General features: G+C 42.2%; 2 protein-coding genes across 6 annotated transcripts; one reads left to right on the top strand and one right to left on the bottom strand.

The window, feature by feature from the left end:
• The first annotated feature begins 23335 nt into the window (after positions 1-23335).
• Positions 23336-112015, top strand: dscamb (Down syndrome cell adhesion molecule b). Of its 5 annotated transcripts, none has more exons than XM_076100360.1 (33): positions 23450-23567; positions 73127-73273; positions 73929-74207; positions 74868-75143; positions 76604-76900; positions 77982-78254; positions 79981-80259; positions 80525-80644; positions 83650-83829; positions 92557-92753; positions 92997-93093; positions 93371-93499; positions 93622-93789; positions 94630-94700; positions 94975-95218; positions 95905-96051; positions 97001-97156; positions 97484-97617; positions 97876-98029; positions 98406-98523; positions 98648-98814; positions 98895-98993; positions 100371-100559; positions 100985-101275; positions 102726-102902; positions 103302-103332; positions 103559-103674; positions 103799-103948; positions 105979-106179; positions 106619-106921; positions 111458-111532; positions 111650-111819; positions 111877-112015. In XM_076100360.1, exons 1-33 carry the CDS (start codon positions 23465-23467, stop codon positions 111973-111975), a joined length of 5637 nt encoding a protein of 1878 aa, XP_075956475.1. In that variant the 5' UTR covers positions 23450-23464; the 3' UTR covers positions 111976-112015. The 5 variants fall into 5 exon arrangements, with proteins under 5 accessions (XP_075956471.1, XP_075956475.1, XP_075956474.1 ...); XM_076100359.1 differs by having other exon boundaries at positions 103799-103963; positions 111455-111532; positions 111650-111826; positions 111872-112015; XM_076100358.1 differs by having other exon boundaries at positions 111455-111532; positions 111653-112015.
• A 12754-nt stretch (positions 112016-124769) lies between these two features.
• pcp4b (Purkinje cell protein 4b) lies at positions 124770-135116 on the bottom strand. Its single transcript, XM_076100549.1, has 3 exons — positions 135105-135116; positions 133834-133885; positions 124770-124900 (listed from the first exon to the last, which is right to left on the bottom strand). Exons 1-3 carry the CDS (start codon positions 135114-135116, stop codon positions 124770-124772), a joined length of 195 nt encoding a protein of 64 aa, XP_075956664.1.
• Positions 135117-144179: the final 9063 nt, after the last annotated feature.

Here is a 144179-nt window from a genome sequence, read left to right as displayed (position 1 = left end):
GCATCTTTTTGTCAAGTGGGAAAAGCCACTCCGTAATTTGGTTCTCCTGAATCTTATCAAAAATTGACCTCTGCAAGTTAGTGATTTAGGAGGATGAAGATTTGAAGATTGACGAGTTGAGTAAGAATGGACCTGTGAATTTGCTTGGAAGTATGTCTTGAAATGTTCAGGAGTATTCCCTTCACCTGAAAGTATCTTATCAATAAAAACACAAATTTGAGAAATATTGATGTCATAAATAGTAAAAATCTGAAGTTTCTGAAACGGCTCAGCCGTCGCCATGTTTGGGAGCTGTGTGGAGACAATAGAAATGCTCTGAATTTCATATTGAGGTAATGCTTTAAAGGTAATGCAGTAAGGTACAGTGATAATGGTGGTATTGTACTTTCCTATATCCAGTCAACTACATCTTCTGTTTTTCACCACAGATTTAATCCTAATGTATTGTTTGCCAAACATTTGGATTCTCAGATATGCTTCCCCTCCTAATATTTCGTATCTTAAGTTAATTCACCTACAGACATCAACAGCCTTTACACACAATGATTTCACATAGTATAGCTCTCACATTGCTATGTGGGATAAATTAAAATACCGCAACTTCCACTGATATAACTTCCACCGACACTCTGATTAATGTCCTGTTTTATCGTTCATGATGAAGTTGGCAGTAAAATAAAGAGCACCGAGCACAGATCCCATGCCAGTGTGAGTATAACAGTCAGAGGAGTCACGGCCTGGGGTGAGCAGTGTCCATGAATCGTCTCATATGTGCTCCACTTCTTTCCTTGTATCCACACACTGACATGGTGGCACATGTAAACACACCCACAGACATGCATGGCCACACAGCGAGGCCAAGACGGTCTGCAGCAGCCCAGGGGCCTCATTGTCACATTCGCTTACCACTGTTTAGGCATCACGCTGGGGGGCTAAAATGAACTACACCCCTTTCATACCCACTACCCACGCAGATAACTCAAACCCCACCAAAAATCCGCTTTACTCATACTCAAAATATAAGTGAATTATGTTACTTGGGCCATGTAGTTATTTGCTTTTATCATGTAATATTTCTAAATGTGTATGCCCTGTCGTCATGAGGATATATGATAATAAACTACGCCTTAAATAAGATGGTGTTTTACCACATTATTTCTCCTTTGTATTGTTTGTTTGGAGTTCAAGATTAAGTTACATGGCACAGGTGCAACCTGACAAACCTGATTGGTGTTTCTTATGATGCAGTTTAACTGTAAGTGTTCCTTAATCATATACTAATTAAGAAGTATGATGGGCTTTAAATTCAGTATATAAGTGACAATAATTCACATTAACCCTATAAGGACGTAGATATTGGTTTTGCTGTTGGCAAGCATATGCTTACATGCCTGAATATAATCTGTTTAGGGGTTCACCACTGAATACCTCAGCCCACTGGTCACAAGGTCAAGGCTCTTGTCTTCAGAGTGAAAATCAAGGTATTGTCTTTCACATCACAAGTAGCCTGTTCAGATGTACAGCTGTCTGCTGTGTGTAAGTGCTGAACGCCAGCACCTGTTTTCCATAAGGATGGAAGTCTCTGCGTAGCACCAACAGAAACATTTGATCTGTGTGTATCACCGCGGTCCGCTAAATGTGATATTTGCACCGGCAACAAACTAAGTTTCTCTCTGTTCTTGTTATTCGTCGTGTGTCTGGGATTAGATTGCACTTTAATGCATATGTTATTAAAAGCCTCCCTCGTATAGTTGAACATTTGTGGATACAGAGAAGGAGGAAGTTCTTTATAATTACAGTTTTTAAGGGGAAAGGGTGATTAACCCTCACTAACCAGATATTAAATACTAATACAGGGATCAATTATGAGTCATACATACAGTATTGTACGTATTAAGGTACAATTATAGAGATTTTTCTCAACCTATAATATCAGTAATTTGAGAAGCTATCCTGCACACCTGCTGTCATTTGGTCGCTGTAAGGTCATCTGGTCAGTGTTGATGTTATTCTGAGTTTGTTTGCTGTCAAACACACATTGTGAAACTGTGCTTAGATGGGCAACTCCCACATATGTGTACTGTGTGTACAGTTATGTTGGTGTGTATATACTGTACACACAACACCTAGCCCCCCCCTGCCAATGTGACCCTGGCCTACAGTATATGTACTGGAGTGAAAAGAGCCTCCGCTCCTCTTTTCTGCTCAAATGATGCCAGACTAAATTATTCTATTTGTGGTAGCATTAGTTTCCACGTCCCATGCAAACAAATATAACCTTTTGATTTGCATTTCTTTACTTATTTCATTTCTTTTTCCAGTCTTTTTTAAATTTCGGCTTCTCATAAAATCCTGTTTGCTGAGCTAGATTATACCAATGTCTCATTTACCCTAAAATGTCAGATGGCACCCTCTAATTCCACGGATCCCCTCTCCCAATCCCTTGAGCCCACAGTCAGATCTTTTTTCCTGCCTCTGTGGGTTTTGTTTGTCTTAGCTGGCTGTTAATGTCACCTTCAGTGACAAAAATTGCTGAAGGCTGAACCAAGGAAATGTACTACTGCAGTACTGGTGTGGTTGACTACCTGTAGGGCGTGAATAGGTGTTTGCCTTTGGCATCATTTACATACACATTTACATGTGGACTTTACAGAAAAAAGTACATTAAAGATACAGAGGTACCCTTGAGCAAGGTGTTTTACGTTCACTTTTCCCACTAAAATTCTTCAGTGGCACTACAAGATGAAGCCTTTCTGATGTAAATGGCTTTGCATCTTGTGAGGATAAACAAATTTGTTAAATTTGCAGCCAGGCTGGCATTGCATTCTCCATCTTAAATGATCATATCTCCCAGTCTGCTGCTGCTAATGAACTTACTTGCCCATCCAAGCCAAGAATCCAGAGCTGAAACACAAGCACAGCGCTCCTAATCCACTCTAAATGACAGGCAGGATCTCTGACCCACTGCCCTGATTCACCCATGTTTTCTCCTCAGCGCTACAGAGACATCAACTTGTTTGGGTTTATCTTACAGCTTAGTGGGGGGCAAAAAGGAAGTCAAATGATAATCCTACTCAATTAAACATACATTTTGGTGTAATAATAGTTAAAAAAGAGGACATCTGTGATAAAAGAACAATTTAATTTGGGCTATTGCTGAATACAAAGTGCAAAAAGAAAAAGGTAGCCATTCCCTTTTACTGCAAGCTAACAGTGTGTTCTGGTGAAGACTTCAGCAAAGGCAGAGCAGTGTTTGTCTGCTGCACTGGAGTGAACACTGTGGGAGAGACAGGCGCACAAGTGGACAGATATGCTGTAAACACACATAGAAAGACTGATCACAACACCAGGGAAAGGTAGAGTTATGCCTCCATCTTTCCCAGCGATTAGACTGTATCTCTTTTAGACAAACACAGCTATACACCCAGACAGAGACGCCAGAGCTGAGCATTTATATCACCAGGAATAAGATGAGGGAAGACTGAGTACGTGATCCACACACACACACACACACACACACACACACACATACACACACACACATACACACACACACACACACACACACACACACACACACACACACATACACACACACACACACACACACGCACACACACACACACACAAGCCATGTATTGTTTTTTTCCAATTATTTTCTTACATTCAGAATTGTAAAGATCCTCTCCTCAGTCCAGATATAAGAGCAGAAAATGAGTATCCTGGGGTAAATAAGCAGGATTTCACGTTCAGTGTATTCTGTCATGTGGAATAGAGAATGAGATGCAGACTGCCCTGCTGGTTATATCACATTCAGTGTAACCGGGCTCTGTGGACAGGCCCACCGGCGTCCACTGCCTACTACAGCTACACCCTTGACTTCAAGGCAGGCATTAAAATGGAGGGGTGGTGGTGGTGGTGGATTACAGGGTTGAGGGGGGCGGTATGGAGTCTGTATGTATGTGTGTGTGCATGTGTGCATGCGTTTGGGGTGGGGGATGCTTTAGTTTAACCCTGTATTTTCTGCAACCGCTGTCAAAATGTTGCCTTTCCCTTCTATCTGCTATTCACACAATTGTTAAACCACTTCAATACATTTAAAAGTGTAATTGAAATGCAACACAAAAGCCTCATTTATGCACTTAAATGGACACTAAACATGCGTCATTGGATGTCCTTGTAGATTTCCACTCCTACAGGGAACTCTCCTCTGTTCTTATCCGTATAGGAGAAATAACCTATTGGTTTAATTCAAGCTCAGCTCTGGTATATATAGTGCGGTATGAGTGCACCTGCACACCGGCACACGGCGCTTTCTGTTTGAGCCGCGCATCTCCGTGCGTAAAAATGTTATCCGAGGTGCCTCGGTGCGTCAGGTGCGGCTCATTTCCTTAATGCAAATGCCCCCTCTCACTGTGTGCTCTCACACTCTCACCTCCAGAAGTACCTTGCCCTCAGGACCGAGCGGTAACCGCCTCTGCTCCTTTAAGGCAATGAGGAATTAAAGCGTCTGCAGGGGCAGGGAGAGGGTTATTCTGTGCAATGCTCAGAGAGTCAGTGTGGTGCGATTAGAGAGCGGCAGCGGGGAAGATGCGCTTGCTCGCCTCTTGCTGGACGCTCAGAGGCGATGAAGATGATCTGACTTTGGAGTCTCAGAAAAAACCTGATTTTCATTCTTATTCTACCACCCTCTCCCCTTTGTTTGCTTCTTTGCTCTTTTAGTTATTTTCATTTTGTGAAATTTTAATTTAGTCCTCCCCGAGGATGATCCGTCAGTCAGTCTTTTATTTTGGTAAACTGAGCTTTTTTTTAAGAAAAGATTTAGTTTAGCCTCTTTTTTTTTTTTTGCATTCATTTTTTGTTTCAGAATCCGCTCGTACCCGGCTCTGACTCAGCATCACACACACACCTGGGCTTCACCCCTTCAGCATCCTTCTGAATAACAGCGAGAAGCAGCAAGACGCGGAGCAGAGGAGGAGAGTCTGAGCACAGCTCTCTCTCTCTCTCTCCCCAAGACAATCACAGAGGCGCGTTTATGTTCCAAGCGCAAAGAGAGGGCTCAGACAAAAAACGAAACGTGTGTAACGAAAAAGTAGGAAGGAGATATTAAAAGTAGATACTTGGACCGGTTTGCATCAAGACAGTGGCAAATGTTTAACCTTACCCCAAGCGCACAGAAGAGAAACCCAGGGAGGCACCGGTCGGAGGAAGAAGAGAAAGCATAGCTTGGGGGGTTTGAACGGAGCAGGGCATGTGGATATTGGCTTTTATCTTCTTCCAGAGCATCTTGAATGGTAAGTTTCACCGGCTCGTCTTTTTTTTTTATTAGCGCTCATTACGTACTGCAGAAGGCAAATCACCGGTAGACAGCTAAGTGACTGGAGAGGGAGGATGGAGGTCACCTGTGACCCACATGAAATGGATTTTATATGGTTGTCAAAAGGCTGACACCCTTGATAGAGAGGGAGAGAGACGGGCGAGGCATGAATTGCGTTTTAAACCATTCAAGCTCTCCTACAAACCTTTACACATCTCTGGCCTGTAGATATACATCCTGAGTCAGATGAAATAAAACAGATACATTTTTGTTTGTGTGGACCTGCATTTAATTAATTAGTTTGATTGTGTTTGTTGGATATTATTTTTAGGGGTCAAGTTTTAATTATTTTTTCATTTGCATCCAATGAATGTAATGTTTTTATTGGACGCCTAGTGATACTTCTACTTCTGTCACAACCTTGCTCCACTGTGGCCCTTAGTAATAAGTGACGTATTTGATATAATGGACATTTGGTTTAACCCCTTCCCCCTCCCCCACAGTGAGCATATTTTTTCAAGTTTAAAGTGGCCTAAATTGATATGTTGCATAGAAATGGTAAATTTATATACATAGTAAAGAATCAGTGATCCATATTTTCATTTTGAACATATTTGATGTAAAATGTCCAATTTTTTTTCTGGCTGTCAGAATGTTCACAACATCTGTGCGTCCAATTTTGTCACTAATTTGAATACAGCTTCATGTCGTTTACTTCTACATTTAGTTTGTAGGGAGAAAATTACCACATTTAGAACAAATTGTTCATGTTAGTGATTAAGAAAATAAAAAAGTGTAATGTTGTTGATTTGACACATTCCACAGAGGTCACTTTTTTCACAAGTAGTTCACAAACACACAAAAAATGTATAAAATGTTTTCCATTCAAATATCCGAAAGTCGGATTCTCCATTTAAATACTGTATTCAAACACCCAGATTTGGTTGTGCGTCTTGTCTGTGCTTTCTTGCACACACGTGTATTTGCGTGAGTGCATGTGCACCAGTGCACACATGCATGCATGCGGCTGACACCGTGCACGCATATTTGTGTGCTCATATAGTGTATCTATAATCAATAGCAGAAAATTGATACAGCTTATTGCATTCACTTATTGGCCAGAGCCCCTTCTACAGGGAGGGATTATGGCTGACTGGGTGTGTACGAAAACAGGGGAAGAAAAAAAAAAAGGGAGAGTCGAAAGAAGGAGAGGGAGAAGGATAGAAAATGGAAACATGTCTTTGAGAAAACACATCAGGGTGACAAGATGGGGATTGTTCACGTATTCAAACAAAATCAAGCCTGCGGTTGGTTGCATTTTATTTAAAGGGTCAAGAAAAGCTGAATTCACAGAGCAAATATTTGGGGATTTACAGGTATGAATACAATAAACCACACCGGGGCGCCCTGATATGATATGGCGTGTCCCCAAAATGGATTTTCCCTTCTGGCTGGGATGATAGAATAAGGCTTCGAAATGGATTTTTGTTTCTGTGTCGTCGCTTTTTCAGTGGCGAGGCAACCCTCGCACGGTTGCGTTTATTGACACCGACTCCATATAAAATGGTATCTCCCTCAGCCCAGCTTGTGCTGAAACTCATAAAGGAACAATAAGGAATCCTCATTAATCATAATCATCTGACTCTGACATTAGATCAACTGCCATGCAAGATTGTGTCCGTTTATTGCATAAGGGATTATTGAGGAGGCCTGTGGCAAACAACTGATAGGGATTAAGCAGTAAGACGGCGTTGAGTGCAGACATTACACGTTTCGTGTTTGTCATTCGCGCTGCAATCCCGGAGCTTTTATCACTTTCTGTTTGCGTTGTCATTTGATTTGATTCCTCCATCCCCGTACAGTGGCACAGCCATACGACTTTGTCCTCTGCCGTTGGATGTTTTGTTGATTATCATGAAAATGTGGTGTTCGTCGGCTGAGCAGGCGTTGTCAGAATGAATGAGTGACCTTGTAGAGAGAAACCAGCGCAGCGATTGGATTCCAGACAATTCTTGCTGTTTCAGAGTTTGGCCTATCACATGCTCACTGGCCTGTCTCTATGGTAACCTCCTTAATGGGTGTCAGGGGCTGCGTCCGAAAACGTTCACTCATTCACTGGAATATATATGTGGGTAGAAAACTATATGGTGTGTTGTTGTCTGGTGGCAAAACATCAAGATCAAACACTCTTCAGAATCTATGGTTCTCGTTTTGGTTGGATCATTTTTGTCCACTGTGTTTGGTATAATAATGCTTCTAAGACGAATCGGACGCCACTACAAAATGGCAGAATGGAAATAGTGGACTATACAGCATATATGGTATGATTTTGGAGTCTGGCTCTTTTCTCAAGCTGACTTGACCCAGAGGTACTTGATTAGCAGCTAATCACATCCTGTTACATCAGTGTGTCAGGTGATAAGTGGCCAAATGGCAACCAGGGTTCTTTTCCACATTGCCTTGTGGTCATTTCACTGTATTTACGTCAGATCAATGAACTCAGCAACCGATTAAAGAAAAAAAGAACAGAAAATAGATGCACACCTCCACAATGTTCTCAAATGTTTTAATCTTAATTAGTTTCATCGCAAGTTACGTCAAAAGGCAGCAAAAGACAACCACAGTCCTTAGATAAGAGTCATAACAATGTTAAATCTGACATGTTTAACGGCAAACAGGCTCATTTATTTCTCATATTCATGCTTTTTCTATTTCCTGTGCTCATCAAAGTAGAATCTATGAATTCAGTCATCAGTACAGGAGAGGTAACATATTAAGTATCTCTCCCTGAAAGCTGCCTCTGGGCAAAACCACAGCAAGCTAAACCGGCCTATTCAAACGCTCATGGCAAAGATATAATGAGACGCGGCTTCTCGCACAGTCCCCACGAAGACTGCGGTGATTTGTAGACATACACGCGGCTTAACCTGATGCTCGTGACTTAAAAAGGCTTATCTCGTAAGTCTTCAATAAATGAACATTTACGCAGAGGTCAGGGGGATCACGCAATCAAATTTTGATCTCAATTAGCTGTGACATTTCTCCGGGTAAAGGCAGATCCACTTTGGAATAAGGAAGCTCTTCCGAAGCATCTCACCCAGTGTAGCTTACAGTACAGTACATAGCTGCCAACATAAGTTAGCCTGCCAATTTTACATGACCCCACATTATTAGCAACCTGAAACTCCGGATGAAAACGCTACAGGGAACGGGGTGGATGGATGGATTGAACTTGGCTGCGACTAGAACAGGGGAACCGGATTTTTGCATGGCAATAAATCCACATGAAGCATGAGGCGATGAAGGCAGTGCACTGATGAGAGCTGTGAGGTGATTCTCAATCTTGTGTAAAGATGTCCAACGATCAGCGGCCTCCCAGCGGCCACAGTGGCCGCTCACAGGCTCTCTAAGGCAATGGAGTGAAACCTGACCAGGCATTAGTCTGTTTACTAATTACCAATTAGGGTTTGGTTGCCGAAGCGCTATCACAGCTCATGAAATTAAATTACCCCACGAAAACACGTAGCGCACAGTCAAGTGATAGATCATCTCGTGCAGTCGTACTCTGATATGAATATCTAATGGGATAAATTAAGTTTACAAACCCACTTAACTCCTGCTCACTTGTGTGAGTTATCGGAGGGTTTGTTGGGTTACATTCAGAAGTTAGTGTGTGATTCCAGTTGAAAGGGCTGCTAATGTTGGATAATGGATAACCTGATGTGTGATCTTAATAGATATCCCCTAGTTCATACATCCCAGCTGTATAATGAGGGCTACTCTACTGTACCGTACCTCCTCGAGCCTGCCTAGCTCTCTAATTAGGAGCAAGCTTCGGCGACTGGTGTGTGTGTGTGTGTGTGTGTGTGTGTGTGTGTGTGTGTGTGCGTGCTGCGTTTCACCCAATGTAAAATCTAATTACCGATCACACTGTGTCTGTCTGGCTTCCACTGAATCAGAGTTGTAATTGCGCGAGCCCGCGTGTAAATGTCTGTTGCATTAAAATGTTAACGATATCATTTAGCATCTGCAGGGAAGAGCAGAGAAGCCCTCAGCACCCAGATGTAGGTGTTTGATCATGCGTGCAAAGTGAAGCTGTAGTACATCTGGCGGGGGTTTCCCTCTCAGACAGGGTTCTCAGTAGAGAGGATGTTTTTAATTCACTCAGCACCTGTCAAAGTGACATGTTATATTACTGTGCTGCACTGCACAGGTACTGTAGCGGAGGAACTGGCGTAAAAGCTTTATTTGGCAGTTTAGAACTGACTAAGTCAAGGAAGCGGTGCTTCTGCTCCCCTGTGCGGTAGTGCTTCTGTCTTGATTTAGTTGTATGTAGAAGTTTATAAAACGCCTGCGTCAGACACGAGAGATCTTGACCTACGACTTTCTCTATACCAGTCTCCGAACCTTTTCCTTGACACATCAGTCAAGACTTGTCATGTGAAGATGTAAAGCCTGGTGCTGATTCACTTCATAATAGCAGCATATTAGTACTTCTTCTGACTGTAACAATATCAAAATTGTGGCCATCCAAGTAACGTCTGTATTGAGAATACATGAATCCTAAAGCTTCCGCGTGTTATCAATACATACTGTGTTTTGCAATGATATATTTCAAGTCTTCCACTGAGACACATCCAGAGATATTAAAAGGATAACTACCAGAGTATAAATGATATGGCAAAATCTCAAATATATACTGTTTCCCTACCCTTAGGTTGAATTTGTCACCAATATGTGACTTTTCGAATCAACATGAGACACCAAAGCTCCAAAGAGGGCCAATACTCTGCGGGTACATCGCTCATCAACATACACAGAATATAGGAGCTCTTTCGTGGTATTGTTCTCTTCTCAGTGGTGATGGATTTCCTTCCATGTCCAAGATTTCATTGTGTTTTATATTCACTTTATTTTGTTTATCTGCTCTGCTGTATAAGTAAAATGGTTTAAGTATGCAACATTAATATTATCTTATTGCCTCATACTGTCCCTGTCTCCTAGAAATTACATTTATATAATACTAATGTGCAAGAAGGAGGAATCATTCACTGTTCTCCAACAATATCCAGTGAGTACATTGTGATTATGATCACATCACGTGGTTAAGGTTAGGGAAAAGTCAATAATGACTTAAGGCGTGTTTACTTATTTATTAAAGTAAGATTTAACCAAAACCACAAGCTTTCCCTCACCTTAACCAAACAGAGTTTGTACATGCACACAATACCCTGCATGTGTTGTACACTGCGCACGAAAGCCGCAGTCCTTGTGCTGAGCTCCCCACCAGAGCTTTTGTTCATTGTGGAGGACAGGTGGCGGAGGTGTGATGAGTTTGCTATCCATCACCCACCAAGACAAACATTCACGCTGGACCTCATAAATACTGCCTCTTAATCCAGTCCTCCACATACCAGGGCCGGGCTTTGAACTCGACACACTCTGAGGCCCAAGGCTGAATTGATCCCTGCGACTCTGGCCTGGACATGATGCATGTACCTGACGTATCGTAGCACACTCACGTGTCTACCGTCTCTTTCTTTTTCTTACTCTCACTTCTCATGGACTTGCAGGAAAAAACAACAACACACAACACCCTCTGCACTTTTCCAACCATTGCATCTTTTCTGTATATTTCACATCCACCTCTCAATCGGATTGTTCAAGACCACATTTTCAGGAGACATTTCACCGTGCTCCTGATGCGCCACAGTCTGAATATTAAAGTAGGCTAAGGGATGGAGGCAAAGGCGGATAGACAGAGTGACAGAAAGACAAATGGGTCCAGCGTGGTTTCTCGACACTGCTCTTTATTTTTATACCTAGCACAGATGCTAAGATTTAAGACCAAGTTAGTGGCGGTTATTTTTAGCCGGCCATTTTTAAAGCGCTGTCATCTTGTTGGAGTTGAGGTAAGGCGTGTGAGAGTGTGTGCATGTGTGTGTGCTTTATTGTGCAGTTGCGGGTGTTTACGTGCAAGTACCTATATTTGTATGGAGGTGCCGGGTTTGCAGAGTGTGTGTTCTTGTGTGCATGCTTACTTGCCTGTGTGTGGGTGTGTGCCTGTGTGAGTGCATTTAATTGGGTATCTGGGTGGGTTAGGGTGTGACATGGAGTGGAGCCACAGGAGTCTGATTTATGTCCTTCTAGCCACTCATCGATCCCCCGGCCCCGTGTGAGACTGAGTGCATTGTCAATAATCTTAGCGCTTTGTGGTATTCCTAGAATTCCTAGACCTCCTCTGCTCAGACCACGGTGTGATGCTGCAGTAAGCCATCTTGTCCAAGATCAAATATGCGGGCACAGGGCCTGGCAGCAGTGCATTTGATTATTGGGTCGCCTAGCAGTGAATAGATCATTTTGCAGTGGCTGCGCGGTTGAAGGAAATAGAGAATTGGACGCATTGTTCGTACAGAGGAAGGTAATTTGGACGCAGTCCTGTCCCCAGAAGCATGTAGCTGTTTACATGTTGCTAAGTGTCCTCGTAGACTGTTGCCAGGATGAGGTCTATTATGTGTCGCTCTGGGTCTCTCTATCTGGACCGTCCATCACATCAAGTGATTATGCTAATTAGTGTTTGATCAGATGATTAAATTAAAACTCGATTCATCCGAAATTCTAAATGCTCAGAATACATTTGTGTCTGCTCGACTGCCTGGCTTCACACCACACGGGTCCCCCGGTATCCCAGCCTCCGGGAGAGCGAATGACCAGAGACCAGAGGGAAGAAATTGCACAAAAATACTTTTTAATTCCGGCAGTGGCACATATAGAGGAGGGTTGTAATGAAGAGAGCTGGGGGGAGCTGAGGGAGAGAGGAGGAGAGAAACAAGGAAAAGGAGAAAATAAGTGTTTATGTGTGTGTGTGTGTGTGTGTGTGTGTGTGTGTGTGTGTGTGTATGGCGGGGGCGGGGAAGGGGAGGGGGGTTGCTGAAAGGAGCCGTGCTGTGCTCCCCTAAGTGTTGAATAAACATGCTTGGTTTAGGGAAATGGCTGCGATAAATGTTTAATATGATAAGTCCATAAAGACGGTCAAATGAGTCTGGAGTATTAAAATGAGTGTGGCACGTTGCAGCAGTAGCAGCAGCTTTAAAGGAGGACGAGGAGGAAGGGGGGGGGGGGGCTGATAATGGCAGGCAGAGCTAACAGGATGAGAGCAGCCAGCTGCTGTGACATCAACATTAACACACTCCACCAGCTGCTGGTCACAGACGTCTCCTGGACAAAACAGGGATAGCGGTATGTCTTCAAAGGGCCGCCATGGTCTTTCAATGACATTATTACCTGTACGACACTTAGTAGCGAGAGCAGCATATTTGTATTGCTTTTTTTCAAAATAACTTCAAAAGTGCTGAGAAAAAGGTAGAAAGCCAACAGCAATCGGCTAGAATAAAAGGAGGACTCGCACTGGTGGCACAATTGAAAGCAATGGCTTTTCCAAAACAAAAATGCGATACAGGAAAAATACATTTGGGACTAAAGAGCAAGCCTGTCTCCTAAAATTACGTCTATATACTAATTTACAACAACGAATGCCACCTAAACTATGATTTCAATATGTATTCACTGACAACGTATTTCATTAGTTTGTCCTACGATATCTGCTCGTGCAGTAAAAAGCGTAGTTGTGGTTGTTACGGTGAACCCAAACCACAATCTACCCCTTACCTTAACCGAGTGCTTTTGTTGCCTAAACGAAGCCACCAAGGATGTAAACTTCAGGCTTTGGTGTCAAAATCCTGCATTTTGTACAACGATCATCCACCCCGACCACTTTGCATTCAATATTCAAACGTAGCACTTCCTTTACTTGAAAAAACGTTGCCACAGGACATAATCCTTGAAGCAATTATGTTTCCCTCAAAGCTAATAGCTACCACAACATAGAAAGTAAGTCTGTGGTCTGTCCTACACTATTGTAGTCTGCAATGATTTATTCAACTTTTTATTTTATATTTAACCTTTTTCTTTTTAAATACGTAGATTGAGGTGAATCTTCATTTGGTGGAATGAGGTGTGGACTTTGGCCTGTAAGCACGCGGAATGATAAAATCCAGCACACGGTGACCAATTGAGATGAGTCACCACCCAAATAATTCAGAATACAAAGGCAGGACTTAAGTGAAAAAAGTTCTTTTTGCCACCATTTTCCAAAGGAAGTGTGTGTCATAGCAGATTCAGGTAACACAAAGTGAAATAAGATCCTTTCGGGGCCAAAGGCCGTCAGTGTCAGGTCATTCTCTTCAGCGGCCTCTCATGTCGCAGCCTGTGTTCACTGAAACCTGCATGGACATCCCGTTACCTTAGCTGGCATGCAGGTGGACAGCGGTCACGTTAAGACACTATCAACAGCAACTCTTTTGAAGGCCCCTTACCTTAATGTCTGGTGACATAATGAGGTTGGTTGTCCGCTATGTGCCATGTCTACAGGTTTAACTGAGGAAAGGCCTCTGACAAACAGACATCTGTGCAACGACAACGCTGCTGCTTAATCGTGTTACCAAGCGAGGTCGTGTATGCTGACCGTTGGATTAGTTTGGAGGTGATTTGATTATATCCACTCAAGTCTCAATCAGACATGTTTAAGTATAATAGTTAATTACAAAGTGAATCTTAAAGCATAGACATCTCTGATGCTGACTGGAAAACCGGGGCAGCGGCCCTGAACTATACTCATCATCCAAAATACAGCATATGTCATAATGACGTAGACTTTTGTACAGGCTTGGTGAATAGTTTGAGAAACCGGTAACTCATTAACAGGTGGTCGACATGTTTGTTGAAGCTTAATTTTGCTGCATAAATGATTGTTATTAAATCATATAGAGGAGTCCATCCAATCAGAGGCAGATCTTTAACATGTGTTCAGCTGTATCCCAATTCAGCTGTGCAATTATTCTGTGTTATTGTGATTTTCTGTTAGCGGAACCATGACATGGCAATACATTTCTTAATTGATTACTTTACCGTATCCCCTTTAATTTTCTCCATTATTCCAACACATTACGCTCTTACCTTCAGGCTAACCCATGGGTCTTTTGTTTCAACACATTATGCTGCAAAGCATCATTCAAACCAGCTCCTCTTAGACTGTATTAAAAGTCCCAACATTTCTAAAGATGACAAATCTGTCATGGTATACTGCAGCAAAACGTGCAAAAAAATCATGCAAGACATCTCCATTTGATTTGTGTCAATGAAAGCATGATATACTGGCTTTAATGATGCGCTGGAACAAGCAGATACAGTATATACACTGTACGTGACGCTGACATATTTTGTGGAGACATTTTTTTTTCTAACTTACACAGCCACATTTCAAACACTCAAAATAAGTTATTAAACAATTCAGACTTTGATTTGACAGCAAACCTAATATCATAATCAGTTTGTTTGTTGCAAAATGCGAATCATGTGTACAAGTATGTCTCGTGGTGACTTCTGTGATTGTGTTTTGATGAAATGCCTTGTGATTGTGCTGCAAACCAATTTCCCCGCAGGGACAAATAAAGTATCTATCTATCTATCTTGATTTTATAATGTGACTCTTTATGGTTGTGTGTCTCTGCAGACATACATCAGACTTCATTCAAAAGCTACAGCTTGACTTTTAGGCAGTCTGCGTGTTACCGCCGCCACAAGAATAAATCAACCATAAAAGAAATATTTATAAATATATTCGTACCGTTTGTCAGAATGATTAGCATTAGCTTTCTAAAAATACATAGTTATTCATTCTTGTTAATTGGGTTGAGGAGAGGCTGCTCTCTTTTTTAATTAATAGGTAGATTGCAGGTGTTGAAAACGATGAGTAATATGTTCCTTTTAATTGTGAAGACTGCTGCACATCAGTAGCATTTTCTCGGTTCACACTCATAGTAAACACACATTGAATCTATGCGACACTTTAAATGCAATCTTTGTTTTATTGACTTCATTACAGACATGGGTCTCCCTACACTTGCGTTGTTTACATCACAAAGCAATATTAGATTTGTACTGGTGGACGTTTTTATTCATAATCAGCAGTAGAGGGAGCTGCTATAGTTTGCTACCGTGTAATCCCTCATCAGATCCTCTCCCATGCACTCATCATCTGCAGCAGCGGCATAATTTAGACATCGTTGTCGTTATCGCTCAGTTTTACTAAAGTGAGAAACAGTCCAGGGTCTCTGGCTTCCCCCTTGATGAGACAGGCAGCCACTCTGGCCCATTTAAGACGTGAAAATAGACCGGGGAGGAGGAGGCTCATCTGCTGTGGGGGCCTCGTTTTAGCGTTGCCCGCCCCTTCTAGACATCAGAGGACAGATCTGTCGGTGTGGATCAGCCGCTTGCATACAGCCAACCCTTTCTACTGTCACAGCACTGCTTAATATTCATGAGAGCAAATTGGAAGACAGTCATTTAACTTCCGTGCATGGTGTATTGCCTCTGGGCAGATCAGATCAGTGGGAATGCTTACTCATACTGGACCGCCTGGCCCTGATGGTTTGTTGTCTGCCTGTCTCAGGACTTCTAGCTGCTCTATGTTATTTTCAGGATAATGGACTTTGGCAGACGGCTAAATGAACTTCGGTAAAATATTTTTTCAACTAATTTAATCAGTTTAAATTAAAAAGAAAATGCCTGCACACTATATTTAAAATACAGGTCATGCACATGTCAAAGTCCTATTTTTAGCTGCAGTGAACACAGCTCGTTCACATGCTTTACATCATGCATCAATGCTGCTGTCCATGAATCCACAGAGTAGGAATGAGGAATGTGTTAAGGTGGAAAATTGCTGTGGCTACTGTGAGTCTCGCATGCGAGTGTGATCTCCACATCCCATGCAGACTTGCCCTGAGGGCACAGAGCAGAGAGTTGCTTTAATTACCCAGGGTTCCCGCTGTCACATTGTCAGTGTGGAGCACCCGGTGCCACGCTGCCATGCGGTGCTGAGTCCCCCTACCGCGGCGGCGATGACAACTCAGACAATGGCTCCACTCGCTCAACAGATGCAACGCGAGTGCCCTCTGAAATATGGGAAGCCGAATCAATCCCACTGTCTCTCTGATTCTCTCTTTGCCTTTTCCTGTTTGCTCCCTGCTGCTCTCTCTTCTTCCCATGTCAGAGCGTGTTCATGAATAAAGCCAGCGGCTGCATGAAAGACAGAACATGCAACCACGGAGTGAGAGTTACTCGGTTGTCGCCAGTTTCCCACGTGCACCGGGAACATTCACTTAGCGCTGCAGGTACATGAGATGGTAAAAATCACACCTTCTCTACGTGACTTTCACATGTTTTGTTCAAGTAGCCCCAAAAGTAGTTCAGCTGTGATCGCGAGATTGAAAATGTGATCTTGTGGCAACTTCTTCCTTCTTGTGATTCTGCAAACAGCCAGTCAGTGAATTCATCTTTACCTGCTGTTCGCTCCCATCGGCATTGATTGCACGTTAACTTAAATGAAGCGCCCCAGTGGCTCTGAAAGCACACTGTCATGGTTGGTTACACCCTGTCAACTGATCAGCTCTATTGTGTGAAGGATCACAGTCTTTTGATGATGCTGAACCATAGGTGTTGTTTGTCATTTTGTACGGTAACTCTGTGGGAACGTTACTGCAGCTGCTTTCCCAAATCACATATTAAGTAATCAATCATCAAAGTGTAAATACTGTGAAAAACAGCTCAATAGAGTTTACACTAGATTTTTCTTCTCAAAGAAGTCTCTTAATATTAAAAAAACAGACAACATATATGTTGCCTTACTCTGCTAAAAGTGGCATGAATCAGTGTGCTTCTGTTTCATTCTGTTTAAAAAATAATAAATGCCAAGCAGTTACAGTATGTATTTGCAGCCCTGCACAGTTACGTAATGCATTGTGATGCAGCATTCGGTTCAGATGATATAAAGCCAAGATTCTGATGCACATCGCCATGATTGTTATCGGAGCAGCTACAAAAAAACACATATAAATTGCTGTTGGATTATTGTAATATCTTAAGAAACTCCACAAGTTTCAAGTCACGTCATGTACATTGTTCTCTACTAAAAACTATGCGACAAAAACATCCTACACACAGTTAATGTCACATTTACAGTGTAAAGACTACAGACAGAGCGTTATGGAGGATTTCTAGTTCAAACACTGCAGGAGAGCAAAGCTGCTCTGCTCTTTAAAAGACAATGTCGAAGTGCTAATAAGCAAGGCACAGGTTTTATTCTTGAACACAGAAAATGATCACCCACTCTGCAGGTGATAATAGGTCTTTTGGCATCTTGTATGTGATTGTTTTGGTTTTCTGGCTCCCAACTATACTTTTCACTTTCATCGCACTCATCAGCGCTGTTTTCAGCCACAACAGGCAGATGCTTTCCGCCCAGAAACTTAGTGTACACTACCTGCTCAGCACCAGACAGCAGACAGAGAAAGATAACAACTAGCTATTGAATATAATGGAGCATTTAGCCTCTACAGAGTCAGATATTTCATTCAGGAGTTGGTGGAGACCAAAACTGAGCTCTAAGGAATGTGAATATAGGACTTGGATTGGTCTAAATAAACCACTGTTTGCTAGCTACCCCAATATCCATTATGCAGTTGCTCAACACTGGAAATTGCAGCAGTGTAAAAGACAATTATAATAATCTACAATCTTTAAAATTATTTTTGTGAGTGCAATCTTACACTATGCTAACCTACATGTCTACCAACCAAACTGAAAATAAAGCTCAGATTAAAAAAACAAACAATTGCATACACCTTAAAAAGAATACATAGGAAATGTAATGCACTAAATTACCTGTTACAAGGAGACCCAGAGTAACGCGTAATCCTCACCAATGTTTATAAGGTATTTTAGCATTTTAGCTCTTCTTCTGGCCCAGAAACAAAAAAGATTTAAATGGAACTGCTTTGTTCCTTCTTCCCTTCTTCCTGAAGATATCCCATAGGAAAAAAATCATAGTCAATTATAGATGCATATAATGCATTATTGAACAGTGTCATTTATTTCACCTTTACGGTTGAGCTCATGAAAAATTATGCCAATTACTGATTTCCTCTCGGGCAATGTAGTAAGTGGTTAGGCCCCGAGGCCGTTTGTTGGGGCATGACACGGTGCTCTTTGTGAGGTCTGCGGGGGCGATGTACCTGCGTCACTCGTCCATTTGTGGCCTGGCTCCTGAGCTCAGTCAATTAGGAAAACGAGTAGCGCAGTGATATGCACCCTTCCACCAGAGTCTATTTCTTTTTTTAAATTAAATCAATCTCGCTATCACTCAGCCAGTCTAAATTGAGTTGCTCTCACGTACTTTTCATATGTGAAATAGACGAATATGAAAACAGCCATGACATAAATCCTAATCCAATTTCTCCGATGCTTGCACAGAATAGAAGCTTTCCAAGCAACCACACACTTTGATCTACTTCTCTCCAGCCGTTTGCTATTGTGGCGCTGTAACGTTCAAAGTATCAATTAACTAAGTACCCAAATTGTATTTGCAGAAAACTTTGATCTGTGCCAGTTGGGTCTGTCACATTTTTCTTATTTAAGAAAATGTTATTTCGTTTTTTTGCTAATTCTTTTTTTTATTTTTCACTTACTTTTCCAGAATCCACTCGATATGATCGTGTGATTTTTGGTGACATATTACACTAATTCATAAGCCATATTTACAAAGAGTCTTTATTATAATCACCAGAACATTTCGTGTGTTATAAAAAATTAAAAAAGTAACATCAGTAAAGGCTGTGTGTTTTAGAATATTGACAGGAGTGATCTTCTCCTTCTTACTAACCTTGAGCACCGTCCATGAACAGGTGGGGTTTTGATCTCCCCCTCACAGCTCCAGTCTGTATTATCAACAGAGCACTGAGAAGATTGATACTCCCTCTGCCAGCTGGAAAAAAAGAGAATGAATCAGAATTTAATATGACTTTGATGTATTATTTTCATCTTGGCCGGTGCCACAGACCCACCGAGAACCCAGCACACCTTCCACCGCATTTTAAAAGATTCAAATTGGCTGAAACGTTTTGATGTAAGAGACTGTACATAAGTTTCTCTCCTGGGAGCATACTGTACTTCTCAATATTTTATTTGAAGTCCAATATGTTAGAGAACCAGTGTGTTTCATATGTAAAATGCTTTGTGAAGTTCACACAATCTGCTTTGGTAATCGGATCACAACACACTACTTATATTACTCATTAACATGAGGATTAGGGTTCAACCTATTCAGGAGGGGAAAGAAAATCTAGTGAAATGTTCAGTTTTTCAGTTATTTGTTTTCCTTATTTAGAAATAAACACTGACAGTCAGACAGACAAATAGCATTTTCCCATTTTCCTGATGTTTAATGATGGGAAAACATGCACCAACATACAACCAGACTCAATAAGCACTGAAGCTGTTCACAGGGTAATTTCTATAGAGTGAACATCTAACATATTCACAGAAATATGTGAAGAACCAGAGGTGCATTGTTAGTCGTCACCTTGTACCGTTCACAAATGGAAATAGCAAACAGTTCTGTGCAGCAGTGTCAGGAATGTGCATTGTCGTCATGTACAAATGAAATCAGCATACATACAGAGACAGACGGCAAGCAGAGTCACAGAGGTAAACAAATAGATGGATTCAGTAATCAGACTGTCCTGCTACTAAAACCGTCAGGCCTGACACCTTGATACAAGCTGTAGCTGCAGTATTTCACCACAGTGTCTGCAGGCTGTGGGTGGTGTGCTCCTTCCTTCATTTCCTCCATGTAATGTTGAGTAGTGTTTGAAGATGTACATCCCAGTCAAAGTCTAATTGTGTTACAGTGACTACTAAAAACAGCTGCGTAGGTAAACACTGTCTTGATGACTTATATTACGATATTATGACTACATAAAAAATATTTAGTAAACGTCCAGTATGGCTCATTTATACATTTTTACAGTTATTATAAGAAGAGGTTTAAATATAAGTTGTGTTATTGTACTGTAGCCTATGTTAATAATTGCGTCACCTGTTTGCTTCTTAATGAGTGACAGACATGCAGCTGTTTGCAAAGTCCTTTCTTTCAGGAGCTGCTAGCTAAAAGAGAAAGAACATGTTTGGTGGTCGTTTTTTCTCTTAGCTAATGTATTATAAAACGTAGCAGGAATAACACCTGAGGCGCTAAATACAGTTAAAATGTATACACCGTTTCTGTTTTTGATGTATTTGCCAGATGCTAACCTGATGCTAACGTTAATGTTAGCCTGTTACCTTAGAATTTTGTACTTATTTGAATAACTAAATGTCACTTTCCTCCACTGTAGCTAAATATTGTCAAATATTGCTAGCAAAACAACAAGACGTCCTGGCCTTCTCTTTGCTGTACCACACATTAACGCATTATATTAAATGCCTGCAACGTGCATGTTCAAAGTTTCATCAATATTCAACTCTGTCAGCACAGGTCTTAATCAGTGAAAATAATTGTACTAATATCCTAATATATTGTGCACACCTTTAATTATGTGTTTTTCCCCCTCTTATAAAAATCCCGAGCACATCAGAACAGGTGTTTCCACTCATTTGGCTGATTAGACTGGTCTTCAGGCCTCATCTTTAATAGTTTACTTGCATCTTTCTCATCTGAATAACTCATTTGGTGACCTCAATTCAAAATAAGAAGTGAGGCACACAGAAAACAATGATAATAAACGAAATCATACATTATGTAGTGTATTTATTCATAGCCATCATTAACATTTTTCACTATGTAATAATGCATGTGGTCAGACGTCAATGATTGGACACGGCTGCCTTTTCATTTCCTTGTCATGTGGATGAAACCCCCCCCCCCCACAGTCAGTCCACATTATCTGAATAAATTTAACAATGCGCACAGAGTGCTGAGCTGTTTGCATTTCAGAAGTGGTGCAACTGTCCGGATCTCCAATATGTCAACAAATGCCTGTACAACAATGCTGCGGTATTGATCTTTAGTGTGCTAATAATTTTGAATGAGTGCTCCTAATTTGTAACAACAAATGAGCGTTGAGCTGATGTGCGTGTGTACATGAGCAGGTCATTGGAGTGTCTCATTGCTGGTTGAGAGCCGCTGGAGCAGAGGAAAGGATGGAAACGTCGGCAATTTGAAACCTTGTTAGGAATTTATGAAGTGCTAAAATGTTTTCTCCCCTGGGAGGGTCCAAGCCAGCTGCCAGTGCCACTGTGAGCCATTTAGAGCAGAGCCTCTGGGCTCGTCACCAGGCTGAGATGGCAAGAGAGATGCACACATACTGTATATACAAGTATGAATTAGAAATCATTAAAAACAGACTGCCTCTCATACACAGAAGCTCAGATTGCAAACATGCATGCTGGCTCTCTGAAATCAAACAGCTGTAGATTACTATGGAGCTAATTGGTCCAACATTGACATTTATTACCCTCCTCTCCTCTGGAGAATGCTCCTGCACAAACTGCATTTAACGTCTGTCTCTTTACTGTGATGTTGGCTTTGCCATGAATTAAAGCTTGAACATGATCAAGGCAACTGACCTTATTTCATAATTGATAGTAGTTTATGTTAATTTAATGTTCCCGAGGTCCCAGGGATGGGAATTACATTGATGAATCCTAAACTGCCGATCATGTTCCATAACTAGAAGCACTTACAGTGACTGACTTAGGAGGAATACTAATTTGGGCTTTTTTTTTACATTTTCATGCTCAAATGCCAAACAATCTGATTATAAAAAAGAACAAAAATTACATTTCTCGACAAACATTTGTGTTCTCTACTCTAGATTTATTTTGAAAGGCTACATTCAAAGTTTTGCTTCCAAACAATTTACAGGATAAGTGATCAAATACAATAAACGTGGTTGTAACAGTGAACGTTCTGTGTTTCCTCTCTTTCAGTTTTCAGTGAGGACCTACATTCCAGCTTATATTTTGTCAATGCATCTTTGCAAGAGGTAGTATTTGCCAGCACCACAGGGACCTTTGTGCCCTGTCCTGCTGGTGGCGCGCCCCCTGCCTCGCTGCGCTGGTATCTGGCGACCGGCGAGGAGATCTACGATGTGCCGGGCATCCGCCATGTCCACCCCAATGGAACCCTCCAGATCTTCAACTTCCTGCCGTCCAGCTTCAGCAAGCTGATCCACGACAACACGTACTACTGCACTGCTGAGAACCCCTCTGGCAAGATTAGGAGTCAGGATGTCCACATCAAAGCCGGTGAGTCCACAGTGGAGGGCTTAGTGTAGCAGGAGTACTGGTAGTGGTCAGTAGGTTGTAGTTGTAATAGTAGCAACACTACTAATAATGATGCTTTTGGTATTAATACAGTGGTAAAATCAAACACTTGAAAGACAAATTAATTGCAAATGAATTAAGTGCAGGTTTCCAAAATCATATAATAACTCCGTCATCTTTGACAACGAGTAAAAGTTCAAAGCATTTTGAGGATGACTTTATTTAATTTATCTGAGTCTGATTGATTGATATGTTGCTCCAGATACGTGATCGGAAAGATCGGCTGAACTTTGTCACAGCATGTGTGTTAAAAACATCAAAAGCCTTAAATAGTTAGGAGACATATTCATTTTGATTGCTAGAGTTCAAATTGCACTGAAATCACAATGACGCAAAATGTGCTTATTCTGATGGCAAAGTCCTCTCATTAGCTATTATGGAGCGTTCTGTTGTATCACATGACCTTCCTCAGCAGATGCATTTGTAGATTTTTAAGGACACTTTAAGGACTTCTTGTCCATGTTGGTACAAAGATTAGTATTTATAGTTAATTCTTAACCTTGGCAACATCAATTGTTAGAATAGTGTTTTATATCCACCTGTCATCTGTTTGACCTTTGCTTAAGTTAGGTTTCATACACAAATTAAATCTTGAATGTGTGACCACATTTTATCCAAATCTCTGCTGACAACAAGGACTCAATATAGTGTAATGTTGCATAATTGTACACCACAAAGTAGTAGTAGTATTGTGATACTACTACTTCAGAAGGTTTGAACTGGACTCCTACCCTGCCCCTAAAAATGAAAAAGAAGAATACAATAAAGCAGTTGGTCTCTTATGAATGAGACTCGTCACGAATGTGTTTTTCTTGATCTACAGTTTCACGGGAACCCTACACAGTCAGAGTGGCCGACCAGAAGGCTATGAGAGGCAGTGTAGCCGTCTTCAAGTGCATTATCCCCACTTCTGTTGAGGCCTACGTCACTGTCGTATCATGGGAGAAAGACACAGTTTCACTCAACTCAGGTAAGACAAGTAAAATACTTTGTACACTGTGTAAATGGGTAGTTCAGTACAGAGCTTTTAGTGTTAAAATAAATCCAGGGACACGACCTGTGACACCTTGATAATCAAGGCGAATGTGTAACATGTGAAGGTAAAACGCCCGTGTTAATGTTGAAATGACTTTGTCGAAGGTATTTCAGGTATTAAAGAGCACACAGAGAAGCCGTTTTGTGCTGTAAGATTAAGTCTTTGACGGAGGGAAAGTTGTTTTGCTTTTTTTTGTTTTGTTTTGCTGTTTATCCGAGCACCCCTCCCTGCTCTGCTCTGCTCCGCGCTCTCTGGACACTATGTTCTGTTTCACTGTGAGTCATCTTCTTACCTGGTTTCTGTCGTAGTCTGCCATTACTGAGGCTCTGCAGCTCTGCACGGCCCTGTCCTCTCACTAGCCAGAGGATGTTGATAGCTGTCACTTTGAATCACCGATCTTCTCTCTCCTATACACACCTCACCTCAGCCAACTCCATTTTGAGTCCAGCAAGGGGTAAAGTGGAACAGTTTACATAGCGTCATTGACCTAGTTACCCTCCTTATTTGAATCCAGTGGCACAGCGTGATAACGCAAGACACCGGGACGTTCTGAGGGTTGGATTTTTACTCAAGTTAAATGGGATGCTTATCTCTTGATTGCTCCATGTATACCCGCTGGCTGACTTCGCTTCATACTGGGGCGTTCAGGGACCTGTAAGTGAGCACTTGATGTCATTTGACTGAGGGCAGAATCTGGGACGGTGTTTTGGTGGCATTTTAAATGTGTCTGCTCAAGCATGAAGATGTGTCTTCTGATCCATGCCAGCGACTTATTTACTGGAGGTTACTCGAGTTACTCGCCGCGAGCTGCCGGTTGAAGACATTGCCTGATGTCACGGAGAGCGGGCAAATATGCAGCATGCAGATATGATTAGGTTCTGTAAATGAAATAAATGATGTAGACAAGAGTCAGAGATGATGTTTATCTCATCCGTACCTGAAAAAAAAGGATCTATTATGAGGATAAAATGCTTTAACATTTGACTCCTCTTCATCTTTATCAAAAGCAAAGGTCTGTTGGCCTGAATTAAAAAGACAAGGACATGTATAGACCATCTCTTTATGTACGATTTTAATTTGAAGTGTGCATGTGTGTGTGCGCCATTGTATTGAATACAATCATTGGCAATCACTACCTTAAATCAGCTCTTATAGTGCTACAATGACGTCTTCCCTTTTTCTTTTTCTTTTTTACAGCAGGTCTGAGTGTCTATAGAATATGCAGTGAGGTTTTGATGGATTATATTGTGCGCTCGGTGTTCTTTTGAGTTCTTTCGCAAGTGTTCAAAAGAACAACGATATTGGATTGTCCGTGTTTACTCCAATACGTATTGCAGCAGGCGAGTGCTGTCAAAAGCACGAGCGCACTGTCAAAATCACTGCTGCTCGCTGATGAATATTTGATGGTCGATTCCGATGCATGAGCGGATTCACCTCGCACTGTTATGGAGAGGTTATGTTTACTCTAGGAGCGAGGGTTAGGAGGATGTGCACGCGAGTGTGTTTGTGCGTGAGCGAGAAAAGCACGCGCATGAGAGGCCATGAGGATACCAACAGGGCTTGACAGTGGCAACCGGGTGCAGCTTGACCCAGCCTAGTTTTCAGACTCCTTCTCCAGCCGCTCTTTTTTTTTTTTCAATTTTTCATGAAAGAAGAGTTGGTCTCAGTGGATACAAAATAAAGGTATCCAACACCACACTGAATTATTAATCTCAGGTTTTTTGTTGGGAACGGTAACATCAAGTGCACTTCCCTACCTTGCATTGTGCATCAGAATGTGAAGAAGAGCAGCCACGGCTCCTGATATTTCTCAACACCACCGTGGTGTTCTTGAACAATTAATGTCGCTTTATTAGTAAGCAAATGTTGATGAACATCCAGTTTACATACCCTGAAACATCCAAACCTATGAACACTAGTGATAGTTTAATATGGTCAGGGGTAAATGTGCTTTTTACGATGAGTAAAATGAGCGCGTGGAGAGGATTCAGGCTTAAAATCGTGGCCGCTGAAATCTTTGAATATCCAGGGATTCACATTCGGGTCAGAAATAGATGCATAATTACAGACTAGGGCCTGTCTTAATTAATCAGCTGTGATTGAAAAGTTAATTACAATATGAATTACCTCTCAGAATGAGGACTGCTTAGTAGTCATTTGAAGCGGCCTGTTTTCAATGTGAATGAGCACGACGCAAGCTCACTGGGTCCTAATGTCACTAACATACCATTAACCCCTCATGAATTTTAAAATGGATCTCGCAGCACGAGCTTTCAAAGGCCCGGCTCCGATCGCCTCCTCGCTGCTTTTGATAAACAATTGACAGAGCTAACAGAGAGATGAAAGAGGCACAAAAAATAATTCTATAAAGTGGAGCGGGGAGGAGTCGAGCCGTGTTGCTGCCTGGATTTCATATGGTGGAGCTTTATTTCAATGAATGTGTGTATCGGTGTTGTCACATGATTACCTTTGTGTAGCAGCGTGCATACGTTATGTCTGTGTCGTGTTTTCTTTTTGTACATGCTTCTGTGTCTTTCAAGTGGCCATGCTTTTGAATAGGGATGGAGCTGCAACGGTTTTGTGTTTTTCCATCTACCTACCTTTTGTCTCTCATCCTTCATGGTACGAGGCAGCCTAATGAGCCGGGCGGCCTTGGTTGCGGAGAAGAGCTTCAGCGAAACCAGTATTAGATACTGAATGAGCTGCAAACAACATGTTGTCACTGAGACCTTGCACTCTCCTTGAAGACGCATGCAGTTGTATGTCGTGCAATTTGAACATCAATTCTGTGTCTACTAACGGTAATATTTCAGATGTTTGAGTCCTCCTAATGTGCAGTATTAGTTGTAATATATCCGCTCAGTATATGTTTACGATTGTTTGTACATCTCCCACACAGCGATTTCTCATTGACTTTTCCTACCTTCTACAGATATAGACGCAACAGTAGAGCGGAGTCAACATAATCTCCATGCAAGTGCCGCTCTCAGAGCTTTTTATGCATGTGTCAACATTTGCATCCATTCACATCTTGTTTTGTAAGTGTAGGCATCTTGGAAATTTGGAGACAAATTCGATTTTGTCTCAGTAGTGAAGGCTGGATGATATTCTGTTCATCATTTAGACACTTCAAACTAATTTAATATTGTGAAAATATTGTTTAAAACAGAGTATCCTTATCCAATAAGCACCTCCAACAGACTCTATTTCCGTCCAGGAAGTGCCCCTACTCACACATTGTTCTAATTTAATGTTAATTAGGATTTGTTTACTAAACACACGTTGGTTTGGGTTAGGTTAATAAAGGGTGAGGTGCTGGTCATATTTAAAACCAGAAACACATTTTTTTCGAAATTGAACATCATTTTCAAAAAGCAAAATCACAGATTCTCTTTGATTGTAAACTGAATATCTTTAGCTTTTGTTAGTCGGACAAAACAAGACATTTTAGGACGTCATCACGGGCTCTGGGAACTTGTGACATAATCTGTAGATTAATCCATAGTGAAACTAATTGTTAGTTGCAACCCAAAACATTTAATGCAGAGATTGCTCAATGCTAACTATACGTGAAAGCAACACGGCTCCAACACCTTCATCCAGTCGCTCATCCAGTGGGAAGCCTCACACAGCTTTAGATAAGGAAGTGCAGGCCGGACAGGTGGCCTGTATGTCGCCCCTAGAGAGGACAGGAACAGAGGGGAGAGGTGAGGTTAGATGGGGAGGAAAAAAGAGAGAAGAAAAGAGGAATGGAGGGAGAAAGGTCTCCTCTGGTGTGGAGAGATAGGGTTTCCTCCTGGAAACAAACAAGCAGGCCTTTCATCTTTTCAGGCTGGAGATTAAGCTGGAGATGGAGGACGGGAAGCTTCATTCCGTATTAAGTCGCATGCTCACAGCGATGCGAGAGGGACGACTCCATAAGCCATTTGCGACCCCCTCGAAAAGAAGATTGTACATCTCAAGCGGTTTTATCCTAACAAATGAATTTGACCTTCCGACTTTCTCGATGTGCCTCCGTCTTGCTATTCCATCCTCTTAATTGTATGTGGCTAGTTATCAATTTTTTTCTTTGATGATATACTGTCAGACAATAGACATTTGTCAATCATATGACATTTTACCATACTGGTCGGCTTAGTAGCATTATGTTATTTTTGGGAATATTGTTGTGTCCACGCTTTTCAATTCTTCCAAAAAACAAAGGTACATTCAGATGGAGCAGTTAGTGACAGTGTGGGCTCCATGGTAGCTCTGACAGCGTGACGGAGTAGCAGCGGGGGGAGGGGCTTAGCAAAGGCTCAATTGAGTTTTTATTTTTGTGCATACTGTATATAGAATATCTGTTTTGTAATATATGTCAGATGCTGACATTCTTTATGTTCCCACCATTTTCCTTGTTTTCAGTTTCCTTGTATTTACTCCTCTCTTCTTTTCTCCATCCTCCACTTCTTCCCATCCTCCTCCGCTGGCCTTGACGGTCGGTCTTCTCTCCCCTCTTCTCATCTTATTGCATAACCTGTTTGGCACAGCGCCCCAGTCAATTTCCTCCTGCGTGGAAAATGCTGTTTTTTTTTATTTGCTTTATGCATTTTTATCAGTAAAAATAAATCTCAAGTTACATTTTTCAGTCACATTCATGTCGGCCACTTCCCATCCACGCGTTTAGCTTTCAAGCGATGAAAGTGCCTCTGCACTCTGGCATTCTGCTCACTCCTCTCTCATGGGTTCTTGTGAGTGCTTATAGAGGCTAATTAAACAGTTTGCTTGCTAATAGAATCACAGTCTTAACCAGCCACCAGCTCAGGCGCTGGAATGTTAAGGATGTCTTCAAAGGGGCAACTGTAGGTGTTTGGTTTACAGGATCACTGCTCAGCAGGAATTTATCATGCCAGTGATGTGCCACCGCCTCCATTTTTCACTGAGATTGACAGCGAGGGCACTGAGAGGCAGGCGGAGACGGGGCTGTAAATTCAACACGCCTAAAGTCAGGCCAACCTTGAAAGGAGGGCAGGGTGGAGGAACTGAGCTTGGGAAAGTGAGAAGATGCGAGGAAGTAGGAGGAGAGGGCAGATCAGAGGAGTGGAAGAGGGAGCTGGGGAAACAAGAGACTGAGAAGGAAGAGGTTTGAAAGGTAGAGGAGAGTGGGCGAGGCTTTTTTCTTTTGTAAACAAGGGACTGCGTCACATTAGCCACATGATCTTTTCCCTCTGCCTTCTTCCCCTTCCCGCTTCCCTTTCCTCTCTCACTTCTCCTTCGCTCCATCTCTGCCTCTCGTTGTTCAGGGGCTCGATAACGGCTGATCCCTGCATAGCAATTCAGAGGACGATCTTGATTGTAACATGTGTGTGTGTGTGCGTGATGTGCTGCACATATGTGTCTTGAGTTTTTTGTTTGTGGGTGCATGATGTGTTTTTTGGGGGGTTTTTTGCACACTACTCCACCCATCCTGCAGTGAAACCCTATGAAAACAACAGAGCCTATCATTTTGCTCCCCCCTCCTCCTACACAGATCAGCAGTTAGTGAAATGCTGACCCTTGTCTTTCAGTGCACCCCTTTTCCCAGTCCACTCACACACAGCTGCCTGAAAGCTAAGGGGCAGGGGGCTGCTTATTGTTTTGTACAGCGTGTGTGTATAAAGGTGCTGTAATTGTGAATTTATTTTCATTGTCTATATTTGTGTGTGTGACAGAGTGCACACACAGTGTGATACTGTCAAGTAAGCGTTGGGGGGGGGGGGGGGGGGGGCACTCTCCTGAAAGAAATAAGAAAAGAAAAAAAGAGCAAAGGAAAAAAAAGAAAAATCAATAGTTGTGTGCATTAATCACGCTGCTGCCACAGAGAATTATGGGAACATGAGCTGAAGGATGCATTTTGTGCATTTGCAACATATGAGTGCTGTGTGAAGGGGAGTTTGGGGAATTGGAAGAGGACGAGACGAGACCCTTTTAGTAAGAAGTGAGGTTAGAGCCGAGATAGTTGGGGGGTGTTTGCTTCGTGTATTGTGTGTCTCTCCGGTGCCTTCTGTAGATGACTAACCCCACTGTCTTTTGTACAGCCTGCTTTAGGATAGCATGCATTCTGTGTTATATTTGAAAGCTTTGATGTTACAGCTTTTGAAACAAGCCGAGATTACATTTTTATTTTAAAGCTGTTATAATATGTTGTGGTTTTCGTGATGTGTTGGCTCACATTTGAGTTATTTTTACATTATTATTCGGGTTTCACATCTTCCCATACGCAATGAGATTTGCCATTTAGAAAAAAGAGAAACCCGGCTCTCCTTTGACTTTCTGTTTGAGCTGTTGCTGTTTGAAGTCTCCATCTTGGCTGCGGTGAAGGCTTGAGGACGTGATACATATTTGATAAGGATCAATAGAAGGGTTACTGAGACAGAGATGGAGGGAAATCGATCTTGGACCAGGCTTCCCAAAAGCATCTTAAACCTAAGGTCATCTTTGGAGTGTCCTTCTGGCTCAGCTACTGACGCACACACTTGTAGTTTGTGACCGAAAAAAACACTGCACATTTTAATTCTTTCACATTGTCTTTTACAACACATCAGTAGAACAATCTGGTGGTTTAGAAATACCAGAAGAAGGGCTGTTCTCAGCTCTCACATTTGTTTAATGCCTTATCTGAGCTCTATATATTATATTATGCCATCTACTGACATCCTAATCACTATGCACGTAAAATAAATAAAGCAAACTGTTTAGTGACGGCAGACTGAACAACAGACAACGTTCTGGCACAGTGGCGGTGATTCCCAGCTGATACTCCATACGGATAGACAAAATCAACAACTGTTGAAGCGGGCACTCTTCCATCAGTGTTTACTAATAAACAGCAGCAATATGGCAGCCATTAGGCTGTTTAGGCAGGGAATGATTAGGGTGGTGATGGCAGGGCGCATTGGGAGACTGAACATGCTCTCATCTTTAATAGGCAATTTGACTTCCTGCGATGGGGATGCCCCTTTGTTTTCAACTCGGATTGAAGGCAGAAGCTCCAATAAGCACTGTTTTGGTAGAGTGTGCCGTTATTTTAGTGCAGGAATCGGGTTTACAGTAATGTCCTCAATTAGTTTTACAGTTTTGGGTTGTGCATAAGTCATGCGTATGAAATCCACTCAATATCAAAACTCAAAAATAGAGTTTAAATTTGTGGATCTTACACATTTTGTTACGCAATCAGCACATTCAAATTGGGGCGATGCATTTAAAGACAGCGCAATACAGTAATAGAAAGAGAGTTAATATGAGGACTCACAGAAAAGTTAGAAATATGTGTGTTTAGTTGAGAACAGCTCAGTTAGTGGAACGGGTACATCCTGCCAGAGCTTATGGATTACTGTAGAGCAACACTGTGTTGAAAATGGACTGGAGACGGGCCAGAACGGGCCTGGCGTCAGGCCAAGACACAGATTAGTAATAAGCATGGTGCGAGCTAATTACAGCCGGAGCAAGCAATTAATTTCTGTTTATAAACTCTCCTGGATGTGGGCTGTTGGAGGACTGTGGCTGTGTAGGTGCAAAGTGCCTCTGTTCATGACCGCGCGTGTCAGTGACAGGTGGCGAGGTTCGTGGAGGAACCTTCCCATATGTTCCCAGCTGAAGCGCTGGGGGAAATGGAGACAAACTGGTGTGCTCAATCACATCCCATAATACAACAGTGTCTGATCCCATCTTAAAAGTGACTGATTAGAGTAAAAAAAGGCACTTAATAACTCAAATCACCCTGCTGACCTAATAGGGATTTTTCACTCCATTTCTTTCCTCTCCCGCCTTCCATCCAATCAAGGATTAATACATGGTCTTATGCTGCTCCCAGGGTGGTTAATCTGGAAAAATACAGTACATCGCATTGAGCCTCTTTCAACTTTCACACAGAGCCTTGGTGCCTGTGCCCCCCTGCTGGGCATCTGTAACACTGATTAGACATGATCATGATTTTAGAGCGCCTGCTGGACACCAATCAGAAGAGGAGATCTAATTGAGTGCTTTTATCACAAAACACTTTATGGATCTATACATGGTAGATTTGTCTCTTAAAATATTACACAATAAAGTTCAGTTTACTCGTCACAAAGATTACTATACAGCCTGTGAAAACAGTAGTATAATGTCTTCTGCAACTCTGGAAGGAGATTTCCAAAGTTTGGAATAATAATTTAATATTGACTTGCATTTATATAGCACCTTTACTGGTCTTCTGACCACTCACAGCCTTATTCCCACACATCCATGCAAGGTGCCAAACTGCTCATTAGAATCTTATTCTGTCATTCATTCACACACACTCACTCACACACCGATGGCGGAGCTTTAGGGGTTTGGGGGTTCAGTATCTTGCCCACATTGTCACTACGACATGCGGAGCGGATAAGCCGGGGATCTTCCGATTAGTGGGCGACCCGCTCTTCCTCCATATGCATTTAACCAGAAAACCACCATTGAGTAGCAATATGTTGGATCCAGTGTTTTGGGGCCTTGAACCATACTAGGAACTAAAAGTCAGGATTTCTTGACATCTGCTGCTTTGATGTTGACCATTATTTTTTTTAATCTGTCTCTTGTAAGTCCCCACACTGAATATTAATTTGCTGGAGTGGGCCTTTATTTGTACTGTCTTGAATCTTTTAAACTTTTTTGTCAACCAGAAAAGCTGAATAATTTTCTGTTTATGCTCCTCTATATTTGGAGCTTATTGACCAAAAGTTTGGTGGCAGCAACTACAGAAACATGAATGAAAGTGTAGAATTAGTTCAACAAATGTTGGGTATGTCAGTAAATGATTTGCAAACATTAATTGGATTCTGAAATGAATATCATCATTATAGTTGTTTTTATTATAATGCTCTCTTCATACACTGCGTTACATTATATGGGTCTGTACCATTATTCCATCTGTATCAAGATGAGCTGAGATTGCAAAGTAAATAACAGTAATTTAACGTAAATGTGTGATGGAAGACTTACCCAAAGGCTGCGTGAAATGGTTAAAATCATTGTCAGGATATCTCTAACATCTTAAACATATACATATAATCGTGTATAAAAAATAGTTAGGAAATATTGAATTCTTGCACAGTCTTACTGCATCATATCAGTTTCTCCTGCGATTTCTACAAATGGTTCTTAAGATTGACTCCTGCAGTAACAAATGACCAGCCGACTTCACTGCAAGGTGACCCTCTATCTCTTTCTTGATGTATGAGGCATCAAGCATTATTTTTCTTCAAGGCTCGTTTTCTCTCCTCTTGCCTCTTCTTTGGCGTGAGCCTTGAGAACACACACACACACACACACACACACACACACACACACACACACACACACACACACACACGCACACACTTAGTATACTTGCAGCCCGTCTTTGACCTCACCTTGCCATTGTACAGCTAACGACTGAGATCCAAATAACAATGATCAGAGCTGTTGATGTGACTGTGTGCAAAGCAGCCGAGGCTATATGTCTGATACATTTATGATTATGTTGTGAACGTGTCCTGCATCCTGTGTACGATAGGTTCTTAAATGTTAAGAGTGTGTCATGCAGAAACACTACGGCAGGAACAATGTAAATCTCATGCTATACGCTCCGAGTGAAGCCAGTCGAACTGTCATTTGCGGCAGTGACGTCACGAGATGACAACCACGAGCAGAGTGGCCTTTTGACAGACGCAGCCTGCAATCTTCACATCAGCGTAGGAGTTGAGCCAGCCAATCAGAGCCGAGCGCCCATCGCCGCACAGGCTTATCACCTGCGTACAGCTGCTGTTGCCCCTCCGAGGGAGCGAGTGAGGAGGAAAGGAAAGAAAGAGCAAAAAAAAAAAATGAACGGTGCGCCTGAGACAGAGGGTGATTTGTGTCGAGTCGTAGCACACTCGCACTCGCATCTTTCTCTCGTACAATTTCAGAGGTGTGCATGTTTTGAAGACGTATTCTTTTTTTTTCTGGTCACTATAAATCCACATAATGTCATTTAGGTGGGAATGAGAAGAAACATCATTGTGTTTATTGTGATTAGTGCTGCATCAGCCCGGCAATAGTTAAAATGTGATTCAGAGTGGAAACGTGCTTTGTAGCCCTTGTGAAATGAGGAGGGAGAGAGGGAGGGAGGGAGAGAGGGAGGGAGAGAGGGAGAGATAAGCTCCGTCTGAATTGATTTTCCTGTTACTTTCTGCTGTACTTGAGTTTCCATAGCAACGTGGTCAGGTTCCCTCGGCCTCCTAGGGCAAGTGTAATTGTTGTACAACATATCAATATTACTATTATATCACTATTATTAACAGGATAATAGTGATACGTTTAACAGCTGTATTTTTCTTTACCAGAGTGTGGAGATGTTACATAAAGATCTATGCTCATCATACTTCTAACTAAAATACCCAAATAACTTTGCAATCGCATACCATCTACAACATTAATATGATTAATATATCGATACCGACATACGAGACTAGATATCGACTGAGATAATCTGTAGTACTTGTTGTCTTTTTGTGGTTTTAAAGACTGAATTACAGTAAAGTGATGTTTTTTACTTTTTATTTATATTTTTCTGGTTGTTCTAGTAATTGCCTTAACCCACTTAATCATTATATCCACATTACCAATGATTATTTATCAAAAATCTTATAGTTAATCAGAATGAAGTTTATGTATATCCAACCAATGTGGCTAAAAATGATGGCTCAATTAATTCACCTATTATTTGTACAATAAAAAAAAATAATTGGTTTACACAGTGTCAGAATCACAATGTCTCAAATCCTAAAATTACATATTCCAATATCTTATTTTACCCAACCAGCAGCCCTAAACCCAAAGACGTTAATAACACTATCATTTTACGCAAGTGACAAATCTCACATTTGAGTATTTTAGCTTGTTCTTTGATGAATGATAGATTGAATGTCAAAATAGGTTAAATTTAAAAGCAAATATATTTGATTTCACATATTCTATTCTTTTTGATGCTTGTGATTTTTTTTACTGCGTCTCAGTGTTAGTCAGCGCAGTACCGTTTTGATCATATGCTAAAAAAATCCTTGCAGTAACAAAATTTTATTCTGCTGATTATTACAGCACAAGATCTACTGAATCACATGAAACTGCCACGCTCTCACATAGTGCTGCATGCACATATCAGCTCAGATAAGGCGAGCTTAAATTAGCAAATGTAAAAGTAGAATGAGAAAGAGTTCAACAAAATTTAGCTCAAGATATGTAAAATGTTCACAATCATTTTAGAGCACTTCAGATCAAGGATAACGACATGGAATAAATCCATTTTCGTTCGAATAAAACTGTTTTGGGGAAGTTTGGAGATAATCAATGAAAACTGCTGTGTCACAGCTTTAGCAGGGTTTTTTTTGATGGTAAGCACAAAATCTGCTCCTGGTTTAGACACAGACAGGAATAGAGAAGCGAAGGAAGCTAGAATAATCCTAAATTGAGTTTGCCGCACACACAAATATGTCAGATGGACCCTTTTTTAAAATCTGAATTAGATATTACCAGCTCCCTGCCTGACTCCAATGATACACTGCTGTGTGCATAACAAGGCATTCACAGCTGTTTGGAGCCTAATGGCTCAAAGAGGCCTTGCCTGCTCAGCAAGAAGAGATGGACTGCATCTTGGGTCCGCGATTAGGACTGCTGATCTAGAAACATTTACATTATGGCTTTCAGGTCATTACAGAAGAAAAATGGTCAAAAGGATCCTGGTGAGGGAGCCTAGATCAGCACTATGACCCTGAGTAATGTGCAGTATATTAGAAACAAAGGACTGAGGAAGACAGAAAAAGTTTGATACTAAAATCCTGATGCTTACTACTCTAATATTTGAGAAGTTAAAATAGAAGCAAATATGGCAACGCTTATTCTTTTTTTATATAACTGCATACAATCTGAGTGAAAATTATTACGTGGCAATTGTTCTACTGTTGCGTTTCTCCGGATCTGGCTGTCAGTTAGCTGCCTAAAATATAAAATGTAAATGTATTCTGTGCTGTATTTCAAGCAAGCTCCTGTATCTGCGATAGCCTTGGACCTGTCCCAATCTGCTGTGTGTTTTCTTGCTCCAGATCAATGCTAATTAATACACATCTCCCTCAGGGACAGCGGGGAGGCCACGCAGAGAATCAGAAAATCGCCATCATAGGCTGGGCTTGATCTGGACCATATATGGGAAAGAAACCTTGAGAAATATTTGCATACGGGAAGTAGCTTGACCTCACGTGTTTCAGTCCGCTCACTCACGGACGCTTGGTGGACGATCAGAGCTTGTCCAATGGCATACTTGCGTGCTAATTGGTAATTTAGGTGGTGGTGCTTTAATGCGTATCCAGTTAAGATGAAGTTCAGCCCCCCTCTTTTGTTTCAGCTGCCATATTCCAGTAAAACATGTAACACCTAAATGCAGACGTTCACCTGATGATACAGAACGGCTGTGCACATACACAGACTTCAGTACATGTGTTTTTGTTCTGTTTACCGTGCTGTTTCCCGTTCTCCTGTTTCTTCTCCATCTCCCTCGCACTGTTAAAACAAGAGAAAAAGAAAATGGGAGACATGTTTTTGTGCATGCCTGGCGGACAGATAGGCGCTGCATAACTAGCAGTTTCCTCTGAAGTAGGGAGAAATCTATTTGCTTGTAGAAGCTGCTTGCATAATCCTTTAGTTACACTTGCCAGCTGTGAGCAAAGATACGACGCTTTGGGATTTGGCATGAATATCATTGGGAGGACAAAGAAATTAAACTGATAAGTGTTTGTGCACAGGGTCCTTTGCATAATCCAGGATAACCCACAATCTGAGTTCTTTAAAATCATGCCCAAATAGATGTGGTGAGAAACCATTAATGAGAACATGCTATTCGGAGAAAGGGTTTGTCCAAAAAAGAAGCATTTCAGCTACTCTGAAATCAGAGATGCAGGCTTGATTTAGATTTTGTGGTGTTTTTTTTATCATCAAATTCTGAAACAGAGATGTGCTGCCGAATGTCTGAGATTGAATTTAAATTCAGAGAAAAGCCTTTACAGAGAAATGCGCTATAGGTACTCTCATGGCCACACTTGCTGTGCCACATTTCCATATACAGTGCCTTCTGGCCTTGTTTTGGTTAACACCCATATGAAAGGACTGTATTCTTACTGAAACACACTTCACCTTCTCTCTCTGCTGCCTGCATATCCTTCCTTCCCTCTCTCTCAGTCAACAGTATGCACAGCCAAAAAAGAAAACACACATCACTCAGCAGCTTTCAATACATCTGTCCTTTCTCTCTCCCCACCTCTCAGTGTGTTTGTTTGCTCAGCCTCCTCTGCCCCGGCGCCATCGTTTTATACCTCTCTCGATGTGTTATCGGATGGTAATAGACAGCTGCTGAAAGCTAGCATGAAATACCAGCATGCCGAGGTGTGTGCAGTCCATATCGTATGACACACAGAGCTCTCACGTACACGAGTCCAAAGAATGGAAAACAATAGTCTCATGAAGTGTTCACAAAAAAACAATGTTTCATAAAAAATTTTTTTGCATTTATTTGCATAGTTTAGATTCACTACATCCCTCACAGCTCAATATAACATTGATTAGTCAACATAACAATAACATAGCAATAACAGGAGGTAAATTACATTTTATCTGTAAATGTTAAATTATAATTGCAAGACTTTTACCTAAATTGGAAAGGTGCTTAGGAACAATTAGGCTTAGATGTTAAAAAATGAATTCATTTTTTTCCCCAAGACTTTTTGATTTTACTGAAGATGTAAATCTTAAAAATTACATCACGAATATATGGTGCCATTTTTAAAAAGCTGAAGTAATTTCATAAAATAGCCGGGCACTGCAGATTTTAGCCAACGTCAGTCAAACAGGAGTGTATTTGTATCTTTTGGGGGGGGGGATTATTTTCAGCTGTGGAATAATTCACGTTCGTTGCACTTGTGAGAGTTTATGGCAGCAGATCCCACATATATAGTGAATGTGGGATCGAGACAAAATTCACAACAGTGCTCGTGTTCAGCGTGATAAAAGAATGTGATTTAAATAGTTTTTGAACAACAATGGAGCTTTATGGCACAGACGAATGACATACATCAGGCTTTGGCTCCACAAACAATACATAGTAAAATCAAATCATTTTTGGTTTTGGTGTTTTGATGGGATTTGTTGACGGTAAAAAAAATCTCCAGTATTGACGGACTTTTCCTTTTAGTCAAACACTGTTACTGGGAAATGTGTTCAGCCAGTAACTGTAACAGTTGTCCCTACTATAACCACTAACAATAAGTCCACTTAATTAGAGTGCGTCCAAATCAAAGCTCTCAAGTCCAGATGTTTTTGCTCAAAGCGAGGATCCACCCAAGCAGATGGCCTTCGTGTTCTTGATTTTTGCAATGTAGCTTCCATGGTTGTCTTCGGCCTGTGTTCACAGCATGTCTCTCGTGCTCCCAAATAACATTAACATTTCATTATCCAGGGAAACAATAGAAATGTACAAAAAAAGAAGGGGTAAGTCCTCCGCAGGAGGGCTGAAATATTGATGCGGTTGTGAGGTAAATGGCTCCAAATCTGAGCAAGAGGGTGAAAATGGGAGCTATGAGGAGAGTGAGCAAGGCGGAGAGGGGAAGACATCAGTTGCAAAGCTGGGCTCTGAGGGGCTTGGGCGCATAATCAATGAAGGGAAGTGTGTGTTGTATCTGTGGCGTCGAGTCGGCCTCACAGAAGCCAATCCTATTTTTACAGGGAAGACAGGTCTGTTGCTATGCTCTTTGAGAAGGTCTCCTGCAGCTGGAAAAAGACAGGGATCAGGTGTCGCATCACACCTCAAGAGTGGACGGAAGAAATGAGGGGAGCCGCTCCTGCGAGGTGCCACATTCAATTGATTATTGATGATTTGATCCATTATGCACTCAAAGAAACATGTTGACACCAGCAGAAATAGACTTTGTATTTATTCATTTCTTTTTAGGCAGAGGTGTGAATGCAGGGAGACTCATGCTGTCTGGCAAAAGAAGAAGGTGCATATGAGGAGTTTGTTTGAACTATTTATTAACTATTTCATTATTTACAATATCATTATTTACTTCCAAAATTCCAATCTAAAACAAGTACCATGTTAAAAATCACATTGAGGTTTAGTGAAATCATTTGATCAAAAAGCTTTAATGCCAGACCGATGGGTCCTTGTAAGCTTTGTCCCAAAGACAAGATAACAGTCTGTGTTATTTCGTGATAAACATGCGGATAAATTCATGCTTACAGGAACAACGTTACTGTACAGACAAGATTATCGTTCGCAAACAAGTCAATCAGATTGTCTCCGGGCCGTTTTTTTTTTTTTTTTTTTACGTCGTCTTGTCCAGATGCCGTCTATTAGACGTCAGATTAGGAAGAGTGGTGTTGGATTAGCCAATCCCGAGCCAGAATCATCTTAGATTAGATTATAGTATATGGACATCTGGGTCGCTGCAATGGCTCTGCTCGGGCAAAATAACATTAAGTCAGTGTTGCACAGTGTTAGAGAGTACACAGACTGTAATCAGCAGCCAGGCAGAAGGAGGATGACAGCATTAGGACACAGAGATGGATGAGAAATCCTTCGGTTTTACAACTTCCCAATTATAGTATGGCGACAGACTGCACGACAAAAGCAGTGGTGCTTCAAACTGTCCGTATAAAGTCAAAATTACAAGGCAAAATAGGAGGTGTGTGTGTCATCTGATTGCACAAAGCCCAGCAGCTCCTAGCTTGTGTGTGTGTGAAGAAGGTGATCAGGCCTCCAGTGCAGACAGCTCTGTCTGCTAATAATAATGGTTATTTTCTCCTCCTCTCTCTCTCTCCCCCTCCCTCTCCCCCTCTCTCTCTGCTCAGCGTTTGTGCCCAGGCCTCCTGGCAGATAGATGTGCAGAGATTACACCTTCTAATTGTTGCGAGCATCTGTGGGCCGGCGTAGTTCAGTGTAGTTTAGTGCTGTGTAGACTGCTTTTTTTATGTAGTGTGGATTTACAATAATGATGAGAATAACTGTAAAACAGTGTGTTTGTAGGATTGCAGTGAATGTACTGAAGCATGTGGTCAGGAGAGGCTAAACAGAACGTACGCAATGCTCCCATTAATCATTACTTTCCAACAAAATCTACTCTGATAGGGAGAAGCAAACAAGTTCATACTACGTATCTACTGCTGGAATATAATTTAATTAAATTTAAAGGAAAGGTACAGCATCTTCCAGCATCTCACTTTTTAAGGTGTTTAAATCACTTAACAACAGGCTGGCTATAAAATACAATACAATTATACAGCACTTGAGTTTCTGAACCGATACCACAACAATATCTTTTTTACATACACTTAAATACACATATTTATGGTATACTAACACAAACATGTTGGTTAAGAAGTTGTCGAGTTGTGTGTACTGCCTCTGTATATATTTTTTTAAAGCTTCAGCAGTAGTGTACTCTGCATATGAATGAATCAGGCTGAACAAATACCTGACACCACCCATATGCTGAATGATAAAGTTGTTAATGTGTGACATTATTGGAGGCGACAGTGAGCTCTGGTCTCCGGATGATGATGCAGTGGGCCCGGCTACGTGAAAGCATCTCTATCTCAGCCGTTTGCATCGCCGGCTTTCCTGTCTCTCCCACAGTCTGGAGAGAAGCGGAAAAGAAAGGGATCTGAAAATGAAATATGACGTGTCATTTTTTTTTTGTGTTTGCTGCACATTTTGCAAAGGGTCCCGTGATACCCGTCTGCAGTAAAACTGACGCCTGCACGCAGACACATATGCAGACTGTGTGTCTGCTGTACATATGACATTTGTGCATGTGTGTGACGGTCCGCCTCTCCCTGTGAAAGTGTATCTATGTGTGATTGTAGTTGCATTTGTCACTCTTTCTTCCTGAGGTCTGTGTGTGTCATGTCTGATTAAAGTTAACCCCTGTGAGGTGGCTGGTGCACCCCTCCTCTGTATCCAACCCCCCGCTCTATCTCTCCTTCCCCTCTCCCGCCACTCCTCCGTCCTTCTATCACTCCATCCCTGTTCTCCTTCCTCCTGGCACTCTGACAGCACAGGAGAATATGCTCCCTCAAGGTCCCACCCTCCCTTTCTGGCTCCCGCGGGTGGCGTTTCCTTGGAAACAGTGTCAGAGTTGACTGGGTGGGTGCAGATAGATGGCTGCCCTTTATCGGACTACACCACTGGACCATTAACAGCAGCCACACTGGAGACCTGCGAGCACACTCGCACCCCTCTGTTCTCACCCCGAATGGACCGTTCCACCTGACACGCGTGAATATTAGCTCGACCCAGCCTGAGTGTGTGTGTGTGCTCTTTTTTGTTGTGTGTATATTGAATGTGTCTGTTTATTACCGCCTGTGTGCAGTGTGTGTGTGTGTGTGTGTGTGTATGTATGTGTGTGTCTGTGACTGATCGGCAATATCTCTCATTGAATTGGGCATATTTAGTTCAAAATTCTGTGCAAGTGTCTGCCTTCCTCTGTGTCCTTGGGAGTGAAACAAAATGGAGACTGGTCTTTTCTCTGCTTTGTCTTCCTCCTCTTAAAATGATGTAGCAAAGAAACCACAGTTAGCTCTTGTGAGAGTGACTTTGACCTATCATTTTAAACGACCGTATCACACTTCCAGATGTATAACTACAGCAATTCTCTGGTGAATTATTTAAATGCAAACAGCTGCAGTTGGTGTTGAGGCCACACATCATCAGGAAGCAACATGAACAAACCAAACCTGATGCACAATTTCTTCATTTAAGTAGGAGCTGTTCCAAACACCTCGTTATTGGATGTGCCTATAATTGCTGGCAATATTACAGCAATCTACCATACAGCAGATATTGAAAAATACATATTGTATGAGCTTTATTTGAGTGTGAACACAGTATTGTTGCATGATTTAACAGTCTAAATACATTCAGACATTGAACATAAGTGAACAGATAGTTGTGGATTGTGACTATTAACCTTTAATTTGTACTAATTTTTGCAATTTGTATGCATAAATCTGTGTTGTAGATCAGATGCATCATTAGTGGAAAACACAGTTCTTTTACTTCTTTCCTTGTCAACTTCACAAGCTTTCAGCTGTAAAACTATAATGAGCCTCATGTATGTCAAAACCGGTGTGATGGCTTGTCAGTAAACTCTAGAAAAATAACAAAATTAGAACAAAACATTCTCCTTGTTTCCCATTATGTGCTAGTTCTCTTCCTTTTAACCTGTTTTTTATTTTTTTATTATAGTCCTATTTAGCATATCATGTTTCATCATTTTCTTGAGTATAACATCCGCAGAAGCATTTTATGTGTTTGACGTTTTCTAGACATTTATGTTTCAATCAGGTCGGACACATTGGAAGTTTATTCTTACAGTGTTGTTTTGGCTGATTTTAAAGAATATTCACAGCAATTTCAAGCTCACCTTCCTGCAGTGAGGCAAGTAGATTAGTGGAAACCTTCTACCCAGTACCAAAGAGGAGTCAGGCTACCTTTCAAAGAAGACAAGGAATGAATGAAAATAATATTGCAAAATCATATTAATAACACAACAAACAACATTAAAAATCATTCAAAAATGAACTGTGCTTACGCATATATGTGGTTGACCTCATACAAATGTTTTATTTTGCTAATCATGAGGGAAGTCTACATTTGAATACGTTTGTTGCCATTTTGATGCACAACATGTGACAGAGTGGCGACAGGAAATGCATTAATATAACAGACCTAAAAAGCATAATCGTGTATTCATTATGTATAATTGTTCATATTCATCTGCAACTGTCGTGACAACCTCTCACTTAAATATCAATGCAGTGTAACATGGTGGGTCAGCACACACACACACACACACACACACACACACACACACGGTATTATGTATTTAGAGTAATTACCTCAGGCCTGATCCAGACTGAGTTTAGTAGCATGTGATAATCCATGTAGGCAGCATATGGGAGAAGGGGAATTAGAAGTCCAGAAGAAAATAAATAAATTAAAGTGTCCTGGTGGTTGTCTGCAGGTCTGCAAAAGGGAACATTAGGCTCCTCCATGACACTGTGTGTGTGTGTGTGTGTGTGTGTATGTGTGTGATGATTTGTAACTGTGATGAAAGGTTTTCTGTGTACATGTCTGAATGATCATGTGTGTGATCAGCAGTGAGGATGTAGGAAGAGGTAAAGGAGGCCGTTGCGTGCCACGTATCAGACAGATGGTGTAGCTAATGACATCACTGGAAACAGAGCGTGTGGCCTTATGCTGTAAAAAGGGTCATCATAATATCATCAGAGGAAACCTCAGCTGCTTGATAACAAGAGGATGAAAATAAATCAGCTCCATATTGTCAGAATCACATACTAATTTGGATAACCTCCCCCGCAGAGACTTTGTAAATTGATTGAACTGCCACAGAGCCTGTACTTTCGACAAATTCTCATCCAATTTCACCTCCTGTTTTTTTGGCACCAGGGTATCTTTTCCTGGTTGATTTGCATCAATAAACCTCAGTAAGCAAGGCATTGTAATGCCTAATTGGGCGGTAATGAGCTGTCGCATTATGCAGAGTGCTGAGGTTCAAGCTTATTAGTTGCTTGGTTGCCCATAACATTTTCCTGTCTTCCCTCTGCTACTTCAGTGTTGCACGATTGTCAATGCAATCTCCCTTTCTCTCTCGCCTCCTTTTCTCCCTCTCTACTTCGGCCCTATTCTTCTCAGCCATTTCTCTCAATCTCCCCCCCCCCCCCCCCCCCCTCTCTCCGCTGATCTAAAAATAGTCTCCTATTATCCAGGAGGCCGGGGCCATGTACAGTGAGGCAGCAATCAGCATGGCCGCCGTGCACGTCAAGATTCACAATAGCTGTCATTCTGCTAACGCTAGCTAATATATTTCTCTCTACGTTACTCACAAACCTGCTGGACTGAACGGAGGGTTATAGTCCAGGCTAATCTGAATTAAAGGTCATCTATTTTTTTCTTTTTGAAGAAGTTCATACAATTGAGGTCTCAGAGTTTAGCAGAAAATGGAAAATACCTCACGTATTCAGTTCTCCTACTGATGGCTGTTTTTAGTGCCTGTCACTTTAAATGCAGATGTGCCACTGCCTCCCGTCCAGCGGCGGGTGCAGAGGTAAGGGAGTCTACTTGGCGACAGTGGACTCTGCAGTAAGACTCTACAGTACATGTTTAGGATCTAATTGCAGTACTGTGCGTGGTAAGGATTAGCTAGTTAAAACTACGTGTTAATCCTAATGACATACAGGTCTCCTTGAAGAGTTATACATAGGCCTATAGGCAACATCACCTCCACTGGGCCAGAGCAAATTTGGAACCAGACTTTGCTATCTCCTAGGCACAAGACTAGCAGGCATTCAGCATGAAAACCGAACTGCCCTGAAAACGCCACGATGAGAGAGGGCGACTCGATGCGAAGCACATGCCCCTTGTGTCATAAAAAACGGGCTCCAAATCCATGCATTGTTGTGTCACAAGCCTTCTGACACAGGAATCCACAGAAGCAAGAGATATTCTCCTTTTACATTTCCAGGTTTGGTGGGTACATCAGCGACCCACATTTATGTGCACAAGAAATAAGAGGTTTCTCACAATGTAGATTTTCCTGAAAATACTTACTATTTCGACACAAAGGCATTTTTTTTTTTTACTCTACCTCCATTTAGGACACAGGTTAAAACACAGCTCTGGATTAATGCCTCTAAATCAGATAATGTTGACAGATGTGTTAATCAGCTGGATGAAGAACAGGGTGCTCGTTAGTCAACCATTTCCTAACCCAGAAGACACCAGGCAACAAATTGGACATTTCTCTGAGGGCCCCATCCTGCTGCCTCTTGGGGCCTGCAATTAGCGCTGTAGGAAGGAGGGTGTTTGTTTGTTAAGGGTGGCAGTGGAAGGTGGAGCGGTGGTGGGACTGTGAAACATTTTCATCTTTCAATCTGAACGCAGTAAGGAAAAAAAACTAAACGTTCCCCGAGGCAGCTGTTGACGTTGCGTTCAGAACCGCTCTGTGCTGAGCTCCTGCTCAGTATTGTTATAATGTATTTATATAACGCTGCTAAACGACGAGACCTGTTCCACATTCATCTACATAAAACAGTACTGTATTGCCTAAGGGTGGAAATAGACACACACACACACACACACACACTCACGCACAGATGAGATCGTTAAGCAAAGCCCTCCCATTGCTACCCCCAACCCCTCAACACACACTGCATTCACTGTTGGTTCCCCTGCTCACTTGTCACTCGTGATTGCCAAAAAGCAAGGCACCATATGCCACTCTGTTTCTAAGTGCGACCACCCCCTGTGTCATCTTAAATACACACACACACATGCAACGGAACACTGACACACACACCTACATTTAATGAACACACACCCATATGCACAAACACACACACATGCACGCACACACACGACAGACACAATTTTCCTGTCGCAGTCAAAGACAACGACAAAGTGCAATTCCCCTCAGCAAACGACTCTCAGATGATGAAAGTGAACGTTTTCTGCCTCTGATTTTTGATGTGCAGCGTGGATGTGATCAGAGAGGCCTCACATCGCCTCTCGCTCTCTTTTTTTTCTCTTTCTTGGCATTATGCAGTCTGTTCTATCCCCCCCCACCCCCCCTGCTGCAACGGGAAACACTCACACTAGACAAGAGCAAACAGTTTCCAGCTGCTTGCTAATTCTTGATCTGTTAGTCTGGCTAGCAGGTGTTTTCTAGGGAAATAGTGGCTTTTACCTCCAGTGTTAATGGAGGGTCAACCCCGATTTCCCTGCTTCCTCTTACTGTAAATGCTGGGATATGGGATATTGCATAATATATAACCAATATTGCTGGCCTTTCTAGCTTTTTCACAGTTAAAGGTTTAATCTTGAATCTGTTCACGTGTTAGTCACATTCTAAAACAAGCTATGAAGAAACATCTGGCTGCGTGAGACTGACTGTCATTGTCCTTCATGAACTGTTGGTTCATCATTATCGCGCTGACTGACAGCAGTCACTGATTAACATATTGACTCTAATTGACTGTCTGGCTGGCCATCTAAATGACTGACTTAAGTGGAGACTTACCGACTGGCTGGCTGGCTAACTGGATTACTAACTAACACAGCCACATGGCTGGTTCACTGACTCACTAATTAACTGACTGACCCACTAAATTCCAGACTCTCTGCTGACTGACTGATTGACTTGCTGTCTGCAGACTGACCAAACTGACGGTCGCTCAGACTCATCCGTCACGGGAAAACCCTGCTCCTGATATCGGCACGACGGCTGTCAGACTGACAGGCGCATTTCCATTTTTTCCCATTAGCTCTGATATGAAAAGAAATGGGATGAAATGAAGAGATACGAAAAGAGTCTGGAAAGAAATACACTGGTGGTTGTATGTGTGTGTGTGTGTGTGTGTGTGTGTGTGTGTGTGTGTGTGTGTGTGTGTGTGTGTGTGTGTGTGTATGTGTGTTTATTTAAATGGAGGAGACCAACCATCCAGTATGTTGTATCCTTATTGACTAAGTTCTATCTGCTGTACCTTGTTGCATTTGTCTATAATGTGCAATCAGTGTAGAAAGGATTCAAAACAAGTTGCTGATATTGAGCTGCTGCGTGATCCACAAAACTTGCTCATAACTTGATGAAGTATTTGTGTATGTGAATGCACAGTTTGTGTTTGGACATATGCTTGTGTGAGTGAGTGTATGCATGTCTGTGACTGTTACATTATGTGTGTGTGCGCAGTGACTCATAAACCAAGGCAATGAAAGCCATCTGTGACAGCTGCTACATAATCAGATTACTACTGGTTCAATTTGGGCATGTTTGTGTGTGTGTGTGTGTGTGTGTGTGTGTGTGTGCGTGTGTGTGTGTGTGTGTGTGTGTGTGTGTTAATGTCTGGTCATTTGGATTGGACTCAGCTCTGTTACTATTGGTGAGCCTGTCAGCATATGTGGCCAGAACACATTCATTCGGTCTGATCCTGTTACCACCTCTGTGCTTTAGATAGTCCAAAAACAGGGTCAGTGCTCTGTGTGTGTGTGTGTGTGTGTGTGTGTGTGTGTGTGTCTGTGTGTGTCTGTGTGTGTGTGTGTGTTATATACGTATGCGTACGCTACATGTTTGTAGGTGCAGGTTGGTTCACAGAAGGTATTTGAGCCAGAACAGGGAGCTTAAAAGGAAGCGTAGCGTGTCAGTGTGTCACACACGCTGTGCTTTTACATATTCTGCTCCATTTAACGCAGGCACACTGGCCTTCTCATCTTTTCCTTTCATCTTTCATTTTCATCGTTCCTCCTCTCACTCTCCGACTCTTGTTGAATTCTCCGAAGCTAATTAATGTTGAAAAGGACATTTTTTTAAATCAAAGTCCTCCAAATGCTTTTTGGCTTTCCCTTGGGGCCATGTTATCACGTCCAGATTCTCATTTTTCTTCCCGTTCTTTCAGTAACATTTATTCTTTATTGCTGAGTTCAGTTTGCATGTTCCCAGACTTACTGTACATTCACATATCATTTAATTCTTGTCAGGGCATCATAGATTTAGTGCCGGCTACCTTCCAGCTGCCATGTCTGACCTGGAATCCGCCCTGCTGTTGGAAACAGAAATTGAACCAGTGACCTCAGTCAAATTATATTTCTAGGCCAGCTGGTTGCCCCCTGTGTGTGTTTTACCCCTGTGTGTGTCTCCACTGTGGCTATTGTGTCCACTACAAGGGCATTTTGTCACCTCCCAGCTGGTCTTATCAGAGTCTTGCAGAGCTGCGTAGCGTTGGAAAGGTCATCCACACCACAGGAGGCAGCATCCACACTACAGACTCCCCGCAGTGCTGTTTACTCTGTCACCTCGGCTCCTCACAGGCCTCAAAAGATGGCGTCCACCCTCTTTCTTGGGTTTCCTGTGCTTTCACTAGTGAAGAAACCCAGTTTAGGTCAGAGGTCGACGCCACAATCTCAAGGCTGCAGTGACATTTTCTCTTCTTTATTTCAACCCCTCAGCGAGAGGCAGAGACAGAGAGCGAGTGAGACAGACAGAGGAAGGATTGCACAGACTGTCCTCAACTTCCTCATTATCTCCTTGGCTGCTTATGCCCTCATGTAGAGCTGGCTCACTCTGCTTCATTACTGTAAGGAGACTATCTTAAGGGAGGAATGGCAGGCTTCCAGTTGGCTGTATGAACCTGTCAATCACTCTGGTCTAATCTTAGCTCTGCCCCTCAGTGCTGCCCATCATTTCCTGGCACTGTGGAGCAGTGAGCAGATTCTGTGTGCTTAATTCCCCTGAAATAGATAAGGACTTTAATGGTTGGCCCACTCAATTATGCAATGGTGTTTTGTTGTCTTGTATCTTGTTTTTTGCAGTGGTGCTCCATACTGCGCCATTGTGGTCCGCCCTGTTACGTTTATTTTGCCTCTTCTCGTCTCTCCTCCTCTGCAAACATACATCAACTCAACTCCTTCACTGTATTATTATGTTTTAGACAAAATAAGTGATATTCACTACTGAGTTGAACCCGACTTCCAAGACTTTATTGTGCATTGAAAAGCTGCACAAAATAGCCACCTTCAGGGACATTTACTGTGCAATGCACATACGATAATGAATACTGTTGAATAGCGTCTTGCAATCACACAAGTGCAAATCTGCACACAACCATACACACTGCTCTGCCACTCTGCCCGTCATTCTCTGCTGTTGTCACAGTAACCATCTCACCTTCCCTTCACAGTCCCGCCCTAATGAGACCACTGGAGGACAGAGAGAGAGAGAGAGAGAGAGAGAGAGAGAGAGAGAGAGAGAGAGAGAGAGAGAGAGAGAGAGAGAGAGAGAGAGAGAGAGAGAGAGAGAGAGAGAGAGAGAGAGAGAGTAGCAAGGGGATGAAGAGGGATGCAGACACAGAGAAAAGCAGAGATATATATCACAGGGACGATAGGCAGCATGGAGGCAGAATTGCCATTGTCTTGTATCTGCTCTTTGCACATAAGAAACCAGCTATGTTGACTGGCCGGGATCCTTCTGAAAAATACAAAATAAAAAGCATCTGCCCTGCCTGCAACATCCGCTGAATACACTGTGTGTGCTGATGACCACGCAACAAGTTCAGTTTGCTGCCTGGGCATTTCCATATAAATCCAATAACATTATCGTTAATAGATAATTACCCTGCACTGCATGATTTGTGACCGCAAACACAGATTAAAATTCAATTAAAGGTAAAAGTGTGTGCGGGTGCTGCCTGCTCTGCTTTGCTGAGTGGCTCCATTTAAAGCCAATAAATCACATTCAGTGATTATATCTAACGTTCGTGTTTGTCATAAGACGGAAAATGTGCATTTAGTTGATGGAAGCCAAATAAAAGTACAACTGAGTTTTATTATCATGACACTATTATATGACTGCCTTGATTCAAGTTGAAGAAACAAAAAGATATGGCATGTAGATATAAGGAGAAAGAGAGAACAAGGCAGACCAGTACTATGATGTTAACATCTGTTCCTTTATGTACTTTTAAAGCCTCTCCGTCTGCTGCGGCCCCATAAAAGGCCTAAATGAAGTGAACGAGGCCTCTGGGCGCGGCACAGATTGGCAATTACAGTATACACCTCAACATTTCAGGAGACCTTTAGTGGTTCAGATCTGAGTATTTCATCTGGGAAAACACAGCTGCCAAATGTTAATAGGCAGGCCTCTTGGATATGAATATGAGTGTGTGCAACAGGTTAAGAGGCTCTCGGTGGGATGCGTTCAGTGTGTGAGAACAGATACAAGGCGTATAAGGATACATACAGTATCGAGTAGACGTTTGTGTGTGTGTGTGTGTGTGTGTGAGTGTGTGAATATAGGTTTTTAATGACTAAGAGCTGACTCTGCACTTCCTGTGCGATGTTTTATGGGTTGTTATTGCCGATTAGCCCGCGTTCAATCGAGACCCATTTACATTTGGGTCACTGTCTAGCATCTTACTTTGACAGTTATTAATAACAGAGTTTATAAACCACTCAGACGGTCTCACATTTATCCTGAACAATTTTCCAGGGCCTTACTTTAGCATCTCAAGGCCCGACAGGTGTTTCCACTGATAGTGTCTTGTCTGATTAGAGCTCTTCTCAGGACTTTGTGGGCGTGTAAAGACTGTAGCGTTTCTCTTCCACCCGCTTACCTTTGTTGCACATGTTTGGGCGGCAAATAGGTGGTGCTAGGACCTTGGTCACATGAGTACTCAAGTCATGCCAAGAAACCAAAAATTGCAAATAGCTAATTTTGCTTTACAATAAAAACATGATAAAAGTAGTTAAGATCAAGATATCAGCAAGTTAAAATCATTAAAGTAGAGACAACAATATACCATCAGTTCAGAAAAAGCCATGAGATAAAAGTGAGTCTTTAGAAGAGATACAAATGAAGATACTGAGTTTGCCTACCTGTGTAAAGAGAGACATCTTACATTCATCACACATCTTACATTCTCATGTTACAGACACATGATTGTATTTGCCTGAGTGTAGATCTGTTCACCTCCACCGCGACAGAGTAACTCACACATACACACTGAAGCACACAAACAGACAGCACACACACGTACAACACACACATTCACATCATCATCTGCGTGATGAATGATGAATGCCCTCACATTGCTCCAGCCCTTACAGTCCTCGCCCTGTGATATTGTTCGCTTCCAATCAACTTCCTTTGTCAATATTTACTATCATCTGCCTCCGCCGTTTCATCAGCTGCCTTTGCCGTGCTCTCGTTTCTCACCGTCAACTTAATTAGTCACATCTCTCGGTTTAATTACATCAAGTGGAAGGAAGTTGCAATCTCAAGTAGATCAAATTAAGCCCTATGCAAAACCTGGAGTGTCTCGTTCCCGGTCTCTGTGGCAACAATGTCTCTGTCGCCCTTATTTCTGTTAGGAGGAGTCACGTGAGGCTTGTCATCAGTTGCTAAATGAAATCTTACACTGGAAATCACCCCAATTAGACTGGTTAAGTGGTTGACTGTCTGTTTAAGTTCCCAGTGAGAAGTGACTAATCTCCCCTGTGTGTGTGTGTGTGTGTGTGTGAGAGAGAGAGAGAGAGAGAGAGAGAGAGAGAGACGAGGGAAAGCAGCTTGATTTTTGAGGCAAAAAGTAATACGTAATAAAGAATTGGACTTCCTTTAATACTGAAAGTCACCTTTTAACTAGTTTTCCTGTTGGCAATGAAACTCCAACAAAGTCCTGAATCTGTCACAGAATTTTCTAACCCAAAGTGTGAAATTATGGCAGGAGCAAGCCAGCGCAAAGCGACCTTTGCTTCATGTACACCATCCCAGAATGCAATCTTTAATTAATTAATCCTTGACGAATGCAAACTGTGACCTTGTGGCGTGTGGATTTCTCTTACCAGTCCCGTCCACTCCATCATTAAAATTCTTCTTTTTACCTCATGGGCCCCTAACCCTTCCTCCCTCTGCTCTTCTGTCCTCCATCCACACACATGAGATATGCATAAACCATGTGATACCAGCACAGAGCACACGCAGCCTTGCCTAATAGTTATGACAGGAGAAAAGTGAATTTGGGTAAAACAGTTTCCATGAGGATCCATCCTGGCCATCGCGCATGCCACGCTGCACTGCATCTTAAAATGTTTGCTGAGGATGATACTTTTAATTGTTCTTTTAAATGTTTTGCTAAATATTCACTGTCACTGATGACATTTTATATAAGGCTTGTGCAATGTGATGTTTGGACGTTGCTTTGTCTCATCGTGCAGAGACAGACACCTGACACATATACAAGAAAAACCCCAAATATGAAAAATTTAAATCTCAACAAATCCAAATATCAGGAGGCACCAAGGTAGCTTCTGTGCAATAATTATTCTGGATTACATTTTAATTCACCATGCTTACAAGGGACTAAAGCCAAGTAAAGGGTTTATAAATGCACACATCATGTATGGGACTTTAATCTGCCACACATGCTCTGCATTAACAGGGAGGTTTTCATTTATTCCTGATTCATTCGTAGAGGCTGCTGTTTTTGTGTGGACATGTGGTCCTCTATAATCCCATACTGTGAAACAACTGGCCATTGTTCACTGATAACCTGGACGATCCCCAACATTAAATAATGCATTATGAGGCCAGCTGAACAAAACACCTCAGGGGGGGTCAGCACTGTTTCTGTGTACCACGCATATACTGTAGCACCAGAGATGGAGGGGATGGAGCTTTTCATTTTGTAAATCTGAGACATGACAACAACTAAAGTATCGTAAAAACAGTGAAGGACGGCACAATTATAACAGTAAACATCCAAACTATCTTTATCATAGTTAACTTTGTACAAGAAATACACATTTTGACAAAACAAGATATAAATATTAAGATGAAATCAGTGAAAATGAAAACACAAACTTCTGGCAAGATTATTGAATTTACTTCAACCCCCAATGCATTAATATGTATATATTGAGGAAGACAAGATCCACATATATAAAAAAGTGTACATGATGATAATCAGGAACATATCCAGTCGTTTTATTCTTTTTTTTCAATCAATGCATTAAGGAATACCAAGATCATCATAAGCTTGTATATTCAACTTGATTTGGTCTATCTATGGGATTACAGTTTAAACTGAAGTAAAAATCCCTTTCTTCTCGTGTAATAGTGGAGCATTGGTTGACACTAAATGGCTCCATTAACCGTCAAATAGAGGTAATTTGTGTCACAATCCGACACCAGTGACGGGCTGCATCTGGCTGCACCCACTCTGTGTATTCAGATGAGCCAGGAGAGGCTGAGGGAGGGAAGACAAGGAAGGAGGAAGGGAGTCAGACAGAGGAAGAGGAGAGAGAGTGTGCAGCTTCCTCAGACAGCTGGTGATGTGCAGCTGTCTAGGAGGCTGGATTACTCCCTCGGTCTGCCCTCAGAAGGGGGGGAGGCGAGAGGGAGAAGAAAAGAGTGAGAGAAATAGAAATGAAGACTGAAATGGGGACAGAGAAGGAGAGGGATGAAGAGTGTGAAACAAAAGGGGATTTGGGCGGTACGGAACAACGGAGAAACAGATGTGAGTTATTGAGATTGAGAGAGAGAGAGAGAGTGAGAGAAACATGAGAGAGGGAGAATGACAGGAATGTGATAAAGAGCTGACTAGGAGAGATCAAAACTCATCAAAGCAAACCTGAAGATGATAATCTATGAATACTTATAACCTTCTGCATTTATATGTTTTGAAATGGAATTTCAGTGATGGCCGTTTTGTTACAGCCAATTTATAGTTAGTTATATCTCTATTTATAACTCCGCTAGCTGGCCACCTTTTAATGTTACTCCTAGTTTTAAGGGCATCATGTCTTTAATAAAATATAACACATCATTCTAGTATGATGCACAATATCTGCATTTGAGATTGAAAGCAGTAGTTTACAAAAACAATTTCAGCACAAAGTCCATCAGTAGCTGTTCTGGAGCTTTCAATTGGATCACACAGTCTTCCTCAGCAGATATAGGTGATGCTCATCCCATGTTGGCTTAAAATGTATAAATTGAAAGTTCTACTTTGTGCCTGGAAACAGCAGTGGACAAAAACAAGGTTCATTCAGTAGCCGTTCAGAAAGATTTTGATAATATGACATGGTTTTCTTCAGCAAATGGATGTTCTCTACTAAATAGTACGTGCAGGGAAATACATTTATGCAACTTACAGCAAAGACCAAAACTCTATTTATATTATTATTAGGTTCCCAGGCCTACATCTCTATAAAGACGGCTCAATGCTGAAGATAAATGTGTGTATGGTCCTCAGTATGTTTTCTGCTGTGAATGCAGGCTTTATTCTTTGAGCATGTCGGCAGCAGGAAAATGTCTTCCCCCAGAAACACCAATTGAAACACGGCTCTACATGAAGTCTGATTCTGAATTTTACTCAGTGCCGTGTCACCAGGAAAAAAACATTCCGTGCCTTCGTTGTCAGTTAAGATTTAGATTCTGATCAAAGTGAACATGAGAGGATCTCTAGATCAGAACGTAACGGAGGAGTGTGTGAGGCCAGTACCGGCTGGAGATCAGTAGCAGATGCTGCCAAAGAGCAGGAACAGTAGCTAGCTGGCTGCTGGCAGGCTGGGATAATAATCAGACTGCCCATGTGTTCCCCTCAGACTGAACTAATATAGTTTTTGCTGGGTAATGATACCGAGACGCGCGCTCACATTCCCCCGTAATTGATCCTGCCGGCTACCGCCACAGACTAACGAGCTAAACGAGGAGGAAAACCCTCCCAGCAACTGGAGGATGAGAGCCGTAGAGAGTCACAGAGGGAGACGAGGGACGGCTTAGACAAGCAAATATATGCACGCGAGTCAAACTAAGGTAAAAGACGGAGAAGAAGCTTCTAAATACAAAGACAATGAGATTTTGATCCGTTGCTATGACGGCGGCACGCTGTAAGGAGATCAAAGCAGGTAATGTAAAAATGGTTGAAGAGTGCAGGAGCTGCTTGAGTATTCACTTTCTTTTTCCTCTCTATTCCAGAGAGAATGAGCAGAGAGAGAGAGAGCGAGAGAGAGCAGTGCGGACAGAGCACCAGTGCACGCTACCTCTTTCATCTTTGACAACATCCACGGGGGGATTGGGCTATTGTGAATTTGGAGTGAAATATTTCAAAGGGCTGCTGGAGTAGAGCTGGGGCTGGGCTTCTTGGCTGGGTTCAGGCTGTGTTTCAGAGAGATGAAACACACCTGGTTCCCAGCCTCTCCTCTGATTAGACACGGTTTTGTAGCTCATGCCACGGGCACTCGCTGATTAATCTGGTCTTTATTTAATGACCGACTGATCCTAACAGATACTGTTCTTCAAGCACATTTGTATCAGGGCAAAGTCATTAAAAGCCGATCTTTTGTCTCCGTTCACCTTTATTTTATCGGTTAAGCCTTTCACATGTATTCATATTATTTGTTTTCAGGTGCGATGAAGACAACATTGTTTTGATTTTTGATCAGCTGACCTCCGTGTCAAAGGTTGCGTCCTTCGGATTTATCTTAATTACTGTTGATGGATAACACAATAATGAAAAAAAGCAGAAAAAGTACCTGATCGATATGCCTATAAACTGTATAAGCACACATCCTCACACACTGTACACGGTCATGTTGTATTCTGATGCTGCAGAGCAAAAATCTAAACCTTTCTCTCTCTCTCTCTCTGTTCCATGCTTCCCTCGCCCCTCTCTTGGAAACAGGTAAGTCTTATTGATATTCTAAAGTGAAAAATGTTGATTTGGTGTCCACAGAATGGGCTAATATCTGCACATTGTGAGAACGGCTGTGGTGCTTCTCCCCTGGCTTTTAATCAATACCTCTCAGATATACACTGCTCATACTGTAGCAAATGAGGGGAAAGAGACAAACGAGCTAAACTCAGCAAAGCGTAAACCAGGGGTCACCAACCTTTTTTAAACTGAGAGCTACTTCAAGGGTACCGAGTAGTACGAAGGGCTACTTATTTGATACAAACTTCCTGAATAACAAAGTTGCACAGATCACCTTAATAATAATAATATATGTGAAGAGACTGTTTGATCACATGTCAGTTAATTATTCCTCACAATAATTATTAAGAATGATTTCCACAACAATGATGGTATCTACACATATATATTTAAACATGCAACTTTTATTTCTGTTAATCTGTTTCAACATTTGAAAGTCAGAGGTATCACATCTCTGATATTTTTGTATCATCACATGATTAAAGCCGGTTACTTTTGCACATAGCGCCTGCTGGTGAATGATCCAGTGGTAATGTAGACATGTTGGGAAGTCTGGGTCACCTTTGCATTGCGCAATGACGCCGCATGCCGGCCCGTCATCGCGGGAGCCCCGTCTGTTGTCACCGACACCAGCTTTTCCAATGGCACCTTTTTCTCCACGAAGAAACTAGTAACCAGTCTTGTCTATAGCGGAGCGGGGGATCCAACCCTCCGAGGCGCGCGAGCGTCTTCGGGCGCCCGCGTTCAAACCTCTAGTCTGGGCCTTTTCGGGCGGATTGCGTTGCTTCGCCTCTACCCCCGCCACCCTTGAGTTGTTGCCCCGCGGCCTGTTCCGAGGATTTACAGACCTGACGACGGGGTGCGCTCGCGGCGCGCATCTGGCGCCAACGGGAAGCGCCCGCCATTCGGAACCTGAAAACCTAGTGCCGCTGCCTCGTCCTGGCTGTCCGCCGTGCGCCTCCGGTTACCCAACTCTCTTATGACAAGAAATATTGTCATTTTAAAATCTACACTAATGCAAGCGTTTTTGATCAAAAAAGAATAGCAACTACAATTTTAGACGGAGCTCCAATGGTGACTAGTGCTATTTTTAGAACATGTCTCGCGGGCGACTCACGTGGTCCCTGCGGGCGACAGGGTGCCCGCGGGCACCGTGTTGGCTACCTCTGGCGTCAACAATGCCCGTTTTGAGAGAGTGGGTGCAGGAGAAAGGCCCGGTCCGTGTGCGTGTATGCCTGTGTGTTTATATATCTGTGTGTTTTTGTCAGCATGTGTGTGTGTATGCAAGCAATTGCTCGCATGCGCCTACTGTTGTCTGCCCCGAAACGGAGATGGAAGCTGCTGAATATTCATGGCGCCTCTGCACGGTTGGGGCCGAGAGATAAGACGTTTATGTTCTGGCAGCCAGAGAGGGAAAGAGGGTGTGTGTGTGAATGGGGGTGGAGGAGAGAGAGGCCAATGGGCGCGGTGGTAGATGTGTCGACATCAGTGGTTTAATGGTTTGAATCTAACTTGGGCCAATTAAAAGGCATGCCGCGTGCACCGAGGTGGGCTCCCATTCATTTCGGGGGAAATTGAGGTTGAAATGAGCCATTGTCGGGCCACGTGGCCACTGTGCATACTGAGCGGCAGGCCTGCAGTGGCTCTCCAAAACGGTGCATAGAGGACAGAGGAGAGGCTTTGACTGTGGACAAGGAGAGGCAGTGTTCGCTTTGAGAAAGAGAGGAAGGAGAGAGGAAGGGTTGCACACACAGAGAGAGAGAGAGAGAGAGACAGGAGCGAGGGATGGAGACAGATGCGGAGAGACAGAGGAAAAAAGGAAGAAGTAGGGAGAGAATGACAAGAGGCCAGAGAAGAAGGCACAGATAGAATGACAAGTATGTAAGGAAATAAGAGAGAAATGGACAAAGAAAGTGCAGAGAGGCATCGCTGATGAAAGATGATGAGGACGTAAGAGATGTAAGCAGACGGGGAGAAAGAAAACAACGTGCACTGATATGAAGGAAAAGGAAAGGAGACGGAGAGCAGAAGGAGAGAACCGTATGGACGCATAGATCCAGAGCTTTCACAGGGCTTGTGGATGGGGGTTGCCTGGCTGGTTGGTATAGAGTAGCTCTTGGCCTCCAGATGTCAGCTGGACAGCATGTGGAAGTGCTGACTGAGCCCCACACACACACACACACACACACACACACACACACACACACACACAAGAAAAAAAATGCCTGCCAAGACAATGCCTGAAAATTGTACATCACAGCATATCAGGCAAATGTGTGTGTGTGTGCGTTTGTGTGTGTCATAGACAAGGAGCTACAAAATAACAGATGCCCCATCAGATCCCATAACCAGATAGCACAATTCCTGTCCGTGCTGTCACTCTCCATCCTCAGCGGTTTACAACATCGTTCCCCGATGTGTGCGTGTTTCCGACTGCTAACAAGCCCCTTGTCAAATAAAACAACCTCACATTTTTCATCATCATGAGTCCTCAGCATCCAAATCCAGATTTGAGCTGCCAGAGGCGATTATGTCACGACGCAGTCCAATCGAGACACAGATCCACAGCGCTCAGTGTGTATCACTTCCTGTTTGGCTCCCTTCTGTCCGCCCATGTGATTGGATGATGGCGTGTATTCCTTTTTGAGGCTCCGAGCCGCTGCGGAATGAGTCTGCATGCGACCTTTGGTTAATGTCAGACGTCACAGACTTTTATGTCACACCCTGATGACAACGTGACATGACAGGAATCTTTAGTGACTCTTTTCCCCCCGCAGTGTGGGCTCCCTCACAGAATGCGGGGGCCTCATCAGGGATATTTTAGAGCAGCAGGGAAACATTAAAAAATCCTTGCGAGTGGTCTTGATGGAAGAAGAGCAGTCGTACACAAGCTGCAATGACTGTGTGCTTATATGAATGTATATGTGTGGACAGGGAGGTATCTAGGCTTAATTCATCTCCACCGCCAGACACACACACACACACACACACCAGCTTGAAGTTTCAGCATCTCAGAGATTTTCTTTTTCTTCTTCTTCTTTTTGATATGCATCTCTTTGACAAAAGCCTGAGTCTACCAGATACAAGGCACATTACTCAAAGCACAAAGAAAGGCCCTGCGTTATTGCAGTATAGCACAGCTTTTGAGTCCACACAAAAAACAGCATCAATATTTCAAACCTGAAAACTTTGGCAGAAGAAACAGAGGGCAGGAGTGACACTATTACCTTTTTGTAATGGAGCATTTTCTGTTTCTTTTGTGCTTCAACATACAATGTTATTATGGATAGACCTTTAATAAGAGCTTCATGGCATCATAAATAAGCCCCTACACACCGATGGTCCACCCTCAAAGATGTCTTACTGTGCCTGATGAGACCCTGACGGAGGAGCGTGTGTGCTAACTGAGCTTGATTGACATCTGTCTGACCCTCCTGTTAGTTTTGGTCGAACCTGCTTAGGATGGTAGAGGTTACACTTTTATCGGCTAACGGGCCTTTTGACTGGTCACAGTGGGAAAAGCACGGGCGTAACTGATAACATTAACGATGGCTCCGTTCCATTCAAGTGCCCCTGACAGCCACGGCAGTGTGACAGTGAGCCAGCTCGCAAAATAGAATTAAATGATGTATAAAATTAATTGTTTACATGAAAATCTGTTTGCCTACTTTTGCTGCCTAGCTCCACCTCCTGTGTGTACTTTGCATATCTCAAAGTGCAATAACAGGTTGTGTTGCTAGAGTGAGAGAGGAGAAGGGCAGAAGTATCAGAGCAACAGGAAGCACATGACACACGACGTGCGCTTCCTGTTGCTCTGATACTTCTGCCCTTCTCCTCTATTCCCTTTCTTCCTGTCTTCACCTTTTCTGACTTGCTCTTTCCGTCTTTGTTGTCTTCCTCTCTCTGCAAACACTGACTTTTAGTAGCAGCTGCATATCGCACGCACACACAAGTACTCACTCCCATCATGTCTTCCTCTCCCTAACATCCTTGTGGCCTTCTCGCTCAGGTGAACTATGGCCAGAGGTGATTGTGTAATCCTGAATAATGTTTCTGACCATTTTTGATTTAAAGATTATTTTTAAGATGCCACGTACTGTAGGCAAGATTCAGCCTATATATCCTTAACAGGATCGTTCGTCTTGTTTCACTTATTGCTCTGTACAATTCGGAAGGGACATAGTATTGATGTAAATAATTCTTTGATGAATGACTGAGCATTTAGTATCTTTTTATTGCATCTTGCAATCATGCAATCTTAAAAAACTAAATGATTTCTATTTCATAGTGTTATCTTTCATTGCGACAAAACTCTACACTAGCCTATGCAACTTCTGTTTAAAAGATATTGTTTAAAATGTTTTACTAGCTGGCTAAATGAAGAAGAATATTTTACAGTTTTGCAGCGCAGCTAGTATGTTCCTAACAGGACTGCATATATGCTGACCTTTTCTCTAAAGCTTTTAAAAGCGCAGCCATCAATAATGCTATATTCTACAATCTCTGCTTAATTTATGACAAATGCTGTCAATACTTTTGACAGCATGTCTTTTTCTCAGTGAAGCAATCGATAGATAGATTTATATCCTGTTCTTTAGGGTACTCTATGGCACTTAGGCAAACATGTAGTGGAGGGTAAACCCGCCACAACTTGGTCATTTGTTTAGTTTACTTCTTTGTGTGACAAAGAACGGCTCTTCAACTGTGACTATGCTTTTGGTTTTTACTGGTGTCCACCTATGAGTTGCTATTGTGCCGCAACTCTGACAAAGGACAGCATCTTACTCACTGAAGACTCAAGCTGTTTACCATTAATATCTATTGTTGGTATGGATATGAAAATAATATTCTGTCTGTGCAAAGGATTGCGTCACAGATTGTGTATTACAGGCGGTTGACCCACAGTTTGGAGATATTTGAGCAGAGTGTGTTCGGATCGATGGTGTTGTAGCTTGGGGCAGACTTGCTGGGTTTGACGTTGTGTGTTTGTGTCTGTAAAGACCAAGATACGCTGACGGGTGGGCTTAACGGGATGTGTTTAGTGAGTCCGGAGCGGAGACGGCTCCAGAATTCACAGTAAGGAAACAACGGTGTTAAAAAAAAACAGCATAGTGGATCTCCATCAATTTTCCAATATAAGCACAATACTGTTAATGTGAGTAAGTTATTCATTGGTCTTTATATTCATTTAAGGTTTTTCTAGGACTTTTTCACGGAAGACATTTTGACGGTCATATTAATGCTATAGTAACACCTGTGATTTTTCTCAAAATCACAGGTGTTACTAGCATTAATATGACCGTGCATGCTCAACATCACAACCTTGACACTGGAGCATATATATATATATATATATATATATGTGGATGGAATATGGAAACGCTTTTGCTGAATATGGTCTGACGTAGTGAACATTTAATGTTCGGGTAAAATAACATTTTTGCTTTGTTTGTAAACACATTGCTGAAAATAATTGCTGCAAGCACTGTGAAGACTGTGAACAAAAGAATAGTGGAGTTAAACTGTTGTGTTTGGGATTTTTTTGGGCAGGCCTGAAATCACAGCTCGATGACGCACTGGAGCCACATAAAAGAGTTACTCATCAGAGGAACTGCGAGAAGCCTGTTCACTCGCACTCGCTATTACGGAACGACACCAGGAATGACATCTTAACCATTATACCGTTATGACAGCAAGGTGATATTGCACATGTAGGCCCTAAATATGTAGGCTCAGAAAAAAAACTATTGTTTTCGTCCAACTGAGAGAAAAATATAACCGGTGAGGTGTGAAGCACACAGCTTAGGGTTTCCTACAGTCTTAAAATACTTCATATTGAACATTATCACACTGAAAATACAAATGTAGTCAGAAGCTGAGATTTTACTGAAGCAGCAGCAGCTCACTCTGCACAGCCGCCTCGTCTATAAATCGCTAATGTGGATTCCTTTCAGAAAAATGCTCGATGAGATGGATCGGAGGGTCAAGATTTTGGCATTGGTTGTCTCCCCGGCAACGAGTGAGGCCTGAAGTCTTGTCTCATTAGTGCATTTTTTTAGTAGCAGGGAAGCAAGAGGTCTGTGAGTGTCCACTAGTCCACACATCATTGTTGGAGCTGTTGGCAGCAGTTCTCAGTCGTGACATTAATGTACAGTATAGCTGCTGGACAAAACACATTTTTCCTAGTGATTTGTTGCTCCTGTGCTTGTGTGTTGTTTTTGTTCGTACTCCGTGTGCTGTGTGTAGCGCGCGTGCGTCATGTCAGCGTGCAACACTGCAGCACATCCAGGTGCAGTCTGTCTTTATTATACTGTACGTGTATATCAGCGTGTCACAGTCTGTGTGCTTTGGCTTGTGCAGACCAACCCGAGGAATCGATTATTGAGGGGGCCTGACAGCTCTGCTCGCCGGATGCAGCAGAATACATACTGTAGCAAGGGAGCGCCATCAGTTGCCCTGACAACACCAGCGCCTGTCAACACCTCCGTCTTAATAGTGACAAATTGTACTTATTACATCAGCGTTAATTCCCCCCGATCTCCCTCAGATGAAGATACTTAGCCCCGTGCTGATCAAATTGTGTCAGCATAATTACTGGGAACAGAACCCTATTAAAAACCAGGGCCTCAGACGCACTGTCCAGACTCATCCACAGGCCTATCACTCAACATGCATCTCTGCGTAGGAAGTGAGGGAGGGGGGGGGGGTTAGAGGGTAGAGGAAGGCAGGGAGATGGGAAAATGAGGGGGCTGAGGAAAGCAGGGAGGATGTGTTATTCTGAAGCAGTTGTATGCACAAAAGCTGCTGGAGTCGTCCACCTTTAACATTTTTTGACTGATGCGCTAGCACTGAATCCTCATGAGAAAAGTCTTCAAAAATCGTGCATTAGTCATAACTGGAGAATTTTACAAACAACTTATTAAAACTTTCTCAACAACATGTAGTGGTAAAGATTGGAAAAACCCTTCAGCAAGAAATAATAATAATGTTGTCTCTGCTCAAGATCTTTAAAGCTGCAGTAATCGATACTCTTATGCTAAGATGATGTATTCTATCAATGGCTAGTTGTATGTGAAAGTGGTCTCTGGTAGTGAATTATCACCCACCTCTTCACCTCAGCTCTGCGGAGCGGTTTTTTTGCATCTTGTTTTGGTTGGTTTTTATGTTTTGGTTCGCCCTCACCGCTTGTTGTTTACAGCCCCAGCACGCAGTTGTTTTCAGCGAAACAGCTCTAAAAACCCCACTGTACGCTACAAACAGCACCAAACAGCAGAAAGACAAAGTCAGCAACTATCTGGTGAACATATTGGAGCAATAAGCAGCTAAAGAGTCAGATATTTCCCTCAGGAGGTGGAGACAAAAAATGGAGCTAAAAGCAGTGTAAATATTGGACTCATATTCGACTTCAAATGAATGATAATGTTGCTCTGTAACTGCTAGATGAGTAAAATATGAAAATGTATGTCATACTATGTCAGGGTCATGTTTATAGCTTGTTTTTGCAGGTTGCAGTTATTATTATGATTATTTCTGAATTGGACATTTGTTTGTATTAATTATATATAATCATAGTAATTATAAATTTCCTACAGATTTACCATCAGAATATTTAATGCTAGAAATCTACATAAATAGGGGTATGAATGAATATTGCCAAATGAGATTCTCCTTCTCCCCAGAGTGAGAGGAAATCATTGTTTAATGGAACAATTCCATTTATCTGTCGGGAAAGGGCATTTTATGGGGAACGCAGATGAGGAAACACGGGGTCCCTCGGGGGAGAAGTCAGTAAATGTGGACTATACAAAAAACAAATGATTAAAATTTGAAATTTCATTAAAGCTTCAGCCTAGTTTTACAATAACTGCAATTACCATAAGCAATTTTCACAGCTCTATAGATATGGATTTAGCATTGCCAGTAGCTCAACAGTGAATTAAGTCTCTCTCTCTCTCTCTCTCTCTCTCTCTCTCTCTCTCTCTCTCTCTCTCTCTCTCTCTCTCTCTCTCTCTCTCTCTCTCTCTCTCTCTCAGACCTGAATGGTGCTGGAATGGAATTCACAAATTAGTGTCGTCTGATGGAAATGTGCTAATTGCTGTTGTTAAGCTGCTGCAATAATTAGGTTATGATGGCAGGCTGCTACACGTGTTGCACACACACACACACACACACACACACACACGCACACACACACAACCAAGCTGCCCAAAGCCAACACGCTCTCCTCAGTATGGTTGAAATAGAAAGCTAGATTTAATTACTCATTTTACTATCCATCTGAGTATAATTTTCCAGACGTAGAGTCAAACGCAGAGCGCAACAGATGACAACAGTTTCTCCTGCTGTTGGTTAGTGAGATGTTTTTCTTTTTAATTACAGTAGACCGTAATGTAGTAATGCTGAGTAAATGAATCGATTCGGTAGCTGGCCATTTGGCTGTGGAAATATGTGTAGCAAGACAAAGCATCGAGGCAGGAGGGTGAAAGTTGGTGCAGTATGAGCTGATATCGTCTTCCTGCTTGAGGCTTTTCTCTGAGATAAACTTTTGGAGCAACAGTTGTGGATCTCTTCTGAGCCCTAATATGAATTAGACAACAGGTCTTGTTCACTCTGCCTATAAACCAACACAACCTTCCACAATGTAGGCTACTGCATGCTAAACAAGCAAAATGAAGTGCTCCATTTCCAGCCATCCAGCTCCATTTTGTTTTCCATCAATAGCATGAGCATCTAAATAGTATCCAAACCTAAATAGCCAGATTTTCAACATGTTATACTGTAGCAGTGAGTGACCAATGACATCTTCAGCATCTTGCACTGAATTCATTACACGGGGGAGAAATATTGTCGAGGCTACTTTCCTAATGGAGTGCGGTTTGACATGGTACCGTCTGATGGTCAGAATGAGGAACATTTGTAACTTTCTGACGGTGCAAGGGGAGGATATGGTGGCCCAAATAAATAAATAATATGCTGGTTATTTTATGGCAAACTAAAACACATAATATCGTGTCTCTCCTGCTGCCTGACTGAAAAAGCATCTTAAACTTCGGGTTGTTGTTTTGATGCTGCTGTCATTCTTCAATGCACATACCTGCTTAGCAACATGCTGTTTAATGGCTCTGAGCTTCGGCAGAGATTACTGGATTGCTGACCTCATCAAAGACATCAACAACCCCCAGACTCTTAAACCTTGGAGACCCGACTCTCCTTTTCAGCAGTTTTTTTGAGATGTGTGCGTGCGTGAGTGCTTGCCCGCAGCCAGGCTCAGCAAGCTACTATACATTAATGTAAGAATAATCCTCGCTCCATAGGCTCTTGTATGAGGGGCTCTCCTCTCACGACGTGAAACCGTCTCCTCACAGGGGTTCGGTGCTGCTCCTCCTTCGGCGCTGTAGCATACTGTTGTTTGACAGCTTTGGACTGCATGTTAAGCTTTGTGATGTTTTTGGCAACATGCATCATCTATGAGTCATTCGTCTGTTTACACTCTTTTCACAAAGTTCAGAGGTCAGTAATGCATGAAGAAATAACAATATCAAATATTTGCTAATTTAACTATATTTAAATGGAATGTTTATTAGCACTCGGAGAAGAATAGTTCTGATATTTATATTAAACACACGACAACGACAAATGCATAAAATCTGAGTGAAAAAAAAGGTTACTCTTTTATGCAATCAGAACAGTGCGTTCTGTATTTGATATTATCAGAATCAGAATCAGAATCAGCTTTATTGGCTTACGCATACATGGAATTTGACTCCGGTTTCCACTCCGCTCTCAATGTACAAACACAAATTTACAATAAACAACAAAAAATATATATACATACATTCACAGTCACTCTAACATCCAACATCATAGCACTACTTTTTGTGCAATCTGAGCAAGGGAGTTAACATATGTCAGTAAAAAATAAAAGAGCTTACAGGATTCTTTAGGTAAACAAATGAAGTAAATAAAAGAAATGTAAACAGAGTGTGGTTGAAGATAGATTACAACATTGCTATCTATGGGGCTTTAAACACAACACAAAACAAACCACTGTCTGCCACGAATCTTTGCATGTAAACTGTTAATTAAAAACGGATAATGTTTTTTTTTCTTACACCCCTAAACAGAAATGACGAAAATTGAATTTAAATGTTTTTTTTCTCATTTTAGTTATCCTAATGAATCTCTCTTTACTGCCCATGATGTCATGCCTTTGTGTCCACTAAATCTGTGTACCTCAATATTCAGCAGCAATCTGACCAGAACCAGCAGCAAGTAAATACGACCGGGGGTCACATGATTTATTAAGAGGACATCTTTCACTTGTTTAGTTGTTCATTAAATATGAATTGCTCATCTCATGGCAGTTGGACATTTCTTGCATGGATTGCAACGCACAAATTATTTATGATGAATGAAAACCTATTTTTAATTTAAAAGATCGGTGGTATAACACTGACAGTCACTGCATTTCACTCTGCCTCTTTCAGAACTGTTTCTCATTTAAAAATACATGAAATATAATTAAATACATAACCGCATGGCATTTGTGTGTTATTTTAACAAATGAAGTTTGAGTGAATTGTGGCCTTAAATGGTGTTTGGTTTTAGCTGTGACCCCAGGAATACAAAGCATTGACAATACACGTTATACATGACGCTCCAGTGACTCTTTTTTCAAACAAATGGATGTTTTCAGGGAAACACAGTTTCTTATTCTCTCTTATTTATCCAAACAGCCTTCAATGGCAGCAATTTCATATCCTTAAAATCCAAAGTCTCACAATATCTTTACATTTATTGTGCTGTAGTTTTCTTTCTATAGATATCTAGATACATTGTATACATATATTCATACCTGTGCATAGTAGGTAATGTTCATGTTTACTTCACTCATCTTTGTCGTCCTGTTTTCTGTTATGTCTATTTCTTTGAAATGTACTTTGAAAGTCAACTTTCTTGTTTTCTTGTATGTGCATTATTCGTCTTTCCCTTTCATCTTTTTCAAATATGTAATTCCTCTGAAAGGTTGTCGAACTATTTATTTATTGCTGTAAGATTCATTTTTCCCCCTCCAAATGATCTATTGATAAATCTATTAAAAGACCTTCAGTAATTTCAGTATTTAATCAGATTTTATTTTATACACTAATGTTTAACCTAATGTGAGATATAGCTTTGAGATCAACGTCTAGGCAAAGTGAGGTGTTTACTCGATGTGGGCGTTAGAGACTGCAGGATTTCATTGCGGTGTTCTGACACAGCCAGCCACTGTTTTAGCATTCAGGACACAGAGGGAGAGGCAGAGAGGGGGAGAAAGAGAGAGACCACGCAGAGGAGAGAGAAGAAGCAGGAGAGGAAGTAGAATGAGCCAAACAGGAACACAGAGGGTTTTTGAGGCTGAATAAGAGACAGAGAGCCTCTGATGCCAAAACTTTCACTGAACCAAGGATGCCTTCTTCACTGAGGCTTCAATGGCAGCTCTGTCATTTACTTGTATTCCTAAAATCTATTCACACAGCAGGTGCATTGAGAGAAAGCGATTTTTATAGGTGACTTTTACAGGTGCTGAAGGCTTTTCTCATTTTACCTGTATTTAATAGCATTAGTTTAAACTTATATTTGCAAGATACTCATATTATGTTTGTTCTGTAGTGTCTCAAAACTATTTTAAGTGATGTGTGAGTCATTGCAGATGATGGCACTGTAAAAGTAACTTTATATTTTAACTGCCAACTCCTAAGCTATATTATCTAGGATTGATTTTTTTTTTTCTTCAGATTTCCTGCCTCAAGACAAATACACCACACACTCTGTTTTTCATGATTATTTTCCCACCACTTAGATTTTCATGCAAAATCCATTTTCATTGTTTTTCCCACCAAGCTATTAGAATCATCTTGAAAGTTTAGACATGACAAACTGCCTACTTAACCGCAGTGTTGAAAATCCATATTGTTTGGCTGTGACACACAAACAAAAGTGCAACAGAACACATTTGCTTTAAGGTCCAGAGTGTCTCCAACACATCAGCCGTGCAAAAGAGACTTTGTTGATCCCTTTCCTACAAAATCACCTAATTTTCCATTTTAGCTGCTCAGATTGCACCTTTACAAGTTATCCAGTGCTTCCACTTGTGACCAGGAATTATGGCCCATCTTTACATAACCGATGGCGAGCAGACAGTGCAATCACAGGTTTGGAAACTTATCCAAGTAAGACCCATACTGTACATGTAAAAATCAGTGGTCACAATACAGTACTGAGTCTGTTTACGGAAATATGTTTATTGGCTTTCTGCCGTCGAGTTAGATGAAAAATATCGATACCACTCTCATGTTTGTCCGCCTAATGTGAGGCTACAAACGGTTAGCGTAGCGCAAAGACTTGTGAAAACAGTTAGCCTTGCTCTTTCGAAAGTGACCAAATCTGCCTGCAAAGCTCACAAATTATTAAGTTTTGTCTTGTTTGATCTCCACAAAACCAGAGTTTAGTGTAGAAACAATTTTAGATCCCGTGGTGTTGGAAGGGTGGGACATTTTGTTTCAAAAGCTGCTTCTTTTTCCTCGTGTTAAGTATCATGTTGCTCTTCCATTACTGTAGTGTGGCATCAGAGCGGGTTGTGTCCGCTGATTTAAAGAGTGTTAGTGTTGCAGTTTGACCGTTAGCATGTCTTTTATTGATTCCAGAGTCATCATGTTAATTAAATGGATCCAAGAGAAAGCCAAAGTGTCTGCATTCACCTGATGGTCTGCTATGTGCAGTAGCTCAGTATGACACCTACAGTACACTGGCTTTAAGTTCAGTGTGATGTGTTTTCTTCAACAGTGCATGAGAGTCATTAAATATGGCTGTTGATTATATTTGATAATGTAAATAGCCAGACGGAGTAACAATAGGTATTTCATGGTTTGGTCTGCAGAATAGTCATCATTTCAGTTTATCTGCATGCAGCCTCGCAGCCCTGAGGAGCTCTGCGGTGGAGAGGTCAGTCCTGCGATCTGACCTCAATCAGCTCAGATTAAAGCTACGATCAGACGTCTGGCCCCCCCCGCGCCCCTGTTTCGCGATGCAACTTACCCCCCCGACTCTGAGCAGGCCGAAATTAGTCTGAGAACACAGACTACAGAACACTCCTCTGACATTGCCACCGCAGGTGTCAAATGCGGTGTTCCCTCCCTGATGGTTTAGTAGCGTTGTATCTCCATCTCTGCAAAGATTAAACAACGTAAATGGTAGTATTGTTCTGCGAGGGCGCACCACTGCGGAATGAATGCTCTGTATTCAGGTTAACAGCACGCCGATGGCAGTAATAGCAGTTTTAAGTTGTGAGCTGTACAAAAATGGATAGGCGGTGCTTTTTCCTCAACAGATGCAGTGTGCAGTAAGCCCATGATAGATAGCTATCTGTTTTTAATTTTAATTTAATGTCTGAAGTGACTCAGGAGAGTTGAAGTGGGCCAGAGAAGTTACCACACAGACCTGGAACATTCAGAAGCCCATTTATCATCTCTCTCTCCCTGCTGACCCGACTAGAACTGGGTCCCTCCTCACTGTCTGACTCACAGTGTACTCAGAGCCAGTCCCACCTTCCTCTTTAAACAACAAGAACTCTTGACTCACCAACTCACCCTTTATAGAAGAGATTACTCTGTGTACTAAACATTTCCAACCTAGTGCATTCAAACTCATATATTCAGTGTAATATCAGTGTTGCCTGACATGAACAGAAAATAAGCATTGACAGAATATGATCTGTGTATGAAGTATAATAGATATACACATTTGAAATGTCTCAAGCTTTTGTAACATCATTTATGATTCCAAGATGACTCCTGATGTCTTTTGTGATCCTATGACTTTTCGAAGATTCATATGTCCTATGACACATAAGTTCACATTTGTAGTTTTGAGTTAAATCTCTCAACAAATACTGGATGCAGCATAACATTTTGTTCAGATATTCATGTTGCCATTTGAATATCTCCTGTGATCGCCTGACTTTTCTCTTGCCATCATCTGTTTATGACCGTATACCTGCAAAACAAACGACATCCCATCAGCCTCAGCGGTGCTGCGTCTTTAGTGCTAAATAGCAAACGTTAGCATGCTAACACGCTAAACTAAGATGTTAAACATGATAAACATTATATCTGCTAAACATCAGCATGTTAGCATTGCAAGGCTGTGCAGCCTAACAGCCGCATAGCGCCGCTAGCGTGGCTGTAGACTTTTCAGGTGACTCCAGCTTCTAAAAAAACTGATTTATTAGTGGTAATATGCCACAAATATGAACCTCCTGCAACTATATTTGACTGCATTTTGCATGAGTGATCAGAATAAACCCATTGGCAGTTCATAACTAATTCACTCAAGTGCAGATTGTCAGCTAAGATCTGACCAGCCCGGCTCTCATTTAAATCACAGCGACTCCTGAGCGCCTGTCGGCAGTGAGGATGCTGTGACACTAGCTCATCTGTACGTCGAGGCTTATTTAGCCTGCTGAGAGTGAGAGCCCGCTGCTCGTATTAGATTCTGTCTCTGGCAAAGTGGGGATGATTAGATAAAGTGTGTGTGGTGGAGTGGAGCACTTTTTCACTTTACAGTAGCAGTGCCTGTGAATGAATGGAGGGAAAGGCTCCACTTTCTGACAATAACACAGAAATCTCTGTCCAGGGGATGTTTTAATGCATCTGGGAACTGAGGCCTCAATTACTGACTTAATTAATCCATAGCAGTTTATACACTTCACTGCACTACACTTTAGGCTTTTTAGTGTTTAAAGGACATTGTGCATAGTTTCTTACTCAACACGCTGGCATTGTGGACGGGAATGACTCCTAAATGCTGAAGCAGTGAGCAAGTTAAAGACAACGCAGTGGAATTAAAGGGAGCGGGTCGCGGAGAAGAAATACAATAAAACACAATTCAATACAATAGCTCTCATTTTGAATCCCCTCCCCACTGTAGCGTCCCCTCTGCCTGCACTTCATTCTGTCATAACAAAATAACTGAGCTCTGACGTCTTAAAAGGCATTGCAGGAGCATAGAGGTGCTTGAAGAGAAAATTGCAGCAGCTCACAGCGGCTGGAGTGAAATACCATTTTGTCTCACTCAAGATGGATTCCACAGTGAGATTTCAGAGGACCAGTACAGAATCAAAATGGAGAAGCCAGAAGGGAGGAGGGAAAAAAGGGAAAGAGGCTGTGTGTGTGTGTGTGTGTGTGTGTGTGTGTGTGTGTGTGTGTGTGTGTGTGTGTGTGTGTGTGTGTGTGTGCGTGTGCGTGTGTGTGTGTGTGTGGAGTGGACAGCTTTGGAGATGTCTGAATTTTGTTTTTGCTGCTGCTTGGTAATATATATCTTTCAGGGTTTTCAACTTTTTTCCGATGTAGTGTTATTTATTTGTGAGATACTTCTCGTTGTTTTCTTGCTGTTGTGGTATTGATCACAGCTACCTGTGACCAGTTACAAAAAAAAGTGTGAAGCATTAATTAAATAATACTGAAATACAAGGCCATAAAAACAAAAACGAAAATAAATTAAAAAAATGATCTCTCCCTCTGCCGTGCACAGAACCGGTGGAAAAAAAAGAGCAAAGGCGATGATCATAAACAGCAATGTTTTTTTTTTCTGCATCTGGCCCCCTCAACCTCTGAGAAGATTTCCTCCCACCAATCGTCTCGCACACTGGCATGCATGCATGGCTGCCGGCATCAGCACACACACACGCACACACACACACATGTACACACTACACAGTCACACCCTCCCTCCGTCTCTTTATAGATTCCACTTGCTGGTTGCCCATCTAACAGCCCTGTATGTAAACCAGTGAAACCCCTTCAGGACATCAAATCCGTGGAATCTGTTGTCGGTTCTATCTAGGTCAACGCTTACAATAGCTGTGCAATTTTTTTCTTCTCCACCCGCCTCTCTCTGTATTCCCCCTGTTTGCTTAACCCCACAAGGTTGATTTTCCTTTGCATGTATAAACATCAAAAATGCATATTAAATGTAAGCATATTAAGTATGCTTTGCTTCTTTCATACATATTAGTCTCAAGTGGAATATTAAAACATGTAGCGGTTTGATGTTAACATCTAATGTTTGAGGAAAATTACATTTAGGTTCTTTGTCATTAATATTTGTTCAGCTAATTGGTTTGGACTGTGCAGTTATTCTGTCTGGTAACTCAACACAGCAATGTGAAATGTAGGAGAAACAGTGCAATTACAGCAGTTGTTTTCGCTCTGATCTATAGGGGATGATGTTATGTGACCTAAGGGAGGTGGCATCTATTTTTTTAACCCGCACTGAAAAGAGAAACATCTGCACCTGCTTGTCCATGCATTTTTCATAGCATCTTGAATTGTCTATTTGAGAGGCCATTTTGACTAAAAGCACAACAATGAATATTCAAACAGCACCAGTTTAAGATGAATAAGCAGATGAATTCAAAACCGTTGCTAATTTTTGCTGCTGTCCGACAGGCTTACCCTCTTTCGTATCATGAATCTAAACAACACATCTTATATGTTGCATGTCTGTTTTAGAGAAAAAATCACAAGAAAACCCAGAGCTCGCCTTGTTGAACGTAAATGAATTACCCGCCGCTAATCTACTTTAGCTGCTCCCACACCGCCCCAGCTCGTTCTACTTTTGGATAAATCGCTGATGTGACTGCCTTCAGACACGGGTGCAATCAAAATCAAATACGCAGAGAGAATTCCTGCTAATCTAAGCAGTCAAGCATGTGACCTTAATCAGAGTCACCCAAGACTTTACCAGTGTTGGTGCAATGTATCATCTTCTTACATGCAGGTCTCTGTAGTTAGATGTACAGGTATATTGTTAGACCGTAATTATAAAAACAACTTCCACAGACAGGAATTGAGCGACCTTGATAATCCATCGCAGTAAACACAAAGCCTTAATTTGTGTTTGTATAAGTTTCCCTGTTAACGTCATACGTTTTCATATTAATGTGCACATCATATTGTGCTCTGCTTACTGTCAATGAGCACAAGATGAAATAGAAAGCTCCACCTGGAAATATTCCCTGATGAAACATGTCACCTTACAAACTACATTGTCACATACATGTCTCCTTGTTTTTTCATCTGTTATTAGCTTAGTGAGTGAGCAGGTCATTTGAAGCCAGCAAAACATTTGTAGTGTGAAACGATAACAAATGAGTAAATATTTTAGCTCTGTATGTTGTTTAACTTCACATTTTGTGTTTCCATACAATCAGAAGGTAGAGATGCAAAGTAAATGTAGGCTTTAATGTATCACACACTCATTTCCTTTCACCCTGTGACGTCACTGTGCAGTGTTTTTCTGGTGGACCCCGTCAACATTAGCTGTAGCGGTTGCAGGGCTGTCTCTCCTCGGCCCTTAAAGGCTCCCTAAGCTGCCTCTGTCTTAGAATGCCCACCGCTGTGCACTGAAGACAATCTCCTGTAAATTGCTTTTTCGATCAGTTTTGACATCAATCTGCTCCCATGGGAATGTGGGCATTCGTATGATGGCGGAGTGGAGGGTTTCCTTCCTTATGGATGTTGACAACCCCACTCAGCCTGGTTTGATCTGCAGAATTAACATAATATTACCCTACATACTGAACTGGCTGTGACAGCCAAAGAGGGATTGGCTCTCGATACCAGACGTTGGCGCCAGCGAGGTTATTGCAACGGCAGAAGTCAAAGACAAGACAATAAAAGCTGTTTGGGGACAAAGATTTGATATGCACTTGAAGACAGTTTCTGCTTTTTTTACATTTTTATTTATGGATATTTGGTGCGTTCCATCATCCAGTACTTCACAGTATTAGTCCAAATATTGGTGCGTTTATCTGTAGAAGTTTAAGTCTCATTCCACAGCAAATCTCTGGTAGTTTACTTACACAAGATAAATTCCTTTTTATTTTGCTTCAGTAAACTCTCTCGTCTCATGTAGAAATAAAGAATGACTTCTAAAGGCTTTGTGTGCTGTGAGGTTCAAGCTTCTACAGATTTGCCGTGCACTCAACAAACACCCTATGGAGAAAGAAATCCTTCTGTTGTGGCGGGGTGAATAAATTCTTCATACTGAAGTTGTTTTGATCCTACATAACAACCACACAAATGCTGCCTTTCATGTTGTTTCGATTCGCTCCTTTTAATCTTTTCCAGGACAAAGATATCTCATCACATCCACGGGAGCCTTGTATATTCTGGACGTCCTGCCTGAGGATGGGCTGAATAACTATCGCTGCACCACGCGCCACCGCTACACCGGCGAGACTCGTCAGAGCAACAGCGCGCGTCTCATTGTGTCAGGTCAGTACTGGATTCAATCAAACCATAGGTCAAATAAACATGCAGAAACTATACTGGATACTTCCTGTAGATAATGCCATAGATCTTCCTTACATTACACTTTTAAGGCGGATTTGGCATTTCAAAATTGCAGGCAGCAAGAATTATTTTCCCCTATGAATTATGGGTCCTCCTCAGAAATTTTGATTGATGTGCAGGCTTGTAAAGCAAGACCAGTGAATGGGTACGTTTAGGGCTGGGATCAAGTTTACAGTCTGTCCAAACCTGTCATTGCAGACCGATCCACTCTGAGGTCAACTGTGAGTTATGCAGCCCTTCTTTGGGCCAGTCAGCAACAAACAACCATTGCAATGTAGGCTGTACTGTGCTGATGATATTGTAGCGTAGTTTGATAAATGACAGCCATTTTACATGTTTTGCATTTAGCATGTAGATAAATAAATGGATAAAAAAGGAGTAATCCATGGTGCCATCTCTGATTTGACTGTGGGGGACAATTTTAGGAACACACTGTTGCTCTCTCCTCTCCCTCACATAACCAAATATTCTGTATATAGAACTGAATCGTGACCCCCAGGAATCAATATTGGATTACACTGTCAAGCGCCTGGCAACGCTCACCACTAATTAACACTAAATTCTCTGCTCCTTCCAGACCCCACCAATGCTGAGCCAGGCATCTTGGATGGCTTTGACCAGCGGGAGGTGATGATTAATCATCGGGTGGAGCTGCCCTGTAAGGCCTCGGGCTACCCAACGCCCAAATACCGCTGGCTGAAGGACAACAGCCCTTTGGAGCCTGACAGCCGCTTCCGCCAGACCATCACCGGGTTGCTGATAGAGAGCACGCAGCCCAGTGACTCTGGGACGTACGTTTGTGAAGTGTGGAACATTTATGGCAACGCTGAGGTGATGGGGCGCCTGTATGTCAAACGTAAGTCTTTTATTAAAAGGAAGGGATCCTCTTTATAACTGTATCTGTCTAAACAACAGTTAGTTGATTGATTCATTAGTTGATCAACAAGATTAACTGACAATAGTTTTGATGATAACGTTTTTATCAATCAAAAATGACAAACATTTGCGCATTTGTTGCTTCTAAAATGTGAGATTTGCAGCTTTGCTCTCTTGTAATTAAAAAAAATTGTTGGGCGGACAGAACGAGCAATTTGGAGAGTTTTTCAAAATTAGTTTAAAATGTCCCCCAGAGTCCAAGGTGACATCTTTAAATTGCTTGTTTTGTCCGACCAACAGTCCAGAACCCAAAGATGTGAAGTTTCCCTTTATAGATGACAAAGAAATGTAATTTTTAACATACATTTTTGAGGCGATGGAACCAGTGGATTTTTTTCTTCAACATTTCTGTGAGTTGACTGCTTAATTAGTCGATTTATTGTTTTCAGATCTAATCTGGAGATGGTGGTTCAACCTTCTACTCTGAAATCTTATGTAGCAATGCTGATCAAATCTAAACTGAACTTTCTCCACTATCTGCCCTACGGTCTTTCCGTTAACCTTATTGTCACTAAAACAAAACAAATCGTTGAATGCTCCTTTTAAAATGACAACGTGTCTCTTATCTCTGTGTGCTTAGAGCCCTTGAAGTCAGTGGTCAGCCCTCGGAAGGTGAAAGGCAGCGTGGGTAGCAAGGTGTCTCTGTCCTGTAGCGTGAGCGGCTCAGACGAGTATGAGATGTCCTGGTACCGCAATGGAGAGATCATCTACCCTGGCAACAATGTCCGTTTCAGCGGGCTGAACCGGGAGAACCTCATCATGGAGGGGATGTCGAAGAGCGACGGCGGAGCCTATCAGTGCTTCGCCAGGAAGGGCAAGATGTCGGCACAGGACTTTGTGCAAGTCATCCTTGAAGGTAAAATGTGTGCATGTGATTTGTGGCATTCACACAAACGCTGAGCAAACGGCAAACTGTAGCAGCATGATTATGTATATTCAGCGCTTTATCAAAGACAGAGTCAGGCCTTTGAGATCAATACAGCGTTTAGGTGTTAATGGCGTCCTGCTGTGACTCTCTGCTATAGGCTGGCATTACAATGGTCATCCCACACTCCACAAACACGTAGAAAAATACATGAACACACACTCTTGAATCCAATAGCTCACCTGGGCAGCGTTGCTCAGGCAACTGTCTGCTGTGGCCGGGGAGCTGTTAAAAGAAGATATTGATAATCTATAATCATGTGGAACAGATCTAGATTATCAGAGCAGCAGTAGGCAGACACAGACGATTCAAAAGCCAACTGGAAGCTCCCGGATCACTGTTCATAATGAAAGAATAGTGATAAAAAGGCCAGACCTTTCCTTTTCCAATGATATCTTATTATTATTTCATAAAAAAAGGTTACTATGGAAAAGCAAATAACACATCTTCTCTCAAACTGTTGTCCAGTGACTGTTGATGAATAAATAACTGATGAGGAAATAACCCAACATGAAGTGGTTTTTAGAAGCTTTGTGATTTTAGTTCTCATGGCCTCAAAAAGTATACACTGTACTGTACATCCATTATACAGTACAACAGAATGCAGTAACGTATAGGAGCAGCTCTCTGAGAGGAATACCAAGATTATTAAAAAACAAGAAACTGCTTCAGGAACACGATCGTCCAATCGTAACCTTACCAGGTGAGCATGCAGTCAATATGGCAACGTCATTGCACCCACTTTTTATTTGCAGAGAGAACTCGTTTTGGACAAAAGCGTCAATCAATACATGCAAATGTGATGCAAATGAAGCTCCTCCAACAATCTGAAAGAAAGAAACGAGAACAGAGAGCAGCTCTTCTAGCTAAAACAGTGGGCTGTACTGACAAGTTGTTACTAGGTCAAAATAAAACAAGTATTGTGAAATAGAAATGATTTCATCGTTTAATAATAATAATACTTCATAAGTCCTCCGCAATCACCTTGTAGAGATGACACTGCGAATTGTTTTAGGTCCAGTTTATCTTTCTGTGCTCGCCTTTTTTCTATGACTGATAAAGCAACAATTAGTCAGTCTGTTCGAACATACCTAACTGCCAAAGTCAGATTAACCTAACAGGCGTTAACTGATCTTGTATGTAAACATTTCACTTTCTACCATACTATATATTAAGATACAGTCGGCAGTTGGAGACAAGTCCCTGGTTGGTTGATGGTCAGTCAGGTGTTGTGCAGGATAAGTATGATAGAAGTGTAACTTTAAAACTTACTGTAGATCAATGCTTCACTAAAACATTGCAATGCTGACGATGGTCACAGTTTAACATGTCTCTTATTCACCGTTGTATTCCTCTCCCCCACCCCGGTTCCACCTTGTCCCTCGTGGCAGATGGTACTCCGAAGATCCTGTCCTCCTTCAGCGAGAAGGTGGTGAACCCGAACGAGCCCGTCTTCCTGGTCTGCAATGTCAAGGGCACGCCGCCTCCCAGATGCACCTGGTCGCTGGACGACGACCCCGTCATCAAAGACACCCACCACCACCTGGGCCACTACGAGACCCACGAGGGCCACGTGGTCAGCCAGCTGAACGTCACACACACCCAGGTGCAGGACGGCGGGGTGTACCGGTGCACGTGCAGCAACTCGGCCGGGGTCGTGTACCACCAGGCTCGAATAAACGTAAGAGGTGCTTGTCAAATCAGCTCCTCCAAGAACAACAATACACATACCTTGTCTGTCTCTCTGTGTGTCTGTCTGTGTCTCTCTCTCTGTCCAGCTGGCTTTCTGGCGTTTGCAGTACATGGGCGCTGGTTATTGATCAGGATATTTTGGTTTCCTTGCTTTTGTAGGGTTCTCTCATGATGATTTGTTTAGTTAAAGTTAAATTTATTTTTGCTCAGTATTTATTAGTTCTAGTATTAAGTCTTTAATCACATTTACATTTCTGATTGATTTTGCCTCCATTTTTTATGCATTCTTTTCTTTTTCTCTGCTCCTTGTATACATTTTAATATTGTAGCCTCGTCTTTTTCTCTCCAAATTATTACTGTGCTTCTCCTACATGCCTGTATTTTAGGTCAAATGAATTATCCTGGTTTGCTGCACATAAGCGTATCTGGATATTGGGTTCCAAAATGGGCTGGTTTGTAAATAGCCGGAAGAAAAATATATTTCTTTTGTTTGCATGAATACATTTATCTCTGGTTTGCTTGTGTGCGTGCGTGAGTGAGTGTTCATGTGTGTCAGTGTCTGTGTGTGTTTACTCAAGCAGCCAATTCAACTCTCCGCGAACAGATGTTAAAGCGATTATTCTGTTTCCATTTTATGAGACACAGAATGTATTACTGCAGCAAGAGCAGACTAATAAGTATCAGGAGTACAGTGTTATCTAAACGCTCTGTTTTCCTTCAGATGGTTAGCACACTTTAATCTGCTTGTCATTTCACAGCCTTCTGCTTTGAGTTAAGCCTAACATCATGTGGTAAAACAAACGAGAAAAGCTTGAAACAGCAGTTTCTTTTGCATTTCTAAATAGTTCAGTGGCAGGTACCATGTGTGAAGCTGCGGAGAGAAATGTTCTCTGTTTTATGTTCTCTGTTTAGCAGTTAACCTTTCTTTGTTTAACTACTGCATATGTTTGAACAGTAATGAGTTAGAAGTATATTTTTATTTACAAAAACACCAAAAATAAAGCTCTAGTGATTTGATGTCACTATCCACTGAATGTCTTTATAGAGGATCGTTTCTCATTCTCTGTCCCTCTGTAGGCCGCGCCAACATTCGTCCAATGAAAAACATCACAGCGATTGCTGGACGGGATGCGTTCGTTCACTGCCGTGTGATTGGCTACCCTTACTACTCCATAAAGTGGTACAAAAACTCGGCACTGCTACCGTTCAATCACCGACAGCGAGCATTTGAGAACAACGGCACACTGAAGCTGACCAACGTGCAGCAGGTGGACGCTGGCGAGTATACCTGCAAGGTCATGGTCCAACCCAACAAGATGGACTCCCAGAGTGTCCATGTTTGTGTGAGAGGTTAGTCCCATAGAGCTGTGGTGGTTGAGTTAATATGCTGCATATAACATAGTTACTCAACAGCTATTTCCTTTATTCAGTGCAAAGATACAATTTTAGTCTTTACAGCTTGAGACAGACAGATATATAGCAGTTTAGAATCAAGTGTTGTTAAATACATAGAGCTGATTTGATAAACCTGATGAATCAAACAAGTCAATCCAATGTTTTGTCAACTCCTTTTGTTTTAGCCATCTCATCTGCTTGTTTTTCTTAAAGGAATATTTTGTGAAAGATGCTCATTTGCTTTCTTGCTGAGAGATAGATTAGGAAGTCAACATCACTCTCATATCTTCCTGTTACGTATAGGGCTACAGCTATAGTTGCTATTAGCTGTTAGCTTAGCTTAGCTTAGCACAGAGACTGGAAAGAAGGTGAAACAGGTTATAAAACTATGCCTACCAGCACCTCTCACTATTTAATATTTTTCTTCTTTTCATTTGTTTACTCAATAATTAAATCAGTTTAGTGTAAAAGATGTGGTTTTATGGGGGTTATGTGAGGGACTTTTTCTTCCCCAGGCATAGTGACCTCCTGGAGTCTCTGCTGTCAGTATGCAATCACGTATTCCCAAAATGTTGAACTGTTCCTTTAGACTGTCACATCTTTGACTTTGTGTTAAAACTCATAACTGAATTTATGCCAAAGTCCCATATTTTGTGCTCTGATAACAATGAATTTGATAGATATTTTAAATAGGAATATAATGTCAGAATGTAATATCAGTGTCACTGACATTACAGTGCTGAGTGACTGATCTCCACTGAGATCTTACAGCTGTAAAAGGTAATACTCAAAAGGGCTTCCCATTATGCTCCATGTCCTTCCCTCTGTACAGTATGCTAGGTTGTTGTCACTATATTACACTTTCTAATGGAGCGAGGGAAACAGAGGGGGAGAGAGAGTGAGACCTAAAGAGAGAGCGATGATATAAAGCAACACTTCCCAGTGGTGCTATAGTGAGCAAGTGCATTTGTTAATTTACGCTGCTCATGCTTAAAATGCAGAAGTGTCTTTGGGGATCCCTGGAGTCCATTATCTCCCCTTTGTTGTGAATTAAATAAGGTGCTAAAGTGCTGCTTATTTCAGTGTTATTTCAACTCACTGGACACTCAAACACAGATGACTTGTGTGATGGCTGGAGATTTCCCAGAGAATAGAGCGCAGGCAATTTAAATAAATGTTATTGTGTAACCGTGTCGTTATATTATGCAGCCAGATTGACTCTGGCTGCTCTGTGAATACTTGTTTTCTTGTACGCACTAGGCCGGCAATCAGGGTTTTGTGTGGTGGATACAATCTTAGATTGATGTAGTCGCCAGTCTAGAAGATAGGTAAGTATGTAGGTAGTAGATCAATAGATGATCAATAGACAAAGAGGAAAAGTTCAGGGTCACTCAGATTTCTTTCTCCAAGCAGCCTGAATGAGTCACATAAAAGTTTTTTTTCTGTTGTTCTGCTTCTGCGTGCTCTTCTTTTTCTGAAAGAACATAATGTTCCCGACTGAGAATGACGGGAACTTATTGCAGAATGTTTTGCTATTCAGGTCTTTTGTGTTCCTTCAGTAACCTCTTGAAAGCAAGAGAAAAGGACAAAACACAGGAAATTAAGGCGGTCTTTGAAACTCACGGCTGAAATCACATTTAATCTTGGTGTCTCTTTCTCCCGTTCCTCCTCGGCCTGTCAGTGCCTCCCTACATTCAGCCCTTTGAGTTCCAGCGTTTCACCATCGGCCAACGTGTCTTCATCCCCTGCGTGGTCATGTCAGGCGACCGCCCGCTGGACATCACCTGGCAGAAAGATGGACGGCCAATCCCCATCAGCCTGGGTGTGACTGTGGACAACATCGACTTCACCAGCTCATTGAGAATCTCCAACCTCACGCCCGACCACAACGGCAACTACACCTGCGTCGCCCGCAACGAGGCTGCTGCAGTGGAGCACCAGAGTCAGCTCATTGTTAGAGGTGAGGAAGCACAAAGGAACAGATTATATATCTAATGGCACCCTGGTGGAGTGCTATAATGTGCAGTATGTGTGCAGGTTTTCATTTTAAGCCATCCCTGCAGTACCAAACTTCACTTATTAGTTCCTGCTGTCTGGCTGGAGGTAAAATCGACTGGTGCAGTGTTTGACTTGTGTGAAACTGCACACACAGGCTACAAGTGTAATAAAGACACCAGCAAAATATCATGTATCAATGTCAACTGTTGATCTTTGTGTATGTACAGTTCCTCCTCAGTTTGTGGTTCAGCCTGAGGATCAAGATGGGATCTATGGGAAAACTGTGACTCTTAACTGCTCAGCTGAAGGCTACCCTCCACCCACCATCGTATGGGAACACTCCAAAGGTACATTAAACGCAGCATGCATTACCCACTGCAGGTGAACCTGCCGGCTACGAGGGAATGAATTAAAAACAAATCACACTTTTGAATTCAAACTCACAGAGAAGGTAAGCAGACTTAAGTCTCCCGAGTTACCAGGATGCTCAGCAATAACTCCATCCTATCTGATTTAGTAATAATACAAAGTGCCTGTAAAACAATCAAACACAGAGGTCCATCACTCAAGGTAATTAACTCCAGATGTAATGCATATAGTGTTATAATTCAGACAATGTTTAACCCTCACAAGACAAACTGCAATCACATAACTGTCTTTAGTTCAACGACGTGAACACTTACAAGTGGTAAACATGGGAATCCTTCTTGATGTGCACGCAATATTGGTTAGTTCCACTTTTTATTGCTAAGTGACCACCTCTCAACAACTCACTGCAACAATGAACAGAGTATTGAAACGCAAAGTAATATGGATTCAAGCTCACAGCATTAGGATCGTTGAGCCTCAATGGTGATTCTGGTCTGTATTGAACTGCAGTGATTGAAGGTTGCAGCCTTTAGTTTCTAATGAATAATTTTCCATTATTTAATCATTCCATGCAGGCTAACTGTACATGCAAGAGGGAAATGCATAATCATGTGAAAAGGATTGTTTTTGTTATACTACAATACAAAATGAATGATGATTGACCAGTAAAGAATCTGAGTTTGCATCAAGAGTTATCTTATTAAATGATAATTATGCCAACTACAGTACAGCTGTGTGTGTTTGCAGCTAGCTTGGTCTCAGGTTGTGTTTCTTAAATCAACTGTGTGTGAAGGCGAGTGCAGTAGTAGTGCTTTTGCAGGTGAGTGGCCTCCATTTGCTTCATCCGAAGCCGGAGCACATGTGTGCGAATACACTGAGATAAAAGCACACACACAGCCATCTGCTCTGTACACTGCGGGCTGAGGGGCTTGCAGGGTTTCCACCTGCACCAATAGAGAATCATCAGATAGAGAGAGACAGGGAAAAAAAATCAGCAGACAGATATACAGATAGACCGTTAGCAGACAGACGGGCAGGGAGGCAGCAGGTGAGTTCGGCCACTTGAGCAGGGCAGATGAAGAGGAGCCCCAGGTGTTTGCTCCATCATCCATATAACCAGGGATGAAAGCTTCACCAACAGAAGGACGACAACAACCAATGAGGAGTGGTGTGTGTGTGTGTGTGTGTGTGTGTGTGTGTGTGTGTGTGTGTGTGTGTGTGTGGATGTGAGACAAGCAGGCCTCATGCCTGATTAGTACTGTCTGACCGTCCATTTCTGATCAGTACAGAGGGATTAGGCTGAGCAGTGTTTGTGTGACTACTCAATCGTAGCGTTAAAAACAAGCATCCAGCAGGAAGTGCCCCATAGTTCAGTCGGCCCAGCCTCAGATCAGTTTTGTTGTTTCTTTTCAGGCCTTCGCACATATTTTTACACCCATCTTTCCTGGTGCTCTATGATATGTTGTTGTGCAGGATGTCATTCAGAGCAAAGAAGCAATGAAAATCACCTCCAAAACAAAAACACATCCAGGTTAGGCGGCTTGGGAATCTGTCGTCTAATTTGTTGTAAGCCAGAGGGCAGTTTGTCCAGAGAATGGCTGTCTGGCATGCTTTTACTGCAACAGAAGTAGGTGCGAGCCAGATGAGTGTCTCTGGGAGATATGGAACAGTAAGTAAAGGTCAACCGCTATTAGCATAACGACTAGCACCATTTGAATATGCAAAATCCATAATTCAAGGAAGAACACATCTCCCTCCCTCTCCCTCCTCTCCCTCCTCTCCCTGTCGGAGCCAGGGGAGCAGGAACAAAGTCACCACTTGACCCTTTGCTAGCCACGGCCACTTGACTGCATTTTAATTAAAAAGCAAAAACCCACAGCTCACTAAATAGCCTAATCTCTACACGCTTACTTTAACACGAGCTAATGCAACGTCTGGCTCAGTTCACACATGTGTTTAATACTACATGAGCAAGGTGGAACACAGTGCTTTCATCACTATAAGAGCAGACCGCTCCGAAGATGTGAAGCTTTAGGATTCATCGTCGGTGACATTTCCTGCGGACATTGCAGAATGAAATACTGTATTGTTTAACAATAGAACAAGAGTGATTATATCATTTTCTATTAAAAAAAGATAGATATTAATTACACGCAGACTAGAATATGTCAGAGATGCCAAGTCCAATTATTTCAACGGCGCCTCAGAGATGGATATCAAGTGTCAGTCGTATTGGACTTTTGAGAATTGAGAAAAGCGGCATGCAGAGATTTACGGTACTTGTTCTCTAATCAGACAAATCCATGCCTGTAGGATGAGTCTGTCCTCGACCAAGGCCAGACTAGTAATTCAACAAACATACATGCAAAGAATAAACCCAGAGATTTGACGCACGGGAATAAATAGTCTGGAAAAACATCCATGTCTAGCTGCAGCTAACATCTTTGAATATCACCGGCTCGCCTCGGTGCTGAAGGCCAGCAGCAGTGCAAGGCCTCTCCGCTCTGCTCTCCTCCTGCCTGTTGTTCCTCTGCACCAATCTGCTGTCTTGTTAAACATGAGCATTATGTCTGTTCTGATTGCATCACACCGGCAGCTCGGCCTGCTTCACTGTGCTCGGCAGCTGTTTGGCGGTTTAAGGATTTAGGCCTGGTGTTAAGAAACATGTTTACAATCCTCCCTAAATCTGACAGGCTTTGTCATCAAATCTGTAAACAGAGACGAGTGGTCAAATGAATGCACGCACACAAACACACACACTGGAGATCAGCTTACTGTTCAGCACTGTATCCCGTTTTAGCATTACGCATCTGTTTCTCTACTGAAAATTATAGATCAATATGTAGGCATGTGTGTACATTTCATGTACTGTATGAGCTACAGAAAGAGTCTGATGTTGTATCGAAATGTTTATTTTCTCATTATTTACAGTGATGTTTTTTACTCTCTCTTTCTTTGTCTTTTATCTTCCATCTCGTCTCAGGCGCGGGCGTTCCCCAGTTTCAGCCCATCCAGCTGAACAGCGGCTCTCGTGTGCAGCTGCTGAGCAACGGTTCGCTTCTAATCAAACACGTGCTGGAGGACGACAGCGGCTTCTACCTGTGTAAGGTCAGCAACGACGTGGGAGCTGATGTCAGCAAGTCCATGTACCTCACCGTCAAAAGTAAGAGCCTGTGTCTGATGCACAATCAATATTAGCTGATGGGCAGTAATCATTGTGTATTTTAATGTCTGGGCTGGTGCAGCAACAAGCAGCCGTTAAAAAGGATTTCCAGCTGCGAGATTTTACAGATAGCTATACTCCTCGTAAAGTTGATCGGCTAGACATTAACTTTAAAAAAAACCAAAAAAACATGGAAGGAAGGACATCAGCAGATTCAATAGACAAGCTGTGCATAAGATAAACGAACTGAGTCTGAGAGTTACAGATTCTTGTCATTATCCATCCAAAATGACAAAAAACAAACCTTTATTTAGCAGAATTTTCTGCACAAACCCATCTAAATGCAAACAGCTAGTATATCTAAGCATGTTAGTGTTTTTGTGTCAGTGGGCGTGATGTTAATGTCCCCGACTGCAGGTCTCCTGCCTCCAGTGAGGCATTAGCATGTAGCTCCCCTATAGTGCTAGGAGTGGCTCCTCATTTTCATGGCGCTTAGATGCGAGTGGGGCTTATTTTCCCTGTGCTACTGTTATCAAACCGGATCACGAGGAGCCCTGCTGACATGCAGCCCTCTCTCTGTCTCCCTCTCTCTCTCTCTCTCTCTCTCTCTCTCTCTCTCTCTCTCTCTCTCTCTCTCTCTCTCTCTCTCTCCGCTTTCTCTCTCCTCACCAAGTCTGAGATACAGAACACAAATGTGAAAAAGAGAACAAGAACCTGACACATCTAACTTGTTTTAAGTGATGTAATGGAAGTTGTAACTAACTCTGACTTCTGACCTCTCTATGAAACGGGAAGCCAACAAAATAATCTCCTTCTGGATAAATCAGCACTTGTTATCATTAATATCAGCTGGCATTGCAGTGGGTTTTCATGTGTCACTGTAATTAAGCCTCGCAGTGTACAAGGTTGGGAGCTGCCACTGTGTGAAGCTGTCAGGGTTCAGGCTCAGAGAAGAACATGCTCTCTGTGTTTTCATAGGTCAGTTTGCTGACTGTAGCACCCAGTTATGCAGCAAGTTGACCTATGGCTGTACTAACCTTTTTTTCTTCCATTTTTCACCAAGTAGGGAGCAAACACCGTAGCTGCAGCTACAGAAGATTCAACTCTCTGTAGCATATCTAACGCCAAACACCAAACCACGATTTTTTTAAGACATTGTTTATTTATTTCAACTAAAGCAAACAAGGTCTTGTGTTGCACAGTGTGCATTTGTTCATGCTATGCTTTGACTGTATTTACTGAACTCCACTATTCCAATGAGTCCGTCAGAGCCAAAGAGAAGACTCACCTCAAACAGGTTAGAGTGAGATGATATAGATCAGTTTTCAACCAGTTTATGGGTGTGCATCTTGTAATGATGTGGGGGATAAGGGCAGTGTGAGAAGTATACTCAGATTGAATGCATAGTTTCGGTTTCATTGCTCTTTAAAGTCGGTTGTATCAACTACCAAAGTAGATGAGAGAGAGCGAGAGAGAGAGACAGAGAGATGTTTGACCCGCCGAATGCACTCTGTTGTTGCTCTAGGCTTCAGTTTCATGCTGTACGCGGCTCTATCAAAGGGAATTTTGACAGCTTTAGTGCTAAATAATGTAAGCTTACTTCTCATAACTAGTAGTTTCATTAACATGAACCGTAATGTTTACATTATTTACTGCTTTTATTATTTATATCGTTTCCTCCCTCTTAAGATGGTCTTATTCAGAACCACCGCTGTCTCATTGGATTTGGCGCTTTATGCAGAAGTATTTACATGTTTATTTTATTGAGCCTTTGCTGCATATAATTATGGTTATTTGAAGAACTCCTGCTGTTAAAACATTTGAATATCATGTTTACTATTTCTCAAATATGCAGAATTCCCTTTAGCAGTCATCTATAAGTGAATACACTTTTCCTGGAGCCTTGGGCTTTTGATTGCAAAATATAGTGCTGCAGGAATGACGTATTTTTGTAGGCGAAACCGGAAGCATCCCACTGGTTCCCTCAAGAAAAATCCAAAAGCAAGATCCTTTTTAAGCGTGAATGAAATCAGCAGAAGTAAAAAGCTAACGTTGGGCTATAAACAAACTACAACACAGTCACGTGAGGGCGAGTATACACAACGAGGCTGTAAAGACGGGCTTTTGTAGCCTCATTTAGCCACTTGTTAGCTACCTCCTTTTTTAAGGTACCTAAAAACTTCAAAATTCATGAGAGTGGTCTTTACTGACGCATTTTATATAATAGAACAAAACATTAACATCTCATAAGCTTGTGTTAACCACACTCCTTATTTCACGCATCTAACTATCTATCTAGAATCCCATTCAATTAACCCATTGACTTTGAGACAACGGAACCGGACGTGTAACTTTTTGTCTCTTTTTTTGGCAAATGAAGGGAGATGGAGAGAGAGAGAGAGTCTGTTACCATAACTGTATATAAATAAAATGTTTAAGAGGTGCTGTAATATTTATACAATATTATTTTATGTGTATAACTAACATGATATCAATATTTATTTTTAAAATATTCACGGTATATCGCACCACCCCTAGCTACAATAAACACAAAAATCTGCCTACCAATATCTGCTTATCTCCAGAACCATTGATACTGCTGCTAACATCATGCTAACAGTTCCCCCATGACATCACCGGAATATGTCATCATTAGTCGCACTGACTATGGATTAAATACATGTGAACACAGTTCTCTTTTTACACTCTGTCCATTTACTCCTGAATTAAATTTCTCTTGCAGAGTCATTTAAAACCTCCAAGTCGTTCAGATTCAGTTAGCATTGACGTGCCGTCCGCGCAGCTCGAACAGTTCACAGTACAGGAGCCAGCTCTAAGTTCTCTGGGCCTACGATAGCACCGTGTGCTGTCCTTCCTCTGCTGCCATTGGCTGCTCAGTCATTACATGCTGGCTCAGCCGCATGCTAGTCACTCATCAACAGATCACATTTCATGCCCTTTAAACCCCAAACTGTACTCGTACGCACAAGATGCTTTCTCTAAAAGTGTACTTACTTGCATGAGTGGTTTGAAAAACGGCGACCATTAGTGTGCTTGTAGTCACCAGCTCCATCATGTCCATTTCTCAGTGTTTGTGTTCAAACACATTTCTTTTCAAGCATACAGTATGATTGTAATGTAGATATATTTTACTTTTTTAGATTCTTTTATTTTTTATATCCATTCATGGTGCATTCTGTTCATTCTGCTTGCACGCAACGTGTGCACATTTGTGTATGTTTGTGTGTGTGTGTGTGTGTGTTATGAGACACTGGAACTCTTGAGTGCATTTCAGCCTCATTTAAATCCGTCAATACTTCAATTAGAAGCCGAAGAGGGGGCTCAAGGGAAGAGCAGTCCACATGTTTCTTTGCTTTATTTGCACTCTCTGTCTGTCTTTGTTTCTTACATTTTCAGCAATGCGAGAAAGATTAAAAAGATAAATGAGACGTTATTTGTTTAATTTTATAGCCTTTTTCATTTGATAGCAGCTGTGTGTGTCCTCCAAGTGTCTAAATATCCCATTGCCAACAAGAAAGCATACATTTATTTACCATTCAGAGATCCTTTTTTAGCTTCATTGACTCACTCTTCCAACAAAATAGTCTTAATCCCAGATGAATATTACAGTATCATATATTTAAATCATTCTACATCCGCCTGCACTGCTCCTCTGTGTGTCTGTGTGCATGTTTTGCTGTTGTCTTCTTTCTTAAATCACAGTGTCAACATAGTGAGTCATGTATAGTGTCAAAAGAGAATTGTTCTGGTTGTATACTCGCAGGCTTGTGTCTTTTTATTCATGCTCTCTGAAAACAAGCGAGAAAAAAGTGTAAGTAATGGATTAAACAGTGCGTTTATCTGCTCAATAATGTAAGAGGCCAAAGCTAGCATGCCAGACTGACTAGTTTGCATGCCACTTTAGCCTAAATCTGTTAGCATCATACTGCTGGCTCACTTGTAGCCATCAAGTGCATATTTAAAACACTTTTTACAGGGTTCTCATTTTAAAATGTTAACCAGAGCCACTGTTTTCAACTATAAGGAAGTCAACTTAAGCTTAACTAGCTAGCTAGCTACATCTGATAAAATTGTCTGATTAATCGCCCATCAAATAGTGACCAATTCATTTTCTCTCCGTCAAATTAATCACCTAATTGTTGAGCTCCTATTTAATCTGCGAATGCTTAAACAGTTTTAACACCAAGGTAATTGGGGAAATAGGATTTCCGAAGTGCCCGTTTCCATTCAAAAGAGTTTGTGCGATGCCACCGTTGACTCAACTGGTGCTTCAGGTTTAATTATACAACATTTAACTCATCTTAGTATGAGTGAAGCCTTCTCCACACTGCTCAGTCCCTCACCTCCTGTCTGTACCTTCCTCTCTTTGTTCCCCTCCTTTTCCCTCCCTCTCTAGCCTCTCAGCTTTCTCTTTTCTCCCCTGTCTCCCCTCTTCCCACTCACACTTTCTCCTCTACCCGCCCGTGTTTTATTACCAGGCCCCTGTAATATCGCTGGATATTAAAAAATATACATCAACCAAGCAATTATAGGCTATCAAAAAGAATAGGTTTAGCCCGGGGCCCTGCGAGTGCTGCACGGTAGATGCATAGAGATGAGATGAGGCCTCACCTCAGCTCTGGGCCGCTGAAGCACAACCAAGATCGGCGAAGATTGTAGGACATTTTAGATACTGCGGTTTCTATCACATGGTAGCGAAGTAGAATGCGCAGACATTTAGCATGTTTCATTGTCACATATTCACTCACACACACACACACACAATCAAGGTCACAGGCGGAATGAAACTCATATTGACAAGCATGCGCTCATTCAAACCAACATATTTTAATAGACCTGATTTCACACAGAAACACGTACACACACAGACACACTAACACACACTGAGTCTTGCGTTCTGTCATTGTGTGCCCTTTCTCCCTCGATGAGCAAACACCAGCTTCGTCAGTGTTAACTTGCGCTGCCAAGGCCGCCGATGTAGATGGAGAAAATAGCCCCTGTTAAGGAGCAATAACATTCAGAGAAGGAGCTGAGAAGACTCTTTTAATAGGACTCACTTAAAATTCATAGTTGCTATGCAAAATAAATCAGCGATTTCCTGCGCGGGGGCAGTGGGAAAGGGGATGATGGTGTGGGGAGCGAGGGAGAGGGAGGGGCTGCGAGTGAATAAGTGATGAGGTTTAAACGTTGGCAGTCCCAAGTCTGACACATTTCATCATGCCGGGGGTGGGCTGGGGCTGAAGGTGCACGTACGCGCACACACAAGCGCACAGGCCTCAAATGTGCGCGCTACACACACACACACACAAGTAGCTCCCCCTTTTGATTTGTGTTGGCTGCATCAAAGACGGAAATGTACTGTGAGAAGAAAGTCAGAAACACGTTGACGGAGTCTGTGTGTGTTCATTTGTTTGTGTTGGACTTAGCCAATGTTATTGTCAGATATTCATTTATAACAGATATACTTATATCAGTGTGTTTTAGCTAAGCCATGCTGGCAGCATTTTAACCATTATATATAAGCTAAACATCGGCATGTCAGCATTGTCATTGTGAGCTTGTTAGCAAGCTGGCGTTAGCATTTAGCTCAAAGCACCGCTGTGCCTAAGTAGCCTTCATCCTCACAGAGCTGCTTGCCTCTCAAGTCTTGTTTAAACTCCCAAATATCAGAATCAGAATGAACAAAATCAGAACAGGTCATGCTCTAATACACATGTATGCACATACTCTACAATGTAGATACGTCTTTATACTGTATGTACCACTGAAGTAATAAATAACAATCCGTAGCATTTTTCCGCCTGCTTGTGCTGCAGAACGAGTGCAGTTTAGTCTATAGTTAGTTTATTGTCTAACCGTCCTTGCACTCCTAGTACGAGCAAACTGTACCAGACTGGCCCCTGTGTGAAGCCAAAACAAATTATTACAAAGTTATCTACATTACTGTTTTGACACAGGGGAATACTGTGTGTGTGGGGAAGCATGTGTGTATTTCTAAATAGTGGTTGCAGTTGTTTGTGTGTGCCATTGCTTCTGTTTTGGTTTGCAGTTGTTTGTGCATGTGCATCCCTATGTTTCATTTTTTCTATTTTGACAGTGTTTCTACACTTGCATACTGTTCGAGTGTGCAAGGTCTCTGTATGTGTCTTTTTTTTTGTATTTCCAGATGTGCACGGGCGCGTGCGCGCATCTGTCGTTATTCTTGCACGTCGGTATATGTTCGAATGCGTGTGTGTCTGTGTGAGACAACAGCACGGCCAGCGGACTTGTCTGCTGCGTATGAATAATCAAAGTGGTCTCTCTCATCATTAAATCATCGCTGTCCTGGTGGGAGCCTGAGGAGGGAGATGGAGTGAGAGAGCGAGGCAGAGGGATCATAGTTAGCGCTGCAGGGGTACATGCTCTCTCTCTCTCCTCCATCGTGTAGCGTGGCTGAGATGTGTCATGAGCACAAGTCTTTTCTGCTCTCTGTGCTCGCCCACTTAGCTCCCACAGACACAGCCGCTCTCGTGCACACACATTCATGCATATGCACACATAGTACAACACTCATACACATGCACACAGACAGATTATTCAGGAGTGTACAGAGGTTCACACACTGACTCAAACACACATATCGCATCTCTTCTTGGAGGAGAGGGCCTCCGACCTCGACTGCACAAGTACCTGCCACATGTGGCCGCCACTGCTGTCCTTTTCAATGACACAGTTTTCTAATGAACGTATAGGATTAAACAACAGCCTGTTTGATGTAAATAAAGAGTACCTGACTGATGATGAAAGCCGCTCGAATCAGTATTGTTATTATGTAATTTGTGTCGTGTAATAGGAGTGTTTTTAGTGGGGAAAAAATGCCAAAACCCACTTTACAGTAAACAAAGTTAAGTGTCTAGCTGGTAAAGACTGAACCACATCTAAAAGGAGAGTGAATATTAGACTCACATCTATCAGGTGGACACAAACAGGACTCCAAATGAGTGAAAATGTTGCTCTGGAACTGTGGATGTGTAAACAAGCAACTGTTTGCCAACAAGCAATAAAAACTTTAAAGGAGTGATAATATGTCAGTGGTGTGTTTATAGCTCGGTTCCACTGCCCCCTAGTGGCCAAAAACGTCAATAAATGTAGCTTTAAGTAATTTATTAAAGGACAAATGTTGGAATCATTGCAAACTGAATATATTTGGGTTATAAAACAAGCAATTAGAAAAGTCTCTGTTTTTCACTGTATACAGACTTTTTACAGACAAAACGATTATGTGATGTAAAAAAAACTATTAATCAACAGATTAATCGCTGATAAAAACAAAAGTGTTTGTCGCTACCGTAGTTTAAAGTGGTGTCTCTTTAGACTTTTTTCCAACAAATTCATTTCTTCAATGGTTTAAAATTGGTTTTCATATTATTTAAGAAATAAATAATTTTAAACTAGATTATTTTAGTGGCCCTTTAATGTATTTCTATTCTGCATTGTAAGAGAACCACTATTGGATTTGTTGATGTTGAATATGTTCTACCCATTATTCTCTGTCTTTTTCTGACCATCTATAAGATACAGATATTCAGTGTTTCTCTTCCTTCTGCAATTTAGAGCCTGATTGTTGCACATCAATGAATGTCATCCTGGCCATTGTAAAATAACAGACCTGGAGGGATTTAAATTGCATCTGTCGCACGGAGCTCCGAATTGATTCCCAGGATCATTTTTGCCGACAAATTTTCGATGTCCATTGACTCATTCAGATTGTCTCAAGTTTATAAGCCATCACACAACTAGCAGCAAAACCTGCATTTCAACATCTGCATATTATGATAATGTTCATGATGTCCAGATTGATAGAGATCAACATATTAGTTCAGTCTGCTCAAACCGCGTAAGTTAATATAGAGTATTCCAATTCAGAAGCTTCACACTGCAGAGATCATTATACTGTGAATAGCACCTGAAAGTCTCTGTGAGTGTTATAATCGGGAGACGGCTTCATGCCAGTAGAGAGAAAAAGACAGAATGAAAGAAAGCGTGAGTATGAGAACAGTGTGAGTGTGAGTACAGTCTGTGAGTAGTCTGGGTGAGAGACATTCACAGCACACACTCACACTCACACACAGGCTAGATGTGTTGCTAATGAGCCTGGTGTGCGGTTACGGCGTAGAGCCAGACCGGCTCCACGCTCAGACCGATGGGAGTTCAGTCAGGAGTCACCACTTTCGTCTCCGTTCCTCTGCCTCATCCTCAGAAAGCTGCACGTTACAGTTCGCTGTCATTATCAAAGCAGGCGCAGGCTTACCTGAAGGGCTGCGTTTCAATCGCTAAGTATTGTGGGAGACATGTAGACTCAAACATGAGTTCACGATGGTCCCTGGAGTGTTTAAGTGGTTGTCATAATCGTCAGAAGAAAAGAGAAAAGGAGGTTTTTTTCTCAGTATCAGACAGGAAACACAGAATGCATATGCGCTGTGGTTTTTCAAATGTTTGATTTGATTTAAAATTTTGATTTCTTAATATGAAAGTGGCCCTTGGTAGAAGGCAAAGTAGATATACTGTTCAAAAAGGTGTTTGTTGTCTATCTAATTGTCTACTCACATCTTCAGCAGAAAATGTGCAAAATAACTGTTTTAACTGATTTACTATTTTCTTTTCTTCTCCCCCTGTTCTTTTGTTATTCTTACTCTCTTCCCCTCAACGTCTGTCACCTCCGTCCAGTCCCGGCCATGATCACCTCCTACCCCAACACCACTCTGGCCACGCAGGGCGAGGAGAAGAAGATGAGCTGCATCGCTCACGGGGAGAAACCCATCATGGTGCGCTGGGAGAAAGAAGAACGCATCATCAACCCGGAGACCAGCCGATACGTGGTCACCGTCAAAGAGGTGGCCGACGAAGTCATCTCTACGCTGGTGGTGAGTGCTCGGCATCACCGTCATGCAAACATGTTTTAAATCTCATTTTGGGGAGTGCACCTTCTGCCATTTTTTTAAATCTTTATATATTTATTTCTATATTAAGAGGATTTGTCCCCTTCTCAATATTTACGTTGCCCGTCCTCCTTTTTCAAAAATCACTTGTTATGAAACATCATTTTAGATTCCTAACTAACTCTCTGCCCCCCACCAATGCCCTGCATATGTTGTGTCTCTCTGCAGATTATGCCAACCGTTCGTGAGGACTCAGGCTTCTTCTCCTGTCATGCCATCAACTCCTTCGGTGAGGACCGAGGCATCATACAGCTGACAGTGCAAGGTAAGACTCAGTTCAGCTGGAGGCTTTTTCACTAGCTCTGTTTCGAAGAAATCCCCATCCGGAGTAGTAATGTCTTCTATCCTTTATTACTTAATACATTCATTTATTAATTTAACTGCCGCACAGTGTGACTCCTGCTCTTTGCAGACTTACCCATAAACTGTCACAGGGGAAATCTCAGACAGAGTAAAAACGATACGTCTGTGTGGTCTGCCTGCCGTCGCCTTCTATTTCAGGACCGCTGTGATAACTCTGTTGTGTTCACACTATTCCTCAGAACCACCCGACCCTCCAGAGGTGGAGATCCGCGAGGTAAAAGATCGGACCATAGCTCTCCGCTGGACCATGGGCTTTGACGGCAACAGCCCCATCACAGGATATGATATTGAATGCAAGAACAAATCAGGTAGACACAAGTTGAAGAAACGACGGGTTCATGTCTATGTAACAATTATTTCTGAAACATGGCTTCACAGAAAACAAGAGATCCAGATGTTACTATCCATTCTCTCCCTCCGTTTGTTCTAGCGTCATGGCTATCAGCCCAGGTAACCAAAGATGTGTCACCGCAGCTCAACCAGGCCACGATTATTGACCTCCACCCTTCGTCCACTTACAACATCCGCATGGTCGCCAAGAACATCATCGGCAACAGCAACCCGAGCAACGAGCTCACCATCACCACTGATGAAGCAGGTAACCATGAGTCACGAGGCATTTTACATGCTTTTTCTTTTACGGTTTTACTTCATTCGAACACAAAGTTCACAGTAAGAATGGAATTGTTACTGAAAAGCATCTGAACATTGCAGACAGAAAGGAAGTAAGTAGTCTAACTACAGAGCTGCTGGAATCATTTTCCCTCGAACATAAAATGAAACTCCACTTTCTCCATATCACACTCTTGTTAAATTGTTAATTTGGCTATTATCAACTTTACACTGTCACTAAGATTCATTTTAATACTTTAACTCTGCTCTGTAGAGAATTGTCACTTCGTCCGAATGCTGCTTTGGAAAGAAACTCCTCATCTTTAGTATCTTTTTCCTCCTCTTGGCCCTCAAACCTGTTGAGTCATCTTGCACATAATTATTTTATGGTTGTTTGAAATGGAGGCCATCATCTTTTACACGTGGGGAAACAGATCAGTTCACTGTTGCTTTTAGTCGTCTCTATCAGTGTTCACTTATCTTCTATTGCCTGTAATGATCCCCCCGCAGGCATAGCAGCACATTAAAATGCCCCATTTGACTGGATTCATTGCTAAAACAAAGTCATAAACTTCAAATTAAATAAAACATCTATCATTTCTCACGTTATTTTAAAGGTTAAAGTTGATGAAGTTTTTTTTAATTATCATTAAGTTGAGGTGGAAACTGCAAGGTAGATAAATGAGCAAGTGCACGAAGGGAAATTCATTCTTAACTCAACAGCAGCATCTAGTGGAAGTGGACACAAAGTCTCTCAGTGGTGGATCATCTCTTTCATTGTGAATACAAGCCTGCAGTCATGATGAATGATGTGCTTTATGTGCAGCTCCTGATGGCCCACCACAGGATGTTCTTCTGGAGCCCACCTCCCCGCAGAGCATCAAAGTTTCCTGGAAGGTAATGTCCAAACGTTGTGTATTACTGATTTGCTAAATATTAGGAATTAAACGTTAACGTCATGAATATATCAAATTAACAGGTAATGATTGATATTTCATTTGCAACAGATCAGGTCAATCTGCAATAATTTGCAGAAACATCCCATATATCAATGTTCTGTTTGCTTTAGATTTGGTGTTTAATGTTTGAATAGTTTGTGTTGAAGTCACTACAGCTGATGGACTACTTACCGTTTCCTCTCCTCCTCCTCCTCCTCCTCCTCGTCTTGCAGCCTCCCCAGAGGCACCTGCAGAATGGTGTGATCCGCGGCTTCCAGGTGGGCTACAGGGAGTACAGCCCCGGTGGCAGCCACCAGTTCACCATCATCAGCCTGGACACCACAGGAGACACCACAGAGAGCATCGTGCTGGACAACCTGAAGAAGTTCACTCAGTACAGCGTGGTGGTGCAGGCTGCGAACAGGGCTGGCACCGGGCCTTCCTCGCAGCAAATCGTCACCAAAACCCTGGAGGATGGTAAGGGGGGGGGGGGGGGGGACTTGTTATTTTGAACCACATCTCTGTTTCATCCGCCTTTGAGATGCTATGGCTCTCAACACATCTCTAACATATTCCTGTGGAAAGGCTCCCCTCTACTGGACATTTGTAGAATTACATCAGACAAAAAAATCATTAGTACTATTAGTACTAGTACTACTAGTCTTTGATTAAGGAGGACATGTAGGCTGATTTTACAAAAAGTTTTGTTTTTTTATCTCTATTCTTTATTCACAATAAAATTATAAATTGGAATACCTTAAAAAAATGTATCCAACTTAATTTAGCTGCTTATTAAGATCTTTTCACTCACAATAAACATCATAGTTGCAGTTGTCATTATTTATGACATTTTAAACAACTAAAACATTCAACCATTTTATAATTGAACATCTGTTGTCACTAATGTCTCCTCTGGTTATTACACGATTTAGTTCTCTAAATAAACAAGGATGCGAGTGCTTTTTCATTGTTAGACGTGGAACAAAAATGACTTATCTATCCAAACGGATGTTCCAGATGTAGTATTCGGTGTCAGCAGTTCATTTTTAAACTCATTTGTTGAATTGCCTAAATGAAGGTACCTGCACAGGCAGTCACTTTAGATTGCCACTCCAATAGGCCTTCATTAAGCCTCCACTTTCCCCCCCTTGTGTCCTTGGTAGTGCCGTCTCGGTCTCCTGAAAACGTCCTGGCTGTGGCAAAGTCCCCAGAGGTCATCTCTCTCTCCTGGATGCCTCTACCCAGAGAGGCTCTCAATGGAAACCTGCAGGGATACAGAGTCATCTACTGGGCCAACCTGCCCGACGGAGGTATTACCAGCAACACACCCACACAATGATATGATTTATTAATCGATGGCGTTTACTTGCCGTTTGCCATTGCCGTTGCGTAACACTGTTGATCCACTAGGGGATGCTGTGGTGTTGTTGGCCATGCTGTAATATGCTGTTGTGAGTTGAAGAGCTGGTGTAACTTGGATAATTCCAATCTCCTGTGTGTGCTCTTCATATAATTTAGCACTATTTTTAGATATAAACAGTTATTTGCTGATAAATGACCAACAGTAGTTGATCTCAGTGGAGCAATTGTAACACATTCTACTGTTTATCTGATTTACTGTTTACTTTTCAATGTTTAAGTGTAATTTCCACCAACTAATTTGCACTTACAATATACATTTTTGATTTACATTTTAATCTACATACTTGATGAACAACATCTGATCTTTCAGTACGTGCCTGTATACATGACTGTATGAGATGTTTTACTAGTGCTGAACAACAGTGGAAATAGAAAGTCTGCGTTGCACAGGGGGGGGTGTTTGTGGTTCTTCCTGTGTTAAATGTACAACGGGCTGTAAAGCAGTGAACCCACCCTGCAGTCTGGCTGGCCTCCATCAATAATTCACAATGCAATAAGCCAGTGAGGCCCATTGTCTCAGCTCTGAGTGACAGGACACAAGGGAGTAGTGAAATCCCTTAACACCTGTGTTTTATTTTTGTTGTTAAAATACTTCATTATGCAGAGGAGTGCTTCCCATATATTTGCTCTACTGTACATCCATTTTCTACATTAATTCACTCAGCAGAGTGGAGTAAAAGTTAATATTTCATTACAGGAAACCAATATTTGGATAACATTTGAACGCTGAATTAACTGTTGCTGGTATTAATAACCACACTAAGCTGCAGCATACCACTAGAGTGCGTACCAATTTTGATACCCAGGCTTATAAATGTGCCTCTAATCCTGTGTCAGAACTGGGAGAGATCAGGAATGTGACCACCAATCAGCCGTCTCTGGAGCTGGACGGATTGGAGAAGTACACCAACTACAGCATCCAGGTCTTAGCCTTCACCAACGCTGGAGATGGTGTCCGCAGTGAACAGATCTACGTCCGCACTAAAGAGGATGGTATGATACATAACCAGATATAACAGAAACAACACACTCAACCCAATACGTATCCAAGTTCTTACTTGTCAATCATGTTTGAGTTGCAATTTAAAAACATGTAACACAAAAGCAATAGAGTAAAGTTAGTGTAACATGGTGCTGTATAGTGGAGGAATATGTATTGACCACTTTTAACACCACAAACTCATTATGGGATATTTAATCTGCTTATGCTTTACAGTGATAATACATCACAGGCTGTATTTCAGTGTGATTTATACGTATACATACTGAAACTACATGTCTTGGCTCTTCTAAGCCCTGCACTGTTCTCTTCTTCCCCAGTTCCTGGTCCTCCAGCGGGGGTTAAGGCTGCAGCCTCCAGCAGCTCTGTGGTGTTTGTCTCCTGGCTTCCTCCCCTCAAACTTAACGGCATCATCAGGAAATACATCGTCTTCTGCTCAAACCTGCATCCGATGGTAATAGCATTTGTGTACCAAAAGATATTCAGTGGTCTTTTAAAAAAATACATTTTCAGTTTATCATTGCCTGTCCAGGGAGTAGCTCAAAACGTGGCATGCTGCTACGTGACGCTTTGAATCAGACCATCTGTATGTTATGAAAAGCAGACATCTGTTCCAAAATGGCATTTCTCTGGACTTCACTGCTGCTGCCCAATGATACATTAATCCCTCCTCTCTCTCTCTCTCTCTCTCTATCTCTCTCTCGTTCTACAGGTGATGAGCGAGTTTGAGGCGTCTCCAGATGCTTATTTCTACAGGATCCCCAATCTGGCTCGAAACCGGCAGTACAGTATCTGGGTGGTGGCTGTGACGGCCGCTGGTCATGGCAACAACAGTGAGAAGATCACAGTGGAGCCTCTGGCCAAAGGTACACCACCCTAACAGAGCTGGCCTTTGATGTCGTTCAGATTCAGACAGTCATTGTACAGAGCACTTTTGTTATTGAATTGTATAAAATGGTATTGCTTTATATGTCTTCTTCTGTGTGCAACATAGTAATGTTTACAGTAACGCACTTAAACGTGTGTTGTTAATAACAGTTTATTGTCCCTGGAATGTTTTCATTCAGGTATAAACACATAATTGTGAACATGCAATGATATCAAGGTCTCTTTTAGGCAACGATAACAGATACCAAGAATATGTGTAATCACATTAACTACTTTTTTATTAACCAAAGGAATTTGCAAACCTCTGTCTTATGTTCTTGACCACAGAGTTGTGTGTGTTTGTGTGTGTTTCAGCTCCAGCCAGGATTCTGACCTTCAATGGGACAGTGACCACTCCCTGGATGAAGGACATTGTTTTACCATGCAAGGCTGTCGGAGACCCTCCTCCGACCATCAAGTGGCTCAAGGGAAAGTAAGTCGCACACAAACAATCGTGTAGTGCTGCTCAGCACAGATAGAGAATCAAGCAATGTAGCGGCTTTTTCATCACGTCCTGTAGAAATACAGCAATAACCATTGTTCCCGTCTGTCTCCAGCACCAACGGAACTCCCACACCCGTCCTTGTGGACGGTCGCCGTAGTGTCCATGGCAACGGCAGCTTCATCATCCGCACGGTGAAAGCAGAGGATTCTGGGAACTACAGCTGCGTGGCCAGCAACAACTGGGGGTCAGACGAGATCACACTCAACCTGCAGGTCCAAGGCAAGTGTGTCCCAACACTCAAAGACACGAGTCAGTTCAATACGAATACTAACCACGCGGTTAACTTTGTTTGTCCTCAGTCCCTCCTGACCAGCCGCGCCTCACAGTTACCAAGACTACCACCCAATCAATCACACTGTCATGGATACCTGGAGACAACGGAGGGAGCTCCATCAGAGGTGAGAGCAGCACAGTGGCACACACACACACACACACACGCACACACACACACAGAAAAATGAATCTGAAACAGAGCAGTGCTTTATTCGTTATATAAAAATAATCAGCTCCCTTCAGCTCCCTATGATAACCAACGTCGCCGCCTCCTTTCCTCTGGTCTAACATCCCTGCTTCTCATTATCTGGTGGTTTGGCCTGAATACTCGAGTCCTAAAAGGTAGATTAAAAAGCAGCAGGGAAGATTAGGCCCGTTTAAGTGCGAGATTAAAGCGCTCCATCTTAAAGAACGCGCAATCACAGTGAGACTATTTGTGGTGATTCATCAACGCACCTAATCATCTGCTCCTGTCTTTAGAGTTTCAGTCACTATAACAGTTGTTTGTGATGCCTTTTTTTGTGATGTTTGTTATTGCTTCCCTGCTCGCAGCTTCATCCATCACCAAAATACACACACCGAAGCATACGGTTGTCTATTTTTAGCCAGGCTTGCAGCTTGCTCTAGGGAAGACAATATTGGTCGGCGAACACTTTTGTCTCGATAACTACATTCATGATGCCCTGAAGATGAATCTAAACGATCTCTGGCTTTTTATTTAGTGCCACCAACAGGTCAACACTTTCCACAAAGTCAACACTTATTTACAAGCTTCATTTAGTTGTATTAATAACTGTATTCCTGTTAGCAGCTGTAAAAGAGTATGGGTTAGTTCAGCTTTAGTCATGTAGGCAGACCTGATTTTGAGATTGACCAAATTCTTCAACAATTAATGTTGCTTAATGTACAGATGTGAGGTATCCTTGGTTGTTTTTTTAAGACACGTTAATGCTATACTTACATCTTATTCAGCTCCAAGTCTGGTCAAATAGAATAAATAAATTGAAAAAAAAAAAATTTCCACTCAATATTACCACTCGGATTTTGATCAGAACGGTATTTACACGTCAGAAACTGGTAATACTTTAACTTTCATATGATACAGAAGCAGCATTAGTCATTCTCCAAAAATCTGAGTCACGACTGAACATGACCAGCTGTATCTGAGATGTAAAATGGCCAGTGTGTAGAGGATGTTTGATTCAATCAAATCAAGTTTTTGTCATACACAATCATACACAATACAACGTGTAGTGGAATTCTTTTGTGCCTAAAAGTTGCTCCAGAAAGTAATTAACACAAAGCAGAGTTTACTCTATCATCCAGCCAACACTGTGAATTACTGCCTCACCGGGCGACAAGTGTGGCTGCAGACTTTTAGTTTTGTTACTCTCTCTTTAGTCTTCAAACTAAATGTTGTCTTACATCCACTAATAATTAAAAGGTGCACTCAAATGTAAGTGCATTCATACAGGGATTTACTTTCAAACCTTCTGTCCCAGGATACATCCTGCAGTACTCAGAGGACAACAGTGAGCAGTGGGGCAGTTTTCCCATCAGCCCCAGTGAACGCTCGTACCGCCTGGAGAACCTGAAGTGCGGCACCTGGTACAAATTCACTCTGACGGCCCAGAATGCAGTGGGGCCAGGGCGCATCAGTGAGATCATTGAAGCTAAGACCCATGGGAAAGGTAGGAGGACAGAATTTGTCTGCTACATTTCTCTGATAAATGACATTGTGTAAGATGATTCATTCATGGTACTCATGTTCCCTACGCGATATTGCAAACTTCTCTAATAACTCTAGAGGTGGAAAGAATAAAAGTAGGAATAGTAATATTTTATTTTCTCAGCCACTGAAATTTGATGACATTACACGATTGATCGTAAAAACTCATAACTCAAAACCCCCATAAAACTCACTAAATAGTGGCAAATTTCAGGGGTAAAAGTGATTATACTCCTCTATAACTCATCTTCCTGAGTGCTAGTTGACTGGTATTTATTTATTATTTGACTTTATTTATGAAATTTTTTATGTTGTTCGACTGGGAGACATTGAGCCGAACTGTGATCTTAAACTCTGAATCACCCGCTCTATCCTTCTTCTCCTCAGAGCCGCAGTTTGCCAAAGACCATGAACTCTTCACCAGCATTAACTCCACCAGGGCCAGGCTCAACCTGGTTGGCTGGAACAACGGCGGCTGTCCGATCACCTCCTTCATCCTGGAGTACCGAGCAGTGGACGCGGCCACCTGGACCACTGCCCAGCGCACATCGCTGACCAAGAGCTACGTCCTGTACGACTTGCAGGAGGCGACCTGGTACGAACTGCAGATGAAGGTCACCAACAGCGCCGGCTCAGCAGAAAAGAGGATCACCTTCGCTACTCTCAATGCTGACGGAAGTGAGTTTGGATTAAACAGATTGTTGCACAGATAGCGAGGATCATTGGATCAGGATGGAATAGAAGTATACGTAGCAACTCAGTGGTAATTTAAAAACGTTTAAAAAAAGTCATAAAAAGTCTCTCCAAACTGTTAAATTTGGCCAAATGTGTCAGTCTAGTTAGTTTACTCTTAACATTAATGACATGGAACAAGTATAAAACCCAACTAAAAGGGGTACATTAGCTCTCTAACAAAGTTTGGAAGCAAGGCATCGCTTTGTTTCACATCAACACACAATCAAAAGAAGAAGAAATAACCAGTTAAAACAGTGTATCGCCCTTTATTATTGGGGGCAACTTGTTTCAGCACGAAGTGCCACTCTGCAGTTCTGCTACAGTGTGTGTTTTCAAGAGTATATGGGATTTGAGACGCTTTTGTCAGCCTTTGTGCAAATTGACAGGTATTCAGACGACTCAGCTGAGAAAGAAAACAGGGACGGTCTTCAGATTCTCCGCGGGCCATGGTGTAGCTTAATTTGCCTTGGGCTACGGATTGTGTCAGTCATGCACAAAGGAAGTGTTTAAGCTGTAAGGAAGGATCGTGGACGATGAGAGCTCTGTGCTACACTCCAGACTATTCATTAATTTCCTTTGAAGGGTTTTGCCGAGACGTGTTAGCTGCCTGTCAGGATGTAATGTGTGAGTGGATGTGCTTTTGCTATTGTCGGTTTGACAGTGCGTCTATAGCTCAGCTCAGCACAGCAGCCTAAAAGGACGTATTCAGTCTCCTACAAACTTGGTGCTCCTACTATGACTAAGAAGTCGGCATAGTACGGTATGAAAATGAATGTTACCCTGGCCAAAATATTTGCGATTCATGTTATTATCCCGATCATCATCAAAATATGCTTAAAACCTTTTACCTTACATTTTGTGAAGAAACAAATATGTTTATCGCATCACAGATAGGACACACATCTTTCAGTGAACATCCTTTTTAGGAAAAACAATCTTATCAATCTCATAACAATCAAACAATCTTAAATAAGGTAATCATATGTTTCTTGCATGATAAGATAAATTATAACGAAAATTCACCACGATCAACTTATTGTGAGTGTTTTTTATTGTGATCTGTGATAAAAATCCTCGATCGTCCTATCACTACCGAGCAGAAAAATACATTGCAACAGTGGAGTTAAGGAAAGGGAAGTCATTAGGATCACAAAGCAGTGATCCAGTTAGTGTGAACAACAATATAATCAAACCATATCAATAAAGCAGCGGAGGGTTTGACTCCACCGACCAATCAGGGTTTGCATGTGAGTGTTTATCTGTCTACATGTGGACCAGCCAGAATGCTTTTTTAAGATGTGCAGATCAGCTAGAAGCAACAGATGAACATGACGATAAGGCTCTCGATGTCCCTCTAATTCCTCATTAATGTCTGAATGTCTTTGTTTCGAAGGTACCATCCCTCCCCTGCTGAAAACAGGAGATCCCATCTCAGACAACATGTCCGGCAGCGGAGGTCTGAAGATGGTGGTGACCATCACCTCTGTTCTCGTGGTGGCCGTACTGGTCTTCATCATGCTCATGGTGCTGAAGAGGAGACGGAGGGAGCAGAGGCTCAAGAGACTCAGAGGTGGGTTGAAGATCAAATTGCGGTTTATTTCGTATGAAGTGCGTCTCCTAATGCTTAATACGAAGAAACTACTACACAATATTTAGTCCCCGAGCACGTGCGCATACTGTTTACATACATGTTGAGTTGCCTACACACATCCAGTCCATGAGATATTTTATGCTCTACTGCATCACAGTTAAACTGTGTCAAACTAAAGCTGGGGCTAAACTTTGCTGAGTAGTTGTCTCCTCAGGACAAACACCCATATTTAAATTTTTCCAACTCTCAATTTAACAATGCCTTCGTTGCCTTTTTCTAAGTGGAATTGTCAGTGATTGTACAGTATGTCCACGGCTGTAGCTTATCAACTCGGACGGTACTATTATGGTATTAACTAGCTCTTTGCTGACTTCACAGATGCCAAAAGCCTGGCAGAAATGCTGATGAGGTACGTATGCTTAATTGTAATTTATGCCCGCTTTTTTCCTTTAAGCAGCGACCATAAATCACAATGTAGACCAGAGTTACAGTATCTATCAGTAAAAATCTAATTATATGCTGTCCCTCTTGCCTTCTTGCAGCTACTTATCAACTTAAATGAATTAGCATTTCTGCGCTACAATGCAAAACCACGCAGCTGAAAAGTAATGACATTTTCTCATTTATCTGCTCAGTAAGAACACACGGACTCCAGACACAGTGAACAAGCAGCAGCAGACACTAAGAATGCACATCGACATCCCCAGAGCCCAGCTCCTCATCGAGGAGAGGGACACCATGGAGACAATAGGTAAGACCCTCGAAGTGAGACCTCTTACTCTTCATGTCACCATATCCATTATGACTGACGTAATTGTTTCTTTTCCTATCTCTGTCTTTTCTTCTCCCCTCTTTCCCTATTATTTATCCCTTAGATGACAGGTCCACCGTGCTGTTGACAGACAACGACTTCGGGGAGACAAATAAGCAAAAATCCTCCACAGTGACCCACACAGTCCACTACCAGTCTCTGTCCCAGGCCACCGGACCACTGGTGGACGTGTCCGATGCCAGGCCTGGAACCAGTGAGTCCCATCACCGTCAGTGCCCAACATTTATTTCCTTTTACTACTAATATTAATACTAGTCCTGTGTTACTAACAATAATATAATGTTGTAAAAGTGTCTTTTTATTTGGTCACTCTGCAGTCAGGAATCGAGAACGGCCAATTTTCCTCCTGAATCTACATAGTTTTATTTTGGTAGATGGATGTCCCTTTAAAAGAAGTTTGCCTCAGCACCGTAAAATATGAACACTGTTAATATCATTTCATTGCACATTCATCTGAATTGCATGCGAGGCGAACAGCCTTTCCACCTTGTCTCAGCTTAACCGTAGACTGCCCTCATACAGCATGCTTCCAGCAGTGAGATTACAAAGACACAGCAGCCGTGCTGCAGAGCGGCCTCTGGGCTTCTGGTGTTCGAGCTCCGCTGAAGCAGAACAGATGAAGAGTAGCGATCCTCCTGCCTCTTCTTGACACGTCCTCACCTGATTGCCCTGCTCCAACTGGCCAGTTGGAGCTGAGTGCACACATGCACACATGCACACTCAAACAATCACGCACACACTCGGATTACTGGTGCACTGAAATTATTTTGTGCAGACGGTGCAGAAAGTGGATATTTTCCCACACGAATAGGCCGATACTATTTCTAATATTCACTTTTGTAATAGTTTCAGTACACATGGACATGCAGGTTATCTTGTGCTAATTGAATGGTTTAACATTTAAATTCTGCATCTAATTTTACAGTAAAGTTTCCTACAGAAGCACAAAATATCAGTTCAACAATCTGCTAAATATCACCAGAAAAAACTTTCTTCCATTACCATAGCATGCTTTTTAAGTTTGTTATCTGCCATCACCAACAGTATGTCCACATCTGTAACACACACACACACACACACTGCGAAGTATCATATGAACTTGTGCACAAGGACATAAAGTGCACAGAACAATATCACACACACATGCATTGAAACACCAGCATATAGTCGTGTGATTGGTTCGTTTAACCTGGCCAGTGGGGCATGAACCCAGTTTGCTGACTCAGCCCTTTTTTTTCTCCTCCTGCTGTTGGCCAAACACCTCCATCATTTCATCCCTTCGTTCCCCGCTGATAGGATTACTGTCTGACCTACTACAATTACCAGCACCATTCTTCTCTGCACAGATCCAATCCAGGCCTTTTCTAAAGGGTCTCACTCTGATTTGGCCCAGCAGTGCACAAAGCGGCAGCCTGTCTGGGTCAGGCTGAACATCATACTATTTATATGTCTATATGGAGACAGTGAGAGCTTAAGATGGATGATAATGTCATTCCAGGGAGCTGTGGGATGGTAATGTTCTGTGTTCACTGAAGGGGTGAACTGTAGATTTGTACCACAGCACAGCAGGAAATACATATATTTCCCTTCTTGTTCTTCGTTCCAGCTATAAATCGTGTAGCTTTTGGTTACTGATGAGCCACATCTAAACATCTATTTGCATGTGAGCTGTATGAATGATCCAAAAACAGAGTTAACTTTGTCTTGCAACTGAAGATGGGTGGATTCTTAAATTAGGCCCCCAGCTGCTGGAGGAAAATTGTGTTTGTTTGTTTGTTTGATGCCATCCCTAAAGATTTTTATTCTGCACGATGGAGACAGAAATATGTTATTCCCTTCAATGATTTACTGAGTCATTTTAAAATAAGATACTCCCCCAGAGACTAACTCAACTCTCATAATTCAATTTTTAAAGACAAATTTGAGGGAATGCAATTTATACTATCCAATGCACATTGACTCTGTCAGTAAACACTGATGTGTGCGTGTGAATGGAATAATGATTTACTGTTTCATTCAAGCACTGAAATCTATTTATTCATAGAATAAATGCTGTCACTTGAATTTCAAGCTAGATCCCAGACAACGGGAGTCCTTTTAAATAGTAAAAGTGCGAGTCAATGTTGTGTCATAGGCCTTAGACTGATATTCTATCAACTGAAAAATGTAGTAGCTGTTATTAGCTCTGTTCACCCACAATCCATCCTGTTCTCTCCTCACCAGATCCCACTGCCAGACGCACTGCCAAAGCTGGTCCTGTCGCGGCACGGAGCCGCTACGCCAGCCAGTGGACCCTGAACCGGCCGCACCCCACCAGCTCCTCCCACACCCTGACCACCGACTGGAGACTCCCAACGCCACGCGCCACCGGATCTGTGGACAAGGAGAGCGACAGCTACAGTGTCAGCCCCTCTCAGGACACAGGTAGAGTCGAGCAGGGTGACCATCACAGCTTTCCAGGAACAACATGGAACTCACAGCCTTTTAAAAAAATATGTAATTAATGTTAGAAAGTTGTGTGAGACCAAAATCATGTCGCTTTAGTGACATTGTCAAGTGTGGTGGCGATCTGCATGACTGTCACACGAGGCTCTGTGCCATCCAAAACACATTGCCAGTCGTTTTTTCCATTTGAAAATGCCGCTTTGTGGCGTACTCTTGACTGAGGCTTCCAGGGTGTGAATCCAACTTTAGCCTACGTCTCGTCCCTCTTTCTCTCCAATACTTTTTGATCTATATCTGTACTGTATTAAACCATATTAAAGCACTATATAAATAAAGCTAAACTTCAGCTGTATTTGAAAAAATCTAGTGCTGCACTCTATGCTAATTAAACTTGTGCATCATAACGTGTATTTCTCAGATCGTGCACGGAGCAGCATGGTATCAACTGAGAGTGCGTCCTCCACCTACGAGGAGTTGGCCAGAGCCTACGAGCACGCCAAGATGGAAGAGCAGCTCCGCCACGCCAAGTTCACCATCACCGAGTGCTTCATATCTGACACTTCATCCGAACAGATGACAGCAGGGACCAACGACTATACTGACAGCGTGACCTCCAGCACGCCGTCTGAGTCGGGCATCTGCCGCTTTACCGCTTCGCCGCCCAAACCTCAGGATGTCAGTCGGGTCATGACCATGGCCGTGCCCAAGGCACACAGACCTGGTGAGGAACTCATTCAACCTTGTATTTTCTTCTACAATCATTGAGCAGCCTCTCTGTCCCCCTTCCATTCCAACACTAAGTAAAAACAAATCTCAATCTAGCTTTCAAGTTCACTTTCTACAGCAAACCAGTCGATCAAAGGTTTATTTGGCTTCACTCACACCTCTCTCACTTGTGTCGTTCGATCAGGAGGTGGAGGACGAGCCCTTAAGTGCATTCTTTGGAAAAGTTTTTACCAACAATAGCCTACTTCTATTTTAATTGAATCAGTTTTCAATCCTGGTGTGCATCACATGCACACCAGACCGCTGTTACTTACAGTATAGTCACATAAACGCTTTACACATTACACAAGAATCTTAGTGGAAGTGTTCCAGCGTTTTTTCTAGGCCTTCTGTGGGTGTAGCTCCTTGTGTTTCTCCAACTTTTAGAGCCTTATCACAGTTAGCAAGCACTTCACACGTCATGAGCGAGGATTAGGAGATTCAGTTCTTCCAAAAGCACCCCAGGGATGCCTTTTATTGTAAGAAAACAGAAAACTTTTTTTTGCCGGTAAATGGTGTTATTTTGGAAACTACATGAAGGCTCTGTCTCAAAAGTCTTTCATGACCTCCGCAATTTGAGGAAACCTGCTGCGCTGTCCTGCGCTCTCCTCTCCGCTTATAGTCTTACCTTACGTGACCCTCTGCTCCTCCGGGTAGCCCTGCAGATCAATTACAAGTCCTGGCAGAGCGTGCCGACGAGCTGCCGACCACACACACAGAAGCGCAGACATTCAGAGAGACGGACACACGTACACAGCTCATTCATCATCCCATCTGCTGTCATGTTATAGTGTGTCTGTGGTCCCCAAATAATTAGGGTTGTTGGAGGCATCCCGTCCGAGGACTTGAAATATAGGTCTGTGTGCGTGTGCACAATACACAGTTTGATCAGACAAGGGTTGAGGACATCAGATCGGCTTCTTGAGTTTCAGGCCTCATTATGTTTTGAACGTTTGTGCACGAGAAAGCAGACTCGTATCACAAGTTCAACGGGTGGAGAGAGAGGGCAACTAAAGGCCATCTGTCAATCTTAACTGAAGCTATTGTCACTCGGTACAAAACACCACTTAAGTGCCACAGTGGAGTTCAGTGTAATACCAGACACTTAGGCTGGTGTGGCATCGCAGAGTGCTCTGCTACTCTGGTGTCAGTTACTTTGGGGGATACATTATAGGCATAAGAATCAAGCTGCCTGGCCTCTACGGTTTCCTTGACTGTTTTGACATTGCACAAAAAACCCATTAAATGCGCTCATATAGAATGTTCGGTTTAAGCAGGAAAGTTGAAGGCATATTTCTAATGTCGTGAGTGAGTCAGGCACAAATGCGTATTATATACTGTATTTTCATTTGAGTATTAGCGTTTTAAGCTTTTTTTAGCTGTGTCAAATGTTATGTGTTTCAGCTGACTCTACAGTCAATGAACTGTAAAATGATAGGATTGTGGTTTTTACGAGAGGCGTGCAGCAACTCACAATTCACAAGTACCCAGATACCGTAAGGGCCAGCTGGATTTACACGTAACATTTTAATCACAGGATCTCAGGGGCTTAAAAGAGAGTAAGCCTTTGTAAAAAGCTGTCCTGACCAATTCTCTTTACTGTGAGAATTTGATTCTGCATATGAGAAGGCTGAGTGTTTGTTTCTCGTTAACTAATCCTTCCATGGTAAGACTAAATAGCCACAAGTACGTGGAAACAATGGAAACACGAATATTATGCCCATTAGTGATTGTTGAAGACCTCATTTCAAAACAACGTGCATTGATATTATACAAGGGAACATTACATATAGTCATTTGACCCAATATTCATGTAGAAATATTGAGTGCAGCTTCAAGATAACCTCTATATACGTAGCTCAAACCATGCGAAACAGTCCCAGACCAAAAGCACATATGAGTAAGTGGAGTCCATCTACTTTTTTAAGTCATTTCATCACTTTTCACCTCCATAATCCATAGTAGAAGTAAATGTTCTCTCCAAACTTGTCGATTCCAAGTAGAGTGTAATACAGTATTAATCTATTGTAACTCAGACCCAGTGTGGAGCAGTTTGACTGACAGCTGGTGAATGACCCAGCTTCAGCCTCGTCTTCGTCTCTGTTACATCTGACTGACCTGGACCGACCTCACCTTCCATCGGAACGGTCAAAGGCAGCTTCTCATTCATCTCTCTCTCTCTCTCTCTCTCTCTCTCTCTCTCTCTCTCTCTCTCTCTCTCTCTCTCTCTCTCTCTCTCTCTCTCTCTCTCTCTCTCTCTCTCTCTCTCTCTCTCTCTCTCTCTCTCTCTCTCTCTCTCTCTCTCTCTCTTGTCTCATCTCATTTCACGTGACCACCTGACAAACTTGTTATTACGAGAGTAACAGTTTATTTATTGGATGCTCTTCCTCTTCAGTGCCTCATAAGAGCAAATCCATGGGGTCTGTGTCCCATAACCGCTTGTTCCCTTAGCACTTTGCTCATAAACTTTTACAGCAGTGCTGGTAATTACAGGGATACAGGCAGCGGTCTTCTTATGATAGGCCTGTAAATATGTTGTTGTGTGTATCTGAACGACACACACACACATACAAGATAGAAATACGGGTCGGGGAATATTTAAACATCACTTGTCACAACAGTCCAGACTTCGCCGAAGATGCATCAGGCACTTATACTCAGATTAACGGCTTGGTGAGAATTGCTGTTTGGTTACACATACTGTCCCATTACTGTACAATCTGCAATTTACTGGCTGATGAATTCTAAAGCTACATTTCTAATGAGCTCCCGCAGAAACACTTAAATCTATATTTAATTCAATTAACACTCTGAGCCATTCATCATCTTTGCTGGCACTAATAGGGCTTAATATAAAACACGGTAAATTATTCATTCTCCCCATGAACTCAGAAAGCAATTCTCCGAGGTCACATGTTGGAGGCCGTCTGCAGTAACGCTGAGTAGCTGGCACGTAGCTCGCGTTCGCGTACATGCGGTATATACTTGTGTGCACGTGCCGGAGAGAGAGCGCATGTGTTGAAAAGTGATTGTAGCGATGACTCGCACGCCTGTAAACGCTTGTTGATCTCTGGTCCTCTGAAAGACGAACGTGAAGATGAACGTTTCAGCAGCCATGAGACAATTCAGGCAGATCCTCAGCTCAGATCTGGCAACCCGACACCCTTTTGTGAGGCACTAATTTGTTGTGTTAAATATGTAATCCAATGAGTTAAAGGGATACAATAGCAGTGGAGGTATCATGAAGTCACTGAACCAAATTTAAAATGCCTCTCGCTCTCTTTCTCTACCTCTTATCTAACGCTTCAGACGATTACTTAAAGATTGAAGAGACAGTTTATAATCGTGCTTTATCACTCAGTTAGGGTATGAAATCTGACCTGGTTTATCTGGCTACGGGCGTTTACAAGTTATTCTGGTTCCTAATGAGACTCCAGTTCTTTCTCTCCTACAATGCAACTAAACTTGCAGCAAAAGGTGTTAGATACAACCAAATGCAAGCAAGAATGTATGTAGTATATATATAGATGAAGACCCTCATTCGGCTTCTTCACGTTAAGAAAATATAACTTAATCATTGCATCAGTCCCTGTCAGATAGCTTGTAACATTGTAATGTTGAGCTCCATATTACATTATGTTCTGCACATTTTTTCCTGATAGCAACTATTCAATCAAATAGATTCACACTTGGTGGAACGTTGGTATTACATTAAAATCATAGTTACGTGAGTCATAATCACAGAAGGGCCCGAGGTGAGCAAATGTAACAGTGTGAATGTGAGTTAAATATGGATTTTCAACTCTCTATGCTGTTAATTTAAGCGGAGAGGAAGGAGCAATACAAATGGAGTCTGTGGAGAAGCTCAGACCTGGTAAGGAGCACACGCTGTACACAGTGGGCATCCCAGAGAGTCTGTGGGGGCGAGACTCTCTGGTGAATATAACTATGGAACCAAGCTGACCAACAGCAACAGTGAGGGGCAGGGGAGGCCTCTGTAGTCTGAAAATATACTGTTTGCAGTCATACAGTCTTGGTCTTATCAAAAAACAAACCCTGTAAGCTACCTGCGCAGCACCAAACAGCAGCCAGACACAGTTAGTGACGAGCAGGTGAACATGGTGGTGTATTTATCAGCTAGAGGCAGATATTTCCCTGAGAAGTTGGTGGAGACCAAAAACAGAGCTAAATGGATGCATTGTTACATTTTCAGATGTACCAAGTCCTTGAGTCAGCTGGATGTGTAAATAAGAAACCGTTTGGTCCCAATGTTTCCAATAAAAACGATCTGTAGTGACCAATCACAGCCATTCATTCTAGCTTAATAGGGTGACATCATTGTTGCCCCCAAGTGGCCAAAGAAATCAATCCACGCTGCTGTTAAGTATTTTCATTTCTGTCCAACCACACGACAGAACATCACTGTGTATCGAGACAAACTGTAATTGAACTGAACCTTAATTGTCTCCTGTTTGTCTCCTTCTCCCAGGAGGGGAGCTGGTTCACCTGCCGCCTTACCTCCGTATGGACTTCCTGTTGAATCGTGGCGTGCCACTGGCAGCCCGAGGTGGAGGGGTCAGCAGCAGCAGTGGCAGCAGCAGCAGTGGAGGTGGTGGAGGTGGTGGAGGAGGAGCAAGTGGAGTTGGTGCTACGGGGGAGACAAGAGGAGTGGGAGGAGCTGGAGGAGGAGCCATGGGCCAGACCTGCTTGGAACCCCAGAGAAGCCGTACGCTGAAGAGGCCTCCTCCCATGGAGCCCACCCCCATGGAAGTGCCGTCACCCAGGGAGGTGCAGCAGTGGCAGCCAGGAACTGCCTCCACCCTCCCCCACAGGGATGTCCGGGAGAGGGGAGAGGCCCGGGGTGAGGTCCGGGCAGAGGCCCCCTCCTCGGGAGACCTAGCCCAAGCACAGGCTGCCAAGCTCAGCACTTCCCAGGAGTCCCTGCTGGACTCCAGAGGACACCTGAAACAGAGCAACAACCCCTATGCCAAGTCTTACACTCTGGTATAACACTGGGACACACACCGGACTGCTTCAGACAACAGGACTACTGCAGGAGGAAGGACAGGAGACAGACGACAGGCACAGGATGGACAGTTTACCACAACAGAAATTGTTGTATATAGAGACGTTTCTGACATGCGTCTGAAGTGGATGCTTTTCTTTGAGTCTGTCTTTCTTTCTTTCACTCTTTTTCTTTCTTTCCTCTCTCGCTCTTCGCTGTTGCTTTCACACGTTTCATTCTCTCACACCTTTCGCTCCTCTTCTGATGAATTTTCTCTCACAGTTTTTATTTTCTACTTGAGTATTCTTTTATTCTAAAGTGAAAACATATGAGGATTGCCAAAATGATTTATTTAAAATTTGAGAAAGAGAAAAAAAATACTATTGAATTTATATTAAGGACAATTATAGTCATTATTATTATTACTATTATTATTATATAAAAACAGAAAATATCTAAAAAAAAAAAAACTAAAAAAAAACAAGAAGGGAAAGGGAGGAGGAGGAGGACTCTGGAGCACTCTGCAGGAGAACATTGCTTTCTTAATTTATTTTTATTTTATTGTCGCAGTGTGATGAAATCTGTGATTGGGTAACTGAGGGGGTTTTTAGCACTACAAGGAGCCAATCGAGGAGAAGAGGAGTGACGCCGGACACGACCGCCAATTCTGACCAACCGTAATGTTTTTCAACCTTTCTGACGACTGCATGGCGACTGATCAAATGACAATTAATAGGAATGGCTGGATATCCAAAAAAAAAGAGAATTTTTGTCACACTATGAAATTATAAAATGTGAATATATATAAAGAGATCACTTTTATTTGTGGATATTATGGGGAAAATGATTTGGTTAATAAAGTCCTTAGTCATGTTTGCACACATCTGACTTTGATTCATGTCGGTGGAGCCAAACATCCGTCCTCCCATACGTCCCACTCACCCACATTCTGCTTGTGCCTTCCATTCAAACCTGTCATTTACAGAAAGATACGGTAGTCCCAGTAGGCAAGACTGGAAATGGACCACACTCAAATCTAAGACTCATAACTAACTGTTCAATTTGCCCTCAGGAATCATGCTAACAACCGGCATGTGGTTAATATCAAATTCACTTTGCCGAAGTACCTGATTTTGATGTATAAGTCAGAGGTTCCAAGTGTTTTTGGCTTGTGTCCCCATTGCCACAGGTTTAATGAGGCGTTTACACTGTGTGAGTAATGCCTCCCTTCTTAGATTGTTAAATTTATGAAGCACAGGTTAAACGATCCAGCAGTTCACAAGAAAATAACACGGAAAAGCCTCAATACATATATATAAGCATATTTTTGAGGTGCAGAATATATATTTTTATTTAATTCTGTCCCGTTAATCATGTCGTGATCCCTCAGATTCATACCATCACTTCTACTGATTCATTTTGAGGATCAGACCTTTTTGTTTTTGCAGCAGTTTCAGTCAAAGTGCATCACTTTTCCCTTCAGCACTGATTCCTCTTTATTTCTGTTTCTCTCCATTTTCACATATGAGAGCTAGTAGCCACAATACTCTCAAATTAGTGCGACCTGTCAAACATGGTCGTCAAACTGCTAGAAGGGCAACTGTGGCGGTCCGATACATCTCAAACCTGATATTCCACAACTAAACATAGTATAAAGAAGCAGTCATTGATTAAGCATCACACGTGTCATACTTCTTGGTAATTTGTGACCTTTTTAGATGGCAAATATCTAGCTGGAATATAGAACGTTAAAGGGTCACTCCAATGATTTATGTCAATTTACAAGTCCTGATGTCATCAGGGTTATTTCAGCCTGGGCTTGTAATCTACAACAGAGAGCTTCAGTTACTGGGGGCTTGGAGGGGTCTAATCAAAGAGTTGCATTATGGGAAGTGAAGCATTCAGTGTTTTGGTGATTCAGGGGCTAAAAGCCAGTGTTTCTCTGCCTTTTTTAACTGATACTACACTTTACATTTCCTCCTGATCATTTAGTTTGGAATGTTGTTTATACATTTTTAACAATAGTTTTCATTTGTAAAAGCAGACTTGGCTTAAAAATAGATTCAGCAATAAGCTTTTAAGAAGACTTGTTTGAAGGGATTATCTTGAGGACTTTTATTTATTTCGGTGTCAAGTGATTGACAGCAAGAGAAAAGCTAATACTTTCATTTTATCAACATACAGACACAATCTGAGTTCAAGCATCACCAACCCTGCCATATTCACCGAGCAGGATTACTGCATCCATGTGTAGAAGTTGTTTTCATGCACAAATGAACTGCAGCAAATGGAAAGATGGTGAGAGGGGATTTCTCCAAAGGCATAAAAACAGGTTTGTATTGATGCAGCCATCAACAGATGGCGCTGTGCAGTCACTAAAATGAGTCCATTTGCTGCTTACAGGGAGTGAGCTTGAGGACTTTGAGCAATGGAATGAGATGGTTCAGCACCAAAACTATTTGTATCAACCTGGAGAGAGAGACATCAAGGGCAGCCCGGCAGTCTGTTTTCCGGTGTGTTGTCTGCCATTTTGCAAGAGCACACCACCCTGAACACAGTGAATTATTCATGCCTGCACTGACACAGGATCCTATATCAGTTTTAGTCTATCACACTGATCCCCACAGCACCCGACAATGTGGATGAGACAGCAGAGGCAGGGCCGAGACTGCATGTGTACACTTAGATATACATATAGATACAAATGCGCTGCAATAATCTTTTGGGAAATCAATGCCACCGATGTAGAATTAAGTATTTCTGTTGCCTACCAGAAAATGAAAAACATTATTTTATAATTTTATAGATGGTGTGTCAGAGAGAGGAAGCAAATGTTGCTGCATGCACCAAGGAAAACTTCATAGAGTTGCTAAAAACTATTCCAAGAAAATGGTCACACTAGAGATACAGATTTACTATGAGCGAATTACAATGATTGCAGTTTCTTTCTTTTTATATATATATCTGTGCACTCCCCTCACTGGTGTGAGGTAGTATAATGAAGATAGATGGCCCGCATCACACTGAGGAGACTTTAGTTGCCCTCATACATTAGGAAGAGGCAGCAGGCTATTATCACACCTCCCACCAGGGAGGGAAGCTCTGAGATAAGAAAAATGGAAAGAGGAGTTTTTCAAATCTAATCAAAGATTGTACAATGGTCCCAAACCTATTTATGCCTGATGTTGGCCTACCCACCGCTCTGTCAGTTTAACTCAAGCCCCATTATCGACGCCACCTATCATATTCAAAATGAGACGTGATTTTAAGGTGGATGTCATAACTATTGATTAGCATATATAAAAGTAGATATATTTTTTGTGATTTTTCAAATGAAATGCCAATGTTAAGGTCGGTTAAGTGTGAATTTGCACTATTAAGGTACAGCTCGAAATGGCAAAAGAAGAACCTTGTATCTGTTGATTTTAGCTCGCTATTTCAGCCGTTGCTAACTATTTTAACCGTTTTACTTTTAGCTAATCAGTTTGACCACAGGCTTACCCAATCAAATAAGGGAATCTATCTTCTTCGTTTGTTTTGTGAACACGATTGGTTTACTGGAGATGTCGCTCGTACATATTGGCCAATTAGAAGTCTGCAATTCCAATGTGGGCAGAGCTAACCTTTGACCGTTGCGTGTAATAAAGTTGTGCGCGCCGCACCACAGTCGCTGTTGTCAACGAGTCAAGGTGTGGACTTAACACTTTATAGTGAAATTGAACATTGGCAGCTACAAAATTACATAACTAACACGTCAAAGCAAACATCCATAGCACGATATTTAAAGAGAAAATGTCTGAAAGAGCTAATGAAGCTAGCAGCACAAGTGTTAGCTGAGACATCAAGTTAAATCGGGGAAATTGTAAGGATTACAGATACTAGAACCCAAAAGCACATCTCGGAGACAAGATACAAGTTCAGTTCTTTTACTAGAGTTCAGGCAGGGTCAAAACCGGGAGGTCAGACAAACCAGGCGAACAAATCCAATAAGGGGCAGGCAAAAATCCAAGGTCGAAAACAGGCAGACAGGGTCGGAACAGGCAGATCATGGACAATATAAAGATACGCTGGAGAACTTGGCAAAAACACACAAGACAATCTGGCAGGGAACAAGTGCAAGTGAGGGGACCTAAATAGTGAGGGCTAACGAGGGAATGGGCTGCAGGTGAGATGGGTGTGGAGGACCAGGTGAGGGGAATGAGAGATGATCCGGTGTGAATGGTAGGATCTGAAATGACAGGAGAGTTAATTAAACAAGCAGACAGGATGAAAACAAACTAATATGAAGGGGAATTCGTGACAGAAATGTCACTTTTTCTTCGTCCAAACTTCCAATAACACCTCGACGTGTTTTCTACAACAAACGGGATCAAAACGCGTCTCTGGTCATCAGTAAACAACTTGATTTTACTGTCACAAGAACATGATGTGGCAAATTAATTGGATTACGATGAAATAATCGAGATATTCAACTCCCAAGATACACGCATGCACCTACATGCAAGATGGCAGCGCCTCCGTCACAAAGCCGACCAAGGTAAGTTCAAATCCTACTTTCATGCCCATCATGGCCGTTGAATGATGAAGACCATGGTCCTCATTAGAGATGATGGTGAAGAAGTCACTGACATGTGAGATTAACCTGCTTGGATGGTGTTTGTTTAGGTCTGGTTGGTTTTCTTTGGCTTCGTTGTTTAGGTTAGATTAGGTTTACTCTTAATAATAATCAAATGCATGGAAGAGCCTATTAAGCCTGTGCTCATGATTTGGTAGTAATATTGATACAATTTAAAGTTTTTCCGGCATATGCAAATGTTTTTTTTCTGTCTGCATTGATAAACTACAAGCTCTTTCATTTACCTTTTAGGTATTTTAAACTTTCATCTTTGAGCTAAATCTTTTTATCGATTTTTTTTCTACTGATGTCTCTTGTTGCACTATCCACTTTGCTGCTGTAATCCTGCAAATATCCCCGCTGTGGGACTAATAAAGGATCATCTTATCTTATCTTTAACTTTAACATGTTTCATCTATTACTCTCAGCTATCTGACTGCTAATTAGTTTAAAAGTTACTTCCAGCTATTTATCCACGAGGCTGCTGTAAGCTGTTTCAGCCATTTGTCCACTACTTATAGTTTTCATGTATTCATAACATTAGACAACTATTTCAACTAGTAACTATTAAACCATTTATCAAATACTTTTAGCTATCTATTTAACCAGTTATTTTAGTTATTTATTTAGCATTTCACCCAACATTTCTAACGAAGCGATCAAACTATTCATTTCCTAGCTATACCTATTTCAACCATTTGTACGCACTCTCAACTGTAACATCTGCTGTTAAGCTGAGGTGTTAGCAACAGCTGATTTTAATATGAGGATTACATTTCTAAAACCAAATCCTAATTTCCATCTTTCAAATGAGCTTCCATGTACCCTGTCAGGTATCTCTGGGAGTCGGTTCCTTTTGACTGTCCACCGAGGAAACCAAAGCGTGACGTGTTGTGTCAAGTGTGCAGAAGCAGGCTAGGAATAGACCAGCATCCTCCCTACTGGCTTTCATAATGAGGTGCCTGAAGAGTTGGCAGGAGACATGGGGGTAATTTAGAGAGCATGAAACGGAAGGACTTTCCCCCTGTGTTCCCACAACACTCCCCTAATCATTATATTTCTTCTCTACCCTGTGTTGACCTCTATCTCCTCCTCTCTCTGTCTCAGATTGCTCTATTGATCCAGTTGCCCGTCTGCCCTTGTCCTCAGTGAAGGACTTGAGGAGTTGTTTCTGACAAGAAAAATATTTCCCATGAGGTTCCTTGTTGTCAGATAGGACAAACGGACATGTTCACAGCAACTGGTCACCGCCACACTTGTTTTTTTCCCATGGATTCATTGTGTGGATGTATTGGCTAATGCGTAGCCTCCAGTACGTAGCATTTAATCGCTGTTGCAGAACTTTCCTTTGAGATTGATGGTCAAGGAAACAAAAGTCATTAACGAGGACAGCTTACACCTGGTGTGGTACATTCATTTCTGTTTTAATTAAAGCTTCCCTTCCATGTCCGTTAAGATAAGTTCACCCTTCTCTGAGCTCTCTGCTGTCTATTACATTTGTTATTCATGGGAAGATACAATATTTACAGACAATCACGGATAGTAAACAGCAAAATATGTGCTCATCTGTTGGGTTATTAAAAAAACGGGCTTATTATTCAGAGCGAAAGTGGAGACGAGGGTTTTTACGCATCATTTGGATTATTTTAGGATTGGTTTAGTAAACCCTGACATTCTGTAAATACATTCTGTACAATCTAAGTAATCAAAAAGTAACTTGTCATCATTGCGCTGAAGTAATTGCAATATAAGACATTACACATTAGATTACACGTTAAATATTTGGGCTGTATTGACGTCAGAAGGACAGATGTGCATGCACATAATGTGGTCTCTATGTGTCTTATGTTATCGACCATAATTAAATACTGGAGAGTGTTATTAGGAGAGGGTCGGTGCCCATAGGGGCTGTTAATCGTACTTGTAATTGGTCTGTTGAATGCATTATATCGCAGAAGGATAACCTATTGTGGCGTCTTGGCGTAACAAGGAGTTAGCGTTTGATCTTTAATAAAAGCTGTGTGTGTACCACGGCACTAAACACAAACGGCATGGGGTTTGACTCTCACTGGAATCCGCTGTGTTCACTCCTGGTATTGTAATGTGCTTTAGATAAGCTCACATATCTGATCTGATTTAACCTCAAGCTGTCCACAGAGGGACTTACAGAGTGAACCATGTAGCATGTATCTCAGAAAGGATACTTATCAGCACTTAAACACTTGCAAATTAAATAAATCTTTCTGAGTATTGCATCATATTCCATCATTCAACAGCGATGGATTGCAATGAAAAGCGTGTTGCTCGACTACTTGTCTTCAGAGACTCGTCATGTGCTCAAGTCAGTGTCTTGAGTAAGATAACACAGCTTTACTTCACCGTACTGTTCCGTGAGATGCTTTTTTCTGGATGTGGCCATTTACATCAGCAGAAACCAGTGACTTCCCATCGTCTCATCTCGCCGTCCTGCAGGCTCGGAGACTTTACGCTGCTCACTCATTATGAGCAACCGTCCTGCATCTATACGCTTAAAGCCACGGGGCATCGCTCATCAGATGCTGTTGAACGTTAGCTTCACCCTCAGGCGAAAATGCCATGATCCGTTTTCAGAATGATTGTTGCTCATTATCTACATGCATACATTTCATCTAGGTCATTCTAGCCGTAATCCTTCTACATACAGTGACTCTGGTTTAATTCTAGTAAATAAATATTAATACCTTTTTGAACTTTCATCACCGCACCACCAAATGTAATGTGTGCTACCTGTATTGAGATAACACCACTAGCCCTATAGAGCCTGCCAAGAGTGGTGTGATCTACAGAGACATGATTCAGCATGCACAACATATACAGTATCAGTCATGTGGTATAATGCAATATGGTAAGAGTCACGTGGTGTTATTATGACGACAGCTTTGTGATCTAAAGCTAATGGGTCTCCACATTGTAATATTCTTACCGACAGTGTTTGCTGCATTAAAATTTTTACGACGGCAACATTTACTGTTTTTCCACAGCTGCTCGTTTTATTATCTTTCTGAGTGTAAGATGGTGTTTTCCATAACTACTTCGGCTCTAATGGCAGCACAGATCCCGTATAACTGTTCTCCGTTGTAGCCTACTGTAGCTCTCAACTCTCAACAGAGCAACTCAAGTTGGAGGCTGCTGCCAGTTCACTCAGAGTTGCTTATAAAAAAAATTGGGAAATGCGGCACAAAACCAGCACAGCCATGACTCCTTATCACAAGTTCAGACTTCACACTTAACTGTTTGTAGTCAGTCTAAGGAAAGTTCCAGTATTTTCCAATCAATCTTTGGCTTTATGCTCGCCATCAGCTTTGTAAATAAACGTATTTTTACATAAATAATTTCAAACATTTTGTGTCAGGGATAGGGATGTAATTCTGAGGGCAACGTGCAGGGTTTAAGACCCCGGTTGAAAGAACGGCACAAAGATGTGCTTCATGTGAAAACGTTAGAACCTACTCCTCGGGCACCTGTCTGTGTTCCTGACAACAAGGATGCAAATGTGAAGTTTTAATCAGCTTCTGGAGTGACGGCGGTAGTTTTTTGCTTTCTTCTGCGCTGTGAGAATTAGGTTTTGATTTAATCCATCAACACTCAATTCCCTGTCTCCTCAGAGATTTAACGGTGGTAAAACTTTATGATGCGAAGGAATCAAAATACTTAATCAAGCCGAGAGGAGAGATTTGCTGATTGTAGGCGCCGATAAACTCCAAACTGTTTTTGAGAGCGTTTACACTTTGTGTGTGATGAAGTGAGAGTATTTTTGTGATTCCAGTGGAAGCATCAGTCGTTCGTACGCAGCTGTTATTTCTGACAGCGAAATTCCTCAGACCAAGCTTGCAGGCGCACGCACTCGCTGATTAGATCAGATTCATGTTACTGTTGGTGTGACAGGCCGCTAAATGTGAATTTAATGAATCAAACCTAGCAGAATCATCCATCTCCCCATCTGCAGGGACCGTATAGGTGTACAGCGTCAAACAAATCAAATAACCCGAGAAGAATGCACGAGATGGGAGGTTTCCATAAACCCACTTATACGCATGAACAGAACCAATATCAGCAGATTCGTTTTTTTATTGTCAAGGAAATATGTTGGAATGCATGCACGAGTGGATGTAGTCGGTGGTGCGTGAACCATGAAAATGTCAGGTTTCGTAAGATCACAGATAATTAGCCACTATCAAAACATTCATAGTGTGAAATTGATTTCCGTAGCTGTCCGGACTTAAGGAAACAGGACACAGTAATATCTCCTTTGCCTTGAAAACAGTAGTGAAGTAGTGCGCGAGGATAATTGATGGACTATATATCTATGTTGCCTCCACATTATATGTTGCCTCCACTGACTCGGGCCCATCCTCCACCTCTGGAAGATTTATTCCGCTTCCTGCAGAGCATTGATATTCTTCTTTGGGCAGAGCAGATGGCAGGCGGTGCATTTTTACAATCTCATTCTCGGTACATGTGGGAATTTTCATCATGATACAGTTTCGGTGCATTTATCAACATATCATTATCCCCCAGAATGGTTCATATCCGTCCCCAAAATGGTCTACAGTATTTAATCAGACAGTAAGAACGAATGAGTGTTGTTCTGTTTCTAAAGCACAAGGTAACGTGGCTTAGTTGACTTTAAAACTGCAAAATAGTTTAACTCTGTCTGGAGACCGCGGTGCTGTGATCTATGTGATTTGCACCTTCCAGTCATACTCCAGGGACGTTATGAGCACCCAGAGGTGACGATCCAGAGTTCATGTCAACCTCGAAAAACAAGCCTCTCTACATCAGCCGGGAGCGGCGCAGAGGAGAGAGAGAGAGGCTTCGCTGTAAAAGATCAGAAGAAAATCTCCACATGTTAATAATATGATATTAATTCTATTACCACACACTCACTAACGCAAACACAAGGAAGAGACTAGCAGAACCTCGGGGAGGACCGTCGTCCTCTGCGGGCCTTCGGATGACTCGGCAGGATCCTTTTTAGTAGTCCTCTGGGTGGAAAATAAAACAAGCAGGCAAACTAACAGGCAACAGCAGCGAGTCTGTATTTCCATGAGACAAGGACCTTAAAAAGGTCACTGTCTGTTTTTAGGAAGGAAGACTATGGCAACAAACCTGCCTAGTATTGATTTGACATAAGCATTGCACAATATTGTTACTGCAAATGTAGTTTTATGGGCATTTAGACTATATGAATATGTAATGCATGCCCTTTATTTGGTTGGTTTGCACTGGGAACCATCTGGCCGTGGGTATCAAGGAATCGAGTGAACTTGTCATGGCAGTTTAATCCTCCCGGGTTTACAGAGCTGATCTGCTGTGAGGATCAATTCCCTGGGGTGCAAAGGCCATCACTGACCTTGTTATAGTACAGTTCAGTAACTCACCCGTGTGCAGTGTTATGGTCCTGATCGCAAGAAAATCAGTGCAACTTTTCTTAACCGTTGACAGATTAAATTCCCGTCTCTATTGGATCATCATTCTCATAAGAGTATCCTGTATAAGAACCTGACTGAACTCTTTGTTATTAAAAAGGTTACACAAAGGAGCACCTTATAAGTTCTGCGGGGATGTTTTTATTTTTGTAGGCCAACCCCGGAACTGGTTCCCTCTACAAAAACATTTTTCCATTGACCTTTTGTAATCATTTTTGGATTATGCCAGAAAATAAACTGTTATGATACTTAGACGTTTTGTTCAGCAAGATAATTAACACCGCTTTTATGATTTTTGAAGCAGAGGTAAAGAGCTAACGTTAGCCTATAAACAAACTACACGTTGTCACATGAGTGTGAGTATACAATACGAGGCTGTAGTCTCATTTAGCCATTTGTTTGCCTTTGTTAAGACACGCAAAAGCTTCAATATTCACAAAAGAAGTCTTTACTGATGTATTTTACACCTTGTTGGACGAAACGTTAAATTCTCTAAAGCTTGTTTGAACCACAGACCTTATTTCAGGCATCAAACTAAAAACCCATTGACTTTGAGACGAGGGAACCGAAAGTGCAACTCATTTATTCGTTGTTTTTAATTAGCACTAAATACAAAGTACAGCTGAAGCTGCTGGCAATGTCATTAGTTTTGCAGGTATTTGATCTTAAACCAATGTATTGGCCAAATGGTTATTTGGACTAGATGACGGTGCTACGATGAAAATTCTTTCCCATAAATGTCCCTTGGACGGCATTGTCCAATCACAGCCTTGCAACTGTAACAAGGCACGGCAGGACATTCTCCAAATGCAGAAGTACTGGACATTGGACTCTAGTAAGGGTGATACTTACTTAATAAGTGTCAATTTTATAAAGAACCTTAAATATTTTTACACTTCTAAAAACGGCCAGAGTCGGGATGAACTGTCCTCAACCAAATATTCATGGCAACACATCCCATTGTAGTCAAGACATTTCACTCCAAATCACAAATGTCAACCTCATGGAGGCGCGAGAGGAAAGGTCAGACCTCACCAATGTGATTAGGCTTCATCATCTGGGCATCATGAATGTCTGTGCAATATTTTCTGCCAATCAATCTCGAAGATGCTGATGAATTTTGACCTGCCGGTAATGCTACAGCAGATGAGAAGTCAGGGGATCGCCAGAGTCAGACAGGACCATCCTCTGGGTACCATGATTATCTGTACAAAATGTCATCGCAATCCATAGACAGATGGACATTGCCATCCATAAAGCCACCCCATAAGCAAATGTACTCTACTTTTCGAAATGGTTCATGAAATGTAGATCAACATCTCGCTAGAAAACTAGAAAATGATGTCTTTCTATGTGACATAAGACATATCATGCCATGCTGTTCCTGTGGAGTTCAGGACTAATCCTTCAGGCTGCAGCACCTACAGTATTTCTGGTCCGTTGTTTGTGTGCTTTCTCATTTGTCCTCATGCAGGCTAATGAGGGAGACCACATAATGTGCCGGAGCAGTGTGCTGTATAATGATGGAAGCTGTCTGCCGTTCTGTGATGAACTTTGAAAGGAGTCCGGCTTGTTTGTGACAGCTGCCTCGGAGCCAAAATCACGGCCGTCCAGTTAATTACAGAGAGCAGAAGGAAAAGTCCAAAAAAGTCTGGAGCAGAAGCTGGACAACTACGACAGAATCAAATGGCAACGCTCCCTCAAATAGTTTTCTTTTTTAACCCGTCTTCTATCAAAAACACAAAGCAGATCAAATAAGTTATGTACCCCAATAACTAAATATAAACCTATAATCCTGAACTAGAATCTACTGGATTTATGCAGGTGCTGCTGGTGGGATCCGATTCCCACTGAGCTGTTCTCAGCTCAGTGGGAATCAGTCAATCAGTTAGCCTGGCTCTACATGGAGAAGGTCATCAAGCTGAGAAGGGAATAGATTCAGCCCGGCTCATTCTGAAGAGGTTGCTATTCATAGTTTGTCATCAGAATGCAAGTCCCACAGCTATCCCTGCAGAGCGTATGTCAATGCAATATATCAGACATACTGCAGCAGCCACTTTCGACGTGTAGCTCGAGGCTTTTGTCAAATGTTTTGAATTTACATAGTCTACACCAGTTCCACACATTTTTTTATTTATTCAATGTACATTGATACACACCTTGATAGTACCATGCGAGTAAGAAAAATGCCTCTGGGTGAGATATTCTGTTCAGAAAGGAAAGCTGTAGGCCAAGTTTCCTAAAAACAACCTTCAATCCAACGTCAGCATTTGCTCCATCTACACACATGTAAACGGGTGTTTTTGGGAAACGTAGTCCTAAAGCCTTACAGAGAGAGACGTTGCAAGTATAACTATTGAGGCCGGGATAAGTACAAAAACATATTCTAACACAAACACCAGCTAGACTTCATGATACACGGGACAGGACAGAAACCAAATCTTCTTTTCTAACTGTTTCTGTTACTCATTTATTGATACTGCAGTCAAATCATAAATTATAGTAATTATAATAATAGGATAATGAAAATTCACAGACATGTTATATGATGAACAGGCTATTGCATTCTCTCCCCCCTCCCCCAAAACCCCATCACAACCCCTGGAGTTCCAACAGGTATGAATTTGTTTACATGCAAATGTCACACCATCGTCACTGCGCCGCCTCGTCCGCCTGCCGTCCGTACACACAGTGGCAGAGCACCGTGTGGCGCTCACTAGGACTTCTCAACGCGCTTCTTCTTCTGGAACTTCCTAAACTGGGACTGAATGGCGACAGCCGCCTTCTCGGTCTCCGGGTTTTCCATGTCGATGTCAAAGTCCTCTGGGACGTCCGTCTTGGACGCATCTGGAGGGAAAAGGAAAAGATGGGCGTCACTCACCGTGGTGTACACAGACTGGTCACATGGTCAAGTCCCCCCTCCCTTTTGCAATTTTTCTGTCTCAAATCTTTTTGACAGACCATCTATGCTGTCGTCAGTTTTTCAAATGTGACATTTTATAATGATTTTGTTCGCCCCTTTATCTGCAACTGTGCAGAACTACTGGGCTTAAACAGAATGTCTATTTTGGAGTGAGGACAAAGAGATCCTATTTAAATAATTCACATGCAGACTTCTGTATAAATTATCCAGTAAGTGTGTTGTTATGATTTTAGTTTTATATGTGCAAATCTAACATATATATTTTTTACATTTTCCAAACACTTGTGTTAGTCCTGATCACAACACCTTTTTGTCTTGTCACGTTGAAAGTGAGGCCGAATGTAAGTGTACAGGTAACCAAACAGGGTTATGTTGGAGCAAAACAAGTCTTCCACGCGGATCATCAGCTGGAAACATGATGTCCTTTAGCATGACATCATGTATGTAGCTATATGTTGCATAGATATACACAGTCAGCTGAGAACATTACAAAGTTAACCAGAAATGGCATTTTACACTAATTTGTGCAGCTACGGTTAGCTTATTATAATTAGAAAACTGCACGGCAGTTTTGTAGTACAATATTGTTCCATATAAGGTTTGTAACATTTCCTAACACTGCTGGTACTCTCAGAAAATGAATTAATCATGATTCCCGACATTAATACCGTCACAATAAACCACCGTCTCTTCAAACAGTAACATGATGTAGTGACACGTAACCGTAACGAGCACTCCTAAACCCCGTCCCTCATTACAGTGGTGGAGCAGAGTTCCCATGGGGGAGCAGATCACTTGTCAAAGGCCAGAGCATGAATTGATCTCCGGTTCTTAATCCCCTCTGGAGCTCAGCCAACACCGACCGAGAAGACCTATTAGGACATTTAGGTTTAATCTCTCTACTTGGACATGCTGTGATTATGTTGTGACTTGACAAAATACCAATCGGTTGTGGTGTTCCTGATATCAATCTTGTATCGACAAAAAAAAGAAGTGTTTGCTGTAGCACAGGAGCGTGCTGCTGAAAGGAGCTACAGAGCTGTCGGCTGTAAAGAAGCAGAGATATTCAGGACATTGAAAGGCCACAACAAGCTAACATTTAACCGAGCAGGTTTCCCTGTGGCTGGAACGTATGTCTGCGACAGCTTATGTCACCGCAAGTAACAAACCAGATGATTACGTCAGACTTACGTTAATATATACTGAAGCTGATGTAAGATTCTTGTCATCAGTCTGCACTGACTCTCACGCTGAGATGAAACCTAATCACCAGATAGCGGTTTCAACCTTTTTATTTCTCAGAGTAACTAATTGTTTCACGACAGAGTACAGCAGGGGAGCCATTTAATTCCTCGCAACACCCCTGCAAAGGATTGACCCGCTTGGGTTTGATCAGCAGAGGCTGCTGTACATAAACACACATGACAGACAGCGAGAGAGAGAGAGAGGAGGACCGAAAGCAGAGGAAAAGCAGAGAGGCGACTCATGTATCGACTGTGCAGCTAATCCTTGGGTTCCCTTGGGGCTGAGCTGGAGTACTTCTGTCTTGCTGTTCAAGGAGGAAACGCTAACTGCTGTGTCAAGCCCAGCTTTGAATCCCTCATTAATTGATATTGAGTTTTCCGACGCTCTAATGCCCGCTGCTTTCGTCCCAGCAGCATTAGCTATTGAGCTGTACTGTCCGCCGCGTCAACAGCAGACATGCTCACAATCTTTGTAATACAAGCTCCTTTTATTAATAAAAAGATGACATTGTCAGAGTGTAGGCACACGCAGGAGGTGATCCGGTGCTGGAAGGAATATTGTAATTGTGAGGGCGGATGTGCAGCTTGACAAAGTAATGAACAAATACCACCTTTACGCCTTGTGCTTGACCACATGAATGTAAATGCATCCAAAACGCATTGATCCCACCGACTCCACCGCTAACGGAGGTGGTCAGGGATGCACGGTGACCACATTGGACATAAATGTAACCTCAATTGCATTTTCTATCCACATAAAACAACTGCGTAGGCGTCGATACAAAATCGTGTTTCAAACCAGCGAGGTAACAGCCGTTGGCTTTAGCCAATAGTGATTCACGGATGGCAGCCATCTTTTCTTTCTTTCTTTTTTTTGTCCTGCGCAAATGAGAGGAGGAAGTGATATTTGGTTGTTTGAGCTGGACTCAATGTGGACGCTGGAGAGACGTATTAATACTAGACGTCAATTTCAATTATTACAGAGACGATCTGGATACGAGACGCATTTCTATGCAACATGTAAAAGGGGTCAAAGTCAAGTTTTTGGTTTTTCTAGTCGGAGACATTTCTGACCATTTATAGCGAATGGTGTTACAGTTAAGAGGTCAGTATGCTTCAACCAAACTGCTTGTCAAATCGCTAAAACGTTTTTTCCTTGGTCGAACGTCACACCGTAAAAACTAGTTTGGTTTGAGAACATCCCAGCCTTTAGATTCTGAAGAAAAAGGGTCCGATCCTTTTGAGAGAGCTCTCAAAGAATCTAAGCAGCAACAATATTTAACAATACATCTTACTTGAATCAACAATAACCAAAAAATGGGTTTGAGGTGGCAGCGTCACTATTGGCCTCAGCGTATTATCACAGTTATAATGAGCCACACAGCTGTGGAGGAGCAAGTGATTGTGAAACCAGCTAATGCAAGCGTGACTCCAGTGCTCTGCCTGAACTAATGCCACCGTGTCTGGAGGGCAACATTTAGTTTCATCAGCACGAATAGAAAAAAAGTGTTTATTTTCACAACTTTATTTGGCTTCTTTTCAAAATATCTTTAGTTTTCTGACATTATTTTCTTCTTTCACTCTCACAATGCAGCGCAAACACAAGTCAGTGAAGATACTTATTACTTTACCATCCGTATAGTTTTCGACAGTCTTTTGTAGGGTGGCCACTTTAAAAGCAGCATCTCCTCTACTAATCAAGTCCAGTTTAATAATTCAGAGGAATCATTCATCTAAAAGAATCATGTCGTCCTCTTGATGGAAGGCTTTCCTCAGGCCTGACGATAGATTTTCATAATTTTTCTTTTTTCCAAGACAGGAGGCAGTGGCTGAATGTGACAATGACGGATCATTCTCCTCAGTTTGAGGATTCATCGACACACACACACACACACACACACACAACGGATTACAAACCTATTACCTCTGGCAGCCCTTTGTGTGTCCCTGTCTTCACCTAATGGGGGGGTTATATCTGCTGTCAGAGTGCCCGTCTGGATCATCTTGACTGTGCTTTCAGTGAGGAGGAGAGAAATGTATTTATTTATGTGTTTGGTAACTGCTGCAATAGAAGCCTACATGCTTCTAGGTTTCAGGCTCAATGGATTTACTTTGTTTCTCTCAGTCATGACTTTCCTGCATGTTGCCAACTTTATCTATAGTTCAGATGGAAGCGGGTTCAAAAGTGACACGATAAGACCACCCTCGGTTGGCCGTCTTTCAAAATGTCTTTTTAAAAGCTGCTCTGAAGCCCGGTGAGAAGCTGAGACGTCTTATCGATTTCACTGCTTAAAACCAGTTGAGCCATGAGAGGGATTCTGTGGAAGCGGAGAACGAGAGGCATTAAAGGAGGACTTTTAGACCTTGAGACAAGAAAGACAGATTGTGGAAAGTGAAGTGAGACTTAAACGGTTTTACACGCTATGCGTGGACATCTTTTTGGGCTTAAAATACGGCAGAGCTGCAGGTATTTGTCACTAAAATGAGCCGTCCCAAGGTGCAAATGAAAATGTTCCTTCAGAGAGCCAACAGCAGCTCCATGTTTAGCTCCATTAAAGAAGGAAAAAGTAAATCAAGGGAATATTCTGTATTCTACGCTCTTGGTCTTTTTCCCAGAAAGCAATTATATGAGCAGTTTGCAGAAGTAAGCCATCAATTAACATAACATTTGGAGATGACCATCTTGATTATCAAGGAATCTCTTCAGTTATTTATGAAGTGAAAAGCTCAACATTTGTTGGTTACAGCGACTCAAAGCTAAATAAATAACTTGATTAACTTCGTGTTTATCCTACAAAGAAGCAATTTTGAAACATTAATTTGATTTCTGATGATGGGAATTTGTCATTTTTGACATTTAATTTACGAAACAACAATCATTCAATCTTAAAAAAAAGAAGCTTTGATCATTATGGAAACTGTTATTATGATATAATAATGATAATGCGTTATTAGTTGCAGCCCCAATTGCTTTTCAATAAAATGGAGATGATTTAAATTTACTTTTACCTTCTTTTCTGCTACAACTGTGTTTTAAATTGCACCATCCCAGGGAGGTTTTAGAAACCCCTTGAGAAGGTTTGATTCCCTGATTTTATTTGTTTGCAATTTGGTATCCATAACATGTAAGAATAAGACATCCACCAGTCAAGGCCGGATGTTCTGGATACAGAGACATCACGCATTTTTTCAAAAGAACTGAAGAGCATTTGAGTGTGTGTGTGTGTGTGTGTGTGTGTGCATACTGTGCCTGTCAGTGTGTGAAAGTAAAAGGAGAATATCAGCGACCCCTCAGGCCTTGAAACACCCGAGGGGCAGCAAAGCGTGAGAGAAACCACAGCGATCAATACACAAGTACACACGAAGGACCGGTTGCGTATTGATTAGCACCGTGTGCTCTGGTTTTTCACTACTTGTCAACTTTTATTTTGCTTCGGCGAGGAAGCTTCTGTGTGACCTACTTGGATGTGGTCGCACATTTAAAAAAACGTGGGATGTTCAAAGAACTACAGAGGAAATGTGTTCGGCTCTTTCTAGCACTGAATACACCTGAAACAGCGATACAGTGTGCGTTCACGAACAATTTCTGACACAATAAGACAAATTCAATATGGCTATAATTGAGTACAGTAAAGCTAATTAAAACGCGTGTAGAAATTGGGTCATCTTCGTCGCAAGCTAATTATAAAAGGACGACTTTGATCTCTGAGGTGAGCCCATTTGAAATGCCTCCTGTGGCTGTTTGAAACAAGGGGGGGGGGGGGGGGGGGGGCTGATGGTGGTGTTGCCGTTTCCACATTGTTCCTGAACAATTCCCCGCAAGCCTTAACATTTACATAAAGGAATGGAGCTGATGATTATTTAGTAGAGTGTAACGTAAAGCTGGAGGAAGCCTGCTGCCCCAGCTGTTTACTGTGACGGGGACAGTCTGTGTTGTGCTCGGACTCATAAGGTCAGCGGACATATGGAGCATACGGCCCGAATAAACAGACATCTGGACTCCAACTGCGTCCAACCAATGTCACAGAAAACAGTTTTTTAGGAGCAAAGGACCGAGCCGGTAAGGGAGTTTGAATCAGTGTTGGATAGTAAGAAAGTACACAAACTCAGGTAGCATGTAAGGTATTTTTCTCACAGCACAAACAAACAAGGGCCAGACGCTAATAGAGTGGTGCAGGAATAAGTCCTAAAACCCAGAAATGATTTAGCATTTTAGCACTTTCAGTTCCCTCGTCTTGAAGTCAATGTTTTTTTATGTTTAGGTTGGATACCTAAATATAAGGTCTGTGGTTAACACAGATTTTAACATTATGTTCTATGATGTAAAATAAATCAGTAAACACCACTCACAGCCTCACACTCATGTAACTGTGGTGTAGTTGGTTTACAGCATAACTTTAGCTTTTTTACTCCTGCCGATTGGATTTACTCTTCAAAATCATCATAAAAGTGGTGTTCGTTTATGAAAATGATCTTGCTGAACAAAACATGTAAGTGTCACAAAGGTTTGTTTTACCTCAGAGCTCATTTTCTGCAGTAATCAAATGGAAAAATCCCTTTGGCTTATTGTCGAGGGAACCAGTGCAATGGTAACCTCTGGGGTTGGCCCACAAAAAAGATTCACCTCTGCAGCACTTAAAAGAAACATTGACGTGAGGTAGAATTACCTGCAGTTGATAGGTCACATGTTCGACGTCTTCTTGATTAATTTGCACGTCATTATATTTGTCCAAACCTTCTTTTTTTTGGTCATGAGTACTTTCATACAGGACGCGAATATAACACTGCAAAAAAAAGCGAAATTTTCTTTTTTTTGGAGCAAGGTTGATTTTTCTGAACCCTCACACTGCTAATAGAGGCATCAACCAATAATGTTGTGTGGAGCGGACATATTCAAACTATACACAATAGTGTACAACAACAACAACAACAACAACAAGGAGGTAACTCAGAAAACTTTATTACTCCTTTCAATCTTGACAAAGGACCAGACCAGATTCAAATAAAGGCAATTCAATAATTGAATTCATAGAATAATGTAACACAGTCAAAGAAGCTATTCTGCATAATGAGCATTTTTATTTTTGGTCTTTTTCGTATATTTTGCTTTTATATTCGTCTCCTTCTGTATTTTCTTTAATCAGCATACTTGTGTATTTGTACGCTGCAGTATTGCTTTTACTAAGGTAAAGGTTCTGAATACTAAAATGAAAAATGAACACTATGAGCAGCAACATGAACGTCTTCTGATTCAGATTTTGTGTCTGGAAGTAAACAGCACGATGCAGCGAAGCGGGGGGGGGGGGGGGAAATAAAAAGGTCGCTTCCATTGTGTCCACTTGATAAACATTCAATCTCGAGCCGTTATCTTTGCAATAAACACTTCCCTCCTCCGGCTTATCTCTTAGCGCTGTTATCAGGTAAACAGCCTCTGCTGCATTGCTGAGGTGCACCACGGCTGCACGTTCCTGGACCTACCCAGTCAGAAATGTGTTCCAGTGAACATGAATACGTCCCTCTGTGGCTGTCCTTGAGCCTGCGAGAGGTTGTCTCTAAAGACTAGTGTGTGCTGGGTGTATGCCGAGTGGGCGAGAGTCAATAGCAGCGTTACTCCCTCCTCGCCCACTCTGAGAGCTCTCCCCCAATCTCTCTCTCTCTACATTGAGAGAGGCACACTTCAGACACGCTGGGAAAGCAGTTTTTCCAGGCATCAAATTAATTGTCAAGGTCAGACAACAAAGGAAAGGTGTGTGTGTGTGTGTGTGTGTGTGTGTGTGTGTGTGTGTGTGTGTGTGTCTACATCTACTGCAGGCGCTGTACTTTCCTTCTCTGGTTTTATTAAGTGAATAGAGACGTGGACCTGAATCCTAAAGGCAGTGAAAAATTAGTCTCTGCAGCTCGGTGTTTCAACTCAGCCAGCAATTCTTACTCTTCAAGATGGACAAGAAGATTTTTAGAGATTTCTTTAATTCTTTCGTAAAGCTATAACTTTATTCTCTTCTATATCACATTTTTTGGCGACAGGAGTGCCAAAGTGACCCATTTGGGCCTCTTCAGACTGAGAATCTGTGAAGTTTCACACCGATCCCCCGATGGCTGAAAGGGGAATTCAATAAGTCAGGATGGCATGTATGGAGGTTGTTCACTCACCTGTTCAAGGTTGCATACTTGTAACTTTATTTGACCGTTGTGATATAGTCATCATGAGCTGTACAATACTTTGAATCTCTAAATACCAAACTGACCCGCACGGTTCAAGTCATTGCAATAATAATTACAAAACAATCAGTTTAAGATTTCTGATCTTTAGACAATCGGACACGTTTGCAGAGGACTCACTTTCACGCTAACACTTTACTCCACTGACTGATAAAACACATCATGTATTCATTTGTTGAATAAATCACAGAGCACACTATTTTATAAAAATCAAAATAGCTCCTCCTCAAACTGAAGTGGTGCTGAGTCAGCGCGACGCTCCAAATCACGGGCATGATTTAGGGGAAGCGAAAGCGGGGGAGATATTAGTTTTCGCGTCGAAGCCTTTATTTGCTTGGCTATGAAGGTTTAATGACAGAAGGCTCAACAATAAACATGATTTGTTATGCGCTCGGTGCTCGGAGCTGATCTTTATTTCCCCCCGGACAGAACGGCTGCAGGCAGTCTATCTCTGCTCGGGGGGGGGGGCAACCAGAGAGTTGGATTTACGGACGCTGATGGTCATCTCACACTTGTCTCCTGGTGTCTGTATTATTCTAACCCCGCTGAGTCAGGACGTTAAAGCTGTCAATAGATTTATAAGAAAAATGTAAAGTGGTGCAGTATCTAACCTCGGCGAAACACCAAACTATTAGCAAAGTTGGTTTTGTAAAAGGCACGACACGTGCGGAAAAAAAATTCTATATTTTAGTTTCGAACATGAGTCATTACTGATGAACAACCATGTGCAAGTTTAGAACAAATGGCACCGTTCTAGAGCTCACACTGTCATGACTGGAGGGCATTGTATATGACCAAACTGTCAAAAACTCTGTAAACAGATTTTTTTTTAAAAATATGACGAACAAACTAATTCATGTTATGTTATGTAATGTTCTCCCCCTGAACTCTCGTCGGATCATGATGAGATCTGACGGAAAGCCCTGAGGTGTGTGTGTGTGTGTGTGTGTGTGTGTGTGTGTGTGTGTGTGTGTGTGTGTGTGTGTGTGTGTGTGTGTGTGTGTGTGTGTGTGTGTGTGTGTGTGTGTGTGTGTGTGTGTGTGTGTGTGTGTGTGTGTGTGTGTGTGTGTGTGTGTGTGTGTGTGTGTGTGTGTGTGTGTGTGTGTGTGTGTGTGTGTGCGTGCGCGGATGGAAGCGCGGATGGAAGCTGTCCTTCAGACCCCGGTACTGTCAATCATGTGACATTGCCTTTTTAAAGCTCGTCTTGCGTACGTGAGCCCACATGTACTGTAAACTGTGGCCCACTTTCCCTCCCTCGCTCACATCCTGTCCGTGCGTCAGTCATTCTCTGTCTCTCTTTTTTTTCTGTGCACTCGCAGTAAGTCGCTGCTGATGCAAATATAAGGGGATGTTTTGAAAGTAAACGTCATAAAATTGTGTAACTTTTTTATTACCTTGTTCTCCAGATGTCTTGTTGTTGTCAGCAGCTGCTCCAGATCCTTGTCTCTGCAACGCAAAAACAGAGAAACATGAATGAGATGGACATTTTCTTTTTCACAGCACTTCCACCAGACTTCAGCAAAACAATAGAAGATCTCCCACAATCCTGTCATCATATCCAAACGAGTTGAATACGCGCCACTGGTCTTCGCCCTTTACTAATTAAGCCTCGTCCTCACGATTGTTCTGACATCTACTGGGGGCTAAGCTGCCACCTAATCTGCTCGCACGCTCTCTAAAGCCTCCACTCTGGAGTCTTTCAGCCAGTGGGGTCCCCTTGTTATGACCTCATGAGCTGGACAGAGGAGGCCCTGCAGGCTGAGGGCCCCGTGACAGTAACAATGACCATGCCAGAGGTGTTGCGGTTTACTACACTTTTGGCACTGTGACACTACAGAGGTCAGAAAGATATCGACATAGAACAAAGGAAATTACCTAGTTCCCTCTGTATGTTTTATTCTGCTTATTGTGCCGATCTGAAGAAAGTGGAATCAAATGCATCATGTGTATTTTCATAGAAAATAGTCTATATATTTACAGTATAATGTCTCGTTAAACCATTGAATAAAGGCTTCAAATTCGTATTTTTCAAAATAAAATAAAAGTCACAGAATAAATGGAGTGTGAACTCCATCTTAAATAATTTACACCCCGAAACAATGTACCCACTCGCATCAATATATATTACTAAAATATGTATTACACATTCATATAATATCCCCACATTCTGCTTATATGAAGGGTTTCATTCAAAAACAGCTTAATTTAAGAGTTAGAGAATTCAGATTAGTGTTGGTTCTTCTCGTCCATATGGTAATAATCACATTCACTCTTATTTAAATTCACTTCACACCACAAGGTAGTGTACAAAAAAAAAAGGACAGACTGATGCAAATGAGAAAAGCACCTATACAGTAGAACCAAACACCTCTATACAGTCTGAAGCCTCCCCAGGTGTTACTGTGCACTCTCCTGCTCAACAAATGGCTTTCCAGATGTGCTGATTGCACAACGGGCACGTGGCCACACTCGGCCGATACAACACAATCATTGCACTCTTGCATACTAATGCGGCAGCATTTATCTAAATGTCGACTCTCGTTACCCCGCAGCCATTTGTTTCCGGCGCCGTGTTCTGTATTCCAAACGCCTGCTTTCCTCATATTAAACCGCAAATAGGCCCCGATCTCTGGAGAAATAACTCAGAGTGGCCGCGTTAACGTACGTCTGCCTCCATGTCGTCTGACGTGTGAGTTTGTCAATGTTCACTTAAAAATAGATTCAACGCAACGGAGCTGAAAGAGTTTCACCTCATGATGACATGTCCACCGTCTGACTCTCCTTACATGAATGCTATTTAGAGAGAAATGAAAAAATCATAAAACAAAGGCTATATGGCATGTTTGAAATCAAATCCTTCTACACAGAGGTCTGCAGGGTTGAGGCAGGAGCCGGCGGCATTAGAGGTGTGAAAAGGAGTAAAGCAGACATCGTGTTAGTGAGGAGAACAGGAGTGACACTCCATCACAATGAGCAGGTTAGGGAAAGCTATTCTTAGAACCAGAGAGTCCGGCTTTTAACGTGCAGCAGAGAAAGAGGGAGAAGAGATATCACAGGGAATGATGGAGGAGCCAGAGGAAGTGTGGATTGAGGAAGGGAAGCTAGGAGGAGAGGTATCATCATCATTAGTGTCTTATTAATCACACACTGTTTTAAAGGTGGCACTGGGGAGACGGGTTCTGCTGAAAAGATGCAGCATTTTGTTAGTTTAGATGTTCAATGTTCATCATGTGCTCGATATCATATTCAATAGAAAACTATCTGTAATTCAATGAAGGTGAACTCTTAAAAGGCTTTCTCACAATTACCAGTGTCCAATAATTCAAAACTAGTTTTGAGAATGATTACGTTTTGTATCGATTGATTTTGTATTCAGATTTTGGGAATTACTCTTTTGCTAAAAGTTGAAAGATAGATACCACTCTCGCGTCTGTGTAGACGGGTTTCCTGGAAAACTCGTGGTAAACAAGTAAAATAACTATTCAGAAAATACAGTATGTGTCGCAGACCGTTAACCTCAGTGCTGATGCGATGGCATTAAATGATCCTCTTGTTTGTTTGCTGCTCCTCCACATCAGCCCATTGCTAATTAATTCAGCATTAGGCCCTCCTCGTTATAATCGATGTCCCTCGGCTGCTGTTCGGCAGCGCCCTGGTGCCCCATTAATCTTCACAGCCACAACCAAAGAGCAGTTGGGATTCAGTGGAGAGAAAGAAGTGCAAAAAAACTCCAGACTCCAACACTCTGTCACTGCCACAAACAGAACTCATAAAAAAACATTCAGAGTAGGACACCATGAAGGAAATGCTCCCCTGTGAAAACCCCCAGAAACCGTCCAAACCTGATGGTGAGTTTAAGTTCGTTAATAACATTTTTGTCATGTTTATGATTTCTGTCTGAAACCACACGATGTTAGAGGAGGTTGAAGGCTTGAGAGTCCCCCATATCAACCATGTGCAAAATGAAAATTCATAGCAGGAATTACAGCGTCGCTCAACGAGCAGCGTTTATTGCCAGCTGGGAGGCAGGTTGTCAGCTCGTGTTTTTGTCTGCACAGCCTGGGTGGGAGACTGTGGTGATGGGATTTATTTATTTCTTCTCTAGTGAAGAAGGAACTGAGGATGAAGAGAGGAGAGCGGGATCAATACCTCCCTCTGCAGTCAACACGTACTTATACAACATTGGCACTGGGAAGATAAACGACCAGAATCAACTCTCTGACCGAGGGAAGAAGAAAGAAAATAGGGGGAGAGACAGAGAGTTACGACTTAAAAGCTTTCTCTACGTTTCTAGAGCCTAGTAACCAAAACCCTGACATGCCTTAAAGAACAGAACGTGCTTGTTCGCTTTTGCAAATAGTTATACTTCCTAAAATGTTGACTTATTCCTTTATGAGGAGGTAGCTGGAACGGGGACCTTGTGTTATATTTCCTATACCGTTCATATTCAAATTGTCTTGTTAAAGCTTCGTTTTGTTTTATGCACAGCATTTTGTAAAATCAGAGAAAACCGCTTGTATTTCAATCAAGCGCTTCATATGGATTGATGTCTTTTGTATTCCATTCTTGAACACATTTGGAGGGAAAGCACCGGGGAGTGGTAACAACACGGAGTAAACAGGAAACGGTTTCATTTAGGTAGCGCGTGTCTGGCCGCCTCCCGAGGGAGACTCAGCTCCAGCTACTTCCGCCGCGACCTTTCTGCAGCCGTTCCGCCGCTCGCTCAAAGGTTTCCCGTTTGGTCACGTCAGAAGGGTTTCTGTGCTTTAATGGCCGAGGAGTCGAGAAAGGCCTTTTTTTTTTAAAGCTTCTCTTTCTGCATTATTAATCCGATGCTTTCAATGAATTTCAAACGGCGTGTGCTGTGCTTTGATGCTGGGGAGGGGGTACGGGTGGTGGTGGGGTGGGGGGGGGTCTTCAAGCATCCTTGCAAGCAAAACACACCCAGAAGAAATTCCTAATTTGAGGATCGGTCTTTGATGAAATTGAGAAGGAAACAACACTTGAAGTGTGTAAGAGAGGCATTCTACACTACAGTTTGTGTTTACCTGTCGAGCTAATCAGGACGATACCTGTTCCCGCTTTTCATTTGTCTGTCAGGAAAACGAAAGTGAAAGGACTCATCACGTTGCTTTGTGGTGTCACACAGCTGAGCTCTCTTCCACCCCCCCCCCCCCCCCCCTGCAGCTCCACACAAATATCAGAGGCAGATAAGAGCACAGTTTTGTTTCTCCCTGTTACTAATCCCAGTTCAAAGAGAAGAGCCGAGCCCCTCCATCCGCCTCTTGTAATGGCCATGAAATGAACTGGTGCCTGCGTTGGAGGCTCTGTGGCTGCTCCACTACAGCACCAGCTGGGTGAGAGAAGGGAAACCAGTCTGTCCACACTGCACCACATCAGCACTCTCAAACCAAACTGACCTCAAGCTCATCTGCTTCAGTTACTTGTGTTTGCTTTTGAAGACATGATGTTGATGTAAAAATTGCAGCACTGTTGCAAAAAGATAAATGTTGTATTAAACACAGAGGCCCGCTGTGAAGGTTATATTGGCTTCTGCATAATTTAAACATTCCCACAGGCCTATAAGAAGATTCAAAAGGCATATCATAGGCTGTGTTCACTCTGCAGGCGAAAGTGGCCGAGATCAAATGTTTTGTTCATATTACTAAGATCATTATTTATTTATTTTTTCATGGATTTGGATCAGTTTTATATGTGGTCCTAAATCAGATACAGGACTTCACAGTTCTGCTCTGTGAAGCCATTCACATGAAGATCACCACACACACACACACACACACACACACACACACACACACACACACACTACAGAAGCAGCCTTTGCTCCACGAAACACCATAAATTAGAAATGTGGCTGCCTTTCTCTTTCTCTTTATCCTAGTTCTTGTTGACGTCTGCTCACGGATTCACTGGCTTCCACTGCACATGGATTTATAACTGAAAGTGTAAACACCGACTTCAATCGTGTTAACTTCGGTACAACGGCGTCCTGTGTGTGACGTCTTTGTTAATGTTCTTTATCGCAAGCGGGTCAGTACAGGAACGTGACAACTCACACTTGAATTGATTTTGGTCACATAAAAAAAAAAAAACAGCCAAACGGGGGAAAAAAAAAGAATCAGATGTGTGCTCTAATGCTTGCAGTGTCAATGTAGCCTCATAGACGCATGTTCCTGTTCTTACAATGCGTTTGACCGACTGTCTATAACAAAGATACTATCATACCTAAATCACCTTCCTCTCATTTTAGCTTTGTTGTTCAATACCGGGTCATACTTCCGTTGTTTGGAGAACATCTCTTTTTTTCCCCAAAAAAATATATTTAGTATACATTTCTTCGTAGTTTATACCGTAATGTGCATAGAGGTGGAAATTACAATTTGGTGCTGATGTTGTTCGTTTCTTCTTCTTTTTTGTAGCCAATCAGTTGCATCTCTGTTCAAATGGATATCAGTGAGCAATCATACGTGGTGACATTAATTTGCTAACAGAGTTAACCCGCTAAAAAAAACGTACAGTCATCATGGCTAATGATTTGACATGTTTTCATGAAACCGATGGTTGTAAAGCTCTCTCCATCCATAGTAAAAATAAATAAAAACCATAACCAACAAAATGAGAGTTTGGTTAGAATTAGAGGTCTTAACCTGACGGCACTATGAGAAATCTCTCCTGTGAGATACCAACGCTGTCGATGTGGGCGCCGCTCGGCCATGACCATCCCGATGTTACACTCAGAACGGGCTCTGCGGGGTTATAACTCGGCTCAAATACAAGACGTGACCGGAGGTCATTTTGTTTATGGCGAGTGGTGATGAGAAACTGTAACGCTCCCCGAGGGCAGCGGAGAGAGGAGGAACCATTACGGGCGAGCAGCTCTGGGGCCGAGCCAAATGTAAGCTGCAATAACAGCGAGAGAGATTACCGACAGGGGGGAAAGGGGGCGATCTTCGCTCTGCTGATAAATGAAGGCGCACATGAAAAACACAAACACTGGCGAACAACTCCGCACACCTGTGGACACATCAGGACGTACTCGAGTGAATATAAATGCACTGTGAGAAAGCGGTAGATGAGAAACCAATCAAGCAGAAATAAAAACAGCTATTATAGGATGTTGACAAGAGAGACGGGGATGCATATATTGTGCCTCTCGTTAATCATCAACAGACTCCGAGGTACACAAGGTCAACAAACAGTGTTTTGATGAGTGTGTGTGTTCTTTTGTGTGCCTTTTTAGGTGAAATACACACAAACAGCAGAATACTACCGGCAAACTCCATAGTGGCTGCATCAGTGTTTCGTGCCTCCAGGCTTTCAATTAGGATACTTCAAGGAGAAAAAAATAAACACACACACATACATGCAGACATACAGGCGAACACACACACACTCACAAACATAGTGAAGCAGAATAACAGAAGAGTGTAAGCACATTGCAAATCAGAGAAATGTAAATATGTTTTATCTCTGATTGGGCACATTCATGGGGGGGGGGGGGGGAGTGTGGAGGTTTTTCAGAGAGAATCCTTAAAAACATCCTCCTCCTTTTATTCTGCTCAGAGCAGCCTGTACTTTCCTCACTCCAAGCCACATTCCTTTATCTGCAGAACAGGATGCTGGAGGCAAGCGCTTTTTAGTTTGTGTGCTGTACACAAACTGTGAAAGTGACATTAATGAAACTCAAGTGTTCAGATTATTTCTATATCGACGGATGTCGAGAATAATTCAAGCCTGCACTCTCAAAGAAAATGTCAATGTGGTTCCTCGTTAATGGAGGAGATCTTATGCTGCTCTTCCACTTTAAATACAGATGCATCTTTACATATTTCTTATGTTTTTCTATTTTATATTATGTCTCTTGACTTTTGCACTGTTTATTGTTATGCATTACATCACCAAGACACTTTCTGATTCAGATGCTAGTCGGTTTATTCAACGATATATATACTCGTGTTATCCTGTAATTAACCACCAGATGAAAAGTTGATGTTTATATAAAGAAAAACTGTAAAGGAAAAGTTCATAATTTTGGGAAATACGCTTATTCGCTTGGATGAGAAGATTGATATCACCCTCATGTATTTGGTGATTATGACGGTGCAGCCAGTTAGCTTAGCGTCGGAAACTAGATTTTCAATCTGACATTCAACGACATAAGTGGATTCTACACTTTGGTGTGTGCAGATTAAACAGACGGGATATATTGTGTTTATGTTATCTTGTCGTGTGGCGGCAAAGACGCCTTGTTTCCACAACAGCGACACGTTGGCATCATTCACGACGGTATGTTCCTCTGCTGCCTCTGAGGCGTCGTTCAGCTCGTGGTGGATGCTGCTCTGATGAAAACCTGCGCAGTAAAACACCGTTTCCCTTTTGATCCTCTGACCTCATTCTCCTGCTGCCTCTTCAGAAATCAGCCTGCTCGTCCTCACCGTGCAGGCAGTGGGAGTGTGTATGTGTCTGTGTGTGCTCTTTACTATGAGTATTTTTGTGTGTGTGTGTGTGTGCGTGTGTGTGCGCGCGCGCGCTACAGACCACTCATCTGTATGAGCTCCATTGGCAGTTACATAAACCATACTGTCATAAAGGCTACAGGGCATGCTGAAACACTGCCAAATCAGTGCTGGGTCAATAACTCCCTGCTGCAGATGTTTTGGATTTTCTTTCCTTTGTTGGGTAGCCAGCACATGTCTGGGTAGAAACGATGAGAAAGCCTGTTCATGCTGTTGCAGTGCAGGTCAGTAATTACCATGAAACACAATTACTGGCTTTTCCCTGGGATGTTTCTTTTCTCTGACAAGACAGACACGAGTTCGACCGCAGTAATTGGAACATAAAGAGAGTCAGTTGAAGGGCAAACAGAAGCATGAATTAAGCTTGAAATGCATCTAAACTCCCAGTTCAGAAATGCACCTTCTTCCAAAATCCATCTCTGCAGCCTCTGGCACTGAGGAATTGTCATGCTATTTAATGATGACGCCATTAACGAAGTTCGATTTTTCTCATTAAACTATGCTAAAATGCTCTTGCACCTTTTCCACAAGGGCCCACACAGAGAGTAGGTGTGGGAATGACTCTGAAATGAAGCTGGTTTTGGTATCTTTTACCATCTGTGAGTCAAGTGCTGAGATGGGGGTTTTTTTCTCCTCAGCAGAGCCTCTGGGACAAGTGGAGCGAATCGGCGGGGTTGAGAGGAAGAGCAGCTGATCTGCTTGTCATAAACATCAGCTGTGTGACTGTGACACGGCAACGCTGCACCTCGGCACGGTCTCGCCCGGCGACAACCACAAGGCGCAGAAACTCGGCTGCACACTTTCCCATCTCCTCTGTGGCAGCCGGGGACTCCTGAGGTGAACGGTTGACGTTGAGGATGACACAAACGCTTCATATTAACTGCATTGTTGCAAAGCAGTGGCAGCGACGCCGCTGTTCCCTTTCTGCAGCCCGTCGTCGAGCCACCTCCACACAATGCACACGGCTGTCGGTGTGCGAGACACTCATTCGGTTGACTTGCTTCCTTTTGTGTTTTCTCGGCGGTTCGGGCTGAGGAGGGCTTTTGGTAAAATGATGAGTCTAAGAAAGCAGGCCAGCTGTCATGCAACCAAGAAGCTGTCCCCAGAAAAGCTGCCATCAAACCAACTCACACTGACTCACAAACTTCTTTCCTTTTTTTTTTTTTATCTAACATTTTATTTGGGGGGTTTGCAATGCAGCAGTAAAACTCTCGGCTCACATAATGCGGTCGACACCAAGCCAAGAAGTACTAATGCCTTCATGCCCCAGAAAAGCCTGAAATCACAAAACTACAAGGGCCTCTAGAATAAAATAGAAAAAAATTGTTTGTTTTTATCTAAAAATACTTTGATTCACAGCAATTTCCACTGAGAAAAGCACTGAGGGGAAGAGGAAGGAAGGGGGGAGTAACACATTACAGCTCCTCTTCAAATTATTTCTTCAAACTCCCATCTGTTACACAACTTAATGAGCCTTGAAATTGGCGAGATTACATTTTTCGGCATTCCTTTCATTAGTGTGGGTGTCGCCGATCTCTGGGGATTGGTTTCCTCATTTTGGGATCGGTAAAGCGCGCTGCCACAGAGCAACGTTGCAGCGATGAAAGGAGCAACAAACTAACCAGCAAGCCGGTAAATAGACGAGGGAGTTCCCTGTGATCAGCCGGGGCTCTGGTTCAATCAGCCAGCTGATTTACACAAGCTGTGCGCTGGGTGAAAGTGCTTCTCTCTGCAACGAGAATCTGTTTTTTTCAATTAAATCACAAAAAAAAAACCAAGCCAATGAGTTGAGATAGCACAACACTTGTTTTCACAGCAAGTCCCAATTGACCCTTCGCTAAGACCTCGTAAATATACGATTTCAGAGAAAAAAAAGCCGACAGAACGGTTAACAACATGCGTTGGGATGATATATCCAGGATGTCAAACTGATTCAGCGGTGAAAACAGGTTAAAAAGATAAAGATAGAAGCTAAAGCCTACAGATCACAGAGGAAAAGTCAACCAGCACATCACCTCGTGATGTTAAAATCAACAGTTCCTGGAAAGCTGAGTAGGTCTTTATTCACTGTTACAATCATTTTAAAGCAAAAGCAGCATCTGTATACATTCAGTGTATCTTCTGTAGTTAGCATAGCATCATTGCTAATGCTGGTTAATGATGTGCTAATGTACTCTGCTAATGTTAACTCCACAGATTTTCACGTAGAAACGGAACATTTTAGAAACGTACATCTCCGGGTAACAAGTGTATCTCTATTATACAATGATGGCGCATGTCTAGCAGGAAGTCCACAAAACCAGCCCGAAAATAAAGAAACCCTGGTCGGAGCTGGCGGATGCTACGCTATGATAGGCCAGTTCGAGGGGCGGGACTTAGCGAAGGGTGAATTGTTTCAAGAGCGTACAGAAATGCGGTGGACCCAACAGACGTCAAACGTTTCAGTTGATTTAAAGGAATAGTTAGAGTAGAGACAGCCAGTAAGCAGCCCTCTAGTTCATCTTCATCTTATCTAACAGCTGGCCTGACAGCGTCCACAGGCATTGATTGAGTCCAGTAAGACTCACATCGCGGCATCCTGGATCTGATTGTAGCCCCGCCCAACCTTTGTTCCACGTCATCACTTTCTCTCACCTGCTGCTTCTTCTTCCTCGTGGCAAACAGAAACGTGGAGTTGTCGTCAGCTGGCCGTTTCCTTCTTGGCTTAACGGTTTGCGTGGGACATTAAAGCCTCTCGCTATACGCAGCAGATGAGAATGAGAAAATCAATATTGTGAATCCCGAAAGCTTCTTACTTTGTTAATCTGTGATAGCTGATTCATAAGCATGGCTGGCATAATGCGATGATTGATGTTTTGGCTTCGTCTGGCTCAGCAACGCTGACCGTTTGTTTTTTTTAGCTTGAGAGCTAAGACCCGGAGAGACTTGTTTGCTCAGAGGAAGGCCAGCCTGTTGGCGGTCCGACTCGGTTGCTCCGATACAGTGCCAAGCGCCCATCGGCTGCGAGGGGGGGAGGGGGTCCACGTGATACAGGGAGCTTTCGCCATACGTAACCAGGCGACCCAGATAAAGATCCGGTCTTTTTTTTTTTTTTGTGGGCCAAGCAGCAGGAGAGTAGCTTTGCAAATGAACTGAAAAAAGAGCAAGGTGTTCAAATTAAGACCCTAATTATGAGGACCGGTGAATCTGTCCCTGCTCGTGCC

The sequence above is a fragment of the Anarhichas minor genome, unplaced genomic scaffold (genome assembly GCF_050575085.1).
Source record: "Anarhichas minor isolate MPS153535 unplaced genomic scaffold, ASM5057508v1 ptg000026l, whole genome shotgun sequence".
Taxonomy (NCBI): Eukaryota; Metazoa; Chordata; class Actinopteri; order Perciformes; family Anarhichadidae; genus Anarhichas; species Anarhichas minor.
Note: the sequence above shows the minus strand (reverse complement) of the source record. Positions and strands in the feature narration are given on the sequence as shown.

Excerpts from the sequence above, each read along its gene's own strand:
- dscamb (XM_076100357.1), top strand. The coding sequence starts at position 23,465 with ATGAGAGGCAGTGTAGCCGTCTTCAAGTGCATTATCCCCACTTCTGTT. Across the intron at positions 103,333-103,558 it reads CTGGCAGAAATGCTGATGAG|TAAGAACACACGGACTCCAG; the intron begins GTACGTATGCTT and ends TTATCTGCTCAG. Across the intron at positions 103,675-103,798 it reads GGACACCATGGAGACAATAG|ATGACAGGTCCACCGTGCTG; the intron begins GTAAGACCCTCG and ends TTTATCCCTTAG.
- pcp4b (XM_076100549.1), bottom strand. Across the intron at positions 124,901-133,833 it reads CAAGACATCTGGAGAACAAG|ATGCGTCCAAGACGGACGTC; the intron begins GTAATAAAAAAG and ends TTTTCCCTCCAG.